This window comes from Styela clava, chromosome 11, assembly GCF_964204865.1.
Source record: "Styela clava chromosome 11, kaStyClav1.hap1.2, whole genome shotgun sequence".
Classification (NCBI taxonomy): domain Eukaryota; kingdom Metazoa; phylum Chordata; class Ascidiacea; order Stolidobranchia; family Styelidae; genus Styela; species Styela clava.
In genome coordinates, this window is record NC_135260.1 from 10,950,803 (window position 1) to 11,051,905 (window position 101,103).

Sequence of the window (101,103 nt, forward strand, 5' to 3'; positions counted from 1 at the left end):
CAGTTTGTCTACTTCTTCTTTTATATCCGTAATGCATTTTGTCCAATTATCGCTTCTTTCATTTCCTTCTTCAAAATTAATGCCTAATATTTCCACTTGTGTAACATCATTTATGTTGAACGAGCTCGGTGTTTCTTGTAATCCCAATTTCATGATTTTTGTTTTTGTTCAATTTCATTGCTGTTGCCCGTTCAAATTCTTCTATTGTTTTCATAGCCATCTCTAATGATGTTTATTTATTCAATGTTAAGGTTATATCGTCAGCAAAAACTATTTCTTTTACTTCAATATTTCCAGGTATTGAATCGATGTTATTAATGGCTCAATTGCTATTATAAATAGATATAAACTTACTGGATCACCTTGCCTGACCCCTCTTTTAATAGTAAAACTTTCACTTATTCCACCATTGATGATAATACAGTTTTTCATGTTATTTTGCATTACCTTTATTACACTAATTATTTTATTTTCAAAACCAATTTTTCTAATGCTTCATACATATACTCCAGATCGACAGAATCAAATGCTTTTTCAAAATCCAAGGATACCAGTAATGATTTACTATTGCCTCGTTCCGCTTCAGAAACTATATCTCGTACCAAAGCTTATGAATCTGTGATTTTTCTCCCAGGTATTGCAGTTTGATATTGAATTATTATAATCGGCATCACCATTTTAGTCCGATTCGATAAAATCGTTGATAATATTGATTAATCCTAAACATTTGTGACATTAGCCATTTGTTCGAGGTTATACTGTCTTTTGGGCTGGTCTTCGCGTATAAGTAAATGAATCACGTTTGTGATTGTTCGCTTACTTTATCAATAGGATGCAAGTGCGTGTGTTGGTAATGTGTTGCAATACTCATTTTCTTTTTGATAGCGGCAATATAACCACGTTCTCATAATATGGACGGCGCAACTGATCAGCTTTTATTTGACTGATTCACATTCTCAACGCCACACGACAAGTATTGAGGAAAGTAGTTGTGTTTAATAAGGTACGTATAGCTAATAGCATGAGATTGATTGGTATCAATATTTTTACATGTTGTTGGACGTAACGTTATATACAATGGAATAATGCGCTTACACTTTTCTATCACAATGAACAGTAACAATGGCTCGGATGTATATATATTTGTTTGACTTATGCGACGGTGAATCTACAACTCTATACTGTCAACAATGTCGATGAACAAGGGCATCAGTAATCTTTCAAAATCCTTATCATGTTCTCTATTTATATCGCTGCCACCACGCCAGTAAGGGGGGATATTACTAGATCCTGCTACGATCGTTCGTCCGGAATACAACTCACAAATCCATTGTGACATAATATTGAACGCAAACAACAACAGGCTCCCACACTCATGAGCAACTTGATTACAGTGTTTCCATGCAATGAAACCGAAGGGAAACACTTTTAAACTGTCTATACGCTTTAAATACCGTGACGTGTGGCCATGTGCGAGTTGATTTTGATTCTTCTCTAATCGCCTGATGGTTTACAAAATCCTCGATAACAAAACTGAATTAGAACAAATGGACTATACGGAAATATTAATACCAACTTTGAGAAAATGTAACATTCTTGCGCTTAATTGGCATTTTGGTGCGCCATTGCCATGCGTCACAAAAAGTAGGTGAAACAGGGAAGGAATCAAATTTACTTACCATTCTACAAAATGGATTGAGCGAATCAAAAAATTACTAGTGTACATTGTTTTCGTTTTGACGAAACTAATTTTTTTTCAACCAAAGTGCATTGAAACTGCCTCTTCCGCTCTATTACATTTTTGTTGTTTGGCATCGGAGGCGCTAGTGGTACATACGTTCACCGATTTTACTAAATGTGACTTCATAATACCTTCGCGCGCTTTCGCAAAGCGTGAAACTTCCAAGTACTTGATTCGCTTTTTTGGTGGTTTTTCGCTGTTTTTGCACGTTTTGGCAAGGTTTCTAGTGCTCTTTGACGGTATTCGACCTTCTTAGGACACTGGAATTGCAGATTTGTAGTGCAAAGTTTTATTTGTCTTTTTTTGATATATTTAAAATTATTATCAACAACCTAAATTACTAAACTGTTCCAATCACCTGTCGATTGTTTTGTAAGCTTGATGCTACACTGTCAAGTAGCCTACGTAAATTTATTGTTGGTGGTTGGTTTGTTTGGCGTATACACAAATATATACATATCAGAGGTGTTCAATGTTAAAGTTGTTTGAATAAAATTAATTTGACACAGTTTATTATTGCAGTGAATGTGGGAAATAAAATAGCTGATTGCGGAAATATTTAGTAGCATGCGTTTACTGAACAGTAATAAAAGGTTAAAGATTATCAGCAAAAAATAATGTTTTCATATTTGATTTCATTGTTAAAATGTATTGCACTTTCAAACGCGCATTTTGGAAGTATTTTTGCGAGCTGACAATTGCACTAGTTTACATTTCCAATATTTTTTCTGTATAAAATGTTCAAGCAGCTGCATTTAAAAAGTACTGACAGCTAGTATTTCCCATCCCATTTCGGCAGCTGTATATTCACATTTCACGCAATCACACTAGTACTTCAATACGGAAATGATGGCTAAGTTTTGAATTTATATTTCGGAAACATAACCAAAATTTGACAAAAATTACTCAAATTTATGAAAAACAAGTGAGCAATTCTCAAATATATGAACCGTAGGCTTATGTACATCACGATTCCAAACGAAATTAATTGTTCGTTATACATAGCGAAAGAGTAGCTAAAGTATGTATATACATCGAACAATACAACGTCATAGACTTATGTAAACAGGAAATAATTTTATTGCACGAATTTACTCAAATGGACACACTATCCTATGCCATTGAGCTCAATGTATTCTTTTTCATATTGTTGTTTAATCCAATCTCTGTTATCATGGTAAAACCAGCGCAGCATAGAGAAAAAAATGCGGCAAAGTACTGCGCTGGCCTGTAACTCCCGGTCATGTCTATGATAGATCCCACAGTAAATGGGTAAACGATGAGCCATATTCCAGCTAAGAGGCAACGTAATCCTTGAGCAGCAGCTAAGTCCTCCGAACGAAAAAAGTCTGATAAAATCGTTACAGGAAGAGCTGTAGTTGATCCTAAAAAGCAGAATTTTGTGATGTTTATCTTGATTCGTGAAGTTTAGTGATTTCCGAATATTCACGCTTCCCATCGTATACATAGGCCTACTCGAAATGTACAAATATTTTCGCATGAATGTTCTCCCCCAGAGAGCCACATGTCACACTTGTATGGTACTTCAGGATTACTGAAACAATATAGCACATAAACACTCTGCACTTAAGATAATAATGAACGTGGAGTCGCGAAGGCGATGATCAGTTTCATCGTACCATACATAATTTAACAATAATGACTTTATAGTAATTGCATAATTAATAGATGCTTTGTTCGGTAACGGGTATAATTTGCAAAAATCTACCGGATTTGCAAGTTACACACATGTGCTTTACAAGTCGAACCTGTAATTATGTCATTCATAAACAGATGAGTAACAATGCGACAAAGCTAACATTAGTGAACTGATTGATAGCAACGCAAAAATGTATAAAGGTCGTACCTGCAAATATACCATTGAAAAAACCACCGACTAAAAATCCGACGAAAGTTTCAAATAGAACTGGAATCATAATCGAGAGGCTAAACAAAATGGAAAAGATGGCGAGAATACGAGATCTTCTGATAGACACACATGAACGATATGTTATTGACATTCGCCGGCGAACTCCTGTGGAATCTGCGTATATAATATTACGATGAAAGCAACAATATACAGTGGCGTATCTATGGTATGGCAGCCATGGCCCGTGTCATGGGCGCCGTTTGAATTGGGGCGCAAAATGGGTGAAAAGTTTTATCCGTAAAATGTTTCAATAAAATGATTTCAAATTGGATTTAAACTCGTATTTTTTTCTTCAATGATAACGTTGAAGTTTTTCAATTCAACAACAATCGTTGAAAATTGTCAATCAACGGGGCACATTTTTAAATTTCGCCATGGGCGCCATTTTACGTATATACACAACTGATAATATATATGTGTGTGTTTACAATAAACAATGTACATTTACGCTAGTGGGAGAATGCGTTATGTGAAAAGAAATTTAATGTATATATACGAGTACTGTATATAATTTGTCGGAAATAAATTGTAATATTCTTTTCGTTCAATACAATTTTACATCCAAGATGGATGAAGTCTCCAAATTCAACCTGATCCCAGAAAGCACAGTTCATTGTAACATATGTTCAATATTGTTACCGTTGGATTCCCATAACCCAATCTAAATAGTATTACATTTACCTTGATCTCTTATTGACATTTTTCTGATGGAGCTCGCACTGAAGCTCGTTAAATAACCAGAAATGGGACCGACTAAGACTGATGAGAGTTCCTGCAAAGTAATAATCCAGATAGCTTTAGATTCGTTAATTCCAACACTTTGTGCATATCTAACTGTGTAGAGACCAACTGAAAATCGCGAAACGGTCACAAATGACATTGCAAACGCGTAACAAACAAAATAGCGATTTGTCAAAAGTCGTTTCCATGTTTCAGGCGAACCGGATTTCATTGTTTCGCCAGATTTCCTTTTTGTACTTTGACCGTCTTTTTCACAACAAGGAAGTTCATTACTTGTAGAATCCTCCACGGGTATATGAGAATCGTTATTATTCGACTTTACTTTCAGTTTATTCGACAATATCATTTTATAATACCAGGTCATTAATAGGCACAACGGCAGGGCATTGAGAATGATCCCACCAGTCAAGAGTAGAGCGCCCCTCCATCCGTATAACTCAATCAAATATTGTGTCAGCGGAGCCATGACAAATCCAACCATAGAGTGCGAAGTACTGAACATGTTGTTGACGAAAGAGAGCCGCTCAGGTACTGCATGGCCTGACATTGTGTACCATGATAGATTACATATTCCAACTCCAAGAGCTGCAAAACATAGGTCCTGTTTTCACTTTTCAAATTATTTAATTAAGGCGAAATTATTTAAAGTGAAGCGTTCTATTGGAACGAACATCTAGAACAGATTTTTAGAACCAGTCGTTTTGTCGTGCCGGAAGTAATGTGTAACTATGATTATACTACATTTATATTCAAAGCAAAAGATTCAGTTGCAAAAGATCTAGATAAAATGATAAAACCTATAGGAAATGACGCCAAAACGTTGAATAATATTGGCTATCAACATAACGTTGAAATAACTCTACATAAAAATATAACGTGAATTGAACAAATAAATAAGGAAAGAAATGCATCAATATATAATATGTCAATTTAACGCCCTAAATATCATGCTTAGGTGAGGACGGGGACAACAAAAAATTAGCTCATTGAGGACTTCAAGCAACCAAAGAATTCGAGTTATGCATATATCTATAAAAGTGAGTGCAGAATACAGGGTGGTGTTGACGACGTCTTAAGCATTATTTGAATAATACATGACATAACACAAGAACAATAGGGCAACATTAATTATTATTTAGTTTTTCATAATTTAAACTGCAAATAGTCTAAACACAACAACTCGCGAATCACTGATAGGTATAAGCACCAAAGTAAAGATTTTTTTAACTCTTGTTTGAATAAATTATAGTTCTTGTAACAAATTACACCAGAAAGCAAGACTGGAAGAATAACGAGTAACCTAAAATGTACTATTGTGAAAAAAAGAGTTGATATGCGAGTAAATGGTACTTCAATTAACATAATAGTCAGCGAAGGCAATAAGCAGATTATTGGACACGTAGTGGACATAGCGATCGTTTCAATATTATGTTGTTGTTGTTCTTTGACATTTTTTTGACACCTAGTGGAAAATCTAAAAAGTCGCTTTTCTCTTTGATTACTGGACCAATTGCTTTGAAATTTTCAGTAGTTGAAGATGGATTTTTTTTTGGGAGGCTATTACTTTTATATATTCCTAAATGTCATATGAATTCTAATAAATTTGATATTTCGTCCAAAATTTCTCTGTATTTTTTTTATCCATGGGAACACGGATTTTAGTCCGTATGAAGACTGGCTGTACGTTTTGATTCTGCAAAATTCCTGCTATGAAAATCTAGAATTTTCTTGATGATACCGGTGGCGTCAAAGTTACCGGTAAGGACTGATTCGCTCTCGTCTACGTGTCCATATATTTCAGCGTTGCTCTCTTGTTATTATTAAGGTGGTGGTGACTTGGTAGTGCATAACTTTTATAAATATCAGTAAAATTTAATTGTAATGATAGTTGAAATGTAATTTTGATTGAGGTTCGGTATTAGTAATATTGCGATAAAACTGTTTTTATAGTTAGAATGCCACATTAGAAGATTTTGTTTGCTGAATAACATTTTCAAGAATAGTACCCCAAATTTATTTTTAAATCAACCCGAGGTTTGCATTAATTTGTTGTCATTGGCATAGTTTTTGATTCATCAACACTTTGATTTTCATCCAATTCGCTACTTGTCCTATTTCTGAAGAACATCGGTAGACTTCACAATCAATAATATTTGTATTGTCTTCGAACAATTCCGAATATAATGCGGAACTTCAATGATAAAGATTAAGAACAATGTGGAACCCAAACAAGAACCCTGAGGGACCCATGGGACATTCGTAGGGCAGGTAAACATATATACTCATTTTTACAAATTGCGATCTATTGGTCCAGCAATAAGTTGTTGATTAACCGCTACTTTACTTTATAGCTCAGAGATTAAAAGTTTGTAATTAACAGTAAGGTTTTTAAGATCAAAGAATGTTCCCTTTTTTGTCAGTTTATTATAAAGTTATCTTATTTAAATTTGCATATGGAGTGAAATGTTTGCTTTGAAAACCGAATTTATTTACTACCTCGTGTACCGTACGTGTTAGGCGGTCGAACACATCTCTTTGGTGCTACAATACAGCTGAGAAAACGGTGAGGTGATGCAACCACCTCCAAGCTAATTCAATTTACAAAGTTTAAGCATCGGCATGAAGCCAACTTTTAAATTTATTACGATTTTTGATGTTTTGGTACTCCCTTCTGTTCAGAATAATAATTGCAATACAAACTCACCCGCAGTATTTACCTGTAAAGATACCAAATGATACGGCAATCAATTCTACGTTTGTCATGAAAGACGACAGCGCAAATCCGAAAGATGATAAAATGATTCCGATAACAGCTGCAATTCGTGCTCCACATTTTTTGAAGATTACAGTTTCAATTGGCCCTGTGATAAGCGATACAAATTAATAGTTCGATCAATTTACTCGAATACAAACCAATATAGGCTGTCTAACTAAACAATAACAGAAGCAATCGGCAAATTGCATTTACTGGCCGATACGAACCAACGAGAAAACACTGTTCAAATAGATATATGGCCAATGCAATGTCAGTAAAACTCTGAAAACAATATTAATTTTGCAAAACTATTCATTTAGAGACCGAATTGTTATTTGCATATTGCCGGTATATGTCAAGGCTGTGTAATCAAACAAAGTGCCAGGAAAGTATCAGTGGTAAAAAACGTCTATAGTAAATACAGTATACGTTTTAATTTACGAGAATAAAGATGTAAAACTCTTGGTCTCTAGACACGAATAAAACATACTGCCATAACTTGGTTAGCAGTTTGGTTCTACATTTCCGATGGGTTGCCGAAGGTCGGAATATGATCCAACTGCTTTGCGCTCTTTACGGAGAATATAGAACTGATCATACAGTAACTTACCGTATAGATACATTAGCGACAGATTGATTCCCAATGCTAGAGATGTTAAGCTTGCAGAAGAGTCAAGATCACGTTGAAGATGAATGAAAAATAATCCGAGTAATTTATTTGGCGCATAAAGTATACCGAAACTTGCACATCCCGCTAACGTGAATGCCGTTTTATTCTTGCGGCTCATATTCGTATAACTTTCGGATAGACTACGGCTCCACCTTGTCAGACAGCACAGCCAAGAATGTATTTGCTAGTAACTATACAGCTTGTAGTTCTGTAAATAAACACACGCTTCCATCGGCCAATACTGAGACAGAACATACGAATGTCGTGATGAAGCGCTGCGTCGAAGGTGATGTCGAATTATACATGCAATTACGTCATGGTTCAGTAGGCACCGTCATTCATTTAGATTTAGGTCGAGTGTCTCCTCAGCGAATAAACTTAAGGTCAATAATGGATGACAAAGCGCCCAAGCCTCGTACCGTAAAAGCGACACTGCGACTATTTCGTAACAGTGTATAGAAGGGATTTGCAACCTGCGGTCCGCGAGCCAAATGCAGCCCACAAGAAAAAAATTATGCGGCCCGCGGAGAAGTGCCAATTTTTAATGGTGTGTGGGCCACGAAGCGTGTTTTCAATCTAGTTTAATCTGGTACATGCGAGTAATTCAAACCTCTTTGCGTTGCAAAGCATAATTGTGTGCCTAAATATCCTCTTGTATTACAGGTTGCACAACCCTGGTGTGTAAATTATGCTGGTCGCGCATCGCCGATTACCCTGCGTGAGTTCATGATGCGCGCAGCATAGCGAACTTCTTCGGCGGTACGGGAGTTTTAAATTTTTAACAAATTAATGTATATGTTTTCGGTAGCTTTCGCGAGTTCAATTATTGGACACGTTTAGTGGACATAACGATCGATTTGTTGTTATGTTGTTCTTTGACACTTTTTGAACACCTGGTGGAAATTTAAAAAACCGCTTTTTTCTTTGATCACTGGACCAATTGCTTTAAATTTGAACGTAGGACGGCGGCGCTAGAATGTGTGGGTGCTATTCGTTATTCTTTTATAAACACGAATAACGATATTCGAAGGTCGCGATAATAACATTAAATTCAAATTGGACATCCCGGCTTATAAGTTTTCTAATTGAACACCGAGATTATTAGCGTTACTGTACAATTTATCTTAATCAGTTAAAGCAAACACCAAACATTAATTTCATATTATGTGATATATCTTTTTTTCGATCTGAAATAATGTGTACTGAGAACACCGCTCAAAGACCATTGTTTTAACCCGTCTGCCGTACACAGCACCCTTAATTAAGTAATAATTACATAGTATCGGAATATCGGCCTTTCTGTGGTATCGGTATCGGCGACAAAAGTGGTATCGGTACATCTCTAATAGGTACCGGTAGGTGATTTTTTGGTGATCAATTCAAAGAAAGGTAGTCATCAATGTATTTCTTTTTTAGTTCCCTTTTAAAACCATGATAGGATAGTGATCTCATTTCACCTGATATATTATTCCATAACCTTACACCCACGTATTTGATGGAATTCTGTGTTCTACATGACGTGTATCTCGGTACATGAAAGGAATCTTGTGAAGCAGATCTTGTGTAATACGAATGAACATTAGTCTGCTTGGTGAAATATCCTACGAATGCGGTTGGAAGTTTGCCGTCAAAGTACTGGTGCATAAGTTTCAATATCTCAAATTTATGGACATGGCAAAGTTTCATTATTTTGAACCTGTGATACAATGGGTCAAGTCTGGATCGTAAAGGAGCATTGCCTATTGCTCGGATTGATTTATTTTGCAGTACCTCTAATCTGTGAAGGAGTGTGGAACATGCGATTCCCCAAGCTACGATACCATATCGAAGATATGATTGAAAGAGAGAAAAATAAACTAATCGCATAGCTGATGGGGTGAGAAACTTCTTAAGTTTGAATAATATACCTGCTGTTCTAGCAAGCTTGCCAGCAATGTAGTTAATATGAACTGCCCATTTTAACTGGTTATCAATGTGTATACCCAAGTATTTGTATGAGTTCACATTCTCAAGTAATATACCATTAATAGTAATTTGAATCAAATGCACACTTCTTTCATTTTTTGGGGAATTAATTGGAAGTGATTTGGATTTTTCAATATTTATAGTTAGTTTGTTACTAGTCATCCACGTTGCAATTTTTTGCATTTCAGAGTTCATGTGTATTTGCAAGTCATTTGGCGAGACTGAACTTCCAAATAACCCGGTATCGTCAGCGAAGAGTTTGACCAATAATCTGGTGGCATGAGGAAGATCGTTGACGAATAATACGAACATTAATGGGCCAATTATTGTGCCCTGGGGAATTCCGTATTGTACAGTTGCAAGTTCGGAGCAATTTGATCCTATTTTGACATATTGTTGACGCGAATATAAATAGCTCTGGAAGAATTTTGATGCATGTCCGCGAATGCCATAGTGGCTCAGCTTTTTAACTAATATGTGATGGTCGACAGTGTCGAATGCCTTTTTTAGGTCGAGAAAAATTGCACTGATATATTCCCTTTTCTCTAATTTATCATAAAAGTAAGTTACCATATCTAGTATTGCATGATTAGTAGAGTGCTTCTTTTGGAAACCAAACTGTGGCTTATTAATAATGCTATTTCGATCTATAAATTGTGTTAGTCTGGTATGTAAAAGTTTTTCTAATGTTATAGTCATAGTCGAAAAACTGAAATGGGGCGATAGTTGGTTGCACATTCTTTGTCTCCAGCTTTGAACACTGGTGTGACTTTAGCAATTTTCAAACAATTGGGAAAAATACTGATATCAGTACTGATGATAGCTAATTCCCTGACAAAAACCCAAAATACAACGCTAAAATACCTGCAATGGCATTGTACTGAAACAATAATATCAGCCTACTGCCTAGCACAAAAACATCCAACAAATCCCCATCCCGCAGTCACAAAACCACAAACAAACATCCCTGATAACCCACCGGAGACCAAAGGCACTCCCACAGACACAAAACACCTAAAATCCTACCGAAACAACCACACTCAGACAACTGCACCCTGCCAACCATAGCACACGCTAACAGGCACACCCGGAAGAACAGATTGACAGTGTCACAACGTCCCCCAGTGTCCTCAATACCAAATAAGAAAACAATATCACTGACATCATCCAACAGAATAAACAAGGGTATATAAGTATAAGTTTATTTCGACTCCATAATCAGTAATGGCCGATAAAAAAATAGATAAAAGTAAAAGTAACTGATTATAGAATCGGGAAAGCGAACAAAACCTAGAGTAAGGTTTGAAACGTACAGATTTAGATGGAAAGGTATTGATAAAAGAAGTAGTACGTGTTCGCTCACCCAAAAGTAAAAAAAAAACTAATTAAGGCACGCACGCACACACACACACAATCATCGAGACATGATACTGTCGGAAGCGAAAAAAGCGAGACTTAAAAGTAAAAAGGAAGGAAAATATACAAACAAATAAAAAAAAAATGAATAAATTCTTTTGCCACACCAAATTAATAATTTTATGAGGATTGCCAAATTGGATACCGAATTAGTCAACAAGAGTAATGTATTCGTCACACGACGATGCAAAATTTCTCTATGTTGCAGAGTTTGCACAGCTGAATTGTTGCGTTCCATTTACTTGTTCTAAAATAAAGGATACCGACTGTTAAGATACCAAGATAATTATGTGCCTAATACATGCAAATGGATTTGTTATTTGCAACGACTGAATCGGCGGTCAGGAATCATACACAGGAGACAGATAATTTGCAATCATATTAATGTGGCTTGTTTTACTGCAAAGCATGTTACAGTGCATAGGAAAATTTGGTTATTTTGGTAAGATTTCACTAAAACTGTTCACGTTTTTCAAATTAATAATAGGAAACGGAATAAAACGAGATAATTTAGACTTTCTTGAAATTTAGAAACTGCCAAAACATATTTTACGGTGGACATGATTATGTTTAATAGCCCCAATCCGTGTCACCATGCCTAGTTAGTTTCAATATCCCCCGCGTTCGTTGGGAAATTATCATGCTCATTTTATTTAGTAATGTATTATATATTTGGGATATATATGGCCCGTTGACCGTTGCTATATCTAGTAATGGATTGGAGTCCATCAAATGCTAATAGAGAAGTTACATGTGTGCAGTTAAGGCGTACAGCGACACCCGGGTCCCGGTCGTGTCATCATGTATAAGACGCTACCGTGATATTCGTCGTCGTTTAACCACAGAGAGAAACATGCCTCCAAACAGACAAGTCAACCTGTTTTTATTTCCCTAACATTTCCAAAAGTACATCATGTATGCTGACTGACAGTGGCGTAGCCAGGAGCGATCCAGGAATCGGAACCGAAAAAACATTATTTTTGACTCATCAAATTAATAAAAAAAGCAGTGCCTGCCGCTTTAAAGAAACCTCTCATTCAATCGCAACTTTCCTCTCAACGGCCTACTAGCAGCCGTCGACTTTTCTCATACTAAAAATTCCTTACTCGGTTATTGAGAAGTAGCGCTCGAGGTGCCATGTCCATTCAACGCTACCGCAATCACCAATATCGAAAAACAGAAACTTTGCGAGCTTTCGATTGAGTTTATTGCATTCACCCTAGTACTACGAGAATAAAGCATTTAAATGGCTGTATCAAATATTAAGACCGAGCAATCTTTATATAAGTCAATCATTTCATGCACCGTTTCTAACTTGGGGTACTCCGGCCTATTAGCGGTGCAAGAACTGTTCCTTCGAAAGTTCGGTTAAACTACAGGGCAGAAGCCACAGCGATAATATCACTGGAGTATGCTGATTTTACAGAGACATTGAATAGTTAATGCATTAGTGTAACTAATTGTGATATTTTTGTGTCAGATACACGAGAAGAATAGAAAATAATGAATAGTTTTTCTATCTATATACGAGACTAAAATTAATTTTCAGCAATTCTACAACAGGGGTGCAAAAAACAGTTATGATTTCATAGGGGTGCGAAGAGTAAAACAGATGAAAAACCTAGCAAAATTAGCCCTCAAATGTGACGTCATAGAATTTGGAGCAAGGTGACCTAAATTCAGAGTACGAGGAGGAAGCATCATTTCGCATCTGCCCTCAAGATAAGTTTAACAACAAATTAGAAAGTTTCGACGAACATTTCAATAACTAGCTCTCAAAACCGTTTTTAAAATATTCCAGATTATACTTATAAAAAATAGCAGGATTCATGTGAAATTGCAGGCTGTCCAAAAATTAAGTTATATTTCTCATACCACTTATCACCACAATTAGGGTCGGTGACTAAAATTCACTGTTATGATATAAATATCACTATTCACAATAAATACGACAAAAATCTATGTTACAGACAGATCCATCTTTGAGTCTTATTATAGTCAACTTGGTCATACTGAAAGTGACAGTGGAAGATAGGAGGCCAGTATAATCTGGCACTCAGCAAAGAAAGTCACATATTACTTATAAAAAATACAGACAAAATAGACATCTGTCAAGATATTGCACTCCACGAGTGATACCTCAGAGATCATCATGTATTATTTTTGCATGTTGGTGATCAAAAGAAAAAAAGTAATTTGGCATATCTTTCACTTCTCGATCTCGAACAACAAAAGATGTGAACGTTGAAACACAATTTCCTATGAAAGCATCAGCCATAGTTAGAATAGCCAAGTCAGCAATTGGATAATTTTCATCATATTTCACCAACTGAAACGAAAAAATGCATATATATAAATCAAATCATAGAAAAAACAACACCATTATGTACAGTGTCCATGTTTAGAAAGTTGTCATACTATATTATTTACACGTGGACATGTACAAAGGTACGGAAACACCTCACAAATTACCCATCATTTTACACATTGCTAAAAACACTGATGAAAAAAACTGAAGGCCAAGTCAACTTCATTGCAGCACATCACTTGAGGCACAGGGTATGTTAGTATTCTATATTAAAAATCAGAAGACAAAAAATTATTTTTCTCACCTGCAAACCAGTTTCTGACAACTCCTTTATCATAGGATCTTCATCAGTTGCAATAAAAATGTGAGTAGCACCATGAAGTTTCGCAATTTGTTTTACTTTATTAACAATGCTATCTTTAGATGGAAAGCACATTTCTTCAGTAAGTTGGTGCTGTTTGTTATACCCACAGCATTGGGGTGAACCCATGAAGTGGTGAGTAATGTCTTTGACATGGCTGCATGCTCGCTTCCAGTCAATCCCATTCCTCAAGTGAATTCCTATGTATGGCCTTTTAAGATGCTTATCGATGAAATCTTCTGCTAAATTAATCATGGTTTCAGACCATTTAACATACTTCTGTAAACCTCTATCAGATTCAGCAATAGGGAATGCGCCTGGAGCACCCATTAAAGCTATAACAGGATAACGTTCCGGAGGATATTCTTTATTCCAGCCCTTCGAACTAGATATGCTGAGAATTCCATGGCTGTAAACTTCAGAACCTCCAGTAAAATCTATGTGAAAGCTATCCCAAAATGGTCCAAAAGGATTTCCTATTTTAGCAGGGCACGATTTCGAATCAGGACTTCTTTCAATTGCCATTTTTGGACAAAAAATGACTCTGCTTTTTCCATCATCTGGCCAATGTTTGGAAGCAAATTCATTCATAAACGTTTCCATGGGAATTACTCGGTGAAATTTTTGTAGTTCATCAAAGTCAAACCATTTATCATATGGAGTAAAACTTGTATCCGCTCTTGAATCATACGCAATCCAAGGTGGAACTATCATTGTCCTGTTAAGATTCTTCGAAAACCTCAAAGAACCAAGGAATTGTTCCATTTGATTGCCCAGTCTTCCCATACAAGGACAATACATGACATATCCACTTGGATCCCATGTGTAAGAAGCACTCACATATTTGAGTGACGCATACGCCACAAAGAATAATAAAATATATGTGTAAGTCATTATTTCAAGAATAGAATATATATTGCACTAATAATGCAGGAAAATGCAACTGGAATATGTAGTCTCGTTCCGATAACAGCAGCTGCAAAGAAAGAAATATAACAGATGTAAAAATAATCCACTGAACAAAATATTCAGAATCCTATTTTTTCCTGAAAAAAGTAAATAAGACAACTTTTTGTGACAACGATCATCAAATCAATATCGTTAGTTCATTACACATATTATAATTCAATACAATCATATTAAGTGAGTCTGCATGAATTAAAATTATATACTGGAAAATATGGTATACCTTTATAAAATACACCCCAAACACCCTTCTTTTCGCTAAACATCCACTGTTTTAACCTTGGTATTTTTTTCAGATAAGCACAGGTACATATAAGTAGAAGTCCAAATACAACCATTCCATCAAAAGAGTATACTAAAAAAAAATTAATACTGTAATAATTAACTAACACCCATTGGATAATACTTTTTGAACAGGAGATGTCCTTGTTTCTCATTCAAACATTGGTGAACAAAAATGTGATTAGTAAAAAACTTATGAAATATTACAGAATTATTTATTTGTATAGTAATTCAAATTGACTAAATGCCTCTACTGATGTGGAAGCTCTGAATTATATCAAATTACTGAATTAGTTCAAATTGTTAAAAAGTCAGTATAAAAAGACATATTTTTCGTATGCTCGTAAGTGGTAGATATTGATTTAATTTCAGTATCTAGCATCCTGAATCTGACTGCATGGTACAGTGGTACCATATTCTGATATTGTCAATAAGATACCATAGTCTTTAATAGTTTTTGAATAATAGTCAGATAGTAGGCCTATTAGAAAAACTTTTGGTTCTTACCATTTGTCATATTGCAAGATCATGCAGCAGGAAATCAACAAAATCAGCAAGACCAATAAATATTATACATGACCATGTACATATATTAAATACAATCAAATCTATAAATATATTGAATTTGCACAAAGTAAGGCCGATGCATAGATTAACTTGCAGACTTAACGTTAAGTAAAAAAGATGTGCGCACTTGGCTCTTGGTCTATTTGAAATCAACCTAACTCAGGAAATACTGAAATAATAAATGGAAGTATATAAGCAGATAAAATTTCTTGCGTGCCACGTCTTCTTGTGTGGGTGCGCACCACAGAGCTATGTAACGTTATTTATTTCCAGTTCAGCGGTCGCACAATTCCGGTGTCGCATGTAATACTGGAGTCAACTACCAGACAGTATTATTGGCTGACCGCCTACGTCTGCAGGTCGGTAACGTCCCGATATGAATCCAGAACCACTGTAAAAATATTACTCTGCTTTGCAAGTGCAGTTTTAAGTATTCTGCGGCGTCTGCAGCTGCCGCAAAACCATGGCGGTATTTCCATACCATGGCCGCTACGGCCAAACCTATGGCGACTGACTTTTTAGCTGCCACAAACCAATGTCGAGCTGCCGTTACCGCGGCAGCAAACTGAAAACCAATGGCAGGTAAAATTTTGCTGCCGTAACGCGGCTGGTTGGTCGTAAAGACAGGGCTGTCTCTTATGGTGACAAATATTGGGTAAGTTGAAACGTTTTTCTTATGGATACAGTTGTGACGGATTTGGGGTTAGGGTTAGGTTTGGGTAGATATAATTCCACATGATCAATTAAAATCTGGTACATTAATTTGTGAATATACCGTTAATACTGATTACTGAATAGCGCTATAAAACCATGACAAGAGCTGCCGCGGTTCGTTCGTGGCAGCAATGACATTAAACAACATGATAGGCAACTCTGACGTCACTCCATAAGACTACAGGCAAAACATTGTATTTCATGATACGCTCCAATGCACATATTTCTCGTCGCCTTTCGCGTCCGTTTTCCGCTCGCTTTTGCTACTCGGCATCTTTTTTACGTGTAGTACCTGCCTTTTTGCGCCTGTAACGAAACAAAATTTTGCAGATAATGACAAAGTTCAAAGTTAGTAATTTTAATGTTTGCGCTTAATCATTGAAATTTCATTTAAAGAGGGTGTCATACAAAACTGTGCTGCGATACAATTCCATAACACAAAGTTTGCACCTATCGAACTTGCTTTTGTAGGTGAATTCATTAGACATATTACATATTCAGTTAATCGTAGGTAACATTGCTGGTACATAATGCATCGTAGATAGGTTTGTTTAAATTTAGGAATTTAGCTCATAGCCCACTAATTAATATTATCTTCTATGCAGGAGGTTGCAGGGCTGAATTCAACTTGCAGCCTTACCGATCACCTGACGATGCTCATTTAGTTTGGCTCGAGCAAGTGTTCTTGAAATGCTTGTGTGAATGGAAACTACCTATATTTTTTGCCTTCCTCCGATTTTAGACAAATTTATTCTGAGGGATTTCGCATATAATTCTCACTGATTGTTGGCTGTTTATAATTCCTATTGATTGTGAATTCTGATTATAACAATGAGTTGAAAATTTTTTTACCTCATTTACTGGCACCTTTTTCTTGTCAATACTCCAAGCTGAGGTAATAAACATGACAATACATTTATGTCATCTGGAAGCAAAATATGCACACAAATTAATAGTTTGGCACATTGAGATAATACATCATGACAGAAAATACAAGTTAAAGATATGTATGACCATCACATGGTAATTAAAATTAAAAAAAATTAATAGGGGCTGTGGAGTATGGAAAGTCCAAGACAAAGAAAAGAACAAATGTTCATAGCTCATGAACTCTCAATTTTGCCTCCATTGCTTTGTGAAGGCCAATATATTTCGAGTGGCTGAATTGGTTTACCTTTATGATAGCAACGATTTTGTATTTAATAAGCGAGATTATTTCAATTTAATTGAAGTGATATAATTTCCCAAAGCAATGCTTGAATCGTCTAGAATAGATCAGTGGTGTCAAACTCATGGGTTTTCGAGAGCCGCATTGCATTTTGAAAATTGTAAAAAGAGCCGCAAACAGTTTTTGATAATGTATACTTAAAAAAAGATATTTTTAAGATAGTTTTAGTTTGTGACATATATTGTGATGCAACTAAACAGTTGGATTAAGTTTTATTATTTTCTTCAATTTCAAATGCAATTACATATTAATATTTGCATTCCACTATTATTGCAGCATTTGCAAGTTACAGTATTTATTATAAAAAATCGTAAAATTCTATGTACAACCATCAAAATCATTTTTGAACAAGCTTTGAATAAGGAAAGAATGATACATACACTAAAAATAACTTAATCTAAATATATGAACCTAAAATTAACAAAAATACTACAGTATAAACTCAATGTTTTAATAATTACATTCGTCCTGGCGTTTGGCATCTTTTTTGTGTCACCAGCATACTAAGGCCAGTCTGAAATGATTTTATAGTACCAACTCTAACTAACGAGGCCACATGATCATGGGTTTATCTGGATCTTTACGAATGTTTAATTAATTCCAGTAATGCAAAAAAGTTACTTTTATCATTTCATGTATAGATCAGTAAAAAAACAAATGACAGATTTTTTCGACAAGACATTTCGCACTACATTGCGTGGCATAGGATTGCTTGAATTATTATTGATATTGATTTTTAGTAACTAAGTCGTTGTATAATTATATTATATTAATATACAAACACATGGAAATTTTCTGTTCGAAGTTGGTCTTCGAATTTGTCATATTGACTGCTGAGCTTATTGTGTTTTTTGATTGTATTGATGGAAATATGACAAATTAAACAATGTGCTTCAGAATTTTGTGAAGAGCAGAAATGTTACAACTCCCATTTTCTTCGAAAATGCCACCTTCTTCGTGTACTTTGCGTTTAATTTAATTACTCAAGTGTTTTATTCAAGTATTCTTTTGCTAGCTTGATGTGTATTCTTAATTGGGTCAAAATGTGGACAAAAAAATTTAATATTCCAAAACTACTTTCAGTAAATTGTTTTCTGTGTGAATAATCAATTTCACTTTAGAAGGTTTAAAAAATCTATTACATTAAATAAAAAAAAAACTCCCAAAATACTATTACAATTATTGTTAAGCGTTCGAGGGCCGCACTGGAAGTTCTCTGGGGCCGCGAGTTTGAGATCCCTGGTCTAGATTGAAGTTGTTCAAAAAATATATGATAGTATTTTATCATAAATGATGATTATACCCCTTCCGGAATTTCTTCTATAGTACTACCAAAAGTTGATGAACCAAATATAACACAGGTGCAGTGAGGTACCCGTAATCCTCATTTCCAAAGCTGTTTTAGGTATGTCTGGCGTGTTTTGTGCCTTTTTACAAATAAGACCGCTTATGCAATCTTACGCTTTGGAATTTTTAGTTATTTTCCTCAAGCCCTGCAGGATGTGGGGGCCATACACAACTCTACCGGAGGGTCAAATGTCTTTGCATGCCTCCATAGGTTGTTTTTCTATTGCAATTTTCAATTGCATTATATTTCTTGGAATCACACTGTCACTGATATGTCGCCAGACTTCTGATATCTCCCCGTCTGCTATAGTTGTCCTGTGAATAAATAATAGGAAATTGAGATTAGACGAATAGTTGAAAGTTTTGATTTATGTCGGCTTAATTTCTTGATTGATATACTTACTATTTCTGCTATTGCCTCTTGTGCTGCAAGAGTCTCACAATGCTTAGACAGGTTTGTCCACAACTTTCACATCTGAAGAAAGAGAGGAGATTTATTAATTTTCGTTAGGAATAAATAAAGCAGTCTATATGATTCAGAATGGAAAAGCTAATAAATCCAATATCTCATGTTTTATTTAAAAAATATTTTACTGAATTTTGGAAAATAAACCAACTAATAAAAGGGTTTAGTCAGAAAATTACAAGCATTCGTGGCTCCAAATACTTGAGAAATCAGACTATACAATATAGACCGGTATGAGTGAAATGTTAGGTGAACTTGTTAACACTTTGATTCAATACGCAAATAAAAGTGAATGCGTAATAGTATGTTACAATGAGCAGCAATCAACAATGAGTATATATCCTCACTGATTAAAAAAAAAATCTAACTGGAGGTGCATGAACTATTTGAAACCATAAGGAGTAAGTAAATATGTAATTTCGGCAAATGGGCAACTACGTACCGTACTGAATTAATAACGTCGTAGTATTTGACAAAGGCTGGCTTTCCCACATGTACTTAACAGTGCGATGCCCGGGTGTGATATACAACAATAGTATTCACCTTACCTTTTACCGATTTCTTTTTACCCCAACTTTCAAAAATATCATTAAAATCGACAACAACTGTCAAAGCAGGCACGAACACCATTCGTGCTACGCCTTGAAAGCAGCACACATCCGCTCGTTTTCGTCTCGTCAAGTATGTGCATTGGAGCGTGCTATCGAATACGATCTTCGGACAAAAATGCCGGAGTTGCGCATCATGTTGTTTAATGTCATTGGTGGCAGGAGCTGCCATGAAGTGGTAAGAACTGCGCCTCCTGCTTTGGCCCTCCCATTCAACCACCAAAGCAAGCAAATATTTCGCTCTGTACCACATTCCTGTGGTAGGAGACAAAGCATGTATAAATCCGCCACATCACCATTTAGTAAATCAGACAGCTTGAAAAAAATGGACTTGATGACTGGGCCGGAGGGACAAAACTCAATATGAAACTATAGGTTTGAATCAACGACTAACATACCGGTTTGAATCAATGAACTGGAAATACATGGAACGATCTTCTCTCTCGTTTTGCGTTGTCGCGGCGCGGGACAATTTGATCGCCGCCATCTTGGCGTTTATGCTTCCAAAGTTTTTTCGTGTTGCATCTGGTTATAGCCAGTTTTTCGTCTATTTTACTACCCAGTGCACCACATATGGAAATATATGCGGCTTTTTGTGAGTATTCAAACATAATTATACTCGAGTTGGAAATTTATAGCCTGATGTGGATCTCGTTCTTGAAAACAGTTGGTTGTTCAGGTGATTATACATTAGATATAAGTGGAAACACTTGTTTTGCCTTATATCATAATAATGCAATAACCTCCACGAGGAAGCTTCCACATAGTCCTAAGTCTTCGGCAGAGGGCGAAGCGCAGTTTAGTCATTGAGGTGTATATAACACCTCAATGAGTTTAGTTGGTAGGCTACTCCCATAGTCTGTGTACCAGATTGGGGTTAGGCCCCAACTTTATTCCGACTTTCCTCATTCTAGTTCTATTAAGGGTTCGGGGATTGTGTTTGTGTTAGCCAAGTGAATATATCTAGTGTCCATGAGTTTCTGTCCATTTACACAACTTGGTGTAGAGTAGGCGAACAATATTAGTTACCTCCATATTGGTACACGCACTTATGGAGCGCTTATTAGTTCTATTTATATGTACAGCTTGGGTACTACGGAACCAGGCCACGCAATGCTATTGAGATCGCTACGCAAAATACTTGAGGCGATAAAATAAGGCCAAATACAGGTAAATGGGGAACCGATTCTGATAAACCATCTTGGCTAATGTTTGGTGGTCGTTTTTGTTCGCTTTTGGCTGATACGTTGGCCATATAATTAACCCACGACTTTCGCAAATTTATAAAACTGCCAAAATTAGCACCGTATGGTGGGCTGGGATATACTAGCGTTTGATACATAATGAGACACGAATCAAGATCAAGAAAATAAGCGAGAAAAATCGACGCAAATGATTGATTTCTGTCAAATCCCATAAGAAATGCATTACGCTCCTCGCAAAAGTTGTAAGTCAAATGGTCCCGCGGAAACGAGAGAGAAGCGCACTCTATTTATATATTTCTGTGGTTTGAATGGCTTCCGTTAGAAGCAAAGCCTGTTAGAAGAGATTTGCTTTTGTTGATCCTCATACTTCGGATGGGTGAGTTTGAGGTATATGTGGCTCGTTTTGCACATTAAATCCAGGGGCGGGTAAAGATTTAGGAAATTACAGATTTATTTTAGCGACTATATTTGTTGTCTTCATAGATATTTTCAACGAAAATTTATAACCATAAAAACTATAGTCGTAATTTCAGCAGGTACAAGTGGGCCTAATGAAACACTTCGGTGGGCCAGATCCTGTCCGCGGGCCGTAATTCGCCCATCCCTACAAATAGTTTTTATTCATTTTGAAGAGGTCATCACACAAAGTTTTGAAGTTAAAAACGAATCACATAGATCCCACAGAATGTTTAAAAATAAATAAGTAATAGCTTCCTAGCCAAAAAAATCTTTAAGCACTGAAAATTTCAAAGTAATTGGTCTAGTAGTTAATGAGAAAGGCGATTTTCATAACAACAAGAAAATAAATGCAAGAAGACCAACAACAACAACATAATAACAGAACGACCCATATGTACACTTCTTGTCAAATAAGAATGAATATTGACGGTGGGTCATTACTTAGGCGTCTCTTGTATGCAGTAGCTTGCTTAAAAATCTTCCATTTTCACCTTCCAGCTGTACGTTTCTAGTCACGCGGCCAAAAACTCTGTACGGTGACGGTTGGAACGGTTTGCAATCAGGAATTGGCAAAACTTTGCTGGACAAAAGCTCAAGCATTTGATGAAGTAAGAACGCGGGTCACGACTCAAATACAATATATTGGGCTATATATATATAGGCCTATATATAAGTTTCATATACAGAAAGCATCATCAATTTCAACTAACCATGCGTATGTTTTACATTTATACTCATCCAAACTGACTTGACAAAAGAAGTAAGAATAGAGAAGAAAGGAGTCATCGAAGCGGAAGTAGATTCCATTTCCTTTTTGATATTTTCATGAAACGTTTTATGCGAAAAAGTTGATGACGTATTTCCCACCCTCGCTCACGTGTCGGTTATCTATATTTTATCGTTCTTTGTTATAGTTGAAATTTGGTTTCATCGCATATACTCGCGCTATGGCTTTTAAGTGTATTTCGTTATATTATGTTATTTGAATCCATTCAATTTGGCAACTTTACAATGCACGAACATTTGGCATTGCACATCAATTTGTGCTCGTTTGACCTACGAAGGAATCAATTGAGGTTTACTGCGCTAAAGTACGTTTAATATACTGGGGAAAGAACACTCAGATAATCTAATCCATTTGCGACATGAGTTATCATCCCAATCAAAAAAATAAATAAATGTCAGTTAAAAAAATTTTGAACGGGTAACATTCTCAAACAAAACGACTTAAAAATGAATAACAGTTCGAAATTGAATGTTGGGGCACCTGAGGCTTCAGCTTATCTTAATGGTAAATGCGGCACTGCCTATAGAGTTCATTTTTCCTTTTCGTCACTCTGCCCCACGGTGAAAAGTTCATATATATTTTTAACGGAGAATACTTTCATTTTCACCGCCCACAGCGGCGGGCGTTTTCAACTGAGATCAACCAAAGGATTACGTTTTTACTGGGGGGACTCTAATGTCCCCTATAAACGAAGTTCAAGTGATATTATGTCAATGTATATATATATGTATATATGTTACGTAATTATACATTAGAAATATTAATATCCAATGGTTTTAAGCTATTGGATACATCAGAACTAACTTATCTTGTAGGCCTACTGAGTATCGTATAACATTGCACAGTGCGGCGAAAATGCAAAAAAAAAAATTTAGTTTGGCCAATGGCCATACCTCCAACTGCTTTGGATGACTGGTAAGTTTAAGATATCACAATATTCGGTTCATGGAATACTTTCAAAGAATATCGACGTGGTACATCTTTGTCGATTTCTACCATAGTGGCATATATATCTGTAGGAAACGTAAAAAGGGGACTTTGCGAATGAATGAATAGGAGGGAATATTACATAAATATAAAATTAATACAATCACAAATTCATATTTTTCAACCGAAATATAAAAATAAGTTGAAAGTTGAAACAGTTGCATTGATCGAAATGTATTTCTTGAAATTACACCATAATATTATCTGGAAGTAATTATGCAAATATATAAACATAATATCTTAGTTTAGTGCACGATCAGATAGTTAGTATGAATAAAATAAAAATCTCGTAATAGACCTTATCATTTTGTGTTTATGGCATTTGAAAAGATGTTTTGCACTCTACATATATTATATGTAGGCTACTCGTATAAAAATGTATAAAAAAAATTTCAAAATTTACTGCAATAAAAAAAAATTAGACTAATCAATTCACAAATCTTGGTGAGTAACCTTTTGGTAGATTTTAGCTAGAATATCATCAGCTTGTTTGTCGCTACTGATATCCAACAAAATTTGTTTCTGTTCGTCTCGAAGTGTATCGTACTTTTGTTTCACATGCGTTAGTATTTGAGTTCTGAAAATCAACCCAGACGCATTGCTCACTTCTAAATAATCATCGTCGTCAAATCTTTTGGCAGACTCGAGTGCTCCGTCGTCGTTTTTCCATGACTGCCAAATAAGGTTAAATTTTATATTTTAACAAATCAATTTACTTTTTTTGAAGCCTCTGTTAATATATTCGGCAGAGTATCTATTTATTTGCGTCAAGCCTTCCACACCTCACATATATATATATATATATATATGAAAAATGGTATAAGATACTTAGGGCCAATACGACAATACCTCCATCACAAACTCCATTCTTGCCGCATGCATCAGTAATTGTTCAAATTCTTTGGGAAATTCACCTTGAGCGATCAGATGTGCGTTGTTCAAAATCAAATCAACCGCCTAAAACAATATACGATTTGTTATTTTTTTTTTCAACATATGCGCGTAAAACAATGAACAAATTTTTTGTATATATACCGTATTTATGATATAAAATAAAACAATGTTATGATCTTTTTTTTTTATGATTTTATTTCGGTGTTTGGTTGTTATTAAACTTGATTGGCGAAACAGCCCACCGAAATTTAGCAAATGGTTTCGTAGTATTTTGTTTTATGTTGACCCACTGTTTCCTAGACCGATTATATGCGATTTGAGAGAAAGCTTCTAATTTCAACTGATCCACAGAAACTGAGGGAGGAACACATTATTTTTGTCATGAGAAACTTACCGCTTTGTCCAGAGGATACAATACATTCCATACATAAGATCTCCAACAATGAATCATTTCCGCATCTTTTTTCCTTCTTGCCTCACTAAGATATTTCTTGAGCCCTTTATGGCTCTTCATGACGGCGCGGTAGCTTGTATCACTAACAAGCCGGTTACCATACAGTGGCCCATAGAGATCTTTTATCTATAAGTATTTATTTTCAAATATCATTTTTTTTTATTTAAAAAATTGAGAGATTTTAACAGTTTTTTATATTTTCAGTGACACGGTTGTTACACCCAAAATTATACTTTTTCATTCCCTTTAAAAAAATTGCATTTATAACAATCAATATATATATATCATTATCTACCGTTAAATCAAAAACAGTAAATTGTAAAAACAGTAACATGTTTTACTTTACCTGACTTTGGATACGATTTAGCTTTATTTCTTTTTGTACTTGAATTCTCTCATATCTAGCGTTCAAAAAGAAAGACGTTACGGCGACGACGAAGGAACAAGCAACTTTCCATTCTGTGCTGATGTTCCACCAACGTCCATCCCTATGATGATCGTCTTGAAAAACGGTCGCCTCCAGCTTGGATCCCGAATTTTTTGCGTCAGCGATAAAGCGGATGTTTCCAACGTTCATGGACTGTTGAATTGAGTAAATGAATATTAATTAATGCTAGTTAAACCGTGAAAACCATATGGTGTCGTTGTCTAATAAATACAAAATACTTGACTACAGTTGTTTGTGGTAATTTACTATATATATACAAAATAAACGCTGCCGTGATACCTTAATAACTTGCGTTGGTGCAACCAGGTACTGGCTGGTAAACGACGTTTTCCATTGGAGAGCTATGAAACTCTTCTGCAAAATATTACCTCTCATCGTCAATGGTTATGGCACTACTATTTCTTTTCAAAATACACACAATATCAACCAAAAGAACTCTACTTTGTTGAGTAACATAAATATAACAACCTCAACCTCCGTATACTGCTGGATAAATACCTGGAAGTGTTATAAAAAGCAACGTATATTCGATTTTGTGACAGCTGAACAGTTGTCATTGTTTTGTGTGAGTCACACCAGAAGAAAAGCTTTTCACGCCATCGCAAAGTTGCAAGTCTTGCAACAAATGTTTATATTCTGAGCGTGATCATAGTTAAATTTCCGAGTTCACATACGTTCTATTATATGCATTGAGAATCTCAATTATAATTTTGATACTGAATACTGACGTGAAATTAGAATGCCGATTTTGGTTTGATGCTAGGTCAATACTTTATCTGTTGATTGAAGGAACAGGCAACCCTACTTGAATGTTTCCCCCGAAAATTTGTGGTGAATTAGCTTGATCTAAAACTTACTGGCGTTTATAAATAAAGACTTCAGCACTGAACAACCATTCGAACATTATGCAACTATACTCTCAAAACTGTACTGTTTAGCTATTTTCACGCAGAACATGAAAACTCCATTGAGCAAAGAACATTTACCTACAGAACGCTTAAATCTAGCAGAAAGACATGATGGAAAAGTATATTCACAAATTAAATCAAAAACATTATTTCTGGCAGTCTTGGAACCAAAGCTATAGCCTTGTATTGTTTTTACAGTGACAAACAAAGTGGGCAAAACACATTCCTTTTGCGAGCACCATGAGATAAATAACTTTTTAGTGATGAGAAAGATACGAAAAAAACAGGTTATAAATTTAAGAGAAACCATTTAGGCTTTTGGGCAAATTGGAATCAGCAAACCCGAATCAAAAATATTATTTTTTAAGTGATTTTGAAACAAGCAGCGCTAAAGAGAATTTTTGTATTTCGCTGATAGAGGGTAAATGTGGCTTTATGATTTGGTAGTCCACACTCTCTCACCCAGTTGCTATCCTTGTATCCCAGATGAGGAAATAGGTAACAAGTTAAGGAATTAGTCAGAGTCATTAAAAGTTGGTATCAACAGAAGTATCAATATATTTTGACACTGAAAAAATTGTTCAAAATTGAATAGTGCAATATATCTTTGCGTGACTGTGACGCATATATGGATAATATGACTCCTCATAATTGATTCTTAACAAGTTTATGTAAATGAACTTTGACGAAAAATTTAATACTCATACTTAATGTGCAAAAATAAATCACGATTTTTCTTTCTTTTAGAAAGAACAATATATGAAAACCAGTGCAATAATAAAATTAAACAATAAAATTATAGCATTCACGATTAATATAAGAACCTAGCATTTCACAAATGCATCTGAATGGACAGGGTGTGTAAGGTACTATACCCAAGATTGCAACATAAGGGATACTAAGAGTTGGAATTCGAAGCTATTTGGACAAACCATTTTCTGTACTTGAAATAAATATGATATTTTGACATGTTTTCAATAGGTGTAAATAATGCCAATTCTAAAACAAGCGCACACAACTTGGGAGATACAAATGGTATCGTCCCTTTTTCACACATGTAAAGAAAAAGCATTGAATACTGTTGGAAAATGCAGTGTTGTAACGACCTTTCAAAATCTGGTGGCTGATGACCATAATCACTTTTAATTTAATATATCATAAATATACTGTTTGGTTTCGGAAAATACCAAAGAACTAACCCAAAAGTTCAGAACGAAAAAAAACTTATTATCAGGCCATAAATAAACATTTTTATAGATCTATGCTGAATGAGGTCCAAAGAAAATACATTGGCTTGTGCATGGCTCACTTATCGCAGCATATTTTCTCATTTCTCCCCCTGTTCTGTTTGTGATAATTGTGCTAAACTAAACTGTTGCAGTTGATTTCTATTGTCTGAGGAAATACTAAACGGTACAACAACGAGTTCTTCCCGACCTCCATTTAAATTAGTCTGGTGAACGGTTTCACCACCACCCCCTTCTGTAATGGTAATAATATTATCACGGAAGCGTGGATCAATAGTAGTTTGTACGGAATCTCTTTTGGGAGCTTTTTTACCCCCCGGCATGTGTACTCTGACATGCTTATCTAAGTGCCATCTCGTTACAAAAGATTTATTGCAAACATTGCATGTGACCGCCTGTCCTGTATGTATTTTCTCATGTTGATCGAGGTACCATTTAGTAGCGAAATGTTTGTTACAAAACTTACAGCCATGAGGTTTTTGTTGCACAGCATTTTGTATTGGTGAAACTCGACTTTGCGTCGTCGGGGCTTGTTGTGGGGTTTGAGCTGAAGGCTGATGCTGTTGTTGGGGTGGTGGTGGCAGTGGCTGTGCCTGAGAAACAATATGTATTTGTGGCTGCTGCTGTTGTTGTTGTTGTGGTTGAGTAACGACGTGTATTTGGGGTGGCGGAAGTTGTGGGATTTGTCTCGACTGGATCTGGACCTGAACTTGTTGCGGTTGAATTTGTTGCTGAAGCTGTTGACTCGTGATAATCTGCTGTTGGTTCGTAGTCCGATCCTGTTGTTGCACTGGGGTTTGTGGTTGAATTGGAATTGTGATCTGTGAAATGAAAAGCAATATCAGCAGGCGTGTCGGCTTAGGGGTTAAAGCGTTCAACTTAATTGTGATGGCATCGCGGGTTAAAATCCTAACATATCAGTGACTGCTTGTGCAGAGCTTTGTTTGAAGTGAATAGCATATGAAAATGTCATATAAAAAGTATTCCCATCAGATCACATTGAATTACCCTATCAAATGAAACTTTGATCCAGAACAGAAAAAATTTTGTATAACTGGTGTTATACAGTTTTCCTCCAAACAAGGCAGACTGCCTAATACATAAACCCCTTTTTGGATGAAAAAGGACCTCCACAGTCCAGTATGGCCTACCTAATTTATTACTCATCGTGTAGGATAAAGTAGGTAGAGTTCATACTGGTTTTGTACAATCTTTAACACTAGCATACAGCTGTATTTCGGTTCTCAAGATATATATTTATAAAACTAGCTTATTAACTAATAAGAATTAGATACATTATAAACTATTGCTAGTATTCACTCAACTTACATTATGAGTCGGTAGGGAGGCAAGCATGGTAGGCAAACTGACACCAGCTAATAATGTGGGTGTGATTGGGGCTTGGACTTGAAGTGACGCTGCTTGCAAGGATGAAGCGTTAATTGTCCCGTTTTGCAATTCCTCTCGTAATACTGGCGTAGGATCGCATTTTGTATCCATCTGCTTGTTACAGAACTTGCAAACGTGATAAGGAGCAATAAAAACAACTTGTTGTGGTGTGATTTGAACTTGCTGTGGCTGCGTTTGTTGTTGTTGCTGCTGATGCTGTCAGTATAAAAAGAAGACATGATAGCAAAAGAGAAAACTCATCAGTATACACAGGTTCCTGTTTTTTAGTTTTTTGGACCTTGATGTTTCTTTGATGGCGTTCAATTGAAATATTCACTCCTGTAGTGTGTGTACCAGGTTAGGGTTAGGCCATAATTTTATTCCAATTTTCCTTACTTTAGTTCTAATACGTTCGAGGACTCCAAGGACTGTCTGTGTTAGCCACAAGTGAATATACCCCTTGTCCATAAGTTTCAGTCCCGTCATACAACTTGATGTAAAGTAGGTGAAACAAAATTAGTTACCCCCTGGTACACACACTTCAGGAGCGCCGAATAAGATATATAAATATAGTTCTCATCGGTCACTTGAAACTCTTTATCAGTGCCATTTCTCCTTTTAGTCAATGGATCGAGACCATACATTAAGCGAACCTTAGTGGAACACTAAACTTGAAATATGCAATTCCATGTACTTTTGATTCAATAGTTTATATTATAAGTTCTGGCACATAATAACAAAATTAAAATATCATAGTACTCATGTACACAGGTAACAAAAAGTCTGTTATTAATTACTTCCATACCTGTTGTTGCTGATGAACAATAGCTTGTTGTTGTTGTTGAGGTTGACTTTGTTGCTGCACGATCATCTGATGTTGATGGTGTTGGTGATTTTGCTGCTGTTGCTGTACTTCTTGCTACATGTGAGAGAGAATATGGAATTATATCACGAATATAATTTCAACAGATCCTCCACTATTTTTAGGCAGCATTTACTCAATATACACAGCCCCCTGCCAAAATTTCTACATTTTTGTATAGAGTTGAAATCTATTAGTTTAAACAACTTTTTTTTACAAAAAAAAGAGGTTTTTCAATATCAATAATATTAAAATAGAAAATTTCCTAACATCATCAATTTTGTTGATGAGGGTATTAAACGTCTTGTACCTGCTGCTGCTGTTGAAGTCGATGTTGTTGCTGCTGTTGTTGTTGTACCTGTTGCTGTTGTTGAATTTGTACCTGGATTCTTTGAATCTGAAATTTTAGTAAATAGTTGCAAAAGTGATCATGTCCATGCCTAGATCAATGTAGGATTAACAGATCAGATATCTGTGATTCAAGATGAAGTCGGACAGAAATAGATTCTATGGAGCCTATTTCCTAACCTGGAGTGTAGCGAATTGGGTCAATATGCCAACAGGAATGTTTTACTGTTTTTACCGTATTAGCCATTTGCCAATGACCACTGTTGCAAATTACCACCATTGCACCGTTTTGATGACTACAATACCAAATGAATAAAATATTATGAAACATAAATTTCTGTGGGCCGAATAGTCACCTCCTTCAAAATTGAATTTTTAGTCACGAGTAATATTTCAGTTACACAAGCTTTGAATCAATAATATGAATTGGAAAATTTTTCTGGAGTACTTTTTTCAAATGACGAAATAAATTCTGAAATGATTTTAATTTTAATGTTAATTATCAATAAACCTGCTGTGTGACTTGCTGCTTTTGCTGCTGTTGTTGTTGCTGCTGCTGCTGTTGTTGTTGTTGTTGTCTATGTTGTTGCAGGGCAACCTGTCGTGCGAGTTGCTGCACTTGTTGTGTTTGTTGCTGCTGAATAGTTTGTTGTTGCTGTTGTTGGGAAACGATCGGTGGTTGTTGTTGCTGTGGGGGTTGTTGTTGCTGTGGAGGTTGTTGAATCTGTTGAACTGTGGTAATCTGTGATGAAACGAGCTGTGCAACAACAGTGGATTTCGTCTCAGTCGACGTCTGATTAGGACTCTGATTGAGTGGAGTTTGATTCATTATTGCTGGTTGATCAAGAGATGTCTGAGAGCTGATCCTCGTGCAAATTCGTTCATGTCGTATCGCGTTGTACTTTGTGCTGAAATAATTGCCGCAAAATCGGCAAAACCTGATAAATACGAAATAGACGAGGATTTACTCATATGTGTCAACTAACTACTATATTGAGCTCTTTCAAGATTTGATTATCAAGTTAGTAAAAACAGTGAAAGAAAGAGGTGGAATTTAATTAGAGAGATGCTGAAATAATATTCAAATTAATAAACCAAGTCTTCTTCGCACTTCGGGTATGTTTATCTGAACAATCCAAGATGGCTTACAAAACTAAGACAGATTTGTTTACATTTTCAATTTAAAAACTAACACACAGACATATTAAGTAGATGACACCAGAGTTGTCAAATGCGTTGAATAACTCGACACTCGAATAATTCGGTTGTCAATCAAAAAATTTGAGTCAAAAATTCTGCGGTACTCAAAGAGAAATTTGGAGCTTAAACACCAGAGCCGAGTGCTTGGTTCGGGTGACGTCACCTTATTCACCAGCAGCACTTCGAGTCAGAACGCCAGTAGACGTTTTAGTAATATTTCGGTTATTTTAAAATACGTAAGAACATATTAAACAATTACCATTGTTTCTTATGGCAAAAAAAGGTTCGGTAGTCGAACAAGATATCACTGTGTATGTATCAGGTGGTCGAATCGGAAGCATATTGAAAATCATATAAAATATTTAAATAAAAAATTCTTCCTTGGAATTGTCGTGTGAATACAAAGGAACTTGAAGTTAACTAAGTGTGAAAAATTTATTCTAAATCATATTATTCACCTTTCTGGTTTCCGAGGAGTATACTGCGGCTGAGAGGACTGAGGCAAAGCAACAACCATTAATGATGTCATTACTGGTTCATCAGTTGTGTGAAAAAGATTTTCATGTCGTATTGCATTCCATTTTGTGCTGAATTGCTTTCCACAATATTTACACATATGAATTTTCTTTCCCGTCCAACGAGGAGAAGAGTTTTCAACATATCCCGTTGTCATCTAAGATAATAAAAATGTAAATATTTCAAGCAAGTGTATGAGTTTCCTTTACTTTTGAATGATTGCACATGACCTTGCTTCAAGCAAATTCTCCTAAAGAATCTATAAACATGTATAAGTGTTAATTATAAACATAGATTGGGTGTTGAGTTTCAATTGTCTAAACAACAGTGTCTACATATACTGAGATATGAAAACATGATTTAACCTGTAACTTAATAAGATAAAACGACGACAATTACAACATACTAGCAAGTAATATAAAAAGTTTCCCAGGGAAACATAAATTGTTTTTTAACATTCAAATCAATCAATTATTTGTTAACTCAAAATACTGTGAGATGGGAACAGATACAGCAAATAAATGTTCTGTTACGCTATTTGTCTGATAGGAGTTGCAAGGGTCTTGGAGCGATGACACCACCTGCTACAAATGTTTTTATTCGTTTTTTAAATGAAAATTTGGATTACGAGTAGTAAAAGTACTATTTAGTAATATATTTCTAATAACTATTAGTATAATACCCAGAAAACAAACTCAATTTACCTAGTACAATCACTCAACCAAACTCTGATGAATGTGAAATAACATCGATATTACTTTATTTTTCAATTACTCAAGATTTGAGAATCTCATAACCTCCACAAGTTGGAGTATGGCATGTTATTGATATTAGAATCACAGTTAAACCTTCCTTCAATCTGAAAGAAAGGCTGAAATTTTTGTCATCGCGGAGACAAAGTTGTTCTTTAAATATAAATGACCCAGAGCTCGAGAGCCGAAAGTAAATCATTCACCAATGCCACAATCCTAATTTGAAGCAAAGATTAGATTTCATAAATAGTATTATATTTCAAATGCTTGAAATTATTATATAAGTTTTTAGGTGGGGAATTGTTTCTGACCTTGCATTTCTTTTTTAAATGTCTTGTCATCCCATCATGGGTTTGAAAATGTTTTCCACAATTGGGACAAAGAATTGGTTCTGCATCTGGTTGATTTCCACCACTGCCAGGAGGTGCCATTTTGCAGCCTTTTTCGTGCCTTGTAACATTGTACCGAGATCCGAAACTTTTAGAACAATATGTACAGTGATAAGTCTTTTTTCCATCCAAACCAATGACCGGTTCCCTTATTTCTACTGGTGAAACTTCTAGCCCAGATGTTGATGGCATTGTATTTAACGATTGTGCAGACACTGTAGTCGAACCAGGTGCTGGAAGAGTATGAACCAGAGTCATTGGATTACTTGCGGACACAACTGGAAACATCCCTGGCTGGGTGCTCGTGGCAATCATTTTTGCTACCAGATTAAAGCATGTGGTGGTAATATCTGAAATTGAAATGCGAACATTTTGTGAATTCCAAAGTATTAAATTGAAGAGTAAATTATTTTCATATTTCAGTGATATATGTGTATATATAATATTTCGATCAAGCAGGGCATGTTGTAATATATAAATTCACTGTGAATAAATCGTCGGATGAAGAAACTAAAGCTTACGAATTGTTTTAAATCGCAGGCTAATGTAATTTAACAAGCAAATAATTTTATGGACGTAATCAATTAATGATCTTGAAACATTTTAATGTTCTAATAATTTTAATTCTTCAGTTGGTCATTTTTAATACCACAGGCATAAAATTGTTTAGTTTGAGAGTGTAAGTTGTTGAAAAACTTACCACACCACACCAGACAATACGGCCAGCCATATTGTCTATTCGAGTCTTAAAGCAAGAAGAAATTGAGTGCACGAATAGCATTACACACGTTGTCAATTTTTTAAACTGGGACTTTTTAAAAATATATATGGACAGTTTCTCTTTAAAAAATGAAAGACAGGCAGCCCGATATTCCCAAATTTGAATTTCCCCTTTCTTTGGACGTATGACGAATAATATAATAGCCAGCAATGAATATCATAAGTATTTTTTTCGTTTGTTCGAATATATTTTCAGTCATAAAAAAACAATTTTCATAATAACAATAATTGGTTCTATGCTTTAAGTTTATATATCATAGTATATATTGGGTAAATTTTCTGACATTACAGAGCGAGTGAGAATAGGAAAAAAAATTTCTTTCTATTTTGTGGGACAAATATTCAGCTGCATTGATCTAATGAGTAATTATTAATTCATTGTTTATATACCCAATTTATGTTTAATTGCTGGTTATAGCTATGAATTGTCAGGTAATTTTCTGAGAATAATTGAATCTTGGTAGGTGGGGAATTTTATCATCAGGTAATGCTGTAAACAAGTTGTATTAATTATATTGAGAGAATTGAAATTGTTGTGCTTGTGTTTTTTAATCTCACACTTTTTTCGTGATAGAACGATTAGCCTATCATGATATGAAGAGCAAAACATGTGGTGATGACTTTTTACCTTACGCATTTAAATTTTGACATGCTGCCTTCTCGTCTTTTTGTTCTTTTACCAAAAGATAAAGAAAGATAAAAGAGCATATCCTGTCACTGTTCAAATGGAGATAAATACACGCAAAACCTGATGAGTGATAAGAATGAGCGCGTCGCCGCAAAAAGAGAAAAACACGGCCTCGCCGCTCTGCTAACTTAACACATGCACAAAGATACTTGAATGTTCACAACTTTTACATCAATTAATTTGCCTATAGCGGCTACACTGTCATCCTTGTGCATAGAAAATTATTTAATAAAACTTCTGCAATAATTTGAAACTACCTAAAATCCACTACTTTCGCACATATAAACACCAATTCCCACTCAAATCTCGCAACCTACAGAAAAGAAAGAGAGTGCGAAAAGGAGGCGCCCGGAGAAAAGATGGCGGTGCGAGAGATTTATGACGTAAAAAGCTGTCGTGAATCCGACGAAGAAAAAGGAGAGAATTCGATTTATTACGTCATAATATTGCAGTTGCACAAATGATAGATGACGTATTTTGAATCAAAGTGATAATTCTTTGAACATATTTTTCCTACCATTACTAGTTTTGAATCAGAGAAATTTTAAAAGTTTCACGATTACCTGATAAATCGGATGTCGGGGATTTTGCTTTGACCACTGGTGGCGATTGCCGGCAATTTATGAATTCAATTTGCGCGGGCTTTCGCCTTTTTTCTTTTATAAACAAACGGTGGGAGCTTTGGAGGATTGGCGGTGTCGTGGATCTTTCTGTAGATAGTCTGTATGTCTCTGTTCTGCTTTTGTTGCTAGAATTTAGAAATTGGAATGCTTCCGAAGCACGCAGTACCACTGTTTTTAATATTGCGTGAGGTTATGTTCGATCTTTTTAATTGATAATATAGCCTAGTGAGTCCAAAATGTTACAAAGGACATATTTACAACCCAACTGTGATTGGTCATTGAATGGACTTGAAAATATTTTTCACTTTGCTCTGGAGCAGAAGTCAAAATGTCTGATTCAAGGTAAGATGGTAGAATGGGTTCATAGGATAGTTTTAATGAAACTAAAAATTCAAACAATGGTCTGGTGAGGCAAACAGACATATTTCGAACAACATGGATTTTCTACCTACTGACCTACCGGTACTGCAGTACTGACTGACCTACCAGCAGACCGGTATGAATAATGATTGCCAACCTTCAGACCTTTGCTATTAAGTTTATACAACATAGGGTGGTGCAGCCAGTTTGCGGACGATTTCATTCAAACCGCTATAAAATAAAAACCAATATTTCTAACCCGGTAATTTTTTCACTGTATGTTCATTGGCATTTATTCTACACGCTACAACTCGAATTAACTTTCTACGACCAGGGGTTAAAGCTATACAAACCACCAAAGTACGACACTCAGAAGACGAAACTGCGACCAAACGACCAGCGTGCGACCACGGATTTCGAGCCTTAAACATCGTTTCGGCTGCGTCGAGACTACAACATATGCAGTCATGCGTGGAAAAACTGGACTTTTAATTGCATTTTTGACCGTCATATATTTTAACAACACGGTTATTTCGACAACCCATATGTTTTTGAATATACGTGCCGCGATTTAGCCTTCAATAGTGGCATCAAAACAATAAAATAGCATAACCCTTAACCGTCCTTGAAACAATAAAATTTTACTAAATGACTTTGTTGCTTTCGACGCAAACAGCAATTTTTACCTGATATTTTCAACAAAATTGCCATTGTGTTCACTTCTCATCAAAAGTTATATGTGATATTTTCAAGTTTCTGCCTTATATGTTAGAAACATTACCCTTTTGCGTATTTCGTACATCACTGGCAATTTTTAAAGACTATGTTTTGATTTAAACTATGACCATATTTTTGTGTACTTGTAGATAAAATGTTGCTTAGAGAATATAAGACACACAATCAATTCCAACAAGAATTTTTTATTACTCACATAGTCGCAGTAAAATATTCTATATGGCAGAAATACATTTGCAGCAAAACCAACGAAGTCCCTCTACTGCTGATGCGCTTAAATGCGGATTCAGCTCTGTGCAGTGCAGATGGAACCACTTATCGCACTGATCGCACGCAATCCAGCGTGGTTCATCAGGCCCACCATTGAACTGCACCTTACATACATTGCAATCTTCCTTCTTTTTTTCTTTTTGTTTTATAGACAAATTTCGTCTCCTTTTCAGAGGTTTGACCTTTTCTAAACTCATATTTTTCTGTTTTTCTAATCTTTGAATTTTGCTTATCTCTTTTCTGTCTGCCCTTTTCCTTTTTTGTTCCTCAGCTAGCCTTTTTTTCTCGATTGAATCTTTCAACTCCGTTACAGCTCGATCAGATGACAAATTATGTAGTGGCATATTTTTGTAATTTTTCACGGGTCTTTTCTTTTCTGGTATTTTAAACAACTCTTTTCTAGCCAAATTTGTCGAATCCGTATTAACACAAAAACTTCTTATTTCTCTTTTTCTATTTTCTAGTTCTTTTAAAGTCTCCAACTTCAGGTGTCTCCATGCGATATATACCCCACTGCCTTCTATGTCTCCACACTCTAACTTCTTTTCAAACAGTGTCTTTTCATCTCTATTCATACCCCTTTCCAACGCCTCTAAAGCTCTCCTGCACTTAGAATCAATTGGTGACAGACTCTCGTACATTTTGGAAGCCGGGGATGCTAAAGCACTTGTACTCTGATCATTTAGATTTAGCTCAACAACATCTGTTGTATTACAACCAGGATCGGGTGATCGAGATGTAGATGGCTGGTCATCCAATATATCAGACATAATCAAAGTGATAAGTGCGTCTTCAGGCTGTTCGTCGTTAAATAAAAGTAAATCCAAGTACGACACATCATGATCTAGTTCATTCGACGCCAACATGCTTTTAGTCGGGAATTCTATATTTCCACCTTCAATAAACTTTGGGTCAGCAAGCGACATTGGGGCCATGTCGAGATTATCGAAGACAGGTTCTACGTCAGTAATCGCAGAGCCATTCGCTTCCCATATCTGTTGTTGAGAATTAGCGTGGGCCGAGGGCTTTGGGGATTTTGACATTGATGGTTCATCGTCAACAAATATGGTGGACGGTAATGCTTTTTCCAAATCCACAGCTCCAATATTTGGAGGCCAGACGCCACATGATTTAAATGAATTTACTATCACATCCAAGCGTGAGGTTCGTAAGTACGCCTGGGTAAAAACTCGACCAAAGGTGTACTTATCAACCACACACTGCTCTTTTCCAAAAAAAGAATTACAACAGCGACTCCAATTTCCTTTGAAAGGGCCATAAAATCCTTTGTCCAGTGGCTGCAGAATATGTGTAGTGTGGGCAGGCAAACAGTAGAGAATGATATTATTTTCTCGGGCTAACGTGCTTGTGCGAAAATCTTTGTGGGACGTGTGACCATCAAGAAGAAGTACGACGGCCCCCCTTGTTGACTTATTAGGTAAATTAGGTATGAATAGTTGTTCCATCCAGTCATAGAATGAATCTTTAGTCATCCAGCCCTTATCAGTCACATGACATCTGCTGCCATCGGGAAAATCCAGTGCATGAGACGGATTCATACGCTTGCCGGGGAAAAGTATGTAGGGCGGAAGGATGTTACCGCTGGCGCTGATGCAAATCAGCACCGTGATTTGAGTTTTATTGCTGCTGGTGATGTTATAGCAGGTTTTCATCCCCCTGTCAGCCACGACTTTTTTACCGGCTTTCGTTTGAAAAGAAAATCCGGTTTCGTCGCAGTTGTATATACTACTTCCGTTCGTGATGTTGTTTTCCTCTAACATTGCCGTGTACTTTTCCATCCAACTGCTCACCTTTTTTTCCGAACAAGCCATGGCTCGCGCCACCTCCAATTTTTCCGTTGTCATGGTTTTCAGGTCCGGGTTCCGCGACAAGAATCCGCACCACCAGGAGTCACTTGGGAGATTATTCCTGAAATACCGCACACGCTTTCCCGACAAATCTAGCATGTTTTTTACCGTTTGAAGCACCTGAAAAAAGGTAATTATTTGAAAAAATGCTATCACTCAGATTTGGTGTAGATTAGGATATGTCTCACGTCTCTCTTGCCCATCCCGAGTCCACGCTTGGCCATGTCCTTCAAAAATGTTTTCAGCGACTCTTCCTCTTCGGATGATAAAGCAGTGGGGGGCCCACGTTTAGGCATTACATCCAATGCCCTTTTTCATTGAAAATGTAAGATATGACGCCGTTACTATGATAAATTGGAATGATTTGTAATAAAAAAAATATACATACCTGTTATACGATCGGTCAAAGTAGATTTGGGGATTCCGTAACGCTCTGCTGCTTCGCGATGAGACATTTTTTTTTCAGTAATGGCTTTTAAAGCTTCTTTCAAATTTTCCTTCGTGTACTTTATTTTACGTTTTGTAATGTGTCCAGGCATTTTTTTAATTTAATATATCTGTACGGAAAAAAAACCAACAAAGTTCATAAAATTTCATTTTTTTTTTTCATTTCGGCCAACAGGATGGATGTTTCCGTGACCCTTGACCCCATAAAAATTCTCTTTAATTTTTGGAAGCACTACTAAAAACTGACAAATAAAAATCTCTCTCTTTGAATAGCACGCATAACTACGAAAGCGAGGCAATGTTTACAACCATGCATGTATATCTACCTGGCCCGCTGCACTAATTCAGTCATACTCACCTCGTGTCAATTTATCAATAAATGTTGCTTAGGCCAGGAATATTCTGACAATTAAACTTCTACGCGTTGATTCTAATAAGTTAAAGGACGAACTGTTAACTCAACCTTTTAGGACATAACCCGTCAAATTACAAACGAAGCACCGCATGGCAGCAGTCAAACACACAAAAACATGGTGGTCGCAAATTGGCTGCCGAATATATTATCGACTTATTGGGAATGCGCACCCCCCCATTCCCCCCCCCCCCCCTTTTGATGTAGAAACGTGAAATTTTGAAGATGGTTAAATAAACCACAACTCCACTCACCTGCCAATTTTCATGTTTTTATCTATCATATTTCTATAAATTTTCAAGCTATTCCAAAGGGACGATGGGTAGTTGGCAACATGAAAAAATAGTCCGTTTTTTTTCTTCGGTCGGTTTTTCGGTCGTAACTTTTTTGTGTGTGACCGCATTTTAGTGTAATTTCGCAGAGCTACGAGGGATAAGTGGGCGATAGCGTGTGAGAAATATCGTCGCGGTCCGTTAATTTTTTCGGCATTAAATAAATCGATGAAGTTGATGACCGCAAATAGGTCGTGTCCGCAAAGTGGGTAAGCCACCCTATAGCCTAAGTCAGTAAGTTGAAATAATACTGTAATACCCATTGTGAATCCGAGTCAACACTACAGCATAGTTCAGTAGTTATCCGATTCCAAGAACAGAAGAATTTGTTTGTAAATTTTGCTGAAAACTGTAAAACCGATTCATCCGACTTACCGGTATAGGGTGGCTTACCAACTTTGCGGCCATGACCTATCTGCGACCATCAACTAAATCGATTGAATTAATGCCGAAAAAATTAACGAACCGCGACGATATTTCTCGCGCGTTATTGTCCACTTATCCCTCGTAGCTCTGCGAAATTACACTAAAATGCGGCCACAAATAAAAAAGTTACGACCGAAGAAAAAAAAACGGACCATTTTACCATGTCGCCAACTACCCATTGTTCCTTTAAAAAAGCTTGAAAATCCATACAAATATACAGAATATAAGAGATAAAGAGATGAAACTTGGCAGGTGGGTAGAGTTGTGTTTCTTTTAACCATCTTTAAAGTTTCGCGTTTCTACATTCAAAGGAGGTGGAGTAGGGGGATGCGCATTTCCAATACGTCAATAATATCTTTGTCAACTAATTTGCGACCACCATGTTTTTGTCTGTTTGATTGCTGTGATGCGGTGCTTTGTTTTTAATTTGAAGAATTTTGTTCGAAATAACCGTGTTCTTAAAATATATGACGGTCAGAAATGCAATTAGAAGCCCATTTTTTTACGCATGGCTGCGAATGCCCTAGTCTCGACGCAGCAGAAACGATGTTCAAGGCTTGAAATCCGTGATCGCACACTGGTCGTTCGGTCGCAATACGTCTTCAGAGTGTCTTACTTTGGTGGTTTGTATAGCTTTAACCCCTGGTCGTAGAAAGTTAAGTCGAAGTTCAGCGTGTAGAATAAATGCCAATGCACCTACGGTGAAAAAATTAACGGGTTAGAAATATTGGTTTTTGTTTTATAGCGGTTTGAATGAAATCGTCCGCAGACTGGCTACGCCACCCTATATGGTCTGGTACTATTACAGTGGTACGATACCTGGGTATCGTAGCGTTAGAATAGATACAATATTTTCTCATTTTCAACATATTTGATGAAGCAACACAATAAACAGATAAATGTCTTATGGATATAATTCAGTAATTACTGAATTAGTTGAACAAGATAACTCAAACAACTTTGTATTTTTCAGCATGCATCTTCATTGTCGAGAGGGAGTTTGCTGGTATTTCGTCATTCAGTCATCGGACCCAGGTTAAATTTCTCCTAGAATCTATTCGTCACATCATTGGCGACAATTGCCAGGAAGAATTCATTCATATAATGCAGTATTTGAAACTTCTTCATTCTTTATGTTCTGATGTTGGATGTGAAGAAGAATATGTAAACTCTATTCTCAGGATTAAACAATCTGTAAGTAAATTACATGAGGCCTTGTTCACATCTCTCCAGCACGACACAATTTGCCGATTTCAAGAATGGATCGATATGTAGACAGGCTATATAAAACAAAAACTATATTTGTCCCTGGAAGGAGGGTGTTTGGCATGGTGACTGAAGTTAAAGATTGTGAAATGTTTACCATGGTGAAATTATAAATCGATCCTGATGTCTTTCTAATGAGATCACAAGTTTTTCAAATTCTAACTTGTAGACATATATTACTTCAACATTGCTGGTTTCCCTACATTATGCTTCATAAAATTGCCTGTGATGATCTGCCAACCACAGAAAACATATTTTGACTGCTTAGTTGCAGTTTGATATAAGTTATGCACTACCATCTGAGGCATTTTTGTTATGCAGCATTATTTGAATATTTATTTTAAGTTAGATGTTAGTAATTATACCAGATGAAGTGATTTTTCACCAATATATGAGAAACTCAAAATGGGATTTGTTCTCAACTGTTGACCTAATTATTTCCAAGTTCAATAGTACTGCTGCTATAGAATTGCGCAACATTAGCTTGTTATGACATCAGATATATTACTATATTTACAGAATTTAATATCACTGTATTTCTATCTCCAGTTTATTCTGTTCACACTTCTCGATAATGAAAGTGCTGCCAACGTGTGTCGTGTTATGAATGATTTTTTTCCAAAACATGATCCTCTGGAATCGTTCAATATCATGAAGAGATCCTTGGTATGATCCTGTCCTATTTCTTACATAAATAAAGTTGTTGTGAAGAAAATATATCATTTACCTTCTATGCTGATTCTTTGATATAACATTGTCGCATAATTGTTCGAATGATAATAACAACTTTTACTTCCTTATTTAACCCTACCTATATTTTTAGAAAAAAAGGTTCTTGGCTCTCATCAAAAGACAAATTTATGGATTTAGGAAACTTGTCACCAAATTATTAACAGACATGGAGTTCCGTTCTTGTGAGTATAGGTCTTCATTTGCCAGATACTGATACATTAACATGTATTCTTCCTTTTGTTCAGTGAATTACTTTTCATCATTTTATCAGTAAAGCTAAGTTTATTTTTAATACATATCGCTTATTCTATCATATTCTGTTAGAAAGGGATTTGCTTCCAAAATGAATGTATTTTGATTCCTGTTAGTAGGGATGTGAGCTGAATTCTCATTTAAGTAATAATTTGTAGATTGTGGTGTATATCTTGATTTTTCATGATTACTGTTTTAAATAAAGGTATTGATTACTGAAATTGTATTGCTCTCCCATAATTCTAGAAATTAAATACATTTTGGTATATCTCTGCCAGAAAGTTTAATAATAAAGGACAAAGGTATATGTGAATGCATGCTTCTGAAAGTTAGCGAAATTCTTTTTCATTCAGATTACTTTTATGATGAATGGATGGAAGAATTCGGTTCATCTTTTCATAAAGATATGATATTAGATATTGACAAATATCTGAGGAAAATTGAATCATGTTTACTGGTTGGAAGAAAAACAAATGAGGTTGGTTCAACAGGTCATATTTCCTATTGTATAACCTATTTCGGTTTATAATAATATGTTTGCTGTGAAACAAACAAAACTTTACGTTCCTAGCTGAGTTCTTTTTTGCCTATGATGATTTGTCAACCACAGAAAATATCATTTGACTGCTTCATTGCAGTATGATATCAATTATGCACTACCATCTGAGGCATTAGTAGACTATGGAGTATATCTAGAACACTGTCACACACAAGTTTTATAACTTTTCTGGATCTAGATTGGGACTAGTTTGACACCAGATTCTTTTTTGACTTCATTGAGCTTCTTTACATGCTAAACATTAGACTTTGCTAATAATAGAATCCTGTCCAATATTGCCATGAGTTGAATATCCATTTGAATTTTTGCTGTTTTAAGGAATCACCAATGTATCATGATGTTATATGATTCAGTTAAGGTGTGATGAAGAATAATTGTTTGTGTCTGTTATCTTATTGTGGTAAAGAATGACAATTTTTGACAGGAATAAACTATTTTGGATGCCTTTCTCTGCAGATTTACCAAAGTTGGCTCGGCGCAAAACAGATCTCAAATCCTGCTGTGTTGTATTTGTTGAAGATTTTCTTAGATCACACTGTGGAAAATGGTACAAAGGTGGAGGAAATGCAATTTTTAAAGTTGCTTAAATGGATGTTTCCTAGTTTAGGTAAGCTAGAATATCCACTACCTGGCTTGTAAACGGCTTTTTATGATTACGCCTATGATGATTTGGCAACCACAGAAATTGTATATTTGACTGCTTCATTGCAGCATGATATCAATTATGCACTACCATCTGAGGCAAATAGAAAAAAAATGAAACAATAAAAATTGAAAACTGCATTTATAAAATGCAATAAACATCTGATTATAGATTATTAAATAAACATTACAGTTCTATTACACCATGGTTGGTGGCTGTTTGAGAATTCAACGGTTTTAGTTGGTTAATTCTAGTATTTTATCAAGTAAGGCATTGTTCCCAACCTACGGGTCACAGCCTAAAACTGGGCCGTCTGAAATTTCGCTTGTTTTTTCAATGGGAAAGTAAATTTTATTGTTTATATTATAATTGGTATTGAGTGTTCAATTGATTGTATAAGTGGGAAGTATCACATCGTAAAAACTTCGTAGCATTTATATTATGTTGCTTGCTTAAGCAAAGCCACGCCACAATTCCTAAACCTCGCTGAGGGCAAACTAGCGCAGTTTTTTCACTTTGTTTTATATTAGTCATTCAATTTTGCGGCTGCAAAGTACTGCATGCAGTTTGATATTTGAACGTATCCTTGGGCCGCGAGATTTTACAAAATTCAATTTTTAGAAAATTTTGGTGGCTGAGAAAAAGGTTGGGAACTACTGAAGTAATATATTGATTATTCAATCGCATGTCCCTCATTCTTGTTTGCCTACTGGTTTAAATCTGTATGTGGTACAGCAGCTATCGATAACTAATCAATTACCGGTCATAAAAATACATAATTTACAGATTTGGACATCCTAACAATGCCACGTACCAGTTCATTAGAAATTCCAGAAGTTTTCACCGACTTGAAGTCTATGAAACTATGTTCTCGGGCTGGGTGGACAATGACAGAAAAAAAGCCCTGGGATTATGAAGACTTTACAACATGCATTTATGAGAGATTGAATCAAAATATTTTGGACGAACAAGTTGAACATGAAATTGGAGATAAAATTAATGAAAAACATCTCAGTCAGGGCGGTCCAAACCAACAGAGGATTCCCTTTGCAGTTCTAAATGAAAACACTGCTCATCTTCGTGTAAAAACGAAAAAGAATATGAAACGCAAAAGAGATGACGCAGAAAACTTAGAGAATGAAATATCTAAAAGACCTCGTACTGAAATTTCTACAACAAAAGCAGTCTTCAGGAAAAGCCCAGTTGTAGATTTATGTAAAAAGAACATTTTTATGAAGCCTGAATTTTTTTATAAATATGGTAAGAAAGAAGACTCAACGATTAGGATCAGTATTGACAGTCCTCAATGTAAAAGATTACTTGAATCAGGTTCCAAGTTTTTTTCATCTCTTTGTCAAGAGAAGCGGATGGCTGTGGTCGAAGAAACTAGGACACCCATTGTGAATGAGGTATAACTTATTTATTACTTTATGCATGAAAATGATGTTTGCTCCTTTTTCCTTGTAGTTACAGAGCCTGAATACCTGCATTTCAATAATGGGTGCTTTGCATGAATGGTCATAGTGGCTCCAAATTTGACTGTGGAATGCGGATTAATAGTATATAAACGTGAACGGTGTTGTAAGATAGGGAAAATGCAAAATAACTGTTAGACAGTTTTTGCCTGTTGTTGCACTTAAATTAATAATTCTGTTAATGCTTAATATTACACTTAAGGATGCATATTTGAGTTTTCTTTACTACTTTACCTTCTAAAGTCAATAACGCCAATGATGATTTGGTAACCACAGAAAATGTTGTTTGACTGGTTATTACAGCATGACATAAATATGCACTACCATCTGAGGCATAAATCAATTGTTAATATTGAAGGTTCCTTTCATCGCCCAATTAAACAAGGGTAGTTTTGCGCTCATACTGTCTGTGTGGTACCATAAACTTAGCTCTTGGGCGATTAACGAAAAATGTTTGATTTTCTTGATTTTAATTTCCAGATTAGTACAGAAGCAATTGAATTCAGTGATGTGGAAAATAATGAAAATGATTCTGACCAATTAAATGTTACTGAAGACACAATGTCTACTGGACTAACATGGATTTCAACAAGAAGATATAATAGTAAGTGTTGGACTGAACATTTCCTATTTCATATATTATAAACCTGGAATTATTGCTTTGTAACAGCCTGCCTTAGGCGATGGGTGTGGTTGATTAGTTGCTAAACTGCAAATTGGTAATGCATTGTTTATCCTTGATGTTTCGGAATTCCTGATGAAATATATTAAAGGTACCTGCGTGGAGATAAACGCAGTTAGGATTTGTTTTTGTAAAAACTAACTTTTTCGAATATGCAAGTCTTGTCATACTAGCATTGGTGTACCATACTATTTGTAAACAAATCATTCAATAAATAACTTTGAAAACTGTCACTAGCAATGCCAATATCTTAACGACCTCTTGTACTACAATTTCCATCTTTTTCTTGTTAATTTGGAGAAATGATCTTTGTGTTATTGCACATCTACCAGTTCATAACTGTGGCCAATTGTATTTTCAGTGAATTTTTTTTGCTAATAGTCTTTGCAAGTGCAACAATAAAAACTTAATCAAGTCCCAGTTTATAACACTAATCCTAACATTACCACTACCAGAAACATCACCAAAATCATCTAAAAGTGAAGTCAAAAGAACTTGTCGATCTCTTCATTTCAAATCAGAATCCTCTTGTGGTGAGTTATGTACTTATTGTCGTGTGTGAACTTGTTTACTTCAATACGATTTAACTTGTGAAAATTGTATTTTCAGATGATCACGTCAGTGAAAGTGAACCTGAATCATTTACTTCTTCACAGCCTATGGTGGGGGTAAGCTTGATAAATAAAATATCTATCTGTATTAGTTTTGCGTGCATTAATATGGGTGCTCCAGAGGTTTGTGCACCAATATAAAGGTAATCAATTTTTTTCGCCTGCTTTACATCAAGTTGTGTAAAGGGAGTGAAACTTATTGGCAGGGATTATATTCACTTGGCTAACTTACACAGACAGTCCGCGAACTCGTGATGGAACTGAAGGGAAATCTGAATAAAATTATGGCATAACCCTAACCTGTTACACACCCTACGGGAGTACCATAGAATGCATATTCATATGGTTGAATATTTTTTAGAATTTTGTTTTGCGATACAGTCAAGCTTGATTGATAGCAGTCAGTGTACATATAGAACTCCATTCATAATTCACTTATTTTTTACCAGTTGCAAAATTGTCTGAAACTCGTTGATCAGACACCTTTTCCGGATCTCACAATTCACATCAGCAAGTACCCAGAGACAAAACCATGTACTGTGCGATTGAAAATGTTATCAAAACCAAGGACAAAAACTAAGAATGAGGTTTTAATTGAAGGATACAAAATTTTAAATGAAAGTGATATAAATATTTTAGAGAATGCTAAAACTGAAATCAGGTTTAGAAACTATAGTGTCCATTGAAAAAGCTGTGCTGAGTAGAAGGCTTTAACAATCTGCCATTTTTAATTCAAGTCGTGTTATATGCTCCACCACACCATGGCACTGCCATATGAACCAGTCATATCATATATAAGTTACTGCAGCTCTGCTCGTCAATTCCTGAAGATATCTTATCTAGTTGTTTATGCACATTTGGCAGAATGCGCTGCAGCCAAAGCTTGGAGTTGAAATCTTATTTTGGTGCTTTATATAATGAACCATGGTTTCTATCTGTTTTTATTTATTTATATTGCCATGATATCTACCTGCAAAAGCACTTTATAAAATAAACACATATTGTAAATTCTTTTTTTTTTACTGTTGGTTTATTTTTCTGTGTATGCTGTTGAAATTTGTACTTATTACCAGTTTTTGTTTCCAAATTTTAATAATAAAGAGTTTTATTGGGAATTTGTAGCTTATAATAATGTCTGAATGACAGTAGCACAGACCTTTCCATAATTGAAAATGGTAGCAATTAAATGGTAACTATGGGTACTGCTCCTGCATAATTTTGCACACAAGCTAATACAGCGAGACCTAACATGATTCGTCTTAGTACCGAAACTTTTTTGCTGCAAGAAAAAATGGTAATTATTTCAATACATTCTACCCATTTTCAAAACATTAAAACTTGTACCCGAACAATAAGTGCCATCACCCCCTGTAAAACATTAGCTTTCTTTATCATTTCCTAATTTTTTAAAAAATGGGAAATGGTACACTCATTATCACACTAAACTGATGCTTGTTGAATGGTAGAGAGGCAGACTAAATGCGCAGTCTGAATAACCATTGAGTACCGCAATATTTTTGACTAAAATTTTTCGGTCGAATTCCGAATTGTTAGTTTAAGAGTCGTTCGACCATTTAGGTAGCACTGCATCTATATATCTGCAGTAAAACTATGGGCGTCAGAACTTATGTTGTCTCATTTCATGCTGCCAATGAGTATCAGAACATTATGCACAATGGATTGACAAAACAGCACTTAAGTCCATCTCCATTGCCTCATTTACATCTCCATACCTTTTTTGCAAAACGTCTTAGATTCATAGAACTTTGAGGGTACAATCACACACAACCAGAAGTTCAAGTCTAAACAAAATCAAATGTTTAACTCCGTTTTAACAGAATTGGGAAACTAACGCGTTCAGTTTTTTGGGGGGGTTGGAATTTTCCAAATAAGCTGGTCACACTGAAATTAGTATGCAAAGGTAGCGATTCTGTAGTGGCATGAAAAATGATTAATTTAAGCGCAGCCAGTGACGTTTTCATGACAAAGTTTTGTGAAGCATCCATAGGTTCCTTACCCTGTTGTAATAAGTCATAACGCAATAATTTCACCATGTGAATACACAATCATATAGTATCAAATTTTTATTAAAATGTAAAAATGCTTACACTATTTTAGGAGGTATTTTATTTCCTTTTGTGCTACACTAATAATAAATCGTAAGTAGTTACCACTTTTGCAATTCTCTAAACCTTCAACCACTCCTTAGAATTAAGTCAAGTCATGAATCATTCAAGTAAGAGTCTCTCCTTTTTCTTCTGCAAGTCATAGTTGATCTCATAAAAAGTTGTTTGGTTCAAATGACTGAAGTCACTCAAAGTCTTCTTCCACACATTTGATTCTTTACGCATGTTATTTGTGGCAAAATTTCCAACGGTGACATTACTCAAAAGGCATGTTTGTATGCATACCATCCTATCAGAAGAGTACCACACCATGTGACAATAAGTGTGGTTATCTTGACAAAAGGACCATCCGAAAGTGCTCCTACAGGAATATCAATTTTTATTTCGGAGCCATTTTTATGATCCAATGGGACCCATACACAAGTCGAACCTATAAGTGCAACAGTGTTTGTTACTATTTCTGCACAAGGGGCAAGGAACACATCTGATAAAGTTATGCAAACTTGATCCTTTATACTCGAATGATACAGCAAAGGCCTTGAAAATCCTTCGCTATTTTCAATGCAAGATATCATTATTTTAGATGGTGGTATGACTGCAGTAATATGAGTTTTATTTACGTCATTCTCTGTGCTGCACAGATGGTATCTTGAGTGCCACGGCATGGAAATTTTCGATACCATTCTCCCTTCTATAACGCTTAATGAAGAATAAAATAAAACAGTGGATTCATGAGCAAAATACCGAGGAAGTTCCACATCTATGTTTTCATTGAAGAGTTCCACAAATTTATCTCTCTTCCTTTGTACTTCATATTGATCGATGAAAAATGAGTCTGGTACTGTTTGAACATACAAAATAACACAGTGGTTTGCAAAATCTTTGTCAGCAACAGAACTCAAATTGACAGTAGTGGTTACAATGTTGTGAAAGCCAGACTTTTCGATGTGTGAGTCAACAGTTACATCCAGAGGTGGCAGTTGAATAGATGACAAATTCAATTTTGGTAATTTTAAGTTCTCTCTTATCTTGGAGCAATGCTTATCTTTATCAACATTATAACTGCATATCTTGCAAGGCCAAGCGTGTAAATACTTGATATATACAAATAATAATATTAACTTGATATATATTCTCATTGTATGCTGAAATGAAACATCCTGTTCAAAAAAGGAATTGATATCATCAAAGTTTTAATATATCTTGAAATAAATTTTATATCCATTGACACAACAGGAAACAAGTGTCTGATTTTATCTTTATGTGGAGGTACTACGTACTAGGATAGATGCCAATTTGTGGTGGCATTTTCATTGAATCATGAAATATTTAATATAAATAAATACAGACAGAAGATAAATTAGGAATAATGACTGTCAAAATTTGTATAAATGGCACTTTCGACTTTGCAATAATTAAAACTTAAATATAAAAGTTGGCAAATATTTTGATGACCCACTTATATGATTTACCTATAAAGACTAGACAATAGAATAAGAACTTCAAAATAGTATGAACTCTAAACATGGAAATCGAAAAAGAACACTTAGCTTCGACATGCATCCCACTAGAATATCTACTAAAGTGTTGCAATATAAAGAGAAAAGCACAGTGTAATACTGACGATTTGTGCTAATCTAGGCACAAAATTAAAACATCTTCCAGTTAGTAGGAGCTATCACAGGAATGTGAGTTGTCTATGATTGCAGAAGATCACTGCCAAGTGCTAATCATCTGCTATCCTTAAAACCAGTCCACTGGTGGAAGGAATGCACTTTATCAAATCAGATCCAACTAGATCATGTGTGTGATATGTTAGACCAAGTTTGATAGACGCAGGTGATTTACGAGACCTGAGTTCAGTTAATAGAATTTCTCTGCTCTTAGTAGCTCTAATCATTCTTATTGTTGCCTGTCTTCCTTTTTTAAAAATCTTTATAAATTGACCAGCGCCAGGTATAGAGAACCACCAACTTCCAGCATCTCTTAAAGTTAGAAGTCCGGCATTTACCAACTCTGTAATGTCTTTATCTTTAAATCCATATTGATTTATCATTGTATGTTCAGTAATAGTAAGTTCTGATATACTTCCAATAACCTCGATCAAAAATCGAGATATGATTTGCTCCCTGCTAGTTAACTTCTTATCATCTTTACGTTCACCCCGTCCTTCCCTAGATGAAATATTGTGATATCGATTGACGTGAGCAATAAAATCTTTTGTTAATACAATCATATGCTCCTCATTTCTATGTTCCAAATGAAATATTTTTATTCGTCCACATTCAAAAAGATCATTTACTTGCTGATCAACTGTCGTTCTATTTTCCAATAAAGCATACAATTGATGTTTAAAAACAATAGGCGGAAACCGGTTCTGCAGTTGTTCTTGTGGAAATATATTTCTAATGTGCTCAATTGCACTCATTGCATCAGTTATATTAGCTTCTGAATCTAGTTTTCCATTACTCCAAGGTATGAATGTTTTGGACTTCTTGCTGTTTCCAGGAGAGCCACGTAATATAGTATGTCGTCTCTTCATTCCGTGACAAATAATATTTTAATTTAGTGTTAGTAATTATGCTGATCTATAGAGAAAAGAATAAAGTAATATAAAAACAAGCTTGAATATTTCACAGAAGTAAATTCACATCCAGTTGGATTGAAAAAAAATAGTAGAAGTACATTGGTACAATTTACATCATTGTAACTCGAGAAATAATAAAGATTCCCCTCATGACGTTACTATTTCTCTAGAGATTTTGACAGCCAGTCATTCTTGATTAATTTTCACTGGAGAAAAAGTTTAACTGTTATCCAACTTAAACAGCAAAATAGTAGACAAGATTCGAAACATCTAATCTAAATTCCAGTCATATTTTATTTCGATTATTCTGTTTCATTCATCAAGCATATAAATAGATTGAAGGCATGAAAAATATCATTTCTCTAAACAAATGACTGGGACTTCATCATAATATCCATGGACACATTAATACCATGCCATTTCCTATCAAAAATATACACATAATCTAAAACAAGCCAAAAATAATAAATTTCCTCATCCAGTTCATATTATCCAAATGCCAGAAAGAATGCTTTTGGTAACAAGATTATGAACTTTGTCATATGTCGCTTGATACTATCCCTGAAAGACATGCCATCTTACTTAAATGATATAGGTGTGAAGTTCTATAACACCCTTTCATGATTTTGGCACAAGATGCCGTGCGTTATATTTAGCACCCTCATCATATTTTGTCATATCTTTATCTGCAGTTCCGCAAGTACCAATTCCCACTCTTCCAACAAGACCTTCAGGTGATGCAAATATACTTTTCTTGACGGCACCTTTCATAGACTTATGTGTGATTTTTTTATTAAATTCTTTCCATTTATGTTTCGAAATTTCAGATTCAGCTTCTTTCTCTTTTGCTCTCATTTTCTTTCTTTGATTTTTCTTTTTACGATATTCACGTTGTTGAATCATTAATTCCCGTTTACTGGCTTTTGATTTAAAACCAGCCTTGTCACCATCGGCAAGCAGTTTTAACTGCGTTAATTGACAAACATCTGGCTGCTCAAATTCATCAAATCGAACTGCAACTGTTGCACTTTCAGGTAAAATTTCTTCGAGTACTCCTTTGTGATATTTCCCATCTCCACTCCATATTGCATAACATGGGTCACCTACTTTCCACATATGACGAGGACCACTGTCAGGCTGAACAGTCTCTTCTGCTATTTCTTCGGCGGTTTTTCCAGTTGTTGTTTTTGCTTTCGTTGAAGGTTTTGCAGCTTCTACTCCCATTAAATCTTTAGTTAGTTGAATAACTTCTTCAAGATCTTGCTTCAATTTTTTAAGTTCTTCATTTTCAGGATCTGCTGATAGAGCTGCCTCGACTTGCGCTAATTGCACTTTATAGTTTGTCAAATTTGCTTCCAATTCGGCAGACATGATTTTTTGTTTTAATAAAAATTCAAAGGTTTAAAAGATCTAAAGGTTTTCAAAACTGTTGTATTTGCAAAATGGTAAAATTATTCATTTATTAATTCTGCAATCCGGTACATATACGAAGAACCTCATTCCTATATTTCAAACTTGAATTGTATAAATCCTGAAATCAGTACAATTATTTAAATTCATTTTATTTGTTAGACTACAGGTACAGGACTGGGCTTTATACAGATATACCAAATATTACAAGTGAACACTAAATTAATGATAATGTAGTGGGGAAATTGAGATATATAGCAGTTTAAATTATACCGTACTAAACCTGATGAAAATTTAATTAATATAATGTGTACAGGTTTATGACACCTGTTGTTCTATGGCCTACCGTACACTAGTTTATTATTAAGGTTTCGAGGGTGGCTAGTCTGGATTTCATGGCCTTTTTGAATGAGAAATCGGGCGTGCAATCAGAAATTCCTGCATGCAAATCAGAATTCCCTTGCGGGCGTGCGAAACAACTGCGCCCGCATGCAACTGACTTTGACTTTAGATACCATTCAATACATTTATCAAAAAATTGTTATGCCACACCTACTACTAGCCTAGAAGTCTGTTAGGTACCGTAACAGTATAAGGTCAAGCAGAAATAAAAAAATGGAATACCGGTATGAAGGTACCGGTATCCCAAATCTCTGAATCTTGTGGATTCAGCGCGGCGTGGCGGTGTGGCTCAACGGGCTAAGTGTTAGAAATACGCTCGCCACCGCACCTCTAATTACTCTGCGTGGGTTCGCAGGTTCGAATCCCATGCAGGGATGGTTATGTGCGAGAGGATTGCTGGACTCCTTGCCGTCGTTGGGTGGTTCACGTAACCGCTGGTCGGTTACCGTTCGGCTTCCTCCACCACCAAGTCCATGCTTCCGAAAACAAACAATATAACTAATCCCATACCCTGATACCGACTAGGAATTGTAACCGGACGAGAGGCCGTGGTTTGCCATATGGATAAGCCGTCTTATCGGCTTTCCTCTCCCCTGGGATAAATATGTAAATACTATCCTATCCTATTCAGGGTTTACCATAGTCTGATAGTGATTGTCCATACTCAGATACTGCCATACCGTCATACGTACCCCGATACGCGGCACCTGTACATTGATTGAGTACCGGCAACATTATAAATTTAGACGCTCGCGTTAAAACTGGAAAATGATCTTTCAAAACGCCAACGAACGAACCTACAGACCTAGGGAAGGGACTGAAGGATTGAGTTGAAACATCGCCAAAACGTCAAACAACAAATCTGGTGCGCAGTCACGTCACGTGACAAGCCAATCACAAGGATCGATTGGGACCACTGAGGTGTATAAATACTGTAGTGTACACCTCAATGGTTGGGACATTCTCCAAAAGTCTCGATTTTGGATTTTATATTTATACGGTATTTCTATTTACTGGCAATCCCAATCCCCAAAATCCTAAAAATCCCAAGTTTTTGCGTGTTGAATGTGAGTTGTAATAAACAAACAAATATTATATTCCCTGATTACAAATCTTGAGTTCTAGTGATAATCACTCAAACCATATTTACGCTCAAATCATCCAGGGTGTAAAAAAGTTACTGCTTTTTTTGTAGTCTTGAATGATGGAAATGGGTCAACTCCTTCATTCATTCAACTTTGAAGAAATATGAAATAGTGAGTAAAGCGTTGCACATATAGAACTTAACTATATTGGCATCGCAGGGTCAATATCTCCGACCAAAACCAATGGTCATCAGTCATCACATTGTTCCGGCTATGAAAAACGAAGGAGGGAAAGCCAAAACAGGAAGGAAACGGCCCTCCCTACAATAGTAGCTTCTTGCGCACAAGTGGCTGCGTGTGAATAGCCTTGTTTGAAGTGAAAGTGTGATGAACTCCTCATAAAAAATTATGGATTGATCTACCGAAAGCTACATTTAACTAAAAGTGACAACACATCGGTTACTTTAGTAATTTGGAACAAGGTGGCGATTTTGCCACATCGGCTGTGAAAAGCATGTACTAATTTTCCGTTCAACACTATTTTATCTAACATTTTAAAATGCGTTACATATTACAGTAAATACCACATCAGTCAAGATATTCAAAAAAACGTTTCACTAAATTCGCGGTCGAAATATCAGATTATAAACCAGTTCTAGTTAATTTAGCTCACTATACAAACTTCGGTTTGTTAGTTTCCTTGTATAAATTATATATATATATTATCACAAATTTACAAACTGCAAAATTATTAGTTGTTGCTCTGACAGTATTGAAGTGGGTTGCTACGCAGCTTGCCACTTGACCATCAGTCGCATCTTACGGCTTTTAAATGGTGACATGCGAGTCACGCGTGAAATTTTATCGCAGAGAAAATAAAATATTATCAGAGGAGTGTGTTTTAAAGATATATTGCTAAATAGAACTCTAGCACACGCTTTTAAAAAGCCACGAGTGAAGCTTTAGGGCTTGATGGTTGACAAATAAAATATTTAAAAAATAACTCATGCAAATTGGCCCAGGGAAGACGGCAGGAAGAAGGTTAATGCCGGTGGAGTTGATCAGACAACATGGAACATACCTATATTTTTTTTTATCAATTGACGCCACAGGCACCTGATGTTGCAGAAAGTCGTTCCGCCTGTAGCCTGCCTGTCAGACTAGTTCAAGACGCATGTTGTTTTGGACATTGCAAAAAAAGGGAGGAAGCAACATCTTTGTGGTATCAATTATCACCGTCGATTTTGAACGAGGTAACTTATAACTTGTGACTTGAAAGTTTTCCCGACTAAAATAAATAATTAGAATTGTTTTAGCGGTTTTCGAAAATCATTGAAGATTTTCCTAAATATATTGTTAGAATTCACAAAACGAGGATAAAACACGAATTTATGTTCCGCATCTTCTTGTACTTGAGTATAGGACATGGGTACAACAATTCAAGATAGTTGTGAATACCAATTAATTTCAGCGCATTTTGTTGTAGTTTCGAATTATTACTAGCAATGAAAATCGTAGACGTCTCGAGCGGTCTTATAATATACTTTATGCTCTCTCCTTTTTTCACGACACGCTCAAGCACTTCTTGCTGTATTATTTATCACTCCTCTTCAGAATCTCAGTCGAGAACCAACTGCTCCACATCCTTTCGAAAAAATATTGAGGGAACGAAATAGTCTCGATTACATGAAAAGAGTGAGTTTATGTTAACTATTGTTTTGTTACTCGAATGCACTGCGTGCAATAACATCTCAATAAAACTCAATTCTCTTTTTTCAGATGGATATAGAATAGCTAAAATTAGATCATTGGTAAGATTATTATTGATAAAGATTTCAAATTAATATTGACCGTTATATATTATATCTGTTATTACAGAATACTTACGCTTTAATTTACAGGATTAAGATGGAAGTGAATCGCCGACTACATGCTGGCTCTATTACCTCCCTTCGGACTAATTATTTTTCATGTAAAAAGTTCTATTATCATAGTTATATATATTTTAGTTCATGCCTTCATTGCCTTAATACTTTATAATTTCAGGCCGAGGGGAGTCCAGGTTTATTTTTAGATTGGAATAGGGTAAGGTATAGCTAGAATATCGATATATATATTAACATAGAGTAGTTAAAAATTCTCTTCAAACTCCAGTGCACTTAAGAATTGTTCGACAAGGTTTTTGAGGCGTGTCGGCCCACAGTTAATGAAAATCACATATTTCTTCTTCGTTTCAGCCGAGTTCATTTTCCGTTCGCCAGGAAACACACCACTTCCTTTTACATCAGAGTGGAATTTAATGTTGGAGATGAATTTCATCCATCGATATATTGGGTTTGGCACTTTATTCGTACACTCACCAAAAATATCATGCTGACTAGTAGGCTATAGCAGTAAATTCAGTTAGGTAGTCACAATATCCATCAATTTAAGTTTACCGTTACAATTTTATATCTATGGGTCAAAACTGCCAATATTGAGGAAGAGAAAACTACAGAGATTCAGGTGAGCTGTGCAAAAATTGTTTTATGTAATTCTTATACGCTACTCATATTGTCAAAAATATATTTACTAGATTGCAATGGCAGTAGCTAAAAGAATGAACTGGATGATAGAACAAGTTGAAAATAACGTTGAAGAAGGTGTCCTGGGAAATATTGGTTAAACTTGAAATCTTCATAACGCATATATCATACAATATCATGGTAATTTAAATCTTCACAAGAAATTTTTGTTACTGATTTGGGAACCGAATTTCTATCGTGTTTTTTCAACAAATTCTACACCATGATCTTATGAAAAAACGTATATCTGATACTTTTTACCTATGTCGTTTTTTAAATTATGAGTAAGTCTACTAAATTGATAATTATCATCTTTTTAATTTAACTTGTTGATAATTATAGGATTATGTGGAACTCAATGGGAGCGATGTTCTTTCGATATCAAGTTGCAACTATTTACAAGTATGGCAGTTTCCTTTTTTTGTCAGACATACTTTAGAACACGTCAGTTATAATTATGAATAAAATCGAAGTTTATATTTATTTATCGTTATTACATTTTTTTTAAATCGCTGGAAGAAGCTCCAGTCTCCAGTTTGTTGAATACAATGATCGAGAGGTAGATTATATTATATTTTAACAATATCCAATAAATGCAAAAAAACGATTCAAAAATATTTCTGCATTTCATTTTTGCCATAGTTTGTAATTATAAATTTTTTAACGGCTTTATTTCAGTTTGATAGTTTATCAGTATCGGTGGATATGAGCTTGGAAGATAAAGATGAAATCAAGATTCGAGAGGTGCGTTTGAATTTTGTTCATTATTTTGCATTCTGAATCAATAAAATTGTAAACTTTGTGCTAAGGACAATATTTTTTTTCTATGTATATTTCAACGAGTTTTAGTTTTCAAGCCAGTAAATTGTCTCAGTTATTTGACATCAAATATTCCTATATTTATTTTTAAAATAAGTACAATATCTGGAATTGATCTGATTGATATCTGAATACAATACCTGGAATTGATTTTTTGCAGCTTGATACAAGAGAAACTTACGTTGTTGAAGGCGAACTTGCCAATATTACCTCTCTGATTTCTGTGAGTATTTTTTTTTATAGAATAACATAATTTTTATTGGTGTTAAATGAACGTAACAAGTTTATGATAGACTGATAAAACATATAAACAATGGGTTGATGAAATTTTGTTTGGCGAGTTGGAAGTCGTCGGTAGAGAGGTGAGCACGATAGGTAGTATTAAAATATTTCCCGACTCTTATATTTGTAATCCCACATTGTTTCATGCTGGTGTTTGACGTTTTAGTCTGAAATGAGGAATCAAATATTTTTCAATTATTCTTTTTCATCAACTTTGTCGAAGAGATTTTCAACACATTTCATCACAGTTCACTAAGACAATTAGTGAACGGATTCCCGTTTGAACTCTTACGTTCAGATTCCCGTTTTAAAAACTGTTGAATTGTTTCAACCTGATATTAAATAGCTTTTGTCTCTATATTTGTTTTTTCACGTACATAATGAAGTAATGTTCGTTGATTATATACATATATATCTAATTATATGTATCTGTTTTTTACGGATTGTTTATTTCGTTAATAAACACATTGCGCCATTGGTATTTTGTTCCCGTTTATAACAAAAAATTAAGCATGAACTAATAATAATATATATATTAGGTCATGTATAGCCAAATCCGTAATATATATATATTAATTTTATTATGGAAACCTGGCGGGCTTGGATTACATTTGATTATTTAAGTAATTATTATTTGCGCAGAACGTTTGACATTCCATTGACATGCTTTTTCATAACTCAATGGTCCCTTCCCTTTGGCCGCATTTCAATTGGCACTTTTTCATAAAATCTACCATCTACCACTCAGTTTGCAGCGCAGTCTGAGACTAGAGAAAATTCAAAACAATTCGCTTCGGAATTAAATGCGTCGCCGATGACGTAATCTGTGAAGATTTATCTGCACTTCGATTAATTCACTCGAATAGTAAACTGCGCATTTGCCACCGACCTCCGCTCTCGATACGATTACGACAGCCGTTGCAATGCAATAAACGCTTTTCACAACAAAGAATTTGATTGCAACATAACAATGGACAATTACATGGTAAAATAAAGGCTTCCATGGGTATTCGACGCAAAAGACGAATGCATTATAAATCATAAAAGGTTTATTCGAAACGTAATGAGTCGTAGTTGTCAGGTCATTCTTCTTCAAAATAATTAAGGCGGAAAGAGCCGCATGGAACTAAAGCAAGAGCCGCATGCGGCTCGCGAGCCGCGGGTTAGCCACTTCTCATGCGGCATGGACCCTCGTATATATTATATATATTGTCTTGTGGCCATTAGCATATGTCAGGCCAGCCCAATCTTCTAAGTCTCGCAGACCACTTTCACATGCCGAAATTACTTGCGTGCCGCAAACGTGTGGATCAAACTTCAATACTTGTCAAGTTCGGATTTACGTAAAAATTCCTATAATGCACGAAAGACAAGTTTATTTACATAAAATCAATTGAGTCAATAATCAATTACTGGTTACTGAGTAGGACTGGGCAAAATATTCGATTATTGTGTCAAATATTAAAATAGCAGTTTAACCTGAGGGACGTGACCTGGACACGGCACGTCACCTGCTCGTCGCTGAATCAAGGGCTTGGATTGCACTATGCTATCATCTCGATGGATATTTAGAATCCGGCGCTCCAGAAGTATGTGTACCAAGATGGCGCACAACCTGATAACCTAACCTGGTACACATGCTATGTTCAGGTTGTGCGCCATCTTAGTGCACATACTTCGAGAGCTTAGAATTCAATTGTTCTCGTGCCATCAATTATCACAGTAGATATTAACCGACCCTTATTAACGAATTCAATATTTCCAATCGCTGGTCAAAAATTTGATTCGATAGGTAGGATATAGGGTACTAAACTTTGCATATTTTTTTTTTATATAAATGACAATGCACTGGTTATGGGTAATCCCTCTCTCGGCCGTGATGTGACTCGCTGTATCATCATCTATTTCTGGAAAGAAATGAATGTACCGATGATTTTGTGAAGAAAGCTTGTAATTGGAAGTTTCAGCGTGTTGCTCAATCATGTCGCAATTCTAGGTGAATAATAAAATTCGTAAATAGGCCTACAGGCCGACGTAAAGTTCAATCGTTCCTTCTTGGAAATAATTTGCTTTAATTGATTGCACACATTAAATCCACACGAATATGTTCAAAACAAAACGTTCTTTCAATATATAAATCGCAAATTAAACACGAAAATATATTTGTTCCGCTGAATAAGTTTTTTTTGTTATACCTCTAGTAATTTGCAACGCAATTGCAAAACTATGCAGCGAATGCAACACGAGTTCATAATTGATTTAGCAGAAAATTTTCGCCAAATGTCAAGAGTTATGTAAAGATAAAACTAAGTTTAGACAATGTACCAATTCCACGAATTTCAAAAAACGTGCACGAATCAAACTTTCAAACTTTAAAATTGAAAGTTGAGAAGTTGATCTGAAAGTTGTAAAAGCGTTTGGTACAGAATGTAAATTGCATGACAATCTATTATAACCAAACTTCCCCCCAAAAAAGTCACTCACACATTAAAATCACATTAATATTAGCATTGTGCAATAACGCTAAGATACCAGGCCTATAGTGTTTGGTTAACTTTTGTGACGAAATCCTAATTTAATAGGAACAGAGTAAAACTGCATTAAACTCGTAGAAATACACAGCTTGGGCATAATCACGCTGATCGGGTGTGTACAAATGTGTTTTACTGCACATAATTTCTATCCTAATAGGCGCAGTCTAACAAGATCGAAAAAAAATGTTTTCTGAGATCTTGTTTAGAAACCATCAAATTGCACATCTCGACCGATAGGCATTACAATGCAAAAATTGAGGTGGATTTTTAAATAGCTTTATTCGTAATTATGAAACCTTTCCAATAAATATATTTTTACGAAAGTCTAGTAAGTTCAAAATTGCAATTCAAAATATAAAAAGATATATCAACACAATCAAGTTTATTCGGAGAGATCAAAAGATAAATTCCATAGAGCAAAAATACTTGCGCAATCCACACTGGTAAAAAAAGGGTAAATTACTTGTCACATCTTTGTAACTTCGTAATACTTGATTGAAATGTTGACCAAAACGTATTAATATTCTCAATATGACAGCAAATGGACTATATGTTTCATTTCGGTTATATACTTTGTCATACTCAACTATTCTCTTTAAAATGGACCTCTTCATTAAACTACTTGAGCAATTACTGCATAATTCACAAGAATGACTGCCATTTTATTACAGCAAACAAGCTGAAAAGTTGATTTAATCAGTTTCGCGAAACGTGTTCTTAAATTATATTTTTAGATTAGTCATGGAGAAGAAAACAACTTTTGCTTCTACGATATGTATATATAAGTGTAAATCATATGTTCCAATCATTAAACTAGAATTTGTTTGATACCGAGAGGTTTATATTGCCAATATGGCCTCCATCTTATTGAGTTTGTGTTTGACGACTCTTGTATTTGTCACCGCGTCATGCTTATCAGTTGACACATACAGTAAGTTGAAAAATAGATATAACATTAATTTAGTATTGTGTCACCATTTTAGAAACTTATCATTCGAATAGACAAGTTTTGTGTTTTTATTGAAATAATATCTTTTTTGTATTCACAATAATTTATTTGAAATAGTCAAAACATTATAGACCACGGAATAAAATATGTCAGAAAACTACAACAGTGATAACTTTGAAATATATATAATAAAATACAGCATAATGATGTTTATTGGGACCTCCTGAAGTATGCGCACCAAGATGTCGCACAACCTAAACGCAGGTTGTGTACCCACTGGACCAGATCAGGGTTCAGGTTGTGCGACATCTTGGTGCGCATACTTCAGGAGTACCGTTTATTGAGATCTGAGAAGGCAATATAATTGGAATGAATTTATTTTGTCTGAATACCTTCCGACCATTTCATTGGCTTTGCTTGGTGATATGAATAAGGTTTTTTTGTCTGCTATATACTAATATGATTAAGTATAAACAGCGTTTTATTGTGAATAATTTTAAACCAAAACTATTCTTTTTAGTTCCCCCGTGTGAGATAACTGGCTGTCCTCCTTATAAACAATGCGTTGACGGAGAATGTATCGATCGTAAGTTATATCGGTATAAGTGTGAAAAAACTGCAAATTTTGGCATTTTTTTCAGTACTGGTTAATAACATATATATTTAGGAATGATAAAAAAGACTTCTAATAATAATTTATATGTATGCTGTTGAAGCGCTTATAAGAGTACAACTGCATATTCAGTGATTTATTCTGTTCAAATACCTTAAAATTACTGAAGGAGGAAATATCAAATTTATTTTGTACTTTTTTTTTAAATTTATTTCTAGTTATAACCATCGGTCCACCACCTGCTGTATGTTGGCCTCGATGCAGACCTTGGGAATACTGCCGGATTGGTCGTTGTGTCCGTACGTATACAATTGTATATTCTTTCTGAATTTTTTTAAACAACCTCATACTGCTACACCAAAAGACTCTCTTTTTAGTAAATTCTGATAAGCAGCATGTTTTGGCTACTAATATATATAACATAGGATCTCCAGATGGCAGTTCTGGCGTGTGATTCAGTGATTACCAGCAAAATCAACGTATTTACATATACTATGTTCATGTTTATAATTTGTTAAAATAGGTAACTTTGTTGAAGAAAATTTTGATAAGTAGACTGCATTTACTGCATATTTTAGGACCGCTGTACAGTATTTCTTTAAAATAAACATGAAACACGTTATATACAGGTAGAAGCACGTCATGTGCAGCAGTTTTATGCATGGCTGGTCAGATATGCATTGATGGAAGATGTGTCGGTAAGTCTATAAGATATAAATTTTATATTCAATAAGTTTTAGTTTTGCTTGTATATGGTTTAATTATGATGCTGACTTGGCTTTCATTTGATTTATGTGAACAACTGCCTTATTGCTTCACTTTCTTGCGTTTACAGATTCGGATACGTGTTCTTCACCATGTGCACCTGGTCAAGTATGTGAAGACGGCAGATGCGTTTGCAGAATAGGAGACTTTCACAATGGAAGATGCGTTAGTAAGGATCATAAATATTTGACAATTCATTTTTTATAGTTATTATTGTCAAGTGAAAAATATATCAACGCATGATGGCCATATGTAACATTACCCCTTCCAAAACTCAAATGATTTGAAAAGACGTGAGTAGTCACTTAGTTATCTTTTTTCCTTTGCTCGATTCTTCTAAATCTTCATGCGCACTTTTATGTATTTTTTCGAATACCTGATAAGCGTAGAAGTATATCAGGAATGTTTCAGTTCTATAATTAGTAACAACTATGATTTGAACGTACTGTGGAGATCAGAATTTTTTAAATATAATCTGTGTTTAACCCGATCTGAGGTTCAACGCTTTATTGTTTTTATCAAATAATAAGCTGAATAATAATTTTGTTATTCCAAGTAAACATGATTTCGCAAGTATCGTTGAAATGGAGAAAAGCCTCCTAATATGTAATATATTGAACAAAACAAAAAATAATTCAAGCTAATCTGTAGTTTCGAAGCTAATATAAGAACACGACTCTTGTGACGTTGCATACCCCCGAGGGCGAATCATTCTCAATACAAGTAAATTTTGCGTTATATACTTCATTGAAAATATATACATCAATATCGTCCATAATTTTTTATCAGATTATAACAGTCATAATCCAACAACATATTCTTCTGCAATATCAAATTTTCAAACCAATATTTATCCGTCAATTACGAATATGCTCGTCTGTTTGATTCCAACGTGATTCGTGAACTTACGTAGAAACTTATTTTTGTATGGAATTCATTGTTTATAACACATTTTCCAAAACGAATGCGTGATGTCGATGTATTATATTGAAATCAATTGAATGATGATAATCTGGTATCATTATTACCTTCAACTATTTCAATTTTCAGCTTGTCCTCCCGGTAAAATATTCAGAGCATGTCCCTCGAACTGTCCACCGACATGTGAAAAACCATTTCCGCAAGCATGTACCCTGGAATGTAATTTGGACAGGTTTTGTGTTTGTCCTGACGGGTTGCTGGAACACAATGGTGGATGCGTGAAAAGAGACCAATGTCCTAATAGTAGGTTCATAGATTATTTTATAACAAAGAATATTAATTAAATTAAACAATCGTTTTAGCACCATATTCTACATAGATAAAAGGTGAAACAACACCCAAGGCAGACATTTTTAGTGATTAAAATACTACGAAGATTCATTCATTATTACTTCATTGGTGCAGAATTCTAAGTTTTGATTTGTACCTTTTTAGAATGTCCCGCAAATAAGATCCCTGTACCATGTGCCACTATTTGTCAGCCAAATTGTGACGACCCCAACCCTTTTGGATTATGCTTGGGTGTTTGCAACAAAGAGGACCCTTGCGTTTGTCGAGAGGGTTACATAGAAAGAAGTAGAAATGATGATACTTGCATCAGGAAGGAACATTGTCATGGAAGTAAATGCCTATAGTTTGTTCGCTGTGATAGGTATTTCTTTTTTATGTAGGTTTTATATTTTGAAATAAATCTCATCAATTTTAAAATTACGGTATTTTTAAAATATTTGCATATTCGTGATGAGAAGAAAATAATTTGCACAATAAACAACCAATTCTAACTGTACACAAGGAACCCTCATGCGGTGCATAATTTTGCAATCCTATTTGTGCTGTATATTTGATCGTATTAGTAGTTATTGTAAAGTATATATCGTCACGCTTATAACCGAATTGCGTAAGTCATTTTTGGCGATTTTGAGTTTTTTATAAAATAGGTATTTATGTAATGCTGCGCACCTGTCTGTTAACTCAGATTTTATTTTAGGAATTCCGAAACCCATAAAAATGGAGATTTAGTATGACATGCACATTTGTGAAATTGTTTCGTCATAATGAATTATTCTTGTTACCGCAGTACTCTTGTGACGTCACAAAGGCAAAATAACCTCGGCGAAGTATTTTCGAGTTTTTGCATCTCGGATTCTAGCTTAGCGCGTATTAATTTGAATTTTTACTACAGTATAGGAAGACGTACACTTGTGATATTCACTGTCCAAGTCAAATTTACCTTGGTTGGCTTTTATATTGGGTGCATTGCTGTTTTATTCTTTATATTTAATCTTAGTCCTATTTCGGTGGGTGTGCAGAACGTGTTATATTGATGAAATATATATTTTTAAACATAAAAAATGATGTAATTGAAACTGATTAGCTATTTTGGGGATTAGACATTGTAGATACTGTGAATTACATTCGTTTTTGGAATGTTTAGTTTTCAGGACTGGTGCATATAGTGAAGCTGCAAAATTGCGTATGTCCCCAAGTCATAGACACATTTCTGCCTAAGTCACAGTGCGCCATTATGACGTCACTTAACTGCGTCATACAAATTAACTTAAATCCGGCTACGATCAAAAAATTGAACCATGGCAAATTATTGACTCTCAATTGCAACACAAAATCATTAGGAAGTTTTTTACGTTTTTCTCAAAACTGCTAAAAATGACTTACGCAATTCGGTTATTAGCGTGACGATATATTACTTGTTCCGCACGAAATGCATTCATTGCGAAGTGCTTATGATATATAATAATAAAAAATAAAAATAAAAAATAAACAGGGAATAACCCAAACAGTAAATTTTGATCTGTTTTGATCTGTCCCTTTTCAGAATGTCCTGCGAATAAGATTCCTGTAGCATGTGCCACTATTTGTCAGCCAAATTGTGACGACCCCAACCCTATTGGAATATGCTTGGGTGTTTGCAACAAAGAGGACCCTTGCGTTTGTCGAGAAGGTTACATAGAAAGAAGTAGAAATGATGTTACTTGCATCAGGAAGGAACATTGTCCTGGAGGTAAGTATCTATATTTTGTTTGCTGTGATAGGTATTTCTTTTTTATACAGGTTTTATATTTTGAAATAAATCTCATCAATTTTGAAATCACGGTATTTTTAAAAAAATTGCATATTCGTGATGAGAAGAAAATAATTTGCACAATAAACAGGGAATAACCCAAAACAGTAAATTTGGATCTGTTTTGATCTGTCCCTTTTTAGAATGTCATGCGAATAAGATCGCTGTACCATGTGCCACTATTTGTCAGCCAAATTGTGACGACCCCAATCCTATTGGAATATGCTTGGGTGTTTGCAACAAAGAGGACCCTTGCGTTTGTCGAGAGGGTTACATAGAAAAAAGTAGAAATGATGATACTTGCATCAGGAAGGAACATTGTTCTGGAGGTAAGTATCTATATTTTGTTTGCTGTGATAGTTATTTCTTTTTTATATAGGTTTTATATTTTGAAATAATTCTCATCAATTTTAAAATCACGGTATTTTTAAAATAATTGCATAACGTGATGAGGAGGAAATAATTTAAACAATAAACAGGAAATAACCCAAAACAGTAAATTTCTGAGCTACACTTATTTCCAACCTAGTCAAATCGTATTGCGGTACTTTGTATTTGTTCTAATCTTTGAAATTTTACCACATTTTATCTTCCTCGTATGACAAATTAGTAGAAATTCAATACGCCTGCTTCTTTTTTATTCTCTTATTCGCGGAAGAAAATATTCACATATTTGGTTTTGCCAAATGTTTATTATGATTTTGATTTTTAGAATGTGGATTTGCTCAGAAGCCTACTACATGCGCTTCGTTTTGTCCGCCCACATGCCAAAACCCTGGGCCATCGATTTGTGTTGACGCCTGCGATCCATCTAAAAAATGCGTTTGCAGAGAGGGATATGTCCAAGTTAGCAATCATGACACTAGATGCACTTTGTTAAGGAACTGCCCTCGGCCCCATCGTGAGTAAAACATTATAAAATTGAAATTTACCAGATAGCAATATACATTTTTGTTTTGTGTATGTATATAGACATTTTTGATTGCTGGCCAAATTCAGGCTGTTTCGTTTCTGTACAATGTCTGTATTTTCACATTTATGTTGAACAAATAATTTACATACGAGCTTGAAGTATAATTTCGGAATATTAAATAATTATCACGTGAAATGAGCCACGTAGCACTATGAAAGTTTCGCATTGATTGTGAAAACTGAATTATTATTATATATGAGGTAACATTGATCATTTTACGACAAATTATTCAACCAATATAAATGACTCTGAATCACAATCAATATATAATTCTAATTTTTCTTGATGTTGAATTTCTTTTCAGCGTGTGATACTAAGAAATGTCCGCCTGGAAGTGTTTGTATTGACGGAAAGTGTCAATGTCGTAGAAGATGTCCCCCGAACGAACATTGCCTCAATGGGATATGCGAATGTCTACCAGGACATTACAGAAAAAAGGGGGTTTGCGTGCCATGTAAGTGACTTTTATACTCTCCAGGAAAACCAAACGCGCTGGTTATAATTATAACATCAAAACGCTGATAAACTAAAACAGTTTTTAAAAACCTCCAGCAGGCATAACAGAGTTATAGCAGAGCATAATAGACCTGGATATTTGGGTCGTTTTGGGGTCTAAGTTATAATTGGGGTAAAACAATTCAGGCCGTTTCGTTCTTGTACAATGTCTGTATTTTCACATTTATGTTGAACAAATAATTTTTATACGAGCTTGAAGTGGAATTTCGACGTCATTATTGAATAATTATGACGTGAAATGAGCCACGTAGCACTATTGAAAGTTTCGCATTAATCGTGAAAACTGAATTAATATTATATATGAGGTAACATTGATCATTTTACGACAAATTATTCAACGAATATAAATGACTCTGAATCACAATCAATATATAATTCTAATTTTTCCTGATGTTGAATTTCTTTTCAGTGTGTGATACTAAGAAATGTCCGCCTGGAAGTGTTTGTATTGACGGAAAGTGTCAATGTCGTAGAAGATGTCCCCCGAACGAACATTGCCTCGATGGGATATGCGAATGTCTACCAGGACATTACAGAAAAAAGGGGGTTTGCGTGCCATGTAAGTGACTTTTATACTCTCCAGGAAAACCAAACGCGCTGGTTATAATTATAACATCAAAACGCTGATAAACTAAAACAGTTTTTCAAAAACCTCCAGCAGACATAACAGAGTTATAGCAGAGCATAATAGACCTGGATATTTGGGTCGTTTTGGGGTCTAAGTTATAATTGGGGTAAAACAATTATAAATTAGAAGTAACATGTCAAACGAAAAACGATAAAGGCTTTTTAATCCATGTTTTTAAAATTAATAAATTCAGTTGAAAAATACAGCATGAAATTGAATATCACAGATATATATGTGCATGATTTTTTCTGAATTTTCAGATAAAACCTGCCCAATATATTGTCCCCCTAACAGTATCTGTGAAAACGGAAGATGTGTGTGTGAAAAGGGATATGAGTGGAGAGGAAACAAATGTGTCGGTGAGTAAAAGAGTAATTTATTTTAAGTATCAATATATCACAATTGTTAGTTTTAACTCTATGAAGAAGGCCAAACTTCGATATGACAGCGGTTCTTACATTTTATTACAATACATGTACTAGAGTTATATTATGCATCATGTTTCAAATGAAAAATACGCGAGGCAAATAGACGTAAAATATGCTGAACTGACTCAAGAATTTGAAAAAAAAACAAAATACAGAAAACACTGGACTACAAATAAATAGCTATTATGTGTCTAAACGACTCTAAATTACCGAAAGCTTCACGTTTGAATCCACTTTTGAAGTGTTACTTTCTGTTTTGAGTTGATTAATAATGTTGAAAATATTGTTAGCTAAAAATTCATGTAACAGAAAAAAATATTATGGTCGTTTTTCGTTTCCTGTTTCAGAAAAATGTAGAAAGCAAATATGTGGTGATCACGGAGAATGCAGGAATGGAAAATGCGTTTGTTTTAAAGGATATGAACTTGATAAGAGCGGAAAATGTGTCGGTATGTGTGAATTTAGACGCTATCATGAATATAACTTGCCAAACCAATGGATATTCAATTACATAAAGACAAGATTGTCTTGTTCGATAATCCACATCCGCCTAATATATGATTTTTGTTCTTGAGAGCATTCGAATTTCATATTATTTTATATATTCTACTAAATATATACAAACACTTTGCGCGATTGATTTATTTCATTGTCCGATTCGTATCCGTTCATATTATAGGAATATATGCAAGTTAGTGTGCGAGATATGACAACGAAATTTACTCAGAAGTTCGTTAGTCCAATTAGGATCAAAAATAATTTCATATTCAAAAGTAAATTTTTCTTTAGTTCTCCAATGTTAAATTAATATAATAGTGTTGTAATTTGATCTTTTTCACCTCTTCCCTTTTTCATAAAACACATAGACCAGGTAGTGTTTGAGATACTTTTTTGATATTATAGATATATGCCGTCGAATGCTTTGTGGACCAAACGAAATTTGCCACGCTGGAGAATGCCGTCGTGAGTAAAAAATATTAGCTCTTGCCACATCTATATTCCGAACGTATGAGCAATTTTTTTCGACTTTCAATACTGCGGTAGTAACCACTATAAGAAGTTGTAATTTTTGAGTTATATTTATATAATAAACTTACATTGTCAGTAAAAATATTATTTGAATGTTCATTTTCAGATTCGTGTGCTCTTATATTTTGTGGGCCGGGTACAACATGCATAAATGGAAAATGCGTTTGCAAAAATAGAGGGCATTCACTGGTCGCAGGCCATTGCATAAGTAAGTCATTTATGCTTCATGGAAATAACACAAATTTAAATTATAATTTAATAAATTTCAAAATAAACTAATTTTCACTATTTCCTGTATCTACTGATAATAACTACAAACCACTACCCCATACACATTTGGCTGAATTGAGAAAAATACATTCATATGTAAAATATTTTAAACTATTCAAATGAAAAGGGATCTCGAGTTGGTGCATTTCATGACCAGTTTCAATTAGCAATAATTACTTAACATTCCTTCCGTTTTCCAATTCTTTGAAACGAAATAATCCCTTTTTTGGAATATCGAATAACCAATACCAATAATAAAACATCTAATTTTTTTTTTCATTTGTTCTACAGAACAATGTCGCCCTCGTTGTAAACCAGGATGGAAATGCGTTTCAGGAGTATGTGTGTGCGTCGGAATCTATTGTCCGTACAGATAGATCCAACATTGACTAAGTTCGAATACTTGTTACACTATTGTGAAAGAATATGCTTTAATAATCGTGTCATATATCACAGAATTAAATCACCATATTTTCACCTAATACAATATATTCAGCATACAAATGTGTTTCAGGCTTTTTATTGTCGAGGAACAATTTAGTTAACAGAGTAAAAATATGAATCACAATTTAGAAAAATATTTGGTTGACACTGGCATATCTGAGAATAAATTCTACGAGAATCATTCTACAACAATTTTCCCAAGTGTAGGTCATTGGATTCAGTCGAGACTTGAAACTTCGTGCTTTTGTGAGGTTAATTCACAGAGAAAAAAATGATAAAAATGTTCCAGCACATCATTCAGACTGTCTTATCAACCTCTGTTTATGTATTTTGATCGAAACGCTATAGGTAGTACATATAATGTTTTTGAACTGCGAAAGAAATTAATATTGTTCCTTGTTAGTATTGTATGCGAATTATCAAGCAGAATTGAATGATTCAAAATTTGTTGAATTCAAAAATAAATCTTTACCCTGAATATTTTGAAAACTTGTCAATAATTACGTAGATAATACTTTTTGGGAGTGTTAAAAGGCAGCAAGGGAAGGCAGATGGTTGCTTCTCATATTAGGTTTTCATGATCTACGTCAAATATTTGATCACACAATTTCAGTTTGAATAACCGGGAGTCGGTTTGTTGATGACATACCTACATAAAGTTTGAAATGTCGTAATGTAGTTAGCAAAGTTCTTTCCCATCGCGATTATCCATTACTTAGATTTTATGCTTACGCTACTTAGGAAACTATAAGTAAAACTATAAAATCGGCTAACTTTCCCGACGGCTAACCGTACAAAAAGTCGACTAGTGAGTATATTTGACAGGATCAGGTTTAAAAAATGTTTGTGGGATAAAATATAGAACACATGGAATGGTTGAAAATTTATGTATTTACTGCTTTTCTGCATATATTTCAGATTTTCGTAATCAAGTAATTATGGCTGTTTGGTGTACAATCATTGTACCAAAAATTGTGTTCGGAGCAGTCGTTAGTCTGGTAAGTGTGATGTTAATGACTCGGGCAGAGAGCCACGAGCCATAAAGGTTGGAACCACTGTCGTTAGATAATAGTGACTGTTTGTACCTGACCTTGCTCACAGCAAAGACCCGAGTAATTGTCTTTTCAAAGCATTTGGCTCTCCACAAAAAAAACTTTGGGGTGGCTACGCTCTTGTTTCATCGAGCATATCATATTTTAATTCGACATCCACTTTCTTTCAAAACAAGAAAATATTTGTCTTTGTAGAGCGCAGGTGAACAATTTTCTTCGAAAGCAAATACCACCGACAGCATGTTAAATACAACAACGCCAATGCATTTGACAATTTTTTGATACTTGGCTTTACAAAAGGCTTGGACAAGGACATTAGCAATGGTATTTGCCACAGAGAGAAAGAATGAGATAGACAAGAATTTAAAAAAAATGCATATACTATTTTTACTATGTATTACAGAATGACTTATTGAATAACACGTATATGTTCTGAACTGTTCATCTCTTATAATTACCGTATATTTTAGCATTACGGTATTCTTAGACTTGTACTATTTTGTCACACGGGAAGTTAGGATTGGCCAGTTATATTTTGATGAAACAATTTTTTCAGCATCCAATCACAATCGACATGGCACTTCAAATTCAGATTAGTAATATTTTTTTTTAATTATTCCCTTTAGTCCAATATCCAACACGACTAAATCAGCAAATTTATCATCTCTTTTAACGGAATGCGTTCACTTTCTTTGTTGGCAAACCACGATAATATTTGAATGCAGTAATTGTTTATTCGAATGAAACAAGTGTAGTACAAAAATATTTATAAAATGAAACACTTGAAAGCTTCACAGTGAAAAGTAAGGTAAAATGTCTCAAAAGAAATAACAATACACGACAGGGTCAATATCAATTGATGGTTACCCAAGGAGAAGTCGATACTTGTAAATCATTTGAGGCAAGTCTAGTCAAACTCAATTTTCGCTGAAATGTGTGAGACAGTTTAAATTGGCAAGTCAAAACATTTACGAAATGGGAAATTTGGTTTAATCTGATTAGGACACTTCCCAATGTTACAGTTCATGAGTCGAATAAAGTTGAGCCATTTCACATTATCTAAGTCGAATCATTTTAAAATATACGTCGTTTCCACAAAATGTCGAAAAGTATGACTCGGGTTGACACATGCCAACCTATACACACGATATATATATATTCTGTGGAAAGATAATTTGAGCATAAACAATAGCAATACATGTTTATACATGGAACGATAAATATCATAAAAGTGTGGTGGCATATTGGTAAACAGGTTAAAATAACACTTTTTATAAACACCTCAGTTTCGAAATCAGTCTACCGATAGCTACTGCCTCAACAATCAAGTAGATTGCGGTGAACACTGAAAACATAAACCGAGTAGGCAGGCTTTCGCGTTTACTTCAGTTGGAATCTCTTATTAAAAATCTTGAGTACTAGTAATATTCACTCAAACCATCAAGGGTTTAAACAAGTTACTGTTGTTTTTTCTAGTTTTGAATGATGGAAAGGTGTCAACTCCTTCTTTCATCTAGCCTTGAACAAACATGAACGAGTGGTTGAAGCGTTGCACATATATATAGAACTTAACTATATCGGCATCGCAGGGTAAAGATCTCGGACGAAAACCCATGGTCACTACCTTGTCCAGGGTATGAAAAATTGGGAGGGAATGCCGAACCATCCCAAAATAGTAGCCTTTTGCGCACAAGTGGCTGCGTGTTGAGCCTTGTTTAGAGTGAAAGTGTGATAAACGCCTCATAAAGTGTTATGGATTGATCTACCAAAAACTCCATTTAACTATAAGTGATCACACATCGGTTACTTTAGTAAGAATAAACAAAGTGGCGAATTTGTTACCCCGATCGAGAGAAGGAAGTTTAACCTTCAACACTATTTATCTAATTTTTTAAATCGCGTTACATATCACAGTAAATACCACAGCAATCAAGATATTTCAAAAACCGTTTCACAAAATGCTCGGTTGAAATACCAGATTATAAACCAGTTCTAAATAACTATAAAAAATCCGATTTGTTGGTTTTCCTTTATCACAAATTTAACGCGTTGTAAAACCAGGGTTGTCCATGAGAATGGAATTCCCATGGGAAACGTCCCATGGGATGGGATGGGACAGCACACATTTGTATTTCCCATGGGACAAGTGGGACACGAAAATTGTATAATTTTCGGGGAAATGATGGTAAAATTATTTAGTGTCTATATTGAGCATAGCTCTCTTGTTAGCTATAAAAAACAAAATATATTCAGCATTACCAATATACTTCGTGATGGGGCGGATGGTCACATGCATGATAGTTATGACTATAGAGTTAACAAATTTCGTAAATTTTTGTTGTTTTGCATGGCTCTTCGTACATGTAGTCCTATTTAGTGAACGCTAAACCAAAATTTAACAATTTTTATTGAATTTTATTTCAATGGGAATCTTATGGGATGGTTTAGGCATAATTTTTATGGGAATGGGACAGAAAAATATGTCCGATGGACAAGCCTGTGTAAAACTATTTCTAAATGTATATACTTGTTGCTCTGACAGTATTGAAGTGGGTTGCCACGAATCCCACATCAAGCGTCAGATCTGTCACAGCAATAAATCAAAACGTTGCCCTTAGCAAGTCCGTGGAGGTTGCGACTCGACCATCAGCCGCATTTTGTAGCTTTTAAATGGTGACACGCGACCTTGCTTCGAGCAGTCTTACATACAAAATACTATTACATTAGAGAGGCCAAATTACGTTGAACTACGAGATAAATTCTAACTGTACTAAATATATATATATAACAAAAAAAAAACGAATCCGTTACAATAAAATTGTCTCGTTGGGTTTATCCTACATAAAATCATTTCTGATCAATTTGCTCTGAACAATTTGGTAAAATTGCTGCCGAATCATCCTGTCGTTTGTTGCCGAATATGTTGACGACAGGATGCTCATATTGATGTCCAGTCGTTTATACCAGTGTTGGTTCGGAAAGAAAATCCTGCAATTTTAAAATAAAAACTCAATGTGTAAATTAGAAAATTTCTGATTGTCAAGGTGTAGCTCTGTCAAATGTAATGAACGTCAATAAGGAAGGATTATTTTGAAGAAAAATATTTTATGCTACAACTTGATTTGAAACATATTTTGGGGATTATAATTCCATGTTTTTGGACGGAATAGAAAAAACGTCAGTGGTAAATATAGCAAGATAAATACACCTTTATGTGATTCTTTATCAATAGAAGTTTAATAGGCAAATAAATTTAAGTTTGCTTGGATCAGACAGAATTCACATAATAGCATTTTACAACTAACCTGTATAAATTTATCGACGTCTTCAGGATCTTCCTTTGAAGATGACTTTGTTTTTGATTTATTTTTCTCGTCCTTAAACTGGAATTAAAATATTAAGAAATTGATATATTTCTGTTGCATTTGAACTTTATATTACTGAATTAATGGATTTCATGAATCGCATTTTCTTGTCAAACTAATTTTACAATATTTTTGAGAAGAAGAAGACCGTAAATTATAAGGTGTGGAATGTTTTGGAGAATAAAGTTTTAATCGAGTTAAAAATAGCAATAAACTCACTCTCTCTTCTTCCATCAAACTTTTAGTGTTGTCCAAAATTTCGTTTATCATGTCATCGATTGGAGTTTCTGATTTTTCATCCATCTATCAAATATTATTATAAATTACAAAATTTTTAATAAAATACGAATGTTACTTTAAATTAAATCGACTTTGTTTCGCCATTATGCCCTAACAGGACCCTAGACTAGACAAACAGTCTCATTTAGATAGCGATCTAATAAGATGTCGATCAATAGAGCCTAGCATGCACCAAGAGAAGTCAATCGAGAAAAAAAGTTGTACGCTGATTAATTTGTCTTCTCTATGTTTAACTCATAGGATCTTATTGCTACGATATAATGATGAAACTTCAACTAAATAAAAAAACGTTGAAACGTATCATCATATCTTACAATTGGCTCGAGGTAGGAGGCATCTTGTTCAATAATGTATGTCGCTCGTGACATCATCTGTAAGCAATTACATCAATATTAAAATCGGTTTGGAATAATTCAATAGATTTTAAAAAGGGAATCTGAACGAAAGAGTTCGAACGCGTTTTATTGTATGCTTGCTTGTTTGTACTATTCCGACCAAAAAATAGTCTCAATGATCCGTGATAAAATGTGGTAAAAATCTGTTCTACGATGTTGATTTCAAAAAAGAATTAAAATATATTTGATTGTTCATTTCAAATAGAAACGTCAAACGCCAACATGAAACAGTATGGGATTGAAAAAATAAAAGTCGGAAAATATTTTAATGCTATCTATCATGCTTACCTCTCTACCAACGACTTCCAATTCGCCAAATAGAATTTCATCAACCCACTGTTCACATGTTTCGTCAGTCTATAATAAATTTGTTGCTTTCATTTAATATCAACAAAATTATTTCAGTGTTATTTTATATAAATTTACTCACAGAAATCAAAGAAGTAACATCGGCAAGTTCGCCATCAACAACGTAAGTTGCTCTTGAATCAAGCTGCAAAAAATCATTTCCATATATTGTTTTTCTTTTAAAGTTAAATATAGGATTATTTGGTTGTTAAATAACTGAAAAACATTTACTGATGTGGAAACTAAAACTTGTTAGAATATACCAGGGTTCCATGGAAGAATATTGTCTTTGGCACAAAGTTCACAGTTTTATTGATTCAAATTTCAAAATGCTACATAAGAAACAAAATTTAAACGAACCTCTCGAATGTTAATTTCTTCATTGTCTTCCGAGCTCATATCCACCGATACTGATAAACTATCAAGCTGAAACAAAGACGTTGAAAAATTTATAGTCACGAACTATGGCAAAAATGAAAAGCAGAAATATTTTTGAATCGTTTTTTTTCATTTAGTGGGTATTGTTAAAATGTAATATAACTTACCTCTCGATCATCGCATTCCTCGTTGACTTTCAAACTGAAAACTGCAGCTTCCTCCTGCGATTTTCAAAAATATAATGATGATAAATAAATATAAACTTCGATTTTATTCGTAATTATAACTGACGTGTTCTAAAATATGTCTGACAAAAAAAGTAAACTGCCATACTTGTAAAGAGTTGCAACTTGATGTCGAAAGAACATCGGTCTCATTGAGTTTCACATGATCCTATAAATATTGAACAAAATATTAAAAAAATGATAATTATTATCATTTTAGTAGACTTACTCATCATTTGATAAACGACATACTGAGAAATAAAAAGTATTTGAAAAAAAATATAGGTGAAAAGTATCAGATTTAACGGTTTTGCATAAGATCATGGTGTAGAATTTGATGAAAAAACACGATAGAAATTAAGTTCGAAAATCAGAGGCAAAATTTTTTCGTTACTAAAAATTTTTAATAATACTGTTGATAATGTATGCTACATAGGTTTTTGAGCTTTAAGTTTGACAAATATTTCCCACGATATCGCCTTTTACCGATAATATTCAGAAAAAAAATTTTCAGCACTTCGAATTCATGCAAGACCAATTTCAACTCACTTTAATATTGGAATCGTTGGATGAATTTTCTTCAACGTTATTTTCAACCTGTTCAAGCATCCAGTTCACTCTTTCAGCTACTGCCATTGCAATCTAGTGAATATATTTTTGACAATATGCGTATCATATGAAAGTTTAAAATAAAGCAATGTTTGACTCAAACAGTTTACCTGAATGTCTGTTGTTTTCTCTTTTTCAATATCAGCAGTTTTGACCTGTAGATATAAAATTGTACTGTTAAACCTAGATTGACAGATACTTTCGCCTATCCAACTGAATTTATTTTTTCACTAGTCAGCATGACATTTTTTGCAGCATATATAAAGAGGAATACTATAACACTAAAAAAGAACATAATAATGTTGTGTTTCTGTTCAAACCCAAGTATTTTGGTGAAAGATTGAGTAAACGAATCACAAAAAAAATCAATATTTATTGCGACAAGTATAATATTTACTACTATATATACGTAAATATAAACTATTCATCAGACCTCAGGTATTCCATCTGTAACATCGTTGGCCACTTCATATTCCGACTCAGGAGAAGCGGTAGGTGTGATTTGTTTTGATTTGGCACAATCCTGTCATATAAATATATGTTATAATTGAATGAGATCATAATTGAAAAAAATTAGGTTAGAAATATATATACAAGTTTGAGTAGATTCTTGTAGTAGCGCTGTTAGAACAAATATTATTACATTAGACAGAATGCATTCTGAACCGAAAACATATATAAGACCTAATTTTAGCCCTGAAGTGGACCCGAAACCTGGAATAGCCAAATAACATATCGTCGATAAGCTCGAGTTGTTTCATTCATCAACTCAAGATTTGAGATAACTTATTTGTTGTATTCCACCTCACGTCCGACCACATTTAAACTTTGAAGAATAAACTAGCAAACCCTAAACATCGATTAGCCAAATTTATCTCTAACCTCTGATTCTTTGTTAATATTCCAGTCCGATGGAAAAGGAGGTGGTGTGTTTCCCGGCAAGCGGAAAAATGGATTCGGCTGCAACGAAGAAAAAATATATGTGTGTAATTTTTTATTACCTGTGAGCCGACACGCCTTAAAACACCTTGCTAAACAATTCTCAAGTGCACTGGAGTTATGAGAGAATTTTTTAACTATACCCCATGTTTATATATCGATATTCTAGATATAACTTACCCTATTCCAATCGGAAAAGAAACTTGGTCTTTGCTTGGCCTGAAATTGTGAAGTAATCATGTAATGAAGGCATGAATTGAAATGATATAACTTATTATATAAAAATAATTACTTCGGAAGGAGGTAATAGAGCCAGCATGTAGTCGGGCGACTCACTTCCATCTGAATCCTGTAAATTGAAACGTAAGTATTCTGTTTTAATAGATATCACGGTCAATAATAATTTGAAGGCTTTATCAATAAAAATCTTACCAATGACCTAATTTTAGCATATTCTATGTCCATCTGAAAAAAAAAGAATCAAATTTTAGTAAGATGTTATTGTACGCAGTGCGTCCAAGTAACAATAGTTAACATAAACTCACTCTTTCCATGTAATCGAGACTATTTCGTTCGCTCAATATTTTTTCAAATGGATGTGGAGGAGTTGGTTCTCGACTAAGATCCTGAAGAGAAATAATGAATAATATAGTCAGAGGTGTATGAGCATAAAGTAATTATACGACAAAGTGAGAAGTCTACGATTCTCATTGCCAGTAGGCTAATAATTCAAAACAACAATAAATGCGCCGAAATGAGTTGTTATTTAAACTTATCTTGGGTCGTTGCATGTATTAGATGGCACGATATAGGAATTGGCGTTTTATCCTCGTTTCATGAATTCTAGCAATATATATAGTGAAAGGTTCAATGCTTTTCTAAAACCGCCAACGCAATTCTAATTGTATATATATTGGCCTGGACAATTTACGCTCAAGTCACAAGTTATGATTTATACCTCGTCTGAAAACGACGGTGATAGCTGATACCACAAAGATGTTGCTTCCTCCTTTTTATTGTTTCTAATGCAATGTCCTGAACAACATGCATCTTGAACTAGTCTAACAGGCTGGCTGCATACGGAACGGCTTATCGTGACATCTGGTGCCTGTGGTGTCAACTGATAAAACAAAAATAAAGAACGTTTTCTTATCAACTTTAATCCCGACATTGAATAGCTTTGGCCTTTATTTTGTTTTTGGTTTTCACGTACACAATGAAGTAATGCACGTAAATTATATATAAATGTGAACGTGGTTGGATATTCATCAGAATGAATAGTAGGCCTATGTCCTATGTTTTATGGACGCTTGGCTAGAGGCTTGTTGGTAAAAATCGGCAAATTCTTCACGAAAAGTGTAAACTACCTGGATTGTAGATGTGTATTTTCCTATCGGATGATCTTCTTCAAAACTCTCCGTTTCTCTCTCTTGACTTTGCATGCATACACACAGCTGAAAATTATACGAGTTTGAAATTTCTCGATTTTCTTGTTTATAAAAATATTCACCAGAGATCAATCGATAACAAAATATTGTTACTTCAGTTCTGACCGGATGATGTAGTAGAGATGTGGTGTTAGAATAAAATAAAAAAATCTGTGACCGTGACCACAGCTTGATAAAACTTTTGACCCGAAAACAGTTATCAAAAAATGACCTATTGTATTTAGAGACAACAAATTTAAGAAACACTTGACTTGTACTGCATTGTAACCTATTTCTAAAACTGCAGTAATCAGATTCATTTGTCAAACAAATGCGAGTAAGATGCTACGACACTGATAGTTCGTGACTCAATAACAGAGATACGAACCTTGCTAGACTGTTTCCTTGCCCAGTCACGAATGATATTCAAGATTGTAGGAGGCAACTCTCCTTTGGATGGATCCTGGAAGGCCAATGCATGTAATAACCTTTTTTAATTATATCGAAGGGCAGATCTCAAAAAAGTAAGAAGGATTTGTGCTGTAGGGATCCTGGTCATACCTTTTCTTCGGACATAGGCTTACATTTATTAAGACGTTAGCTAAGTGTTTTCATAAGACAATTAGGGAAGGCTAGTGTTTGCATTTATTATCCAATTTTCTCGGAATTGCAATCGAAGTCAAAACTTTTTTCAGTCCAGAGTCGGGGGCCGAAGACAAGTTTGAGCCTGAGTCGTTTATTAATATGTTAAGAGTCTGGTGCGTATTTCTCTAACTATGCGGAATTTCTTTTCTACAAGCAAAAGAATTCTACGTTAAATTCTATCCCAACATCACTGTGTTGCGAAAATTGAAAATGGGGGGAAAATAAGTCCATCTATCTGTTTTGTTTTGTCTTGTGTTAGCTATATCTATATTATCTGGCCGGTGTAGACGCCCTACTTATGGTTGAACGACATTTCAAGGCTTGACTAAAATATCGTCAATTTAAATATATATATATATGATTACACCAACTATTATCGGATTTCGAGGATTGGTTAGGGTTTTGTACACAAGCTACAGTAATTTAGACATTAACCGCGAACAAATAAATTATGACGTCATAGATCTGTACAGAAGCAAATGCATTTCATTCATGGAAAAGCTTAATCTTGTATGCTGAAATCGCGCCATTTTACCCTGCTCCTACTAAGAAGAATATCAACCCTTATATCAATATAATATTTATATCTTTGTTAAGTTATACCATTGAAATATTTTATCCAACCTTTTCGAGCTCCTCCTTTTGCCTCCTGCAAAAAAGTTTGGCACATTTTTTAAAAGCTTTGACTGCTTTGTTTATAGATTTTTGCCATCCCACTTGGCGTCTGAATACTCGAATTCTTCTTTTTCCTTGACCCATTTTCTACGAAGAAATAGGAATATTGAATAAACAACGAATTCCAAAAACTATTTCAGATAATACGAAAAAATATCGAGCAACTTACCATAGGTGTAGAAATTGGAATAAAATACAATTTTCATAAGTGTAACGAGTTGATAAAGTCCATTGTTTGCGAACATTTAGAACCTTTAGTGACGTCATAATACAAATCCGTTACCAGCTATCAACACGTCAGATGGTCACAATTTATGGTGAGATAGGGCTCAGGGATAAAACATCATCTATCGATCGTACTTCAGTTCAGGTTTGTTATGGAAATAGCTAATTTTACAGTTAATCCAACCAAACGCATGGAATGGAAACGTATGCCTTATCGCGTTGTTCAAATGGTCTTTATGACTTTTCGCTAAGTTGTCAACTGCATTCTCAAGTCGTCAAAGCCGGAATAAATAAATTTACTGTCACATGACCAAAGCATTTTGCTAACCCCTTCCCTGTGAGATATAAAAAAATCATCTGTATCATACATAGCAAGTAGTTTGAAACGCATTTTAGACCTTCAAGATTCTCGAAACCCCACGTTTTCCGGCCCCAGCCGGACACGATAGCGGTTGACAAATTTCGACCCACCCCCATTCGAAAATTCCTGGATACGTCCCTGAATTACGCGGCCTAATCATATGGAGAACGACGGTTTGCGAGCGCATTCAGTACTGGGGATGGAAAAGCACTGATATGGTTGGAAAACAGCGTGTCAGTGAGCCTAGCCAATGTGCGTAGTGAATAGTGGGCGTAGGTAGGTAAATTTGCAAAATTGCACTGATTTTTTCCGTCCTTAAGAAAGCAATTTTTTTGCTTTATCGAATATTTGTGAACTGTTATGCTAATTATTATACCCTATTGAATTTTATTTTTGGATCTTCCCAAGTTTAAATACGATATCGTGGATGTTTTAGTCATGATTGTCGAACAAGGAAAACAGCATATTCATCCGAATGACTACATTTATCATCGTACCACCCACTCCTTTCAAAACTTTAATTCACATACCTCAGGCAACAACACACAATTCTTTCCAAATTAAATAAAATTTAAATATTATACAGGCTTAATTATTCGCTGTGCAGACGTCGATCATGCCCGATTTCGCTCCAAAACTCACATCGCGCATTTTCCAAATCAAGCGGAAAAGGCGCGTACTCTTCCCCATGATATACAATGCCGATATGTAAAAGTCAGTTAGTCATTGTTCCGATGGACAGAAAGGAAGCAGGGTATATAAAACGCCAATCGATAGTTTTTACAATATAACTTCTGAAATAGATTTGACGTAAATCTGTATATATTGCCAAACATAGCGCATATTGAAATGATTTAATGAAAAATATACATGTATCATAGTTTAAATAAAATATGTAACTAAATTTACTGAAAAATTGAACAATAATCTTTTTACTTTGATACTGAACGTCTAATGCAGGGGTGGCCAACCTTTCACATACCATGCGCCACGTTTTAAACATAATGTTTCAGATGCGCCGTTAATCTCTTGTATTCCCACGCCTAATGTCCGCTTCTTGTTGAAATTATATAAATTTATAATACACACACATATATACACACGTATATGTAGTTTTTACAATTTACAACTTCACATGAATAGAAATTAAGCAAGGAAGTATAATAAATAAAACTGATCAATTTTATTTTTAAGTACCGCCTTTATGAGACTTTTGCTGCTGTTTTAATTTCGCCATTTTTTTTTATTCTTGGAGTTAAGTTTGTTACTGAGAGGAGGAGTGCATTCTTCAAATTTAAATCTGTAAGTCTTGACCTCGCTTTGCTTTTAATTAGTTTCATGGCAGAAAATGTTTGTTCACATCTATATGTCGTTCCGAAACGACATATAAAACCCTGGGCAAATTTTCTCAGTTCTGGAAAATTTTCACGGGGTAACGATTGCCAGAACTTGATCATGTCAGATGCACTTGGGACTGAAGAAAGCTCATCAAATTTAATTGTGACGCCATGCTTCAAGTAAAAACTACAGCCTTCCTGAAAGTAGGAGAAAAACGCATTCTGTCTTATGAGCATTACGCAATAAAGCTGTTTTTAACAACGAAGAGAAAAAGGTACGATTAAGAAGTAAAGTTAGGCGTAATATTGTGACAACAGGCCTTTAGTATCAATATCTACTCTACCCTCGATTCTAATCGGCCTTTGCTAATCAGCTGTTTGGCCTAGCGTCGCGTGACTTTACTCCAGGCTTCTTCGAGATTAGAACTTGCGTCACAGCAAGCGATTTTACGCTTCGCTTTTGTTGACAACGGTCATTTGAGGTTTGGATGAAAAAGGTGGTATTTAGGGGTCATTTTCAGCATGTTGTGGGTTGATTTATAATAATTTTTTTAGGCTTGGGCAATTCAACTGGTTGTTCAATAGTTATTGGGAAGTCTGGGCAATGGAAAATCCATGTTTCAAGCTGATAAATGACGATTTTCTATTTTTCCAGAAGTTCTGAACTTTTTACTTCAGTAGGGAAAAAATAGTAAACTTTACTAATTTTTGCTAAAAGTCTAGATTCTAGAATGAATGTCATAAAGTCCGTCCAAAAGCTAACGTCGATAATCGCCTGTTGTTTCTAATTCCAACAAGCCGTAAGTGAGCGACGTGGAGTAAGGAGAATAGATTTTAGGTACAACCAAAAGTCACCATGTAAATCGCAAAAAAACGGCTTGGCGTGGAGAAGCCAAGTGCAATTAACAATTTTGGCATGAAAAAGGTTGAAGATGCAATGCGCCACCTCTAATCATGCAATGCGCCACGTTTGGCGCATGCGCCATAGGTTGGCCACCCCTGGTCTAGTGCGACAAACAGCATGTTCTATGAAATGCAATAAAAAAATAAAATAAAATAAAATAAAATAAAAAATAAAAAGACAAACAGCATGTTCCACCTTTTTTTTGTTGTTCTGCTATTTTCTTACGCCGCCTAGACATGTGATTCCTAATAACGAATGAAAAAGCGCCTTCATTTTGCGGTCTTCTCCACCTTCTTTGTTTCTTTATTATAATCACACTTTTTTCTTGCCACGTCAAAATTTGTCTGCGCTCAGGCGGTTTTTTCAAATTTGACGTCGTCAGGTGAGCACTGATTTTATGTTTGTGAATTTTTAGGTTTAAAGGTTTATGTGCGTACTTGTGTGGGTAATTTTTTCATGATCCAACGCTTGTATCTTCAGCCATTTTTCATAGCTATACTAATGCAGTTAAACTAAGTTATGGGGTACAATTATTGATTCAAATGTCTACAAAGTGGAATTGAGATTACAAGATCTGAAATTGATGAGATAATCTAAATCGGCAATAAGTATTAGAGATAATTTAATTCTTTCAGTTAGTTAGCCCATAGCGTAATACAAAATGATTCCTAGTGTGTAATTATTGAATCAAAGACGACGGCGTAAACAAATGGAGGCGATCGAGAACAATGAAATGTTCGAGTTAGAACAAGTAAGAAACCCAAAACCGTACTCAAATTTACGCTTTGGATATATTCCATATACGGTATACGAATTGCCCTATTCCTGCTTTTAGCTTGTGTTAGCTCTTATTCAACCTATATAGGGCCATGTTACCTATTTCAGATGGTGTTTATGCAAACTGACTGAACGTAAACAAGCTGCGAATGTTGACATCGGAAACTGCTGCTTGAGCGGAACAAAAACTACGGTTAAACAAATATTTATTAAATTGTAGATTACAGTTAGGCCATAATATAGCACTAGATTGAATTGAGAGTATAATTGTGTTGAATCAAAGACCCCTGGGAAGATATGCCTGTGCAATGATGTTTGGACCATTTCATAAATACGATCTACATCATTGATGAATTAAAAACTCAACAGAGATGCGGTTGTGTTGGGATGTTCCGGATATAGTACAGGTGATATTATTTGCCTCAATTTTTTTTTCAAATTATTTCAACGGTCACTTCTTTTGTTGTTTATATCCAAACCTTTTTTTTTCATGTCAAGAATTTACGTGAGGCCTAAGTAGCGTTCACTTTTTCCATATCTTTCACAGTTATTATACTAATGCAGTTAAACCTAGGTTTGAGCTATATTTTTGATTCTGTAACGTAGAATGTTGTGTTGCTGCTATGAATGGTCTTCTATCTGCGTACTTATCCGATAGTCCCGTCGACTACCTACTACTTATTATATATTAGACTTCTAGAATCTGGACTCCGATATAAAGCACTATATTAATCAGGTGGTATACGTGTTCTATTGAGAATCCTTGAATGGGATAGTTGCGGGTTGCCTCCTATATTTCCTACCTTCTCCCCCTTTTTTCGCTTTTCTGTCTGTGCTATTTTGGGTTATTTAATAGCTTTTGGAACTTTTCCGTTTTGTGGATAAATTCTCTATCTTTATTTAGTACTTTTTCAGAAAGGAGTTTTTTTTTACCCAATCAGAAACAAGTTCGTTTCGTTTTTGATAGGAGCGATTTTGGTTGGGCAATACTAATATTATGTCCGGTTTATAGCAACGGCGCAGTAATTAAGGTCAAATATATTGTAACTATATATATAGCAAAATAGATTGAAATAGCATAGATTTCATGGGAATTACGATGATCTCATTGTTTTAAGAACATGAGATCATTGTTTTATGCAGGTGGAAAAATACCTGTGTTCCTTTAAAGTCCGCATCAAAAATTAAGTCTGCATATTCGATAATTTTTGCAAAGTAGCAATTGAAAATTTGTTACAATTCAATTGTCTACCAAGTGGGACTGTCGAGGTGGAATGAAAACGAAAGACACGTGGACTAATAGCTAAAGATAAACTAAATAATAATACAGTTAGGCCATAACATGATCGTTGCCGAATTCCTGACTCGAAGACTCACGGAAATTTAGTTGAAGAGATGCGATCAAGGATTAATAGGATGATTGTTAATTTATTTACATTTATAAGTGCACAACCGCATGGCAATATAGTATACAATCTTGGTCAAACCAAGTGTTAGGATTCCGTCAGTGTCATTGTATTGTCTTCTTAGATTACCTTTAACATGAATCTGATTACATATAGGTTTTATACTACTGGGCTCTTGCGCTGAGAAACCTATATATATTTGTTGTAAGTGCATTCAGATTTACATTTTGAATAGTCTTCCAATTATTCGTCCTTTCGGCTGTTTGACAAATTCATTTATTCTAACGGCAATTAATAAATGATTTGGCTTCATTTACAGCTTTCTCGTTTCTTTGCAGGCGATTTATATGTTTTTACAGTTATATGTTTATTAATGCAGTTAGCCTAAAATTATTGATCTGGGTGGAATTGTATCACAAATTCTGAAATTGTTGGCATCGGGATCTGTTGGAGGAAATGCGGTTGAATGAACATTTATCCAGTTAAGTATGAAGTATTAGATTGATATTGATGATTGGGAATCTGCGGTCCGGGTTAAAGTCGTTTCATTTATTGTAACTTTCGTATTTTGTGAAGCCAATACCCTAGTAAGATTTCCGTCTACCATTGCGAATTGCGAGTGTTTTTGTTGAGGAAGGCAATAAGTAAGATAAAAATCTGTCCTACGCAATAAGTAATTCACCCTTTGTAAGGATTGCCCTTCGAATTTTCTTTTGCACGTTCAGACAAAAGTAGATAAGAGACAATCTTCGGCATAGCTGGACATGGCAGCTACAAGTGCGTTTTTATCAACACAGTCATTAAATATAACCCATGTGACGACTGATAGCGACGGGGTAATTACTTGGTATTAGTTTCAATATTATTAGACACGAACTGAACATATCGTTATGCTATTATGTTGTTGTTTTTTTGTTCATGTTCATTTCCTTGTTAGTATCTTTTTTTTTTTAAATTTCAGAAATTTGAAATCGGTGATTGAATTTCTTCAAACGCAAAAGGAAACGTTTTCATTTGAAAAGCAAGAGGAGTGACTTTGCGATACGTCTCAAATATAAGAAAGTATGTAAGTTATTATTATTTTTTTCAATTTGAATCATGGTTTATTTTTATTAAAAACAAACTTCAAAATTCATTTTTTTTAATAATACTTAACGGGCTTAATCAGAATCCGATGTTTGTGTTACCGAAATCGTGGTGTGCAATTAGTTCTTAATGTATTTAATGGAAGCTGAAAACTGTTTATGAAATTTATGTAGTATTTCCGCTGCGTCTGAGACAAAAACAAGCAAGCATTAAACAATTTAATTAAAAAATATTGTAATTACCTTCAAAAATTTTCAACGTACAGTGTTTTCTGCAGTGGTTTTATTTTGCTTCGGAAATTGTCAATCGGTGCTTAAAAGTATCCAATGTGAGTGAAAAACATGTGGAGCATAGTACGGCTTTCCGGCGTGTCTCAAGCATAAGCAAGGTATGTTAACTTTTTATCATAGTCTCTTTTAAATTTATTTCCCTTTAACGTTCCGAAACGAGGAGAATTGTGCTCAGTATTTGCTGAAATACAACTACTAATATTCTGTATTTCTTCAATAATAATATTACCATAATAGATAATATTAACACTTAAAATGTACAAAAGTGTGAGTGCGCATGATCCATCAATTCAAAAAATAATAAAAAGTTCCAAAATAGGCGAAGTGGAGTTTTAACGATAAAGGTTGGAACACTGCTCAAAAATTACTCTTACTCTTTGCAAGTGGCCGTGTTTCATAATTCACACTGAAATTAAATTGCTATCATTTATTCCAAGCCGAAACATTCTATCTGTACCGGCATAGGCATCTATGTGTTAAGTGAAATAAAAATAAATGCAAAATAGCAATGGCGGAGGTCATTTCGCTTTTGCTGAAATCATAAAGGCGTTTTTAATTGGGCTGGAATATTTCGGATTCGATAGTTTCTTAACTTGTATTCTATCATGCAGGTTATGTCCTTGTTACGAGGATAAACGAATAAGGTGAAAGCGAATCTCACGAATCGAAAGTTTGTTGAAGTAAGTGTAGATATATATATTTGTCTTTATATATTTATCACAGAGGGAGAGGAAATCCGTAAGACGGCTTGATTACGTGGACATCACGGCTTCTCGTCCGGTGATCAGTCTATATCGCCTATCGGGATTAGTTAGCTAGTTATTATTAGTCTTGGATGCATGAACTCAATGACGGAAGTATGACAGAACAGTTGTACGTAAATCACCTCCAGGAGTCCAAAAGGGCAACCAGGAGTCCAACAATCCTCTTCAACATAATTTATCCTCACATGATTCAAACCCATACCAGAGTATTTAAAGATTCCCATGACTTAGCAAGTTCTTAGTCAAATGCGTTCTTCATTTTGAGTTTAACGTTTGTGAGTCTCTGAAAAAATTCGGTTAGTGGTTGAAGTCACTAAAAAGCTGAACACTAAAAGGAAGAAGTGGATGAAATTTCCTCCGACGAATAATGAGGTGGTTGAAGTCACTAAAAAGATGAGCACTAAAAGGAAGAAGTGGATGAAATTTCTTCCGACGAATAATGAGGTGGTTGAAGTCACTAAAAAGATGAACACTAAAAGGGAGAAGTGGATGAAATTTCTTCCGACGAATAATGAGGTGGTTGAAATCACTAAAATGCTGAACACTAAAAGGAAGAAGTGGATGAAGTTTCTTCCGACGAATAATGAGGTGGTTGAAGTCACTAAAAATCGGAACACTAAAAGGAAGAAGTGGATGAAATTTCTTCCGACGAATAATGAGGTGGTTGAAGTCACTAAAAAGATGAACACTAAAAGGAAGAAGTGGATGAAATTTCTTCCGACGAATAATGAGGTGGTCGAAGTCACTAAAAAGATGAACACTAAAAGGAAGAAGTGGATGAAATTTCTTCCGACGAATAATGAGGTGGTTGAAGTCACTAAAAAGATGAACACTAAAAGGAAGAAGTGGATGAAATTTCTTCCGACGAATAATGAGGTGGTTGAAATCACTAAAAAGCTGAACACTAAAAGGAGGAAGTGGATGAAATTTCTTCCGCAGGGTGTTGAGGTGGTTGAGGTCACTAAAAAGCTGAACACTAAAAGGGAGTGGTGGATGAAATTTCTTCCGACGGATAGTGAGGAATACTTGAAAATTTAATATATTAGTTATTGGTTAATTCAATGTTTGTTCTGTTCGTATTCATGAGACAATGTCCTCGTGGATTCATTTTTTGTTAATTTTTCATATGTTATGCTCAGTTCGAGCCTGGTGAATATTGAATGCCATGACATTCTCGTTATATTCTTTTTAATTTTGATGTAATGTGCAAGCAAATTGCTATATATTTATATTCATCTCTAGCTGTTCCTGTCGTATAATGGGTTTGTTGCGCCACAATAGGTGGGTTACGGCGAGGCATGTTTCAAGACGCGTGAAGCTGATTTTGTTATCAAATCAATTTTTCCAATCAACAAACCTTGTAATTTATAATATGTTTGTGGCCCACCTCAAAATGGCTGTGAGGCTTACCAGTGGGCCATGGCCCATTGGTTGAGAATCAGTGGTCTGACAGGACTACAATTTGACTAATACATTATTCAAAGTCTTCGTGCGTGAACTGCTTGCAAAATTTATAAAAACAGATATTAAGTTTAAGGAATGAAATACGGAATCAATAAAAGTCCATACTTTCAAACCAACCATTATCCAAATTATAAAGTATAAATTATATTTCTGACTTGCGACAATTTTTTCGTCAGTACGTAAATACTAATAAAAAATAATTATATTCGGGCACTTCAATGTCCGCATATCTTCTATTATTTTATAAATACGAAAATATGAATCAAGAATTAATTTTATTCGGGCACTATACCACAGCAATCTATGTACATAGATATGTGGTCAACTGTGCAATTTTTGATTCCTATTTCCGTATTTACAAAATACAACGGCGAACCATAGACTTAAAATGTGTGGTAAACTGCCCGATTATAATTAATTCTTGATTCACATTTTCGTATTTAATAAAAGATATGCGGACACTGGAGTGCTTTACTTACTCATTCGTATTAACGTACTCACGAAAAAATTGTCGCAAGTCAGAAATATAATTTATACTTTATCCCGCTTTTTGGCAAATAATTTGGATAATGGTTGATATTTAAAAGTATGGACTTTTACTAGGATGATTATGTGTTGCGCAAAATGTTCAAATCCATGACCGATAGCACGATTCTAAATGCTTGCCGTATTAATTTAATTCTGATAACGTAACTCATGGTATATATATAAAAATATATCGCAGTAATCTGCAAACATGAAATGCATGGTAATATAGTCATGTTGTAGAATGTAGATAACAGTTATTCCATTGTTTATTGTATGCAAATTCCTTCATATACTATAAATAAGCCTCAATTACTTGATTTTATTTTCGAATGTATTCGAAATTTCATATTCGAAAATAATAATTTCGAATGTATTCGAAATAGTGAACTATTCGGTTTTGGCCATCCCCTCGGGACGGAGGCAATTTGATGGAACTCGATTGTGAAAACAAGCGCAGGAAACAAATCTATTGTACCGTCATAAACAGTGCTACAACAGTAACAGCACTGGTTCCAGCAGTCCCACACCAGAATATGTGACTGTGGTATTTCACTTATTGTTATATATATAAAATTAAGGCTGGACTCATTACAGATTTTTTATCTTCAAAATATTAGTACAATAATTTGTGACTTTGAATTATACATGAAGGAGAACTTTGTGCACACAGATCTTTGTCATCTCTGTGATATATGGGCTCATTATTGCGATAGAGCTTGCTAGACGGTGGCGGCGCGTGGTCATTTTGACAACCGGGTCAAGCTACTGCGGGACCAAGTCACCCCCATCTACGGGGACAGAATGAGCGCTGTAAGTTCTCCCATCATTTTATGAGTATAAAAACCATTCCATCGGTAACAACCAATCGGCAAAAGCGACAATTTTTAATGATAAGAAAGTGTCTTTAAAACCGGTCCAAGTCGAGGGATTAATAAATATAGACATAGTTTTTTTTGAAACCTCTTTCAAAAGGAAAGGCAATATTTACCCAGATAAATACAATGACATATTAACAGAAACTTCGGGAAAGCAGACAAAACCTAAAATGAGGTTTAAAACGTTACTATGAAGAAAGGAAAGTTAATGCAAAGATAAGGACATGCGTCGCTCACTCATAGATATATATGCTGCTAGACTTCTACTGCTTGAACATAAATGCCACACGCCGCGGTTTCTTGGAAGCAAAATGCTCAATAACGCGCTGATTAAAGTCATGCATCCCAGAAATACCGTCTCTGTGAATGGATAAAACAGCCAAGGAATTTAATCTATCTTGCTTCATTGTGTTTCTGAGATACATTTTAATACGCTTCAGCGTGCTGAATGTTCGCTCTGCGTTGGCGGAAGAAATAGGCGTCGTCAAAATGATGTCCAGAAATTTTGCAGACGCCGCAAAGGTAGTTACTAGAGTGTTATCTATGAGGAACCCATAGAGCGCGCAAGTTGATGTGATGTTCAAAAAAGTTTGATTGGTGTATATACATCGCAATTCATTTTCCAATTTACCCACGTTTATCATGGGGTAAAATTTGGAGACAGTAGCCAACAAATGGATGGGAAATTGACGTGCAAATTTTGAAAATTTTTTGGGGTTCATCAAAGAGAACGCGGCAAGGTGTTCAGTGCGCAGACGATCGGCTATTTGATTCACCAGAATGTCACAGCATTCCTTTGCAGACAAAATCAAACGCTGCGTTGTTTGCCCGCGGCGTAAAGAAGCACTCCATGTGTCGTCGTATTTTATTGTTTCCCGGATACGAGATACAGCATCGCAGAAGTCTGAAATACACGACTGCACAGACGCTCCATCCATTTGCCTTGACTGCAATGCGCCGTATAATACATCCACGTGATAGAATATTGTGGAGAAAAAAGCGAGAAAAAATGAAAACTCACCATCTTCTAGCAGACGCTTTAGACCTGCCGCCTCCCTCACAGAGCGTTCGTCCCAAACCGGAGAGCTCTGAATGCCATTGAAACACTCAATGAGCTCCGACCTAATTTCGGACACGCCCTGCACCACGCGTGATTGGAAGTTCTAACGTGTTGGTGCACAAGCTGGGAGACGGCGGCTACATATCTGGCGAAGGAGGTCAGAGCGCTTCGGCGAAACGGAAAAAAATGAAGAAAACCCCGAAACATTTGCAAAAAATATGCGGACGAGAGGGGTATCAAGACACATATTTTTAATAACGAGGTTAAATTGGTGTGCATAACAATGTAAAAAATGCGCATGAGGAAAATCTTCTTTTATATAAACTTGAACACCATGTTTCGACCCACTCATGACTGCCGCGCCGTCATAAGTTTGAGCTATCAATTTTGACTTCGCGTTGTAAGGCTGTAACACTTCTTTCAGTACAGCCGATATCCCGCAAGCCGTGCGATCAATGATTGGTACAAAGCTGTGAAATCTCTCGGTAGGTTTACCATCTTTCACAAACCGAAAAATCACAGCCAGTTGGGAAACGCACGTGATGTCAGTTGTCTCGTCAGACTGAATCGAAAGGAACTGGCAATTCTCAATTTCCAGAGCCAAATGTTGTAAATAAATTTTATACATTGAGTCGAGCAAATCATTTTGGATATCCTTAGATGTCCCTTTCGAAACAGTTGCGGCATCAATATGATCTCTCAATACTGTATCTAGGGATGCGGTGTATTCCACCATATCCAAAAATACCCCTCTATTAGAAGAGCCAGCCCGTTCATCGTGCCCACGGAGGGACAGCTCGTGACAACCAATGAACTTCAAAACATCTATCAATCGACCGAGAACATGGCGGTATTTCTCGACGTTTTGGTTGTGCCGACGAATAGAAACCGCGGGTCCTTCATCCAACTGTGCTGCAATATTAACATTTCCGAATGTTCGGTATTTTACTGCATTGTCCAGATGCTCCATAGAAGATTGATGATCCCTGGCACGCTCGGAAAGATGTTTAAGATCTCTAAAACCAAATTTACACCAACGTGAGTCACAGGCGGTAGCAAAAAGTAGGCAATAAAAACAAAAAAGTGCATTTTTGTCCTCGCTGTAACACAACCATTCGTGTTTTTTATACCAAGTTTCTGCGCAGAATGTACGCCGACGCTTTCCTCCGTCATGGGATTGTTCCAGTGAACAATTTTTTGGTTGATAAGGTCCAAGACGTTGTACCTCTAATTTTTGTTCCAGCGGCAGCTGCGAAAACGGAGTGCGAAGTAGTGCATCAACCTTATTCATTATGAGGTCTAAGGCTAAGAAATGCGAAGCCGGAAAGAAGTGAGGAGCTCAAAAGGAATGTGGAAAATCGAAAGCAAATGGACTAAAGGTCTCTAAATAATTCAAATAGCGAAACAAGCGACAAAAACGAAGGCGAGGAAACTATCAACTCTTCAAGCAACCAACGAACGAGAAGGAATGCGTGAATATGTCAACACGTTGTTGTAAGAAACGTCGGCATTGTGTCGTCATAATTTCGGGGATAGCCCCGATCGGCCCCGATGATTTAGTAAAAGACACAGAAAACAAACGAGACAAACGCGGCGAGTGGAAGATAAAAGAGAGAATACGATATACAATGAGCAACCGGGGCAAAATCGGCGTCGCCCCGTCGACGTTCGGCGAAGGCTTTGCGAGCGAAAAATGAACCATGTCGGGAGAATATGGCTAGTGTAGACAGTCTGTGCAACCGATATTGAGGTATTTTTCGAATATTTTTTATTATACCGAAAAAACAACCGGGGCAATGGCCCTATTGACGCGCCGCCACTGTTGCTAAACAAGGAGATACTGAGCATATATTTATGCTAGCAGCATAGTGTAATAAGGCAAAGACATTTTAATTGCATCTGGATTACAATAAATAACAAATGCTTTCAGGAATTTGCTTGAACACAAAAAAGTAATTAACCCATTTAAAATAAACCTCCAACCGAAAACGACTGCGAAAAAATAAAAAAGTAAGACGACTTTTGCATATTAGGCTCGGCCGGGTATGAAATCTGACGGGTGTTAATGTAAGACAGTGCACAAGTTGCTATTCCTCAAGTATTATCTACTTCCATATATGCGTTATATAATTGCTGGAAATAACCGAAATGTTTTATTCCCCGCTTGTATCGCGCTAATTAGGAGAAAATACTACATTTCTTTTATGATTAGTGCTGCAAGAAGTGTTCAACCACGTGTTCTCTCATTTCGTTTACCGCCACTCAAGTGGAGGTACAACAAATGAGAATGAAATAGCATAAATATAAATGTCAGGATAAAAAACATGATCGTCAATTACCATGCCCGGCGAATGTACTTGTTCAGTAATAGTTCTCTTCAAATATATACGCGAGATATTTCACTCCCAACGGAGTTTAAATTAAATTTCAATCAAAATTAAATGTTTTCTCGAAGTCGGTATCTGATCGTTTATCAATTCATGTCAAGGCGTACCATAACTTAGTCGCAGAGCAGGTGTGCTGTTGCAAATTATTAGCAAAATTGCAACGAACTTTCCTGTATACAATCCATATTAAATTTGCGTGTGATAGAAATTAGGTCATTCAGTGGAATACTCAACTGACAGATTGAAGAAAATTAATTACCCACACAGCACGCCAGCATCTCGAGTGATGATCAGGGTGTGTTGCGCTGAACTTGAAAATGGATGAAGGCAAATCAATAAAAGTAAATAACGAAAAATTCATTTACATTCCCGTCTGGCAATTGGTGTTATTTGGAGTGTTTGTTTTTCTTCGCTAAACGGCTATCTTTCTTTTTTCAAATCGCGTAAATCAGATTCGAAAAAAATTGCGATTTGAATCGATTCAATTCATAAATCTAAAAGTGGCATGCCTATTCATCACTCCGCTTTCAGGGTTTTCATCCAATCTCACTTCCGTCGGGATATGTTTTGGCTATTTAACTCTCCTAATGTTCGGTATTTTAGTGACTTCAACCGCCTCAATTTCGATAGGACAAAAGATCATCTACCGTACTTCTTCCTTTTAGTGTTTAATTTTTAGTGACTTCAACCACCTCTTTATTCGTCGGAAAAAATCCCCCCACTTTTTCCTTTTAGTGTTCAGCTTTTTAGTGACTCAACCACTTCATTGTTCGTCGGAAGAAATTTCATCCACTTCTTCCTTTTAGTGTTCATCTTTTTAGTGACTTCAACCACCTCATTATTCGTTGGAAGAAATTTCATCCACTTCTTCCTTTTAGTGTTCAGCTTTTTATTGACTCAACCACCTCATTATTCGGCGGAAGAAATTTCTTCCACTTCTTCCTTTTAGTGTTCAGCTTTTTAGTGACTTCAACCACCTCATTATTCGTCGGAAGAAATTTCATCCACTTCTTTCTTTTAGTGTTCAGCTTTTTAGTGATTTCAACCGCCTCATTATTCGTCGAAGGAAATTTCATTCATTTCTTCCTTTTAGTGTTCAGATTTTTAGTGACTTCAACCACCTCAATATTCGTCGGAAGAAATTTCATACACTTCTTCCTTTTAGTGTTCAGATTTTTAGTGACTTCAACCACCTCAATATTCGTTGGAAGAAATTGCATCAACTTCTTCTTTTTAGTGTTCAGCTTTTTAGTGACTTCCACCACCTCATTATTCGTCGGAAGAAAGTTCATCCACTACTTCCTTTTAGTGTTCAGCTTTTTAGTGACTTCAACCACCTCATTATTCGTCGGAAGAAATTTCATCCACTTCTTCCTTTTAGTTTTCATCTTTTTAGTGACTTCAACCACCTCATTATTCGTCGGAAGAAATTTCAACCACTTCTTCCTTTTAGTGTTCATATTTTTAGTGATTTCAACCACCTCATTATTCGTCGGAAGAAATTTCAACCACTTCTTCCTTTGTGTGTTCATCTTTTTAGTGGTTTCAACCACATCATTATTCGTCGGAAGAAATTTCAACCATTTCTTCCTTTTAGTGTTCATCTTTTTAGTGATTTCAACCACCTCATTATTCGTCGGAAGAAATTTCAACCACTTCTTCCTTTTAGTGTTCATCTTTTTAGTGGTTTCAACCACATCATTATTCGTCGGAAGAAATTTCATCCACTTCTCCCTTTTAGTGTTCATCTTTTTAGTGACTTCAACCAACTCATTATTTGTCGGAAGAAATTTCAACCACTTCTTCCTTTTAGTGTTCATCTTTTTAGTGACTTCAACCACCTCATTATTCGTCGGAAGAAATTTCAACCACTTCTTCCTTTTAGTGTTCATCTTTTCAGTGGTTTCAACCACATCATTATTCGTCGGAAGAAATTTCATCCACTTCTCCCTTTTAGTGTTCATCTTTTTAGTGACTTCAACCACCTCAATATTCGTTGGAAGAAATTGCATCAACTTCTTCTTTTTAGTGTTCATCTTTTTAGTGACTTCAACCACCTCATTATTCGTCGGAAGAAATTTCAACCACTTCTCCCTTTTAGTGTTCATCTTTTTAGTGACTTCAACCACCTCATTATTCGTCGGAAGAAATTTCAACCACTTCTTCCTTTTAGTGTTCATCTTTTTAGTGACTTCAACCACCTCATTATTCGTCGGAAGAAATTTCAACCACTTCTTCCTTTTAGTGGTCATCTTTTTAGTGACTTCAACCACCTCATTATTCGTCGGAAGAAATTTCAACCACTTCTTCCTTTAAGTGTTCATCTTTTTAGTGACTTCAACCACCTCATTATTCGTCGGAAGAAATTTCAACCACCTCTTCCTTTTAGTGTTCATCTTTTTAGTGACTTCAACCACCTCATTATTCGTCGGAAGAAATTTCAACCACTTCTCCCTTTTAGTGTTCATCTTTTTAGTGACTTTAACCACCTCATTATTCGTCGGAAGAAATTTCAACCACTTCTTCCATTTAGTGTTCATCTTTTTAGTGACTTCAACCACCTCATTATTCGTCGGAAGAAATTTCAACCACTTCTCCCTTTTAGTGTTCATCTTTTTAGTGACTTTAACCACCTCATTATTCGTCGGAAGAAATTTCAACCACTTCTTCCTTTTAGTGTTCATCTTTTTAGTGACTTCAACCACCTCATTATTCGTCGGAAGAAATTTCAACCACTTATTCCTTTTAGTGTTCATCTTTTTAGTGACTTCAACCACCTCATTATTCGTCGGAAGAAATTTCAACCACTTCTTCCTTTTAGTGTTCATCTTTTTAGTGACTTCAACCACCTCATTATTCGTCGGAAGAAATTTCAACCACTTCTCCCTTTTAGTGTTCATCTTTTTAGTGACTTTAACCACCTCATTATTTGTCGGAAGAAATTTCAACCACTTCTTCCTTTTAGTGTTCATCTTTTTAGTGACTTCAACCATCTCATTATTCGTCGGAAGAAATTTCAACCACTTCTTCCTTTTAGTGTTCATCTTTTAAGTGACTTCAACCACCTCATTATTCGTCGGAAGAAATTTCAACCACTTCTCCCTTTTAGTGTTCATCTTTTAAGTGACTTCAACCACCTCATTATTCGTCGGAAGGAATTTCAACCACTTCTCCCTTTTAGTGTTCATCTTTTTAGTGACTTCAACCACCTCATTATTCGTCGGAAGAAATTGCATCAACTTCTTCTTTTTAGTGTTCAGCTTTTTAGTGACTTCAACCACCTCATTATTCGTCGGAAGAAATTGCATCAACTTCTTCTTTTTAGTGTTCATCTTTTAAGTGACTTCAACCACCTCATTATTCGTCGGAAGGAATTTCTTCCACTTCTTCCTTTTAGTGTTCAGCTTTTTAGTGACTTCAACCACCTCATTATTCGTCGGAAGAAATTTCAACCACTTCTCCCTTTTAGTGTTCATCTTTTTAGTGACTTCAACCACCTCATTATTCGTCGGAAGAAATTTCAACCGCTTCTTCCTTTTAGTGTTCATCTTTTAAGTGACTTCAACCACCTCATTATTCGTCGGAAGAAATTTCAACCACTTCTCCCTTTTAGTGTTCATCTTTTTAGTGACTTTAACCACCTCATTATTCGTCGGAAGAAATTTCAACCACTTCTTCCTTTTAGTGTTCATCTTTTTAGTGACTTCAACCACCTCATTATTCGTCGGAAGAAATTTCAACCACTTCTTCCTTTTAGTGTTAATCTTTTTAGTGACTTCAACCACCTCATTATTCGTCGGAAGAAATTTCAACCACTTCTCCCTTTTAGTGTTCATCTTTTTAGTGACTTCAACCACCTCATTATTCGTCGGAAGAAATTTCAACCACTTCTCCCTTTTAGTGTTCATCTTTTTAGTGACTTCAACCACCTCATTATTCGTCGGAAGAAATTTCAACCACTTCTTCCTTTTAGTGTTCATCTTTTTAATGACTTCAACCACCTCATTATTCGTCGGAAGAAATTTCAACCACTTCTCCCTTTTAGTGTTCATCTTTTTAGTGACTTCAACCACCTCATTATTCGTCGGAAGAAATTTCAACCACTTCTCCCTTTTAGTGTTCATCTTTTTAGTGACTTCAACCACCTCATTATTCGTCGGAAGAAATTTCAACCACTTCTTCCTTTTAGTGTTCATCTTTTTAGTGACTTCAACCACCTCATTATTCGTCGGAAGAAATTTCAACCACTTCTCCCTTTTAGTGTTCATCTTTTTAGTGACTTCAACCACCTCATTATTCGTCGGAAGAAATTTCAACCACTTCTCCCTTTTAGTGTTCATCTTTTTAGTGACTTCAACCACCTCATTATTCGTCGGAAGAAATTTCAACCACTTCTTCCTTTTAGTGTTCATCTTTTTAGTGACTTCAACCACCTCATTATTCGTCGGAAGAAATTTCAACCACTTCTTCCTTTTAGTGTTCATCTTTTAAGTGACTTCAACCACCTCATTATTCGTCGGAAAAAATTTCAACCACTTCTCCCTTTTAGTGTTCATCTTTTTAGTGACTTCAACCACCTCATTATTCGTCGGAAGAAATTTCAACCACTTCTTCCTTTTAGTGTTCATCTTTTAAGTGACTTCAACCACCTCATTATTCGTCGGAAGAAATTTCAACCACTTCTCCCTTTTAGTGTTCATCTTTTAAGTGACTTCAACCACCTCATTATTCGTCGGAAGAAATTTCAACCACTTCTCCCTTTTAGTGTTCATCTTTTAAGTGACTTCAACCACCTCATTATTCGTCGGAAGAAATTTCAACCACTTCTCCCTTTTAGTGTTCATCTTTTTAGTGACTTCAACCACCTCATTATTCGTCGGAAGAAATTGCATCAACTTCTTCTTTTTAGTGTTCAGCTTTTTAGTGACTTCAACCACCTCATTATTCGTCGGAAGAAATTTTAACCACTTTTCCCTTTTAGTGTTCATCTTTTAAGTGACTTCAACCACCTCATTATTCGTCGGAAGAAATTTCAACCACTTCTCCCTTTTAGTGTTCATCTTTTTAGTGACTTCAACCACCTCATTATTCGTCGGAAGAAATTGCATCAACTTCTTCTTTTTAGTGTTCAGCTTTTTAGTGACTTCAACCACCTCATTATTCGTCGGAAGAAATTTCAACCACTTCTTCCTTTTAGTGTTCATCTTTTTAGTGACTTCAACCACCTCATTATTCGTCGGAAGAAATTTCAACCACTTCTTCCTTTTAGTGTTCATCTTTTAAGTGACTTCAACCACCTCATTATTCGTCGGAAGAAATTTCAACCACTTCTCCCTTTTAGTGTTCATCTTTTTAGTGACTTCAACCACCTCATTATTCGTCGGAAGAAATTTCAACCACTTCTCCCTTTTAGTGTTCATCTTTTTAGTGACTTCAACCACCTCATTATTCGTCGGAAGAAATTTCAACCGCTTCTTCCTTTTAGTGTTCATCTTTTAAGTGACTTCAACCACCTCATTATTCGTCGGAAGAAATTTCAACCACTTCTCCCTTTTAGTGTTCATCTTTTTAGTGACTTCAACCACCTCATTATTCGTCGGAAGAAATTTCAACCACTTCTTCCTTTTAGTGTTCATCTTTTTAGTGACTTCAACCACCTCATTATTCGTCGGAAGAAATTTCAACCACTTCTCCCTTTCAGTGTTCATCTTTTTAGTGACTTCAACCACCTCATTATTCGTCGGAAGAAATTTCAACCACTTCTCCCTTTTAGTGTTCATCTTTTTAGTGACTTCAACCACCTCATTATTCGTCGGAAGAAATTGCATCAACTTCTTCTTTTTAGTGTTCAGCTTTTTAGTGACTTCAACCACCTCATTATTCGTCGGAAGAAATTTCAACCACTTCTTCCTTTTAGTGTTCATCTTTTTAGTGACTTCAACCACCTCATTATTCGTCGGAAGAAATTTCAACCACTTCTTCCTTTTAGTGTTCATCTTTTAAGTGACTTCAACCACCTCATTATTCGTCGGAAGAAATTTCAACCACTTCTCCCTTTTAGTGTTCATCTTTTTAGTGACTTCAACCACCTCATTATTCGTCGGAAGAAAGTTCAACCACTTCTCCCTTTTAGTGTTCATCTTTTTAGTGACTTCAACCACCTCATTATTCGTCGGAAGAAATTTCAACCGCTTCTTCCTTTTAGTGTTCATCTTTTAAGTGACTTCAACCACCTCATTATTCGTCGGAAGAAATTTCAACCACTTCTCCCTTTTAGTGTTCATCTTTTTAGTGACTTCAACCACCTCACTATTCGTCGGAAGAAATTTCAACCACTTCTCCCTTTCAGTGTTCATCTTTTTAGTGACTTCAACCACCTCATTATTCGTCGGAAGAAATTTCAACCACTTCTCCCTTTTAGTGTTCATCTTTTTAGTGACTTCAACCACCTCATTATTCGTCGGAAGAAATTTCAACCACTTCTCCCTTTTAGTGTTCATCTTTTTAGTGACTTCAACCACCTCATTATTCGTCGGAAGAAATTTCAACCACTTCTTCCTTTTAGTGTTCATCTTTTCAGTGGTTTCAACCACATCATTATTCGTCGGAAGAAATTTCATCCACTTCTTCCTTTTAGTGTTCATCTTTTTAGTGACTTCAACCACCTCATTATTCGTCGGAAGAAATTTCAACCACTTCTTCCTTTTAGTGTTCATCTTTTAAGTGACTTCAACCACCTCATTATTCGTCGGAAAAAATTTCAACCACTTCTCCCTTTTAGTGTTCATCTTTTTAGTGACTTCAACCACCTCATTATTCGTCGGAAGAAATTTCAACCACTTCTTCCTTTTAGTGTTCATCTTTTAAGTGACTTCAACCACCTCATTATTCGTCGGAAGAAATTTCAACCACTTCTCCCTTTTAGTGTTCATCTTTTAAGTGACTTCAACCACCTCATTATTCGTCGGAAGAAATTTCAACCACTTCTCCCTTTTAGTGTTCATCTTTTAAGTGACTTCAACCACCTCATTATTCGTCGGAAGAAATTTCAACCACTTTTCCCTTTTAGTGTTCATCTTTTAAGTGACTTCAACCACCTCATTATTCGTCGGAAGAAATTTCAACCACTTCTTCCTTTTAGTGTTCATCTTTTTAGTGACTTCAACCACCTCATTATTCGTCGGAAGAAATTTCAACCACTTCTTCCTTTTAGTGTTCATCTTTTAAGTGACTTCAACCACCTCATTATTCGTCGGAAGAAATTTCAACCACTTCTCCCTTTTAGTGTTCATCTTTTTAGTGACTTCAACCACCTCATTATTCGTCGGAAGAAATTTCAACCACTTCTCCCTTTTAGTGTTCATCTTTTTAGTGACTTCAACCACCTCATTATTCGTCGGAAGAAATTTCAACCGCTTCTTCCTTTTAGTGTTCATCTTTTAAGTGACTTCAACCACCTCATTATTCGTCGGAAGAAATTTCAACCACTTCTCCCTTTTAGTGTTCATCTTTTTAGTGACTTCAACCACCTCATTATTCGTCGGAAGAAATTTCAACCACTTCTTCCTTTTAGTGTTCATCTTTTTAGTGACTTCAACCACCTCATTATTCGTCGGAAGAAATTTCAACCACTTCTCCCTTTCAGTGTTCATCTTTTTAGTGACTTCAACCACCTCATTATTCGTCGGAAGAAATTTCAACCACTTCTCCCTTTTAGTGTTCATCT

At 35.3% G+C, this 101,103-nt stretch overlaps 9 protein-coding genes and 4 long non-coding RNA genes across 20 annotated transcripts; 5 read left to right on the top strand and 8 right to left on the bottom strand.

The window, feature by feature from the left end:
• Positions 1-2,800: 2,800 nt before the first annotated feature.
• On the bottom strand, positions 2,801-8,279 carry LOC120332219 (monocarboxylate transporter 12-B-like). Its single transcript, XM_039399426.2, has 5 exons — positions 7,778-8,279; positions 7,130-7,273; positions 4,353-4,997; positions 3,609-3,785; positions 2,801-3,126 (listed from the first exon to the last, which is right to left on the bottom strand). Exons 1-5 carry the CDS (start codon positions 7,953-7,955, stop codon positions 2,855-2,857), a joined length of 1,416 nt encoding a protein of 471 aa, XP_039255360.2. The 5' UTR covers positions 7,956-8,279; the 3' UTR covers positions 2,801-2,854.
• Positions 8,280-12,401: 4,122 nt separating this feature from the next.
• LOC120332208 (GDP-fucose protein O-fucosyltransferase 1-like) lies at positions 12,402-15,208 on the bottom strand. The gene is made up of 3 exons (XM_039399415.2): positions 15,077-15,208; positions 13,831-14,863; positions 12,402-13,547 (listed from the first exon to the last, which is right to left on the bottom strand). The coding sequence occupies exons 2-3, from the start codon at positions 14,779-14,781 to the stop codon at positions 13,359-13,361; spliced, it is 1,140 nt and encodes a 379-aa protein (XP_039255349.2). The 5' UTR covers positions 14,782-14,863; positions 15,077-15,208; the 3' UTR covers positions 12,402-13,358.
• Positions 15,209-18,851: 3,643 nt separating this feature from the next.
• Positions 18,852-20,218, bottom strand: LOC144429955 (uncharacterized). The gene is made up of 3 exons (XR_013479197.1): positions 20,006-20,218; positions 19,395-19,466; positions 18,852-19,306 (listed from the first exon to the last, which is right to left on the bottom strand). It is a non-coding gene; the product is annotated as an uncharacterized LOC144429955 (long non-coding RNA).
• A 3,443-nt stretch (positions 20,219-23,661) lies between these two features.
• On the bottom strand, positions 23,662-25,793 carry LOC120332178 (uncharacterized). Its single transcript, XM_039399383.2, has 5 exons — positions 25,579-25,793; positions 25,198-25,431; positions 24,792-24,977; positions 24,353-24,460; positions 23,662-24,175 (listed from the first exon to the last, which is right to left on the bottom strand). The coding sequence occupies exons 1-5, from the start codon at positions 25,672-25,674 to the stop codon at positions 23,936-23,938; spliced, it is 864 nt and encodes a 287-aa protein (XP_039255317.1). The 5' UTR covers positions 25,675-25,793; the 3' UTR covers positions 23,662-23,935.
• A 519-nt stretch (positions 25,794-26,312) lies between these two features.
• Positions 26,313-34,712, bottom strand: LOC120332147 (uncharacterized). Of its 3 annotated transcripts, none has more exons than XM_039399341.2 (8): positions 34,319-34,712; positions 32,833-33,260; positions 31,712-31,926; positions 30,565-30,991; positions 30,016-30,102; positions 29,649-29,762; positions 28,784-29,059; positions 26,313-28,275 (listed from the first exon to the last, which is right to left on the bottom strand). In XM_039399341.2, the coding sequence occupies exons 2-8, from the start codon at positions 33,223-33,225 to the stop codon at positions 27,535-27,537; spliced, it is 2,253 nt and encodes a 750-aa protein (XP_039255275.2). In that variant the 5' UTR covers positions 33,226-33,260; positions 34,319-34,712; the 3' UTR covers positions 26,313-27,534. The 3 variants fall into 3 exon arrangements, with proteins under 3 accessions (XP_039255275.2, XP_039255268.2, XP_039255284.2); XM_039399334.2 differs by having other exon boundaries at positions 33,611-34,712; XM_039399350.2 differs by having other exon boundaries at positions 34,636-34,657.
• Positions 34,713-35,037: 325 nt separating this feature from the next.
• Positions 35,038-47,186, top strand: LOC120332166 (uncharacterized). 2 transcript variants are annotated; one of them, XM_039399370.2, is made up of 11 exons: positions 35,038-35,343; positions 40,825-41,045; positions 41,667-41,783; positions 41,941-42,031; positions 42,455-42,579; positions 43,117-43,267; positions 44,090-44,712; positions 45,259-45,382; positions 45,916-45,993; positions 46,070-46,122; positions 46,521-47,186. In XM_039399370.2, exons 1-11 carry the CDS (start codon positions 35,238-35,240, stop codon positions 46,755-46,757), a joined length of 1,926 nt encoding a protein of 641 aa, XP_039255304.2. In that variant the 5' UTR covers positions 35,038-35,237; the 3' UTR covers positions 46,758-47,186. The 2 variants fall into 2 exon arrangements, with proteins under 2 accessions (XP_039255304.2, XP_039255296.2); XM_039399362.2 differs by having other exon boundaries at positions 35,039-35,343; positions 46,070-46,128.
• Positions 47,187-49,309: 2,123 nt separating this feature from the next.
• Positions 49,310-50,743, bottom strand: LOC120332198 (winged helix repair factor 1-like). The gene has a single exon (XM_039399405.2). The coding sequence runs from the start codon at positions 50,737-50,739 to the stop codon at positions 49,924-49,926; it is 816 nt and encodes a 271-aa protein (XP_039255339.2). The 5' UTR covers positions 50,740-50,743; the 3' UTR covers positions 49,310-49,923.
• A 41-nt stretch (positions 50,744-50,784) lies between these two features.
• On the bottom strand, positions 50,785-52,239 carry LOC120332188 (survival of motor neuron-related-splicing factor 30-like). Its single transcript, XM_039399394.2, has one exon. The coding sequence runs from the start codon at positions 52,153-52,155 to the stop codon at positions 51,403-51,405; it is 753 nt and encodes a 250-aa protein (XP_039255328.2). The 5' UTR covers positions 52,156-52,239; the 3' UTR covers positions 50,785-51,402.
• A 3,054-nt stretch (positions 52,240-55,293) lies between these two features.
• Positions 55,294-55,659, top strand: LOC144429680 (uncharacterized). The gene is made up of 3 exons (XR_013478973.1): positions 55,294-55,376; positions 55,461-55,492; positions 55,583-55,659. It is a non-coding gene; the product is annotated as an uncharacterized LOC144429680 (long non-coding RNA).
• A 1,094-nt stretch (positions 55,660-56,753) lies between these two features.
• Positions 56,754-57,287, top strand: LOC144429621 (uncharacterized). Its single transcript, XR_013478918.1, has 3 exons — positions 56,754-56,804; positions 56,924-56,989; positions 57,225-57,287. It is a non-coding gene; the product is annotated as an uncharacterized LOC144429621 (long non-coding RNA).
• A 3,378-nt stretch (positions 57,288-60,665) lies between these two features.
• On the top strand, positions 60,666-69,620 carry LOC120347030 (zonadhesin-like). 4 transcript variants are annotated; one of them, XM_078118119.1, is made up of 17 exons: positions 60,666-60,811; positions 61,350-61,415; positions 61,661-61,741; positions 62,072-62,140; positions 62,278-62,376; positions 63,258-63,431; positions 63,624-63,809; positions 65,023-65,208; positions 65,412-65,597; positions 65,981-66,169; positions 66,546-66,695; positions 67,167-67,316; positions 67,646-67,744; positions 68,161-68,262; positions 68,717-68,776; positions 68,949-69,050; positions 69,404-69,620. In XM_078118119.1, the coding sequence occupies exons 1-17, from the start codon at positions 60,733-60,735 to the stop codon at positions 69,487-69,489; spliced, it is 2,064 nt and encodes a 687-aa protein (XP_077974245.1). In that variant the 5' UTR covers positions 60,666-60,732; the 3' UTR covers positions 69,490-69,620. The 4 variants fall into 4 exon arrangements, with proteins under 4 accessions (XP_077974245.1, XP_077974246.1, XP_077974248.1 ...); XM_078118120.1 differs by lacking the exon at positions 67,167-67,316; XM_078118122.1 differs by lacking the exon at positions 65,412-65,597.
• Positions 69,621-73,089: 3,469 nt separating this feature from the next.
• Positions 73,090-79,997, bottom strand: LOC120347021 (uncharacterized). Its single transcript, XM_039416827.2, has 21 exons — positions 79,863-79,997; positions 78,982-79,056; positions 78,534-78,620; positions 78,125-78,286; positions 77,712-77,792; positions 77,599-77,631; positions 77,459-77,515; positions 77,347-77,385; positions 77,110-77,187; positions 76,661-76,750; positions 76,338-76,382; positions 76,168-76,260; positions 75,728-75,787; positions 75,562-75,615; positions 75,377-75,442; positions 75,099-75,161; positions 74,957-75,025; positions 74,588-74,644; positions 74,193-74,276; positions 73,914-73,991; positions 73,090-73,596 (listed from the first exon to the last, which is right to left on the bottom strand). Exons 1-21 carry the CDS (start codon positions 79,995-79,997, stop codon positions 73,567-73,569), a joined length of 1,536 nt encoding a protein of 511 aa, XP_039272761.2. The 3' UTR covers positions 73,090-73,566.
• Positions 79,998-83,083: 3,086 nt separating this feature from the next.
• LOC120335947 (uncharacterized) lies at positions 83,084-87,324 on the top strand. Of its 2 annotated transcripts, none has more exons than XR_013479020.1 (5): positions 83,084-83,924; positions 85,262-85,404; positions 85,885-85,989; positions 86,287-86,397; positions 86,911-87,324. It is a non-coding gene; the product is annotated as an uncharacterized LOC120335947 (long non-coding RNA). The 2 variants fall into 2 exon arrangements; XR_013479019.1 differs by having other exon boundaries at positions 83,103-83,924; positions 85,885-85,985; positions 86,911-87,321.
• The last annotated feature ends 13,779 nt before the right edge of the window (positions 87,325-101,103 follow it).

Coding starts and splice junctions, on each gene's coding strand:
- LOC120332219 (XM_039399426.2), bottom strand. CDS start 7,955: ATGAGCCGCAAGAATAAAACGGCATTCACGTTAGCGGGATGTGCAAGT. Junction 4,998..7,129: donor ATCATTTGGTATCTTTACAG/GTAAATACTGCG, acceptor TATGTTTTGCAG/CTCTTGGAGTTGGAATATGT. Junction 3,127..3,608: donor TTTCAATGGTATATTTGCAG/GTACGACCTTTA, acceptor TCTGCTTTTTAG/GATCAACTACAGCTCTTCCT.
- LOC120332208 (XM_039399415.2), bottom strand. CDS start 14,781: ATGACTTACACATATATTTTATTATTCTTTGTGGCGTATGCGTCACTC. Junction 13,548..13,830: donor TGTCAGAAACTGGTTTGCAG/GTGAGAAAAATA, acceptor TTTTCGTTTCAG/TTGGTGAAATATGATGAAAA.
- LOC120332178 (XM_039399383.2), bottom strand. CDS start 25,674: ATGAGAGGTAATATTTTGCAGAAGAGTTTCATAGCTCTCCAATGGAAA. Junction 24,461..24,791: donor TGTATCCTCTGGACAAAGCG/GTAAGTTTCTCA, acceptor ATATTGTTTTAG/GCGGTTGATTTGATTTTGAA. Junction 24,176..24,352: donor GAATGGAGTTTGTGATGGAG/GTATTGTCGTAT, acceptor CTTATTTGGCAG/TCATGGAAAAACGACGACGG.
- LOC120332147 (XM_039399341.2), bottom strand. CDS start 33,225: ATGATTGCCACGAGCACCCAGCCAGGGATGTTTCCAGTTGTGTCCGCA. Junction 30,992..31,711: donor ACTCCTCGGAAACCAGAAAG/GTGAATAATATG, acceptor CGTATTTATCAG/GTTTTGCCGATTTTGCGGCA. Junction 29,060..29,648: donor TTGTTCATCAGCAACAACAG/GTATGGAAGTAA, acceptor TTATACTGACAG/CATCAGCAGCAACAACAACA.
- LOC120332166 (XM_039399362.2), top strand. CDS start 35,238: ATGTTACAAAGGACATATTTACAACCCAACTGTGATTGGTCATTGAAT. Junction 44,713..45,258: donor GGACACCCATTGTGAATGAG/GTATAACTTATT, acceptor TTTAATTTCCAG/ATTAGTACAGAAGCAATTGA. Junction 45,994..46,069: donor CAAATCAGAATCCTCTTGTG/GTGAGTTATGTA, acceptor TTGTATTTTCAG/ATGATCACGTCAGTGAAAGT.
- LOC120332198 (XM_039399405.2), bottom strand. CDS start 50,739: ATGAAGAGACGACATACTATATTACGTGGCTCTCCTGGAAACAGCAAG.
- LOC120332188 (XM_039399394.2), bottom strand. CDS start 52,155: ATGTCTGCCGAATTGGAAGCAAATTTGACAAACTATAAAGTGCAATTA.
- LOC120347030 (XM_078118119.1), top strand. CDS start 60,733: ATGGCCTCCATCTTATTGAGTTTGTGTTTGACGACTCTTGTATTTGTC. Junction 65,598..65,980: donor GAAGGAACATTGTTCTGGAG/GTAAGTATCTAT, acceptor TTTGATTTTTAG/AATGTGGATTTGCTCAGAAG. Junction 66,170..66,545: donor GAACTGCCCTCGGCCCCATC/GTGAGTAAAACA, acceptor ATTTCTTTTCAG/CGTGTGATACTAAGAAATGT.
- LOC120347021 (XM_039416827.2), bottom strand. CDS start 79,997: ATGGGTCAAGGAAAAAGAAGAATTCGAGTATTCAGACGCCAAGTGGGA. Junction 78,287..78,533: donor AATACACATCTACAATCCAG/GTAGTTTACACT, acceptor TTGTTTTATCAG/TTGACACCACAGGCACCAGA. Junction 75,026..75,098: donor ATGTTACTTCTTTGATTTCT/GTGAGTAAATTT, acceptor AATTTATTATAG/ACTGACGAAACATGTGAACA.